A 144179-nucleotide genomic window follows, 5' to 3' on the forward strand; every position below is an offset into this window, starting at 1 on the left:
AAAGAACACAAAGAACAAATCATTAGACAGCCTTCAAATAAATAAAGGAATGTGCTCTGTGCTTCTATTCCACATAGGGTATGGTGCCTAGAATTGAACAATCACCTAGGTGTGGTCTGACCTCAGAGTAGAGTGGGACCATCACTATGCTCATTTGACAGCCTATCCTTGTAAAAAGGTAGATTGAGATCATATCTGCTTTCATTCCACTAGTGATTCATAATGGCAAACTCCCTAAGTTCTTTTTCTAACATGTGTTGTTTCTAAGAATGATCTCCTGCATACGCATTTGTTTTTTGGACACAAGTCTAGGAACTTACGTTTCTTCTTGTTAAACTCATCCAAGTTAATGATGTTAAACTCATCCAAGCTGATGATGTTAAACTCATCCAAGTTGATGATGTTAAACTCATCCAAGTTGATGCTGAAGCAACATGCCAGTTGACTAACATGGGGGGATTTTAGTCCTGTCACTGTCTGTATTTGTTTTTCTACCTACTTCATGATATCTAATTTATAAATAAACCTTACTAGCCATATAATCAGAGACAGGGTACTTAAGTCAAGCCTGTTTCTTCATGTGTAAATGGGGTTGATAACAGGATCAGGGTTGCTGTGAAGAATATATCTGCATATGTTCACAAAAACCATAGTGCAGTTCTTGGGACATGATATGTACTCAATATATTTTATCTATTATTATTCATATAATTGATAACAAAGTTAAATAGGGCAGGTAGAGGCAGATGCCTTTGTGACATCACTCAAAATCGTTCTCCTAGGTTTAGTCATATTCATTAATAATGGTTTCACGTAGCCTATTTCTATTTATTTTGCCCACAAAAACATATTAGAGAACTTTGAAATGCCTTTCTCAAGCACACTATGATGTTTCTTAGATTTATTGCCTAGTATTCCTTAACCCTCAACAAAAAAAGAAAATTTTGTTTTCCTGATTTGATCTTAGTGAGCTACCCAAACAACTTTTTGCCAAGACATTTTGAATACCACCCTTATTTCTCAAGACCTAAAAATACATAATAAATAAATAAATAAAACTACCTACTAAGAGTATATGAAGTGATTTATTGATATTGTTTAGATCCATTATATACAGGTAGAAACTTTCCAAATTGTACAAAGAACCATTAAGCATATTGATAAAGACAGTTTTATAGACAAAACAACTGGAAAATAGTTTTAACATACACAATATATAATTATGAAAAAAAAAGTAGAACACATATTGTTCTACCAGATAAATCCCAAGGTTATTAAAAGTCTGCTATGCAAACCTTAAATTGAAAAATGTGTTCAATGGAGTTACATGGTTTTAAAAAATTAGGTATAATGTAAAAATTAAGCTTTTTTTTTTTTTCTCATTGCAATTGGGAGAGGAACTGAGACAACTTTTTACCCCAAATCTATACAGTTTGAGAAATAATTTATATGTCTAGCACAAAGAAATAAAATTGAGAATGTTTATGGTTCTGTAAACTTTGCCTTGTATGAAATGCAAACCACATCAGTTTTAAAAATTAGAAACTGTGCAATCAGAAATAGACTGTTCCCTTTATACCTTAAGGTTCCATTGTACCTTAATTGGCTTTATACCTGAGCACCAAAGCTGAAGTTCTAAATGCCATCTCTTCCTGGAAAGTTATTCTGAAAATGAGCAAGAAATCAAAACTAGCCTATTATCATCTAGAAAATGAGGCACCAAGAAGGAGGTTATCTCCTTAGAAATGCAACATCAGTGACAGAAGTTTCAATTAATTAAGCAGCTGACAGATCTCCTTGTGAACACAACAAAGGAAATCCACATAAGAAGAGCCTCCATAAAGTCCTTTGTCTTCTACCAGGAACTGTCGGAAAACCATTTCTGGCTGTTCTCGCTGTTTTACAATTGTGAGCTAGGAAAAAACCAAACAGTAACAGCACCTGGTTATCAACATTATTTGAAAATGTCTCAATTTTGTCTATTTCAATTTTGGCAAACATTATTGAATGTCTATTATGTGTGAGGCTATGGAGGATTATGGGAAAGTGCCTAATATCTAGAGTGGAAAGAGGCATGGACCCCGAAACCCCAAAACCCAAGACATACAATTTTAAGTGGCAAAAATGAAACCTAAGCAGAGTGTTATGGGAAAGGCTTCACAATGATAGTAACTGTCACCTGAGCCTTAAAGGATAGGGGTAGGGCTAGGGAGTATTCCATACTGGAATACATGTACCATGTACCAGAGATACAATTATGGCTGGCATGTAAATTATCACAGGCTTCTAAAAGAGACAAATTATCATAATAATGAGTTTGGGCTTCTGTAGGAAATGTGATCCAGTGAAGGTGCAGAAGAATGAAATGAGACAATTAAGTGGCAGCAGTATGTACAATATATTTGTGAGACAGGGACACTAGATAGGAAGTGGTTTGAAGTGTCTGGGTGGGAGATGATCAGGTTCTGAATTAGAGCAATGGAGGTGGAAAGGGGGTGGATTGGAGAGATGCTAGAGAGGTTAACATGCAGGGAAAATTGGGAGAACTTCTGTTCTTTGCTCATCATGATTCTCTAGACCTGTGCTGTCCAGTACAACAGCTAGCCACACATACTACTGGGCACTTAAAATGTGGCTCATCCAAATTGAGATGTACTGTAAATATAAGACACACAATGGATTTCTAGACTTAGTATGAACAATAAAATGTAAAAATATCTCAATTGATGACACAGATTACATTAGAAATTATATTTTTGATATACTGGGTTAAATTAATTATTTAAATGAATTTTTTCTTTTTAAATGTGGTCATCAGAAAACATAGAATTGCATATGCATTTGCATTACTGGAGAGTGCCGCTCTAGAAGAAGCCCAGAGGGAAGAAGCCCAGAAGAGAGCCAGTTTTGTCATGAACACTTTGAGCCCTTCTTTCTACACCTGTATTCCTATTTGAGGAAGTCAAGGCAGATGATCTGAATGGTCAGAATTTCATATTTATTGCGCCACAAGTGGGGTTAACTGATCTATACATGCACAACAGTGCCTCTCCACCTGCCTCCTATATAATTAAGAGGAGCCAGGGTACTTCTCACTTCTTCCTCTCAGGAGGTAAACCCACCAGAAAGGCCTGCAACAGGGAAGCACATGCAGTTAGCGCCTTCACCAGCTGCAGTGGGGAAGGTATGTGCAATTTTGGCTAGGAGGGCAAGGTCCTCCCTACTTTTGCATTCTATGCTTTTTAGCTATCAAGTAGAATAATTCTGTCGCCACCACTTGCTTTTTTCTTTTATAACATTTTGGCCTGGATCCAAGTCTGTTAAGTTTTAAATTGCCCCTGACCTAGTAAAAATAATACATAAGAACAACTGCTGCTGCCGCAACTCATCTAATTCCATGTGGATGCAGATATGCGTGATGCCTTGGCTTTTGGATGTCAGCTGTAGATACTGGGAGTTGGCACTGGAATAGCTGTGTGCATAGGCAGATTCCACTCCTACACGCTCCAAAGTTTAAGATTTGCCTCCTGATGAACCTGAAGTCAAGATTCTTTTCATTTTATGTTTTATCCCCCCTCTCCCACATGCCACTACAACTTTACTGTTGTCCATGATTGGTAGGGGCAGTGTGGGTCTAGCCTCTGACACAACTCGGGCTGAGACTGGGCAGGATAAGACACTGAAGGAGGAAAGACTTGAAGTTCCAATTTCTTTAGAATTTACCTTCTTTATGGAAATTAATAGAAATAAGTTCAGGTTGCTCATCTGAAGTATTTTCTATTGCTGCCATTCACTTGGGTTTGTTTTTGTTTTTGTTTTTGTGTGGTGCTCATTGTACAACTTCCTGTGACAAAGTGTCTGGCTATGAGCTGAGGTGGTAAGTAGAACAGGGACTGGATTTCAGCCTTGGGAGAAACTTAACTTTAAACTATAGTGATTAATATCCTACCCCACCATTTGACTATCTACAGGTGTCTGGATGACACAGAAAGTATAGTGGAAGGTCTCAGGGGAGTGGAGTCATGGAAGTGGTGTTGGCCTGTCTTGACACAGTGATGGTCTCTTCAAGGGGCACACCCACACCAGTAAAAGGAAAGCATGCTGGTATGGAATGGCAGATCCGTCTTTATGTCCCCGCTTTACATTTCTTAAGTGGGGGATGGCCCTATAGAGTAGGAGGAGAACATTAAAATAATCACTGCTTATCACCTCCTTGCTTGTGTGCCCTCTCCAAGGGAAGACTGGCTAACTCTGAATGTGACATTCTCTGGGTCACCTTACCAGAGGTCTTATAGTATTAATGTGCTTCAAAAGCCAATCTCATCTTTCATTGGCTGACTCACAGGGAATCGCTAAAGCAGTGATTAGGAAGGCCCAGGTAGAACATGTTCAGCGAGAAAACAGCCATGGTACAACCTTCGGGGAATACCAACTCTTAAGTGGCAGATGAATGAAGAGAAGCCAATGAAAAAGAGTCACTGAGAAAGAAGAATCAGGAGCAGGAGATGTTTTAAAAGCTGACAGGAGAGCATTTGAGGAAGTAGTCAACCTTGTACATGCTGTAAAAGGATTGAGAATCAATTGTCTTTAGCAAGTTGGCAGTTTACAGAGAACTGGAGAGATGGGAAGGAAAGAGCAGTTAATAGAGACTTTTTCAAGGAGCTTGGTTGTAGAATGTTTGGGATGTTGCCAGTGTTCAATAAATACTTGTAGAATGAATGAGGAAAGGGAAGCAGAATCTTGGAGAAGTGGCAGCTTCTATGAAGGTAGATTTGAACAGCTTGTAAACTGTGGAAAAGGGCCAATGGTAAAGGAATACTCTAGGAAATACAAGTGAAAGGAGAGAGAATAAAAAACATTTGCAGAGAACCGTGCAGGACAGGACTAGAATTTATCAGGAAGGCACTTGGTTTCGGTCATCTGTAGACATACTGTAGTAGAAATCTTTTTTGTTGTTGTTCCCCCACATGTATGAGAATAATCAGACAATAAGGTCTAAGAGGACTGAGTTTTTGGAAAAGTAATTAGCAAAATCTGGAAGGTAACATTTCCTTCTAGATTTGATTTTATTATTCTTGATCCTTCCATACCAACTCTTTTCTCCTACTTAATCTTAACCTTTTAAAAGTATGTTTTCATTTCCTTTGTTGAGTCAGTTTTCAAGTGTCAGAGAAAAGGTGGAATGCTAAGTGCCCCTAGTACAAGCCCTGTATCTGCTATGATCCAGCTGTGAGACTCTGACCAAGCTAGTCAGCTCCTTTGAGCCTCACTTTCATGTCTGTGATGTGCAGGTAGGTATAGGAAGCCGGGTAATCTCCCAGATTCCTTTCAACTCTGACGTCTGTGAATTTTAAATATTTCAAATTCTGTATAGAGATAGCACTCTATGAACAGATGGATACATTTGCAGGTAATACATAAGAAAATCTGATTCTTTAAGTATTCAAGCTAAAATTGTTTTATCACACAGGTCTTTAATATTTTATTCACATGTAATATTTGAAGCTCACCCCCAGATGATTTTATAACCAAAGCTGACATAACTTTGGTAAGAGGTTGGAACAGGTGGGAGAAAGCAGAGAAAGTTTAATGTTTTTCCCTGAAGGAGGAACTACTGAGCACAAGGATGATCTCCATGCTCAGTCCTGCCTCTTCTCTGCAAATGGCCAGTTGGAGGGATGCAGTTGCTGCAGCTGGGATGAAGGTGAATTATTATTGCTATGCATTCTAAATACCAGTGGCTTTCAATTTGCATTTCATTGGACTCAAGATCTGGTTACATGTTTCTAGGCTTAAACTGAACCCACATAGGTGCTGTGTGGTGTGAAAACTGTTCTAGACAAGTTGTATATTCATCCAGATTTACCTAAGTTCAATTTACCTAAGCTCTACCTGAAGTTGATGTTTGCATGCATGAGTTACTTTCACAGTTACGAATGTTGGTTTAGACTGACATCACATTTACATTTCAGGAGACAATTGGCCCCATAAATACACTGGCACTTGTAGACACGTGCCTCCAGGTGAGTGTCTTATAGCTCTTCAGTAAGCAGTGTTACACAGCACATCATCATCTATACATTCTAGATCCCAGGAGACTCTAATATTGAGCTTGGGAAGGAAAACAAGTAAGTATCTGGAAGGTGGCAACAAGATATAATTTTCTTAGGTTCTAGACATATTAAATTTTTTTACTCAAACTCAGAAAAGGCTAGAAGGGCTTGGAAGGACAAGAATAACAAAACTTTTCAGAGATCATAAATTAAACATTGTAATAAATCAAATTTTACAAATGTTCTAAATGATACTTCTATAATTAAGTAATTTTAGGCACCAGAAGAAAAGTCATTTCCAAGTCTGTTGATACCAATTGCTATTAAATCATGAAGTTAATACTGACTAAGATACCCCATAGTTAACCCATGGTAATAGCTGTTTATGTTTGTGACTGATAAGTAGGTAGATATACTTAGAGGTTAATGTGAGGGTTTTTTTAACTTTTATTTTAGATTTGTGATGGTGTGAGTTTTTAAAATCAAAGATCACTTCATAAAAACATGGGGTGTGCATTTTACATCTTTAATGAAATGTTTAACACTTGAATAAAGGGAAAAATAAAATCGTTTTCTTACCTTCATTGAATATGGCCTCTTCTGTTGGATAATACCCATTATCATTCTGAGTTGTTGAGAGTATGGGTTTCCCACTTCAGGCAGCAATGTCTTAAATATAAGAAAATCAAAGTTTTAGTACAGTTTATAACATTTAGATAGAAGTAGCAATATGAGATTATCATAATGTTACAAACATCCTTCTAAAACCATGTACTTGAATATTGGTGTGGTTCATTACCTGAAAACCAAAACTGTGGGGAAAATGCAGTAAAAATTATTATTGGCATCCATTACCATAAATGACAGAAGACAATTATTTCTGTCTTTTGAAAAAAACTCTTCCTCTGGAATTTGACACATGCACATCACTGAAGTGACACAGCACAGACATAGTCAGCCCTCTGTATCCATGGGTTCTGCATCCATGGATTCAACCAACCACAGACAAAAATAATATTCATAAAAAATGCATCTGTACTGAAAAAGCATGGATTTTTTTTTGTCATTATGCTGTAAACAATATAATTCAACAAGTATTTACATAGCATTTTACATTGTATTAGGTGTTACAAGTAATCTTTTTTTTTTTTAATAGAGGGTCTCACTATGTTGCCTAGGCTGGTCTCGAACGCCTGAGCTCAAGCAATCTTCCCTCGTCAGCCTCCCAAAGTGCTGGGATTATAGGCGTGAGCCACTGTGCCCAGCTGGTGTTATAAGTAATGTAGAGATGATTTGAAATATATGGGGGTATATGCACAAGTTATATGCAAATACCATGCCATTTTATATCAGGAACTTCAACATCTGTGGATTTTGGTATCTATAGACAGTTCTGGAACCAATTCCCCATGGATACCTAGAGACAATAGTATATGTTTTATGCAAACAACTTCCTGTGAAAGTTTGATCCCTTTTCAAGATTCAAGGCTATGTTGTGAGAGAAAAGAATGTACTTTATTCCTTCAGTGGATGGAAAATTCCATCCAAGTACTACTGTTCCAGCATTAAAACAAACTACCAAATGTTGATTTCTCAAAGGGAATGCAGCCTCTTAGATACCCCGGAAATCTGGCTAGTGGTCTACAGGCCAATCCAGCTGCACATGGCATCCAGGAGATATGAAGGATTTTGACTTACATTTCTTTCATTAAGACAGTAAAATGCTAATGTTTGCTTCTCAGCAAGAAGATGCCAAGAGCCAATGCATCATCGTGAGTTAGCCAGAGAACATGTGAGTTTGAATGTTTCACCATAAACCTCAAGTGTCAGGAAAAGTTTATGGTCAATATTTTTCACAGTAGTAAGGAAAACAAAAAATTCATTATTTATATTCACACTCCCATCCCCTATATGCATTATGTGGCATATTATGGTAGATCTATTAATTCAACAAACAACATAAGGATTCTTCATGTATATGTTTTAAAGTGCCAACTGCCTCTAAAAAGAAAGTAGCTTACATTTGGTTTTTAACTTTGTTTCATTTTGTTGATGAAAGTCAAGGAAATACCAGTATGCTGATGTAAGTGCAGACCTACCAATCTGCTGCCTTGTGATAGAGACACTGGCTATTTCCTGTGGATGTTCAGTTCAGCAACTATGCATTCAGCATTTACTATGTCAATATATTACAAGAGGAAGCTTCCTTAACTTTTATATAAAAATTTTTCATAGTTCTTTGCCTACTGAATTTTTTAAAATTGCATTTATAATCATTTCTTAATTTCAAACATATGCAGATATCAATTTCCAAATCTTCATCTTAAAACCAATCTCTAACTGGAATATGGATACCCTTGAATTCTCTTAAAAATACACTTTTGACATTCCTAATGAATATGCAGCTCTCTAAACTGATCACCTGTCATGGCCTTGAATTTTAATCCTGCCTCTTTCTGCAAGATGCTATATATATTGATACACCGTACTTCATATAATTGGGTTCAACAACTAGACTTAAGCCATCTTGCCGCAACGTAAGTGAGGCTTCAGGAAACGATCTGCTGAGCTCTACTGGAATCCACTATCAGAGTCAGACAACAGCCATCTGGCAGTGATGCCCACACAACAATGGTCTACAAATAAGGTTTGCAATAAATGTTGACTCTTGTACAAATTATAAGCTGGGTTTTCCTAAGATACTTTAAAATGGTCATTTGTATTAATTTAACATCAAACTCACAATTTCTTTTGTTATTGCAACAAAGGGGTGTATAGTCTGTTTTTATGGAATTATTATTTGTTAACTCAGTAATCTGATTTAGTCTGTAGCCAAACACCTATGAAAGATTTTTACATTCTTTTAAGTATGCAGTTCAGCACCAGGGGTGAGTCCACAGCATAAGAACTGAATTCAGTTCCCACCTCTGCCATTTTATTACCTGAAGGAACTTGTCTCCAAGCTTCAACTGATTCCTTTGTAAAATGTTGAGATCATATCCATCTCACTAATTTGTTACGACAATTAACTGAAATGGTATATTTAAGTATTTAGAGTACAGAGACTGGCACATAGTTAATGATCTGGAAGTATTAGCATTTTCTATTAAAGTCACATATTTTAGTTGTTTGAAAGTATACAAATAACCTTATACAAGCTAACTGATATTGATCAAAACATGAAATTCTTTCATATACAGAAATATATGCCTTATTATTTTTCTTTCTATAATATTTCACTGCACATAAGTAAAAACACTTGTGATAATATGAAAAATTGATATTTTTCATATTACCACAAAAGCAATGAAAAAAATACTTACCATATCTGTGTTGATATGTGCAAAAGATGGCACATTAAATATTCCTTGGATCAGTTCTGGTGGGCTGCTTACTCCCAACCATAGGAACATGTGTAGGCCATTAGCCAGTAAGAATATTCCTTCTTCTGAAAGACGGGACTCAGAGCAACGAACAGCAGCAGGTAACATTGTACTCTTGACATCTAACGTGTGCTGGGCAGGCACAGACAAGAGAGTTATAAACTCCTTTCTTCCCCTTCCTTTCCCTCCTTCCTCTCTCTTTTCCTTTCCTTTTTTCTCCCCCCACTCCCTCAGTGTGTATTTAGTGAGTATCTATTATGTGCTAGACTTTATTCCAGTCATTAGACAATAATCCCCACCTTGTGCAGCAAATGGTTTTGTGCAGGAAGAGACAACACATAAAATAAGTAAAATATACAGAATATAGATGGTGTTAAGAGTTATGAAGAGGCCGGGCGCGGTGGCTCAAGCCTGTAATCCCAGCACTTTGGGAGGCCGAGACGGGCGGATCACGAGGTCAGGAGATCGAGACCATCCTGGCTAACACGGTGAAACCCCGTCTCTACTAAAATATACAAAAAAATTAGCCGGGCGAGATGGCGGGCGCCTATAGTCCCAGCTACTCGGGAGGCTGAGGCGAGAGAATGGCGTAAACCCGGGAGGCGGAGCTTGCAGTGAGCTGAGATCCGGCCACTGCACTCCAGCCTGGGCGACAGAGCGAGACTCCGTCTCAAAAAAAATAAAAAAAGAGTTATGAAGAAAAGATGCAGGAAAGTGGGATGGGGTGTGTCGCTGGTAAAGGTGGGGACAATTTTAACTAGGGTAGTCCAGGGAGCCCAAGAACTTTTAAGAAGGTAACCTGAGGAGGTAAGAGAAGGAGCCATGGGGACAACTAGAGAAGACCATTTCAGATGGAAGGAAAAGCTAGTGCATAGGTCCTAAAGCAAGGGCCCGAATGGAGTGCTTGAGGATCAGCACGAAGCCCAGCGTGGCTGAAGTGGGATGGGGAAAGGGAGAGTAACAGAAGATTTCTAGAAGGGAGGGGAGGGGAAGACACACAGCACTGGGCCAGGATGGTAGGAACTTTGGCTTTTACTGAGATGAGAAATCCTGGAGTGTTTTGAGTGGAGGAGTGATACGAGCTGACAATTTTTTTTTTTTTTTTTTTTTTTTTGAGACGGAGTCTTGCTGTGTCACCCAGGCTGGAGGCACTATCTCAGCTCACTGCAACCTCCACCACCCTGGTTCAAGCAATTCCCCTGCTCAGCCCCCGCGAGTAGCTAGCATTACAGGCGCATGCCACCACGCCTCGCTAATTTTTTTGTATTTTTAGTAGAGATGGGGTTTCACCATGTTGGCCAGAATGGTCTCAAACTCCTGACCTCAGGCAATCCGCCCGCCTTGGCCTCCCAAAGTGCTGGGATTACGGACATGAGCCACTGCACCCGGCCAGAGCTGATAATTATTTTAACAGGATGCCCTAACTTCTGTGCTGAAAACAGACTGAAGGGAATGCAGAACCCCTCAGATTCCCTCCCCTCACCATAATGAGCACATACTGATGCACATAAGCAACTTGCAGAAAGAGCCCCTGCTCGAAATCCCACACCATATATTTTGAAGGCATTTGTGACTTTAACTTTCCTCTTAAGAACAACATGTTTCAGATATAACATATGGGAAAGCACAAAATATGATTCCCTTCTAGCCTCCTCTAGGAAATGCACCACCCCAGCATGCTTACTATGGGCAGAAGTTGTGGGTAGAAGAAAAGCTGAGAGTCAGCCACACCCATGGTCATGACCAGCTGTCTCTGGTATGCTCGTTCATCGGTTGAGATCTCTGGTCTGCTGAGTAGCACAGAGTTTTTCAACAAGCAATTCATGTACACTGGCAATACTTTCATGGAATCTGGTAGAATAAGCTGAAAAAGACAATTTTTTGTTTCATATGCTTGATCTTTACTGAGAACAATCCCCTGAGCTTCATCTGTAAGACTGAAACATCATTTGCTTTTGAACTTGTAAGGATGTAAGGATTAACTGGTAAACCATGTAAAGCACCTAGAGCACACAGTAACTGGCAGAGAGTGGGCATTCAAAGAGCAGCAGTTGTTTTTTATTTTATCTAGTGCTGCAGCAGCCTGGTGTAGGTGTTATCAGCACTACCCACTCACTGCTTAGGATGCAGTCCCAGCTCTGTCTTTTAGCAGGTGTGAGACCCTGAGCAAATTACTTACCCTGTCTTTTTCTCAGTTTTTTTTTTTTTTTTTAGCTGAATATGGAATAGTATATCTACTTCATGATAATTGAGTTATGTGAATTAAATGATCTATAAAGCACAATAGTGCCTAGCACATAGGATGTACCATATATATGTATGTTTAGATGTATACATATGTTTAATAAAATTTTTTAAAAAGTTATTTCCTAACGTATGTTTCCACTTCAAGAATAGCATTTCTTTTTTTTTTTTTTTTTTTTTTTTTTGAGGCGGAGTCTCGCTCTGCCGCCCAGGCTGGAGTGCAGTGGCCGGATCTCAGCTCACTGCAAGCTCCGCCTCCCGGGTTTACGCCATTCTCCTGCCTCAGCCTCCCAAGTAGCTGGGACTACAGGCGCCCGCCATCTCGCCCGGCTAGTTTTTTTTTGTATTTTTTAGTAGAGATGGGGTTTCACCATGTTAGCCAGGATGGTCTCGATCTGCTGACCTCGTGATCCACCCGTCTCGGCCTCCCAAAGTGCTGGGATTACAGGCTTGAGCCACCGCGCCCGGCCAAGAATAGCATTTCTAACTGCCCACAGGATATCTCTTCCTTTATGCTTTCTATGCATCTTAAACTCATCAAACAAATAGTAAATGCCATTGTGTCATAGGTTCTGTACAAAATGTCAAGGATATAAAAAGGAATAAGGCATAGTCCATGTTGTAAGATGCCTGAAGTTCGCTGGGGATAGACACATAAATACATAAAACATAATAAAGAGATTGCAGTATTATAGATTAAAAAAGGAAATGCTTCATGCATTTAGATATGTCACTACCGAATTATAACCTGCAAAATCAAACTCCTACAATTCCACAAACATGTTCTTCCTCCCATGTTTCCTATTCAGTGTAGAACTTCCAGATGAACCCTCATTCATTTATTTCTTTACCCTCAATTAATAAACAAATCCTTTTAATTCCACCTTCATAAGCTACCTGTACCTTCTCTCCATCCTCACTTTGGCTCACATGACCTCATTCTAACTGCTCCAAAGTATATGCCCTTGTGAGATACTACAACCTAACACAATGCAGCAATTCTAGGAACACAACCTGATGATTTAAGAAATTATAGATAATGTCCTGATAATGTCCTACATTGTTTAACTTTATCCTTAATCAATATTGTAAGAATAGCTAATAATCAAGTTTGATTGATCTGAGTGTCACTTCCTTCCACTTAATAGCACAGGTCAGTGAACAAGGACATATCCAAAAGAAAAATTATACATACGAGATAATAATAACTTGCAAACAGATAAACGAAATATCTGATCTATAACCAAATGGTTTCTTTTTAGCTTTCTCTTTTTATTTTTATTTTTTGAGATGGAGTCTCACTCTGTCACCCAGGCTGGAGTGCAGCGGCACAATCTTGGCTCACTGCAACCTCGCCTCCTAAGTTCAAGTGATTCTCCTGCCTCAGCCTCCTGAGTAGCTGGGATTACAGGCATGCACCACCACCCCTGGCTAACTTTTGTTTATTTAGTAGAGATGGGATTTCGCCATGTTGGCCAGGCTGGTCTCGAACTCCTGATCTCAAGCAATCCGCCCACCTCAGCCTCCCAAACTGCTGGGATTACAGGCATGAACCACCATCCCTGGCTTAGCTTTCTATCTTAATGATTAAAATGGATATACAGTTATCAGAATCCACACTGAAAAGAAAATGTCCCTGAGGGCTCTGTTAGAATTTATTCTGCAACTTAAATTTATATCATAAGTGTCTTCTCCTGATGTACTAAGTAAGGAATGTGTGGGATAGAACTTTCTAACTGGCTCAGGCAGACATATATCAGAATGATTCTTCTTTGCAGTTTGTTTCCCCTATTGACTTCTAATCTCCTTTCAAAGAACCAAGACAGTTAAATGTATGTTTATTCTTAAAAGTAGAACACTCTCTTCTTCTAATTTTTTCTCTAGCATAATATATCTTCACTTAACAACATTTGGTACTGGATTACTTTCTCAGCCAAGGAAAACTATGATAAAAAGATGTAGGAACCAGATCATGGTCATATTCCAGAGCCATGTGGCCCCGATGCTATTTCTGATCTAGTTGCTAGTTAGGCATTTTACATGTTATAAAGATCAAGGGTTGGCTGGGCGCGGTGGCTCAAGCCTGTAATCCCAGCACTTTGGGAGGCAGAGACGGGCGGATCACGAGGTCAGGAGATTGAGACCATCCTGGCTAACATGGTGCAGAAAACTAGCCGGGTGAGGTGGCGGGCGCCTGCAGTCCCAGCTACTCGGGAGGCTGAGGCCGGAGAATGGCGTAAACCCGGGAGGTGGAGCTTGCAGTGAGCTGAGATCCGGCCACTGCACTCCAGCCTGGGCGACAGAGCGAGATTCCATCTCAAAAAAAAAAAAAAAAGATCAAGGGTCAAGAATGTTCTTAGATTCCTGTATAAAGCATGTCTGTTTGGTTTTAAAATATCAGATTGAAATTTCACTGGTTGCTTCTAATTAATGAGGTCATATTAAATGAGTTCAGAAATCTGTGATCCTAAATACCACAAAGGGGTGAGGTTGGCCCACAATGACACTACTATGACTAAAAAGTCTAATCAGAGGAGGTTGGACTGTAGGAGGCAGAGGGAAGAAAAACAGGTGGTAAATGAGAAGGAAAATCTAATCATGAAAACAAAAAAAAAAAATGGAGTTAAAGAATGAAAGAAAACAAGAAGACAGTCTTATTCAATGTTTTAGAGGTGAGGAAGAAAATGTGACCACGGATTACCACTATAAAATCTCCCTACCCCACTGACCCCCTCCATAAATAACTAAATTATTCTTTGGGAGTAAGGTATGAGAGTGAGGTGGGAGCAGTAATTCATGTAAGTTGAGCTTGCTTGAATTTGGAAAATTCTTTTCTTCTTTAGGTTTTGAAGTGACAGAAGTGGTAATGAGGTTTTTTTTGTTTTGTTTTGTTTTTGAAAAGCTTATTTTGCAGTTAAGGTCATTTGACTTGCCTTTTGAAATCAATGCACTCCCATATGATATTAATATATTTAAGCTCAGAACAGTGAGCTATTAGATTTAATAAAAAGAATCTACATTGCTTATGTAAGCCTTATAAGCCTTAAAGTTTGCTTTTTGTTTGTTTGTTTTTCAAAGATACAGGGTCTCACTTTGTCATCCAGGCTAGAGTATGGTGGCACAATCATACCTTGCTGCATCCTCGAGCTCCTGGGCTCCAGGGATCCTCTTGCCTCAGCCTCCTGAGTGGCTGGGATTATAGGCATGTACCACTACACCTGGATAAGTTTTTATTTTTAGTAGAGGTGGAGGTTTTGATATGTTGCCCAGGCTGGCCTTCAACTGCTGGCCTCAAGCAATCCTCCTGTCTTGGCCTCCCAAAGTGCTGGGATTACAGGTATGAGCCACTGCACCCAGCCTAATTTATCTTGTTTCTAGTTTCTAGTTATATGTCCTTTTTTTTTTTTTTTTTTTTTTTTTTTTTTTTTTTTTTTGCCCAGGCTGGAGTGGAGTGGCATGATCTCGGCTCACTGCAATGTCCGCCTCCTGGGTTCAAGCTATTCCCCTGCCACAGTCTCCTGAGTAGCTGGGATTAGAGGTCCGCGCCACCATGCCGAGCTAATTTTTTGTAGTTTTAGTAGATGCGGGGTTTCACCATGTTGCCCAGGCGGGTCTTGAACTCCTGACCTCAAGTGATCCACCTGCCTTGGCCTCTCAAAGGGTTGGGATTACAGGCATCAGCCACCATGCCCAGCCATATGTCTTAACCCAGCATCTATCATATGATCCTCAGAGTGACAGTTTCCTTAGATTTTGTACCCTAATTGCCTTCTCTTGCTGCAGCCTAGTTTTGGCTCCAGCAATTCAGTAAAAGTAGTTCTACTGAGGTCCAGTATCACATAATCCAAATAGCTCCTTGATGGTCTTGCTTGGGTCAAGGAAACTTTGGGCTGTATGGTAAAATACTGGAATTCCTTTAGTAATCTCTCCATCTTCATAGATACTATTTTTCACAAGTGAACTGTAGGAAAGTACCAAGTTTACAGTTAGATTTTCTGAACAGAACATTAAGTCCAACTATTCTATGTTTTCAGACAATACTATTTTAGAATCTCCACATTTTCTAGACTCCATGATGGTTAATCATAAGGTACTTAAGTTACATTATTTTTTTAAAACATACCATTGGTTGAAAGGCACACTTGAAAAGTGCTAATGGAAACACTTTATTATAAGAACAGGAATAATCTCTATCGACTTATTCAGAGAAAATTTAACATCATAATGTTTTTACTCCAGAAATACTTTAATTTTGCAAACAGGTTATCCAGTGGTAAAGACAATGCTTTTAACTTTTAAACCAGAATAAAATGACAGGTTTTATTTTCTTCCATAAATAGGCAATAAGTTTGTTTTTAACTTAAAGTCTTTGAATCCAGTTGTTTCAAAGTTAACAAATGAATGTCCAGAGAGGACACTAACTGTATCTGCACTGCTTCAACTAATGCTCCTGAAGTGTGAGATACTCCAGAAACAGAATCATGTTTCCGTAGCTCTAAGACAAACAGTAAAATGAGGTCAATGTTTACAGTGCTCATGATTGGACTACCTTCTGGCTAGACTCCAGGTGTACCTGGTGGGTTTTGAGGTAACTTGAACAAGCATGCTATGAAATAGTACTGATATCTGAGTTGACTAAAATGGCAAATCTTCGGAATAATAAAGAAGACTGAATACTCATATAGAGTTGCTTATATGATTATCAATACAGGAGATAAAAGAATGGATGACTAATTCAATCACTTTGGACAGCGTGGAAAGGAACTTTTATGAAAAGTCCATCTGGTAAATGTGTTTGTTTTGTTTTCCTTCTTTGCCCAGATTGCGCTTTTGGGCCCAGAATTTATCTGTATTCTTTTCTGCTGAGGATTTTCTTTTAGGTGGGGCTTCCGATGTCCTCTCAGCACTCACTTTTGACAATGAATGAACTAGAAAATTTTCCCATCTGTTGCTGTTTTAGTTGAAAGTCTATATTCACATATTTGATACACAGCTATAAAAATGCCATCTAACTTTTATTGACATAGAGAAGAATGTGAACGAGAGAGCAAATGCAAAAATAAATGTGGACTTGAGGTTCTGCTTTTCCTTTTGTAGGAGAGAGACTACATGAGGTTTATTCAAATAATCTTCTAAAATTTCAAATTACTAAATGATGGAATCAATTCTTTGAAAACTCTTCACACTTATTAATAACTTTTAAATGTAAAGAATTCCAGTATTTATATTTATAAATTATATTTGTTTATAAAATATGTTATTACTGCCATCAGTTCATGTCAATATGCCTAAAATACATTTAAGCATACACATTTCATAACAAAATACCCATCTCTGGATACAAAAGAGAATCCTGTTTATATTAGGACACTTCTTACATATAACATTCTTTTGTTTATACATACCGTAGTGACTGTCAACTAAATATGTACATCCATTTTTTTTGTTCAAATTTTTAAATGTTGGCTATTAAAACAAACCCCACAGCCCCCCAAAGTGCATTCTTAATCTTCTCAGATACACAGTTTACTATAACAGCATCGAAGTGCCTGCAACATCATAAGCCTTCAATAGCTACGTGCTGAAGAAATGAGTAGTCGTTTGTAACACTTTAACAGCTATGTACAATAGGTGCTCACCTGGCTTGCTGCAGAAGGACTCGCACAGTTCTTCCGGTAACATGCCAACATATGGGCAGTCTGATTAACTAGAATTTCCCGGATGACCTTCAAAGGCTGGTGGAGAACTGCTTTAAAAGCTATGTGCACAAAACAATGAAAAGGACACGAGTTTTAGCTCAGACACTGATCTCTTCAAATAATCAAATAAAAAAAAACAAGTTGCTATTATCTTCAGACCACCCAGCAAGAATAATAGCATTTAAAACTGTTCAAGTCATTTGCTAATGGTCTCCTCTTGACTAAATATGATGATCTAACTAATGGAGAACACTGGTCTACGTATAGCAAAAGGTTATATTGGCCAGATTTATCTTCAGAATATTAGAATTGTACACACAGAAAAAAAAGACAGGCCAGTTAGTTGTTTTTTGATGTCCTGAATTCTTACAGGCTGGATTGCCATGTTTTCCAAACCTTAGTGTAGAATTTCTCAAGGAAAGCCAAAGAAAATTCCACCTTGGGCCCATTCTATTTCATAGTTATCACGGTATGGATAAGCAAGTTGAGTCTAACATTAGAGATGGTCTCCGTCCATTAACCCAATGTGTCAGATGGCATGATCACATACCATAATAAGGGTCTAAGCATAATATTCCTAAATTTCAACTCAGACTGCCACTCTACGAGTTAACTTTAAGTAAGTCTGTATAGCCTGGCCCTGAACTGAGTTATCTCACTTATTAATTTAGAGTTAGGAATGTTGACTATTCTCTCTCAACCTTTGCTTTTATTAGTTCTGAATTTACTCACCAAAAGTTTGCAAAACTACAGTGCTTTTCAGCTACTGACATATCTTGACTGATTTACTAAGCAAGGTTTACTGAACCTCAGGATTGGCAATGTTACCTGACTTGGCAAAGAAGTTGATAACAGCATCTGTCTCACAGCTCTTATAAAGATCAGCTAGCTGGGAGCTGCAGTTTAAGCCAAGATTGTGAATCCGAAGTCTTCTTTGACCACTGATTGTTGTGTAAAGCACAGCACACTGTAGAAGCAACATTGAGGTCACATGTTTTTCTGATTAACATATCCACCCAAGCTAGCTTGATCTTATTTGCATTTACAAAACACTGTGTACAGATAGATAAAAGACCTCTAACTATTTTCCCACAGTTTTTTTTTTCTATTATTGATAAAGAATGAACAACAGGAAGTATGAGAGAATAATGATCCACTCATTTGCTGGATTTCAATGTAGCACTTCACTGGTTTAAATTGTTGAGTGATTCACATATACATATGTATTCACATTTCTACAACTAGTCTGCATTTTTCGTAGCTCATGTTTTATTACCAGAGATCCAGGTCCCGAAACAATACCTCCAGGTGCTCAGAGGCTCAAGGCTCACTGTCTTAAAAACATACAACTAGCTTTCACAATGGACTTAGATCTTATGCTGATGATATACATTTGAAGAATGCATAGATAGAAGCACTTCCCCAAATATCTGTGATTAAAAAATACTTTAATTAAAAGTTCTTCCTCAACCTAATGCCAGCCTCTCTTCATCCTTTAAAGATGATGCTAATGTTTGAAAACTATGACCGTGTATATCTCATGGTCATAGTTTTTCTTGTTTTAATTCAAAGTCTCCATGGCTTCTAGTTAGTTTCACTTTAAACAAAGCCAAATCCTATTCCACTTGCTTATACTATGACAATGTGCTTAACATGGTATTATGGGCTGAACTGTGGCTCCTCAAATGTCCTAACCCCCTAGTATCTAAGTATTTGGAGATGAGGTCTTTAAAGTAGTAAATTAATTAAAACGAGTTCATTAGAGTGCACCCTAATTCATTATGACTGGTGTCCTCAAAGAGGAAAAACTTTGGATATAGACATGTAACAGAGGGAAGATGATGTGAAGACACAGGGAGAAGAAAACCATCTACAAACCAAGGACAGGGGCCTGGAATAGATCCTTCCCTCTAAGCCCTCAGAAACCTTGATCTTGGAATTCCAGCCTCCAGAACTGTGAGAAAATAAATCTCTGTTGTTTACGCTGCTCACTCTATAGAAGCCCTAGCAAATTAATATACATATGGTAGACGTAAATAGGTGCTGAAGGCTAACAGAAATGAATCCTGTTGGAAGTCAGTTTGTTAATGCCTGTGATACTTACCACAAGTTTGCTGGACTTGCATGCAATGACACATAATTGTCACTTCATGTAAGTAGCAAATATGAATGAGTATGGAGAATCCTCACAACTGAGTGCTTTAATCTACTGACTTTTGACTTTGGAGAAAGACAGCTGAGTTTTTTATGAAGAGACTAACACATTTGATGGTATTTTAGTCTCCCCACTGATCACTGTTGACAACAAACTAAAAAACGAAAGATGGGAATAAACTCTTAGTCACCTGGATTAAGGCTCCAGTGTCTTCACTGAGTTTGTCATCGTGCTTGAACTCCACGGTCACTGCCTTGTCACAATCGATGGCAGCCATTTCTACATCGGTGGTGTTGTTCATCAAGATTCCACCAAAGAAATCAGTGGCTCTGAAACCTAAAACGGGAAAAAGGGAAATTTTGTTTCTCTTTATTTTACTGTTATTTTCTTTGTTGGCCTGTTATTAATTTGAAAAAGAAACAATTATACAAGAGAGACTTGAAGAATTGTATAAATGATAATTACCTGTGCTGGTACGAACCCTCATAATAGCATCAAAGCCTATTTTCTTTTCAATATCATTTCTGAGGTCGTTCAAAAATTGTTGTCTGTCCAAGTGCATCTAAAAAATAAAGTCTGATCAATGTCCACCAGATGGCAGTAAAATACTTAAAATAACAGTTCTCATTTTAATCCTGAGTTAAAATAAGTATTTTTAAAATCCTGATTTGGCATATTTTTGTATATATCATATGCTTCTTTGGTTAAAGAAAATATAGCATCTTTGGAGAGTGTTTCTTAACTTCTGAAACTACAATCTCATCTATTATTTTCTTTCATTTTAACATCTGGATAAGAAAATCGGTTATTAATTGCAAATGGGAAAATTAAGAGAGCATAAGTGATCCACTCAGTGGCTTAGGGTTAGAGACAAGGTTAAGATCCAATGTATAATGCTCGTTTAATGAGGCTGGGGAAAGGCCTTGCAATTGGGGCTTTTTAAAACTCTGACCACATTCAGAGCTTTGTGAACCTACGTCAGGAAAAGTAGAAACCCTTTCTCCTAGCCCTGTTAACTACTCTACAATCACCATATTTCTGAAAACTGTCCACATTCCACAACTAAGCAACATTTATATAATATGCACATGTGCACAATACTGAGCTCAGAGGTCACCCAAGAGAGTAAACAAATTAGCTGAGCTTCTAAAGCTTCTCATCTGACCTTGTCAGTGAAGCTCTTTAGGAAATTCTCACTACTATTTGACACTGACACATGCATCTCGTCCCTTCCCCCCAGTCCCAAACACGAAGGGAATGAAGGAGGAAAGGAAAGAGGGAGATTACAGACACAATCTTTATAATAACCCCTGTAGTTGCTTACATACAACTGGGTGCTGCCTGCACAGTTCTTGATCATCATTTTTATCTTATAATGTTATTGAATGAAAAAGACTATTAAAATTTGTGTTGTTGAAGATGAGAAAAAGATGCTATGGTAGGATTCAGTTTTGCAACAATTGGAGTAAATACAAACAACTGAATAGCAGCATAGGCAACATTAACACTCTTTTATTATAAAACATTTTACTGCCTGTTTACATCTTATAGGCTTTTCCTCTGCTGGATTATAACATTTCTTTTTTAGTAACATTGAAGGAATCAGTAATAATTATGAATATATTGAGGTGCAAGTAAATATTCCTTCTTATATCAGAAACTACATGGAGTTGGCACGTAACTCAAAAACTTAAAGAAATAGGGGAAAAAAAAAAGTAATAAGCCTGGATGATTACACTGCAGAGCACTCCCTGCCTACACATCACTTGGTAGGCTGCTCTTTGAAGCCAAGTCACTGCCATGTAGATGATCACACCAGTACATAGCAAACAACCTAGCAAGAACCCCAGTACAATTCACATATGCCAGGAATGGAAGATGATCAAGTCCTTTTTGGAAAAGTGGGAAGAAAAAGCTATGAAATTTATCCCCCTAGCTGGAAAAGGAGCTAAAATTGATCAGCACGATAGGCTTCATGTACCCCAATAGCCAGAATGTGGGTAGAATGAGTAAGGGTTAGAATTCTGTATGATTATGAAGAGTTTATTTTCTAGAGTGTGCCTGAAAAAACATACTTTTATCCAAAAGTCTTAGAAAGAGTTGTTAAAGCTTTTTCAATTTCATTTCATTTATAATCTTTGGTCTTATCAAGTCCCTTAGTTTATAATATAAATATGTAACTAGTCTCTATTAATAATTTTATTGATGATTAATAAAAATAGATGACTAACATTTGTCATTTATGTTGGAGAACACACCTTCCCAGTCCATGCCTCCATGTCTGCCCAGCCACACACATTAGAGGCACACCCCTGACCCCTTCTCCTTAGGTGAGGGGGAGTGATTCATCTGATTAATAAGTTTGGGAAAAGGAACTGAGTGGGCACAGCTGAGCCTCTTCTGGGTCCTCTTCATAGGAAGGCAGTTTGCCTGCAGGAGGCACATATTTTCTGTCCCTCAATACAGTATGTTTTCAAGGCACACGGATCCACAGGAGAAACTCAAATTGTGCCCACTGTGTGCCTGGGTGTATAAGTTTGTCAAATTCAGGAGTGAATCAGCAAGCCCACTTGCCTGCAGACTCAGGTCCATTATAGTGCTGACATTTTGATTGTCTATTGAATCTCTCTCTCAATTCAGGCTTGGAAAAGAGAAGTGTAAAGAATTGATCCCTAAAATCCCAATAATTTAAAACAAATATGCAGTCACTTTTAAAAATATTATCTTAAGTATATTTTACATAAAATATATTTTCCCCATTATGAAAGCTCATATTGATATTTAACTCTGAGGATGAATGAGCTCATTCTATCACCAAACACTTAGGAAGTATGGAATTGCTGAACCATAAATATATATGGTTCATATATACACACACACACACACACACACACACACACACACACACAGTCGTCTCTCGTTATCTGTGGGGGACTGGTTCCAGAACCTCCCACAGATACCAAAATCTACCAGATGCTTAAGTCCCTGACATAAAATGGCATATTTGCATATAACCTACACATACTTTACATATCCCTTTAATCACCTCTAGATTAGTTATTTTTAAATTTTTTGTAGAGACAGGGTCTTGCTATATATATAGCCCAAGCTGATTTTGAACTCCTGGCCTCACGTGATCTTCCCACCTCACTCTCTCAAAGCACTGGGATTACAGGCATTGGGCCACTGCGCTCAGTTTACATTACTTATAATACCCAATACAATGTGAATGTTATGTAAATAATTGTTATACTACAGGGGATAATGACAAGAAAAAAGTCTGTACATATTCCGTATAATGCAATATTTTGTTCTGAGTATTTTTGATCCAAGGTTGGTTGAAGCCAAGACACAGAACTCTCCTGATAAGAAGGACCAACAGTATACCTTGTTTTCCATCTGCTCTTGAATTTATATGTGTCATCTATCAGGGAACACAGCTTTTTAAATCCATAATCTAAACAACTAAAATTAAAATGGGAGTACAAGACCAAGGTGAACAAATTGCTGGCATTTACCTGGAAATTGTTATATTTATAAAGGGTTCCTCCAGTGAGCTGAGGAACCAGCCCCAGTGAGGCCACATCCACATACTGACTAGGAAAGAGGAAGAGTGTCACAGAGCAGCCGTGAGCCACGCAGTCCTTGGCCAATGAGTCATAGACATTTGTTTGGGGCTGGAAAAGTATCTGGAAAAAAGATGCAAAAAAAAAAAAAAAACATAAAAATTACAAAATGTTTTTGGTTTAAATTTTAAATTTCTATTGAATTCTTATTGAATTTTCAAAATGGAGAAATAGACATTTTCCCATTAAGTGAACTGGGCTGAAGAAACACACCGTGGTCACCATCAGTGCAGTGGCCACCTGCTGAGCACCCAGTCTGTGCCAGGTCCATGCTGTGTGAAAGAATTGTGTGTTCAATTTTATTTGATACTCCATCAATCCTAATGGAGCTGATACTGCAGCCCTTACTTTACAGACTTAGATGAGGCAACTTGTGTGTAGTCATGCAAGCACTAGCTGGGTCCCTAGATCCATAGCCTTATCCTTCCCACAGACGTTCCCCTACACTGTCAGAGGTTTTAGGTGAAGGCATATTTTGAGATCCCCACACCTGTGCTTCATGCCTCAGGCCTCTGCCTCCAAAGGGTATGGTCAGATGGTAGAGTCTAGATTCTTCTTCCACCCTTTATCTTCAATCTGCTGTTTCCCCCACTTCCTCCATTTCTATAATAGTCTCATCATTCAGTCTCTCTTACGCTGATTATCCATGAAAAAGTTTGGGACCCTTTATTTTTTTTTTATTTTTATTTTTTTGAGACGGAGTCTTGCTGTCACCCAGGCTGGAGTACAGTGGCCGGATCTCAGCTCACTGCAAGCTCCGCCTCCCGGGTTCACGCCATTCTCCTGCCTCAGCCTCCTGAGTAGCTGGGACTACAGGCGCCCGCCACCTCACCCGGCTAGTTTTTGTATTTTTTAGTAGAGACGGGGTTTCACTGTGTTAGCCAGGATGGTCTCGATCTCCTGACCTCGTGATCCGCCCGTCTCGGCCTCCCAAAGTGCTGGGATTACAGGCTTGAGCCACCGCGCCCGGCCCCCTTTATTTTTTTAGATGGAGTCTCACTCTGTCATCCAGGCTAGGAGTGCAGTGGCACGATCTTGGCTCACTGCAACCTCCACTTCATGGGTTCAAGGGATTCTCCTGCCTCAGCCTCCCAAGTAGCTGGGATTACAGGCACTCGCCACCATGCCAGGCTAATTTTTGTATTTTTAGTAGAGACGGGATTTCACCATGTTGGCCAGGATGGTCTCGAACTCCTGACCTCGTAATCCACTCGCCTTGGCCTCCCAAAGTGCTGGGATTACAGGCATGAGCCATCGTGCCCGGCCTGGGGCATTGTTTTAATTTACATATTTCAGACATTGGTTTTTCTAGAAATATAAAATATTTTAAGTTGTTTGTAATCCAAAATATTCCTATAATATACAATGCCGTGAACTTAATTTATGAGATTTAGTTTCTCCCCTTTTTTCTTACATGAAGAACACATTGCCTCTTTAACCCCTCTTAATAACTGACATATGGACACTCAAAGAGTAACTGTTTACAAAGTACCTTCTCTTTGTCTGTATTAACCAGTTTTTTGTCATCTCTGTTTTTGAGCTTCCCTGGTGCCTCAGCAGTTGGCAAGGAAGAATGGAAGATGAACAGCTTCCCAGGACAGTCTGCTGCCTAAAAAAAAACCCAAAAACCCACAGAAAATGCCTTGAGTACGAACATTTTAAGAGAATCAGAAAATAAAATATAAGTTATTTCTTATATTGAGCTTATATTTCTAATATGAGCTAAGCACTATATTCATTTAATTTAACCCTCATAATAACCTTTGTGTCCTTGGGCAGGTACTATTCTATTTTATAGATTAGAAAACTGAAGCTGAGAGAGGACAAGCCAAAAGTCATAAAATTTGTAAATGAAAGAAAGCCAACATTTAAAGATAGGTCTGTGTATCATGACGCTTTAAGAAAACTATTAAAATAATGTGTTACAATGAAATACTTTCTTATTTAGCCTACAGTATAGTCTTTCAGGACCAGGTAAATCCCATAATGTAAAGTAGATGGTAGAAATCCCAGGATGATGATGCAAGAGAAGCTCTTATTTCAAATCTTCAGTAAACACGGATTAAAGCTACAGTGGTATTTTGAGGAAGAATGCATGAGAACGTAGTGGTGGTGTGGCAACAGTAGACACCAGGAACCAGCCACGAGGCAGGATGCCAAAAGGAAAAGTGTGGGATCAAGATTATATAAGCAACAAAAAGAAGAGTCAAGCTCCATGACAGTCAAGTCAGCATTAAGAATCAATATTTAAAATCTTATTTAAGGAGCTAAGAAGTAACCTACTAAGCAACATTTCCTGGAATTAAGTATGATTCAATATATTGTCCTTTCAACCCCTGCCTTTCACCAAACCACACTGCACACTGCTCCAGAACACTGCCTCTGAAGTGAAGACAATGGCTCTGATCAGATATGTGGCTTTTATCCTTACGAATCCTGAAGAGCTGAGCACAGTAGCTCATGCTTGTAATCCCAACACCTTGGGAGGTCAATGCTGAAGGACTGCTTGAACCCAGGAGTTTGAGACCAGCCCAGGCAACATAGTTTATTTTATAAAAATAAACATTTTTATTTTTGTCTCTACAAAAATAAAAAGATTAGCTGAGCATGGTGGTGCATTCTTGTAGTCTCAGCTACTCAGGAGGCTGAGGTGAGAAGATTGCTTAAGCCTAGCAGTTTGGGGCTGCAGTAAGCTATGATCGTGCCACTGCACTCCAGCCTAGGTGACAGAGCAAGATCCTGTCTGGAAGGAAGGAAGGAAGGAAGGAAGGAAGGAAGGAAGGAAGGAGAAGGAAAAGGGGAAGGGGGAAAAGAATCCTGAAGGCTTTCTAGTACAGGATAATGTCCACAGTCCTTTATCTGGGTGGGAGCAGGAAGGGTGAGAAACAGTGAGATGAGCTGCTACCAAACATTTACTGCATGCAGCTCTGTGCCAGGCTCTTCACACATATTTTCTTTAACACCCACAATCTTGTTCAGCAGGTACTATTGTTTGCATTTTAAGAAAAGGAAAACTGAGACTCATCCAATTTGCCCCAGGTCACACAACCAGTAAATGATAGCTTTAAAGCCCCTTTGAAGTTGAGTCTCAATCTATCTTTCCAGTCTTATTTCCAACATGTCCTTACCCCTGACATCTGCTTGCACTGGAAGTTTTAGCCACACAAGCTTCTTGCTTTCCTGGGATACACCACATGCTTTACACACCTCCATATCTGTGCACATTCTGTTCCCTTGGCCTGGAATCCACTTCTCCAGCTCTCTGCCTGCAGCTGTTATTTGCAAAGGCACAGTTGCAAGATGTGCAGTAAGTGCTACTAATAATAAGGTACTTAGGTTTGTGAATAGCTCTCTTAATAACAAAGAGAGAGAATTCAAGGTCAGAATTCAAGGTCAGAATCTCAATGTCTCTCTCAGTGAGTGACATTCTAAGCTCTGTGGAGTGGGTCAGAGAGGTGAAGACCCAGCTGACACACTGAGAAGGGGTGTAACCTGGGGCCTGCTGTCTTGTCTCTGCTATGGCCAGTAGTGAGCAAAAATGTGTGTGCTTTGATCTTATTGTTGCATGTATCTTTTACTGAAAATTACTGATAGATGCAACATTAATAAGAACATAAGGATAAATGAAGAAGCACATGTACGAATCTACAGGTATATATATTGCATAGGAGAAAGAGACTAGCAAGGTTTTGGCCAGTAAAAACACATAAGCTCCAATGACCAAATCAGAGTAAAATTTACAATAATATTGATTATAAAATGTTAAGCATGTTGAAAACTCTGAAATTCTATGATTGTGAATTTATCATTTCTGTAGCTTTTGTTTGCTTGTTTGAGATGAAGTTTCACTCTTGCTGCCCAGGCTGGAATGCAATGGTGTGATCTTGGCTCACCACAAGCTCTGCCTCCTGGGTTCAAGTGATTCTTCTGCCTCAGCCTCCCGAAAAACTGGGATTACAGACAAGTGCTACCAGGCCCGGCTAATTTTGTATTTTTAGTAGGGATGGGGTTTCTCTATGTTGGTCAGGCTGGTCTTGAACTCCCAACCTCAGGTGATCTGCCCACCTCGGCCTCCCAAAGGGCTGGGATTACAGGCATGAGCCACCATGCCCAGGCCTGTAGCTTTTTTTATTATAAAAATGCTTTTTTAAAAAATTCAAATATCAAAGAGGGTATAAAGCTTTAAACAAGTTTACCTTCTCCTCAACTTTTCTTGCCTGGCCTGCCCAATTCCTGTAAGGCATTCACTGTCAAAAATAATATTCATTTAGATAGTCTCTGCTCATATTAATATTGCCATTTTATACTATAGCAGTAAAGAACATGGGTCCCACCTGCCATGATCAGAATCAGCTATTTTATTATCTGAATGACACTGGACAAATTACTTAACTTCTCTAATTCTCAGTTATCCCACGACACAGGCAATACATTAAACTATACAAAATATTGTTGGGATAATTACATCATCTAGTACATGGTATTAATCATAATTAAACATACTTAATTATCTTGTTAATATTACCTACAGTAGGCTGGGCACGGTGGCTCATGCCTGTAATCCCAGCACTTTGGGAGGCCCAGGCTGGCAGATCACAAGGTCAGGAGATCAAGACCATCCTGACTAACACAGTGAAACCCCGTCTCTACTAAAAATACAAAAAATTAGCCGGGCATGGGGCGGACATCTGTAGTCCCAGCTACTTGGGAGGCTGAGGCAGGAGAATCGCTTGAACCTGGGAGGTGAAGGTTGCAGTGAGCTGAGATCGCGCCACTGCACTCCAGCCTGAGTGATAGAATGAGACTCTGTGTCAAAAAAAAAAAAATTACCTATAGTAAAACTCTGAGGGAAAAAAAAAAACCAGGGCCCACTAGGAAAAAAGGTCTATATTGTTTAAAAAAGCCATATTTATTTATTTTTCTTATAAAATGGTTAATTTTAGATCCATAATTTCATAAACACACCATTATATAGTCTTTTATAAGTAGCAAATTAATAAAAGATAAAGCTCCTATGTATTAAATGTTTTATTCCCTACAAAAATTTGTGTTTTCACCAAAGCCTGACTCTGCCTATAGGAGCGACTCATACAGAATTAATGAATGCCACATATCATTCTTACCATGGCAGAAAACAGGTTGAGAGAAGCTGGCTTGGAGAACTCATAATTTGAAATTCAGCTCTGACACCCTTTCCTCTGAGAGACATGTTATTAACACCCTCCACAGAGCTTATTATCTCCATCTGCTCTTCTTTATAGAAAAGACTATTTGAGAATTAATTAAAGGCACTTGTATCACAACTTTAAGTATTCTACTGTCTTCCCTTGTAGATCAAGAGCTCCCTGAAAAGGAAGGACCTTGATTTTGTGTTTCTCCAACCCCCATTGAGACTACCACTTTCCATTCTATGGTGCTCCATAAACCATTGTGCAAGGAGCATTGTTTGTGATGCATTCCCCTGCAATCACATTTAGTATGTATTATGGATAAAGATAAATTCCCCCCAACTTGTCATGTATTTTAAACATAACCACTAAAGGTCATTTTCCTCCCATTTTTTTTTTCTTCTTTTTTTTTTTTTTTTTTGGCCAAATCTTACCCCCAACTTTATGGTGGAAATAATAGCTAACTCAGAAAACTGTTCTTTGGCCAAGTTAAATGACAATGGCAGCAATTCATGTATAGTTGAGTTATGAAGGTCAGATTTTGAAATAAATGCAGATTTTGGAAGACTATGTGGGGAAAAAAAGTGCTATGAGTACAAGATGCTGTGGATATGGAAGCATTTACAACAGAAAAGAGTACACTGAAGCCTTTAGCTGGATATTTCAAGGACTTTTTAAAAAGACACATAAGAACTTTCCAAACAGTTGCTGTTTATCTTCATGACAAATTAGCACAGTTTTTGTCTACTCTGTTTGCTTCAAGAAGTTTACTACTCCTGATTATATAAAGATTTTACTTGGCATCTAGCTGATAGAAAATAAAGCTTTAATTCAAATAGGGGAGTACAGTTCTGAGGCGTTTTCACTTGAATACACAATAAGAAAGCTTTCACTTTATGTTCTTTCCATTTCTACTCCCTGTGCACAGGGGATGAGACTCTCATCTCTGGTCTTCCGGGCAGAATATCCTGAGTTAATTGGCTGACCAGCCACAGTCCTGGGCTTTCCAAAGTTACTCTTTGCCCTTCTCCTACCCCCATTTAAAAAAATATAACCAATGGTATGACAGAGTTACATCTCTTCCAGCACACTGTAAGCAGCCTCGGGGCAGGGATAGCAGTGGAGCATCATGCAGCCTCTGCATGAAACTGGCACTGGGGAGAACAATATTTACTTTGCCAGCAGGGATGGTAGTAACTGCCACTGACATTACGTCCAACAGTGTCACTTTGTAAAGGTAGTTCCTTATCGATTTAAAAAGAGTTATGTACCTTTTATAAAGATAGTTCATTCTACTTTGTAAGAACACTATTATACTACTCATTAACTTTGTATTTATGAAGTTATCATGAGTTGTTATATATTTAGATATGTTTATTCTCATTTTTAAATGTCAAGGTAAAAATATACATTACTATCACAATAAAATTACAGATATAACAAAAAATAAGATGCAAAAGATACGAAGAAACATCACATCGGCTGAAAAGAGCTGGACTCTAGTAAACTGGCTGATAGCTGACTATACTGATTGCTGCAGTCGTTGGACTGCATAAGCAACCTTGGAGAACATGGCTATTAAAGAACATAGTGCTTTTCATAATGTATCATAATTAGTATCAAATTTCAGATACATAGAATGCATGTACACAATTTGCTTTATACATTTTTCCTTTTAAGCTGTCAAGCAGCGTCTAGACCTCTTGTGGACTGCCAGTGTGGAAACCATTGTTGTAAGACAGCATTGCTCCCTTTTAGAAATGAAATATGGGGTTGAGCTGGGACTCTACCCTCAGATCCTCTGGCAGCCTGGGCTGTACAATTCTACTTTACTATGCTCTCTTAATTGGTGAAATATTAGCTAATGAATATCTACTCATCCTTCCTTTCACACACAAATCCATGAACGTAATATTATTCCCAGTCCTAACTTCTTAGAGTAGAAAGACTTGTATGGTGATGTATAACAAAAATAATCCTTTCAAACTGAAACAGAAGATATTTGTTTGTAGTAACGTGGAATAAAACAAATTCCCTTCTTTTTGAAGACCAACCAATTATTTGTTTGCTTCTGTTAGGTGAGCCCTAATATCTTCAAGTTGCTTTATGATATTTGTTATTAATTTTATGTTAAATTAACATATATTCTGAGACTTTTTGAGTGATATCCACAATAGCCTTTGATCCCATAAATGAATACTCTTGCAGATTAAAAAAACCCAACAAGAATCACTGTCTTAGAACCAAGTTATGCATTTAGATAAAAAATTATGTGGGAAGTGTTTCATAAACTCAGTTCTGTAATACAGTTGTTGCTGTTATTGTTGTTATTACTAAGCAGTTTATTTTAAAAGTTAATTTAAATTTAGCTTTAATAACAACATTTTAAAATTAATTTTAGAAACTAGCTGTCATGGCCAAAGTGGTTTGACTCTTGTGTTAAGGTAATAATGATGATTTAGAGTGAGGGTTTTGTTTTTTTTTTGAGACGGAGTTTCGCTCTTGTTGCCCAGGGTGGAGTACAGTGGTACGATCTCGGCTCACCACAACCTCCGCCTCCTGGGTTCAAGTGATTCTCCCACCTCAGCCTCCCAAGTAGCTGGGATTACAGGCATGTGCCACCACACATGACTAATTTTGTATTTGTAGTAGAGACAGGGTTTCTCCATGTTGGTCAGGCTGGTCTCGAACTCTCAACCTCAGGGGTCCACCTATCTCGGCCTCCCAAAGTGCTGGGATTACAGGCACGAGAGTGAGTGCTTTTTAATCATTATGCCTTCTTCAGTTTACTGTCTTCATTACTATGAGAATGATCAGAGTCATTTTGGGCTCAGCTTCCCAACTGAAGACATGGCCAACCTCTCATCTACTTCTGGCAATCAGCATTCACATCTCTGTCATTGACTGTCACAAGACCTTGGCCTGGCATGTTTGAAAATTCCATGGCTGTGGAGGGTGATATGGTAATCTGGTAGATCTGATATTGTTGGACTAATTTTAAAATAGACCATATAAAGTTCATATAAAAGCCAGAGGGAGGAGCTAAACTGGAAATCCTGGCAAAATGAGTTGCTCAGATGCTAACAGTGCTGGAATGGACACGCTGGGAGCAATCTGTGGTTTTGGCCGTTTCCTCCTGAGATTTGAGTGGAAGTTTGGAATAGCTTCTAGTGACCCACGTGTTTTAATGAAGACTGTATTTTCTTTCATAAATGAAACTTTCTTTCTTTTTGTCTCTCTGTTTTTAAAATGTATTTACTAGCAATCAGAAGTGGATTCTTCTCACCTTTAGTGCTTCCATGCCAGCCTGGATGACAGGAGCGAAGACAGTCTCATTTTCATTAGAGTCTGCAAACATGTCTGGAATCTGGTCCAACAAACTATAAGACATGAGTAAGCAAAAGGTTTGAAATGTTTAGCATATTTTAATACACTTCAAGCATTAAATCACTGACATTTCAAGCCTAAACACATATGGTATTTATTTGACACCAACACCTATAGGTAATTTTCCTTAGGAAATGATATCTTAGCATGGCTTGGCACCAAAATCTATGATTTGAATGGAACATTTACAAAATCACTCTTTGTAGATATTTTTTCTATTCACTGCATTACTGATCTCTTAGACCATAAATTCTTGGAACAGTGGCTATATCTTCAGTTATGACCATCATCAATACATTCATCCACATATAGGAAATATCTCCCTTGCAATACCTTTCCAGAAAAAGAGGAAGAACCGATAGGGGTTGAATGTGAGTATTTAAAAAATTCTTTCTCTTAGATACTGGTCTATATTTTAAAAAGACGGACTTAACATAAATGATAGAGTTTAATAATCCATGTCTTAAAACCCCCTTGCTAATGATAAAACAATGTATGATTGAATCAAAACATGGTGCAATGAAAGACAGACACCTGATTTACTTTTAAATTATAATACACTTGATATTTACTTATGAATCACAGATTGAGATTCTTGATAGTTGACAAGGAAACCATCCAACAAAGGAACAAAGACTTCTCCAACATCAGTCACCACCATCATCTGAGGCTGGGCCAGATTACTCTTCACATTAAAGAAATGGAGAACTTTGTTATACGTGATAAAACCCACTCGAATTGCAGACATCTCTTCTTGCTCTTCCCTGTAAGGAAAAAAAAAAAGTTTTTGAGATGCTTTATAAATTTAGAATGAAAAGGAGATTTCTATCTGAAATTCAGTAAGTGTGTCTTCTATAAAATACATAAAGACATGTTTAAATTTTTTATCTTACTTTCTGTTAGCAGGTGTAAACAATACTAGTCATGGCAATGGGGGATAGGAGTTATTACAAAAATAAACTGATAAGGAAAAAAATCCTCAAAATTCTAGGTAAAAATCGAGTAAACACTTGTTCATATTTCTGTAATATATTTATTTTCAATCTATAGAAAACAATAATGCTTTTTTCATGAATAAGCTAGGCTTATTACATTCCTTATAAACAAGGCTCTCTCAAAAGTCACCAGAAGGTCAGAAGAACAAATGGAATATTTGAAGCCAGGGATGAGGAAGCCACACTCATATTACTAAGAGGACAGCTGCTTTTACTGAGAAAACACTTGCTCCTCTTCTCTGATTCTTTTCTTACACATCAGAGAATCTCAACAGAAAACAGGCTAGATTTGGGGAACTATATACCTTATAAACATGTAGTATAAATATATAAAGTAAGTTACATTTATAAAACGACAGTGTAATTGTTATTAGGTGACCATTTATGATGGTCATGGCAAAGCACTTTTAAAAAGCTCCAAAGCTCCAAAACTTTAACAAAAAGTAGATTTTCTTTTTCAAGGAATTCCAAAATGAGGCCTTAGTATTCTAAGTGTAAAGGCATGAATGCTCTCATTCCAGTCTACAGTCTATAGTAAGTACATTCAGAATTTCATGGTCTGAACTTCAGTTTCATGCTTGCTGAGTGCATTGTACAGTCTATTTTTCTCTCCTCTAAAAGAAAACACCTAGATATTATTGATGCCCTTACTAATTTTCAATGGAGAATATTATGTAGTGCTCAATGGTTAAGGGAAAGACACAAAACATACATGCCACTTTCTTTGACCATTAGATGTCAGCATAATTTATTTTGATTAAAGGACAACTTTCTTGAAAAGGAACCTGGTTTGCCCAGCTTCTAAATTTTGTATATGGCCTAAAGAGTTACTCGAGTACAAGGGAGAGGAAAATGGAAGTATCTAGATGGAAGTATTTCAAGTTCAAATTGCTGATTCTGCTGCAGACTTACCAATTTCTTTGATATGTCAACAGAGTACAGGCTGACAAGGTACTGACTCTGAACTGTGTTTTCTTCTCTATTTCCTTCACTAACTGAGGGTATTTGTTCTTCACTGGGCAGTTTAAATAGATTCTCATAATCCCTTCCAAAAGCACTTGGAAACTGTTTATATTCTGGACACTTGCAAAGCTTTCAGAAATGAGAATCCCTGTTCTTTCTAACTACACATACACAGACACACACACACACACCTCAATATCCTAAATGGTGCAACTTTATGCAACTAACCACTATGTTATACTGCATCCATGCTCGCCCCAACCCCCACCCGATTCATTTGAATCTTACTCTTCAAAACCAATTGCAAATTCTTCCTCCTCTGTGAAATCTCCCCTGATGCTACCAATTAGAAGTCATTTTCTCTTCTAAACACCTATAAATCATTCTCATTGGGCTCTTAGCATAAGGTATCTTTTAGTAAACATTTCATGAATCCCTGACTACATGCTAATAAAGGGCAGGATCCAAAGCTTATGTTATCTGTCCCCTGAGGGTCGAGTACAATGTGGGGAATTCGATATTTTATTGAGGATGATTATAATGATGATGAAAAACTGGACTTGGGATGGCAAGTTAGAGCCCCAACTGATAACTCAATAGTATACATTTCTTCCCAACTCCAGTTTAGTGATGTCACCCTGATAGTTTAGAACCAGCCTGGCTAGAAGCACTGACACCATGGATTGAGCTAACACTACAAATCAAGGCTTTATTTTATTTATTTATTTTTTTTGAGAGCTTTTTTTTTTTTTTTTTTACCAGCACTCCACTAGTTAAGCTCCCATTTCCCAGTAAAACTTTTTATGACATTAGGTGAAAAATATCCCAGCTAATCACAAAGGGCTTTTATTCTCTTTTAATAGTTAATTTAGAATCAACTAAGGCAAAAGACACAAAAGAAAATCTACAGAGGAAAATCTAGATCACTATTTCCCATTGGATTTGGACATTTTCAAGTGACGGGAAAGGAGTATCCTGGGATTCACAGGGTTCACTTAAGATCAAAATTAATGTTTTTTAAAAGCATCTAATCAGAACATCCTACATTATTGCAAAATATTAGTCCTGGTCTCCATGGGAATTTTTTTTTTTAATTTGTTTGAGAAACAGAACCGTCCTAAAATTTTCTTCAACAGTATAACTGCCCTATTAAATCATATCCAGAAGAAAACTAATTTTCAGCCTCTCCTTTATATTAATTCTAGACAAGTTTTATGAAGTTATAGAAGAGATTTCATAAAGACTAATACATTGATTTTTTTTTTCAATGATTACTTCTCTCATGCTTGCCCCATCATGGAATGAACCTGACAGAGCAATACAGAAGACATTAGTAACTAGATGAACCAGAAAATTTTAAGATCTAGCATTGGGAACATTTTAGTTACAGCAGCATTAAAAACAGACAGACAAAAAAAAAAAAGCCAAATTAACTAAAGAGTTTGAACTGAATAACAGATGAAACATTTCAAATCTTTTCTTTCCTGTTCCAGAGAAGTCAGAAAAGTCTGGTGACCTTGAGAGGCCAAAGGTATAAATTCAAAGTTAAATAGTAAAGAATGAGGCCTTCCTTTTTCAAAAGATCACCTAATAGATTAACACACCCTAAATGTTAATCAAGACTTCTGACTGTGCTTTTCAAAAAGCTGTTTGGCAAGTAGATCAAATTGATGACAATCTTACCATTAAAAAAAAAAAGTTACATATATGCACAGCCCAAAATAAATTTCAGGGGATAACAAACAACCAGATTTGTTTTAAAAGATAAAGGAGAAAAAGGTAATTGGCTTGAATAAAATCTTTTAAAAGAGAGATCGGAATAGTGGCAGAGAAAAACCAACAGTATCCTTTCATTTTTTTCTCCTATCTTTACAAAGTCACACATCTCTGCTCCAATGGGAAATAAAGTCATAATGACACCAAAGGAAAGAGTGTGATTTCATAACTTATATCAAAGGCTATTAGCTTCATATCACCAGCGCTGATAAGGAACAAGGGACTGGTGAAGTAACTGTCTAGGATAATGGATTAATTTGAGAGAAGGAAAAGAGAGAAAGACCATTTCCAGAAATTAGAGTAGTTTTCTTTCATGCTAATCAAGTTCAAAATTCAGATTAAACCAGCCCCATGAGAGAGTTCTGTAATAAAATATATCATATTCAGTGGAAAATCCATACTTCTCAAGTTTCCTTAAGAATAAGGTAAGGGAAACTACAGTCACAAACACATCTGCAGGCATCAGATGACTTTCTTATGCCACCATCTTCAACTTGCTCCCAGCTCATTCTTCATTTTATAATTTAGTTTGAAATTAACTCGGTGTTTTTTAAACATCCCCACTGCTTTTCCAAACCATCTTTGAAAATATTATGACTTCAGCTTCACAGATACAAACAAAACTACTCCTGGGAGGTCCAGAGTTCGTTTATCTGAGCCTCACATCTCCCAAAGCACCAGTCATACGTGCAAAGAATATAGAGGGGTGGGGACCCAAAGATTCATGGAGCTCTAAGGGCTGAAGCCAACATCCCACCCTCCAGAAAAACATCCTTTTCCAGAACAAAGATTGCTGATGTTCAGGGAGAGGATGGGACACGTAGGGACTAAGTTACAGACAACATTTCCCAGCCTGTTCGTATTTCCTCGCATGAGGGATGGCATTCTCCCTGCTCATGAATCTCCTTACTAGATGTTATTCCTCATCCTAAACAACTAGCTTTTATAATAAGATAATTTTAAAATAGCCATGTTTGATATTAGTTTCAGGAGAGGCAATAAGACAGAAAAATAAAAGGATAGTGCTAGTTATTCCCTGCTAGTTTCTAAATATCTCTCTTAAAAGCTTTTATTCAAGCCAAGATACATTTTTTCCTCTTTATCTTTCAAAACAAATCTGGTTGTTTTTTCTCCCCTGAAATTTGTTTTGGGCTGTGCATGTGTGTAACTTTATACTTGTTATGGTAAGATTGCCATCAGTTTGATTTACTTCTTTGTATTAAAGCAGGTAATATGCCAAACAGCCTTTTTAAAACACAGTCTGAAGTCTTGACTAAGGTCGAGGGTATGTTCATCTGTTAGCTATTAGAATTAGTTTCCCACCTTTCCTTGCTGCCCTCTTGCAATGCAAGGAATGTGGTGCATCTCAGGCTGTTAAGTTACAGGACACAGAGGCAGTAAAGCTGCAAATGGGTTAGACAGCTTATCATAAGGGCAAAAGGAAACTGCTTAAAAATCTACCATCTCTGCCATAAGACAACAGTTCAGTTTCCTGTCATCCCTTCGAACTCTGCCATGCTCAGCAACTACTAGTTTCCACTGGAAAATCAATGCTTTGAAAAGTGAGTAACACATCCAACGTCTTTTCCACCACACTGTTGGGATTCTTCTCATAATTTATAATGTACTTCGAATGTTTTTTACCAGTTTGTTTCCTTTGCTTTGTACAAAAGATCACTCTAACTTTCTAAGGACTCAAAACAATGGTGCTGTTTGATTTATGACTAATTACCCAATGTCCTCATTAGCAAAAAATATCAATTGGTCATTCAGCACTTATCTTGTGGCCAATAAATTAATGAGGCAATAATGTATAAGTTGTAAAAAGAATGACAGTTCCCTTACTTTGGAAGTTTTTCCAGCATGGTCTTCAATTCTTCACATATGAGCTTGACAAGTCCATTCTTTATGTTACTATATGAAACATCAATCATGAAGATAAAGGCTGGTGGATTGGGAGGCTTATTCTTCTATAGGAAAGCAAACACATCACATAAATAGATATAAAGTAAATACATTGCATAATCAAATGTCAATACTCATCAGAAATTCTTGAAAGTTATCGGATGTTTCATTTAATATTTACGATATAGCATCTGTGGAATTAAATCATTTTTCCAGAATATCTAGAGCATCTGGTTTCAGATGCTATTAAAAAGATAAAAGAAGTTGTTTATTTTTCAGGGTATGACTTGGGTCAGTATTGAATTAGATACTATTATGACATCTAGCACAGAAGGTTCACTTTTGCAAAGCTTTATTATTACAGTTGCTGAAGGGAAAGTACAGAATTATGGCCAGACTTGCTTGTAACTCTCTGCCTTACAGGTCGAAATATGTTTGGCACACTAACAAATTATACTAAAAAAGAGTACACATAATAGTGTTAGTTTTTGAAACTGTAATAAAACTTCATTAACTTGGATGTCACTATTTTAGACTCTCTTCTTCTATCAGCTCTTTCCATTTTAAAGATATGAAATTGTTTAGGAAAATATAACTGTATACTTTTAAAAACTGTACTATATTTTTAAGCACTGACCTAGTTTTTTACATATTTGTGGTAACATAGAATGTTAGGCCTTTTATCTGTTTAAAACAATCACTGTGACATACAGCAGCTGCTATGAAAATGTTTTTTAGTTGCTGGTCCCTTTACTGGCTGGTGTTCAAATAGCTTTTAGGAAGTGATCCTTCAGCTGCATCTTACAAAATATTTAGAAAAGAGAGCCACAGGCAAACAACTCTAGTGACCTACACTACAGAATAAAGAATTTAGACCAACTTAATTTTTAACTTTATAATAAACAAAAATGTTTTAAAATTGTATTGTAATTATTTTAAAATTAGACAACAATGTCTGTAAATTATCTTACTGATTCATTCTATATCCACTACAAGGCTAGATATAACTTTTTAAAACAAAATCCTTCATTTTAAATAAAAACAAATTATAGGACTTAAAAATCATCATCCTGAAAACTTTTACCAAAATCAGACCAACAAAGAAATGAAGGAACTCTGCTGTCTATGTGAATACTTTTTATTGCAAATCATTCCTGATTCACACCTACTTTAATTCACAGCATAGACTTATGCTGATTTATATCAGCATATATAATGGATGAAAATTACAACCATTTCCATTAGTTAAACCAAAACCTCTTTGTGACAAACCCAAGTGTGCTGTACCAATCTCTTCTATCAGCATTACCAATTCCTCATGGAATATTTTCCCTATCTCCAATTTGCACATTTCTACAGAAATGCTTCACTATAACTGGTTTTTGAAATATTCAAAATTAGTTCATCACTCCTCTAAATCACATTCTCTTCCCATTTCTCTATATGGGAATAACATCACTACATGCCAACTCAAGGCTTGAAAGTGTGAAATTAGATTGGGCTGTTCCTTTTCCTTCAATAACTGAGTCCCATTGTTTTCAGTTTCAGAATGATTCTTTAACGATGTTTTGGCCCATCCCTACCCATAACCATCTGAAAGCTTGTCATCTTGTGCCTAGGTAACTGTCAGGGCTTTATCATTAGCTTTCTTAATCTACTACCCTACCTATTCAATCCAGGTGGCTTTGTCCAGCCAAGCTTAACATGTTTGTACTCTATAAAATGCTGGTTTTCTATGCCAGCTTACTAAAACCGCCCTCTTTAAGGTCACTGAACCATCCAGACTGCAAACTACAGTGACTTGAAATAAAAATCCAGCTCTCATCCTAGATCTCTTCTATCTCTTTGCAACTTTAGGCACACCAGACCACTTTGGCTCTCTTAGCTGCCAGGACACTGGAACATCATTTCCTCTCCCAGTTCTCTAACTGTTGCTTCTGTTTTTTATTTTCTCATCTTTATCCAACTTCTCTCCTCCCACCCACGTCCATCACAGAAATCTTGTTCATTTGCTCAGTTTTAACCAGCACCTCTATATAGGCAACTCTTCAAATTCTCTCTCATCGTGATTCCTTTTGAGCTCAAGACCAGCATTCCAATTAACTACACATCCATATAAAAGTTCTGCCAGCACTGTAGACTCAAAATTTTAGAGATTATGACAACATTTCTCCCACTATACTGGTCTTTCCTATAAGAAACTTATAAAAAAACACAATAAGCTAAAATAACCTGGGCTTGAAATCTCTCTGTCTCCATGGACTTGTCCACCTCATTTAGCATCCACAACCAGTTAATTATGAAGGCCCATGTGGCTCTTTTAGTTCCAGTAGCCAAATTTAGATCCTCAATTTCTCTTTTTCTATTAATTGTGGCAAAGAAAACATAAAAATTGCCATCTTAACTATTTCAAGTGTACAGTTCAGTGGCATGAAGTACACTCACATTGCTGTGCAACCCTTACCACCATCCATCACAGAATGCTTTTCAGCTTGCAAAACTGAAACTGTGCCCACTAAACAACCTCTGTTTCCTCTCTCCAGCATCTGGCAATCACCATCCCATGTTCTGTCTCTAGGAATTTGACTACTCTACATACCTCATATAGAATCATTCCATATTTATCCTTCTTGTGGCTGGCTTATTTTACTTAGTATAACATCCTCAACATTCATCCATGTTGTAGCATGGGTCAGACTTTCCTTCCTTTTTGAGGCTGAATAATATTCCGTTATACATATATACCACATTTTGCTTATGCATTCTTCTGTCGAAAGACACCTGGTTGCTTCCTCCTTTTTGGCTATTGTGAATACTGCTACTACGAACATGGATATAGAAATATCTTTTTGAGACTCTGCTTTCAATTATTTTGGGTATATACCCAGAAGTGAGACTGCTAGGTCATATGGTAATTCAATTTTTTTTTTTTTTTTTTTTTTCAGATGGAGTCTCGCACTATCACCCGGGCTTGAGTGCAGTGGTGCGATCTTGGCTCACTGCAACCTCCACCTCCCAGGTTCAAGCGATTCTCCTGCCTCAGCATCCCAAGTAGCTGGGATTACAGGCGTCCATCACTATGCCCAGGTAATTTTTATGTGTGTATGTGTGTATTTTTAGTAGAGATGGGGCTTCACTATGTTGGCCAGGCTGGTCTCAAACTCCTGACCTCGTGATCTTCCCGTCTTGGCCTCCCAAAATGCTGGGATTATAGGCATGAGCCACTGTGCCCGGCCAGTAATTCTATTTTTAATTTTTTTGGGAATTATCATACTACCCTCATTTTCTCTTAGTTGGACAACTACATTAATTTCTAATGCACCCTTGCCTCTAATATCTCCTCTCATTATACAGACTGCTGTCAGAATAAACTGTCTGATGCTCAATATAGATCACAATGCTACCTTCTCTGAGAACAGGAAGTTTACTGAGTCCTCAGAGCCTAGCACAGAGCATGGCACCACAAAGAGTGTTCATTAACTGTTGACTGAGTTAATGGATGAATGAGTGGAACAACTCCACCTTCACCTTTAATTGTTCTCATGGCCTACTGAATTAATGTAAGTTCTTCAATGGCCTGACACTCAAGACCTACCATGACACTCATTTAACAAACATGTATAAAAACCTAAGAAATCAAAGATACGATGCTGGACCCAGGGGAAAATAAAAAGATAGACTGTGTCTCAAAACAACGTCCCAGCTTTATTTCCCATTATTCCCAATACGTGTTCTCCCAACAATTTAAGTGGCTGACATTTCCAAAATATCTCCTGTCCAGAAGTCACAGACTAGTGGGCTTAAGCCAAGAATTTGGCTGGAAAGTGTTTTGCTTGGCATAGTGTTTCAAAATATATTTGAATTTGAATGTGTTCTGAGGGAAGGGGAAATATACTCTGTAATTATCCTGGTCCACGTCACTTCATCTACAATGTCTGCCTAGCCCCTAAAGAAATCTGAGTAAATTGTCAATATGTTTGTGAAACTGTTTCTGCTCACTGTTCTAGTTACCGTGTCCAGGCTCATAGTTTAATCAGCTCAAATGTCACTTCCTCTATGAAGCCTTCCCAATCCTGTTTTCTTATGGCACTATGATTATTCTATTCTTACAGCATTTATCATATTTGAGTTTATATCAAAATTATATACATTTCTTACCAGGTCTATACATTGTAAGTACCTTGAGAACAGGTTTATCATCCTGCTAATTTTGTTATGCCTTACAGCACACAGACAAGTACCTTAGACATGTTAGGCATCTGGTAATGTCAAAGTGAATTAAGTGAAGAAACTACATTTTTGTTCAGAAAAAAAAAAAAGAAAAGAAAAAAAAAGCTGACTTGGAAGGAGACTTCACATTTCAAGTACACTTTACATGTAGATATATTCCATAAACTTATTAATGACAAACTCTCAGTTATATGACAAAGCTGAGGCCTTTTTTTTTCCAAGGCAACTCCAGGATGATTGTGTTAATACTTGCTCACGTATACACAATGTACTGATTAGAAAATAGGGCTTCTGTGGTCACACAGATACGGTTTTCAGTCTGGCTCCATTACTTTCTGGATGTATGGCCTGAAGCTGGCACTTACGCAGTCTCTAAGCCTAAGTTTCCTCAAATAATGATGGTACGCACCACATGGGTTCACCGTGAGGACTAAATGATACGATACATAGAAGGAATTTAGCCTACAGCTTGACACATGGTAAATGTTCAATAAATGTTAATTTTACTATCTAAAATCAACATTAAGGTGAGCCAAGATGAATAGGAAAATGTGATTTTGTAATTCCTCTTTCCAAGTGCATGGTGTAAAAAATACACGTACGGCCGGGCGCGGTGGCTCAAGCCTGTAATCCCAGCACTTTGGGAGGCCGAGACGGGTGGATCACGAGGTCAGGAGATCGAGACCATCCTGGCTAACACGGTGAAACCCCGTCTCTACTAAAAAAATACAAAAAATTAGCCGGGCGAGATGGCGGGCGCCTGTAGTCCCAGCTACTCGGGAGGCTGAGGCGAGAGAATGGCGTAAACCCGGGAGGCGGAGCTTGCAGTGAGCTGAGATCCGGCCACTGCACTCCAGCCTGGGCGACAGAGCGAGACTCCGTCTCAAAAAAAAAAAAAAAAAAAAATACACGTACAAATTAAATAAGTTTTTTCATTGTCTGAATAGCTAAGCCAACTCATCATTATACTTCATTTACATTTTAAATTATAATTAAATTTGAAGATGTTTACAGCATATTTATTATGAACTCTACTTGGAATAATAAAAGGAAGATTATGCTTACAAAAAGTTCTTCAAAATGTACAATTTTTATTTGGTTCCTTGCCTGGCTGGGCGAGATTTCCCATCAATTAGACTTCTGGAATATTTCCAGATAACAGAGTTTGAAGATACTAAGAGTTTTGTTCCCAGAAACAGATTTGACTCTTTGCCTAAGTTTCTACTAAAAAAGCATATAATCAAGATCATGTCGCTTTTTTGGCAGAGAACTAGAAACTGAGAGCAGGGTTGGATTTATACTATGGTTGCAAAGATCAGCGAACAAATTTTCCATCATTAGTTACAATGGCTTTCTTACATTTAATTAAAACATTAAATGTTTGTGTGTTGCCCAATGATTCTCCTTCAGTTAACAGCAATTAGGAACACATAAACTGTCCAAAAGTCACTGTATTTTAGGACATGCTTCTTGCCTAAAATAAAGCATCTGTAGCAAAAATATTCCTAAATTTCCCCAAGTAGGTTCAGATGTTGCAATATCTTAAACTAATAATGCATTACATTTTAACAACTAGTTCTGTGTAATATATTGCAAAATAATCATATGAAGCAGTAAAATAAATGCAATAAGTTATGTTAACAGAAAAAATTTTAAGGCCCAGTCAACTGAAAAAAATTCTAGTTAGGAAAAATGTTCATTATCATCTACACTCAATACGACTGCTCCCCTTGCAAACATCTCTGAAAGAAATCTGTGGGTCACAAGCTGTTTTCTGGGAATTGGGCATTAGTAGGCACTCATTTTTAGAAGAGAAAATAAGAAAATAAGTTAGAATGACCTGTTTCTTCAAGTCCACACATGGTGCTTCAGATATGTGCTGAAATCCGAACGATACCCAAGAAGATGTGATTTTCAAATCAGTGAAGAATTTTAAAGCCCTGCAAGGTACCCATAATGGTGTCATTGTGATACTGGACAAGGGAAATGGCTAGTCCTGGGAATAGTGATATCCGCAAATTCATTCTTTGATTCATTCCACATACACTGATCAACTCCTATCCTGTGGTAGATAGTGTGGTAAATGTCATAAAGATGACTAGGATATCAGAATCTATGAAGATGGCAGACATGTAAGAAGATTTAAATTCCATGGGGATAAATGCTAAAATAGAGATACAGACCAAATTCCGTGAAAAAACAGAAGCTATAGTAAATAATTACCATGAAAAAGACAGAGAAAGTTGCATATGCATACACACAATAAAATTTCAGCCAGGCATTACAGAAAAGGGAGGGGTTTGCCAGTTGGGGTATGTATAGATGTGACAGGAGAATGGAAAGATATTCTGGTCAAATGAACATCTGGTATAAAGGCATGGAATTGTCAAAGAGGCTGAGTTCAGAGTACATTGTGAAAAGTTCTGTATAACTGAAGATACAGCTGAGGTGAGAGTTTGGGGGGCAACGCTTAACGGCCTTATAAAGAAAGCTAAATCTTTTTAAATTTAATTTTTTAGAAAAGAAATAACCAATAGAGGTTTATGGGAGGCAGTGAGTGTGGAGGCGTGTCTTATGGTCACATTATAGAGCAGAAAAATCAAAGGCGAGGATCTCAGCCTGCTGAGATAGACAGTGTAAGGGGGATTCTGAGAGCCCAAACCATTGTGGTAGCAACAGGAGTGAAGGGAGGCACAGAAACACGTCAATAGTCCTACTAACAAGTTTGGTTGAGCTCTTCTCTTGGATGGGAAGTTTTCTGAGACTCTTTACAGAATAAGGGAGGCAGAGGCACCATACGGAACTATTGCATTAAGAACCAGCTATATTCTGTCTGGCAGGGAACAGAAATTATTATTTTCTATTTCTAACATCACATTTCAGCTTTTAAAAATAATCCCTCCAGTAGATGGTTTGGCAGTTGAATCATGTTAACAACCTAGAAGATGGGATCTGTGTGTTATGCATTTCTATCACTCCACACTCCACGGTACCACAAAATGCTTTGTTTGCGAATCAAGAGTCAGTTCTTTACATATGAAAGTTATTCACTTGAATTTAACATCAATGTATAAACACTTGAAGTTCTGGGAACACTTACTCTGCAATAATCCAAAGTGGCAACATATTCATAAGATCCTAGAGATAACTCTGGTTTCTCATAGTGGTCCAGTCTTCTTCCAATGTGGTCCAGATGTTGGAAATAGAATGATGGAACTAATAAAAACAAAATAGGAAAGAAAATATTTTGTTTTCATAAACAGACAATTTAGTAAGTTCTCAAAATTTATTATGGGAGGAAAGGAGTTAGCATCAGAAAAAATGTATTTTAAAGCTGGAATGTAGCATATTGTAAATACCTACTATTTTTAAAATATGTCTTGGAAAAGAGGAGGGTTCCTCTTCTATAAGTTATTGATGACAAAGAACGTTTATGATTTAGACCATCCTAGAGAAACAGGGTATAAAAGTATTGGTGTTTTTAAGTTGTCACAACCCAAATTCAATTGTCCCCATTTTATTACCTCTTTTTTTTTTTTTTTTTTTTTTTGAGACGGAGTCTCGCTCTGTCGCCCGGACTGGAGTGCAGTGGCCAGATCTCAGCTCACTGCAAGCTCTGCCTCCTGGGTTTACGCCATTCTCCTGCCTCAGCCTCCGAGTAGCTGGGACTACAGGCGCCAGCCACCTCGCCCGGCTAGTTTTTGTATTTTTAGTAGAGACGGGGTTTCAGCGTATTAGCCAGGATGGTCTCGATCTCCTGACCTCGTGATCCGCCCGTCTCGGCCTCCCAAAGTGCTGGGATTACAGGCTTGAGCCACCGCGCCCGGCCTTATTACCTTTTTTAAAAAGAATTCTGACTTTTCTATTTGAATTTTTAATATACCTAACAGAAATAAACATTCGTTATTTGAACTATACTATGAACTACAATATTTATTATGCTTTAATTAAGAGCTGTCTTCACCCATGTGGAGTTTGCATGGTAATCTTTTAATGTTTGGGCTTAAAGTGGAGAGGATTACTGTATTAGGGAAAGACTACACCACTAAGATCTCAGCTAAGGAACTTTAATTTGATTCAAATGTCTAAGAAGGTTAGTTCTGGCAAAGATCTGGAAGTCATCCAATAGCACACGAACACTTATGAGTCACATACTGAACACTTGGACAAATATGGCCTGGTATCTCTGTAAAAACGAACTCCTGTTGCCTTGAGATTAATAGGGCTGGCTACTAAACCACTGCCAATAAAAGTATTCAGAAAAACTACCAATGCTCTGGTTTTAAGCTTTTTGTAAAGAACAACATTACCATTGTAAAAACCGTACAAATAATGCATCTCGTTTTTAAATCAACAATTCGGCATTATTTATTTTTAGCTGTGAAACTGACATAAGAATAACAAGCCTGTTTTCTGAGGTTGTTCTCTTTAAAAAAAAAAAAAAAAAAACCCCCACTGAGGCTTGATTTTTCTACGTTGTTACTGTATCATGGCCATTTCTTTTAAAGTAGGTTTTATAAGGTTCTTATGCACATATGGATCTCTGAATTTGGAAGATTCAACTTCTTGAAAAGATTACAGAAGTAGAAACTGACAGGCTCAGCTGAGCTAAGTAAGCTTTGAGGGTCTTCAATTGCTATTTTGCTACATTTAGATGAGATGGAGGATGCTGCCTTGGCTATCTTAGAATGCATAGTACAGTAGTTTCCACATAGTATAACATACAATTCATTCTCATCTACACACAGAAATGTAATATGTGAAATGTTTTCCTTTTAAATTTTATTTTATATTCATTAGCATTTAATATTGTCTATCATCTTTTATAAGCCAACTTTCAAGTCATACCATAAATCAGGCACTACCCTTTGGCCCCTGTCTTCCTGCATGTCTCTGACCACACACACTCCCCACTGGGCAATCTCTGGACACTTTGCAAGGAAATAAGAGTGGAACCACGAAAGCAAGCCTGTTGGATCCTTTCTAACTCCAACAAACCTCTGTCTTTGTTAAACCTAAATGAAGAAGATAGTTGTCAGCATACATCTATGGGAGTCCGGCTTCCTTATAGGGACAAATATTTAAGCCTAGTATGAATAATTCTATTGGAAAATAAACATGGCAGCTTCCTAGGAATGGATACCTGAGGGAACATAATCTGCTGTGTTGAGACACAAGAATTCTGAGTCATTTTTCTCCTCCTGGAAGTGGCTGGGCCTTTTAAGGCCCTGAGCTGACACTTTGGGTAGGAGGCCAAAGAGTCACAGCAAACTGAAGATCCTTGCTGCTCTTCATGGTGGGTATGATTTTGGTCACCTTTCTAAGAAAGTTGGGGGCTTGGGTGGAGACATCTGAGGAGCTGGTGGGCTCGCTGCAGGACTCTGTCCAAATGCTTTGGGAGAAGCCTCTGTCCCTTCTCAGGATTTTTTCCTCTAAAACTAAAGCACAGAGAAATGAATTGTCACAGGGTTCCTGAAATCCAGGTTCCAAGACTGAATGATAGCCATGAATTTGGATGCAGATTTCATCCAGGTTGAGAGACGAAACAAGATCTTCCTTAGAAAGAGAAGTAAGGGTAGAGAACTAACAGAATCTGGTCTCAATGGGATATCCAATTTGCACTGCGTGGAAGCCACAGTTAATGCAAGGAGAGAGACGTACCAAGAGGCTTAGGCCATAGTCTGGGATGAGTCTAGAAGCCAATGATTCAACTCCACAGCAACGTGAATTTAAGAACTGACCAAAGGTCTGCATGAGAAGAACTTGCAAGGCCAGTTTCTGGCACCCTAAGTTGGGTAAAGTCATGGACTGTGTGCGTGTGAGATAAGAGGGCAGGGAAACAAGAAGGCAAGCAGCGCTCTCCCACCAAAGAATGCTCACACAGGCAAGATGCCATGAATGCAACGATGTAGGAGGAACACTGTCCCCAGCTCAGTTGGCATTAGGGAGTAGCCAGCACCCATGTGTAGAACCACGTGTTCACAGGCAGACAGTGCTATATGTTCTTCAGATCTAATTACCTGCAGGGAAGCCTGTCTACAAAGATAAGAAAGAGAGAAGAAAACTCATAATAATCATCACATGGTTCAAAAAAGGTCAATGAATATAAGAATGTTCTCAGCCTCAGTATGTACCTCATTTAACAACAAATAATGAAAAATGCAGAGACATGCTATAAATGTAATAGATGTGAGAACACTTTCAGCAATGCTGCAGTTTTCTTCAACATCAGTAAATTCATACTGGAATAAAACAAAATACAATGAATATGAGAAAGCCCTACGTTCCTTCCTCCTTAAACAATCCAACATTTACATCAGCGTGAAAAAAAAAATCTACATAAGTGTTAAAGCCTTTGGTTATACCTAAGCTTTTCCTAAGTATCAATGAGCTCATATTCAAGAATAACCTTGAGGAGTGAAAAAAGAGGAGATGTCTCCCAAGTTTATCATCTGTAATCACAAGAGGTAAAAATCTTTTCTTTCTCACTGAGGCTTTGTGGAAGGGGATTAAGAAATAAAAATGTTCTCCCAACATTTAGTTTTCTAAGAAACATTTCAACTTCCATGTGTGGCTCATGTAGTTACCTAAGGTTCAAAGGGGCTTAAATTTCCCAAACAGAGCCTGTCATAGTTGGTTTCCTTCTAGAGAAATTATAAAGAAGGTACTGCTATATAGAAGAAAGAATGTATGCTTTTCCTAAACTAAGAAGTACAACACATTTGACTTAATAAAGAATTTCACAAAGAGCTTTTAACGGCACTGCTTACCATCATTCACACAGTTGCAAAATCCACACTGATATCTTCTTCCTCCTTCGATGAACTGCATAAATGGGCACATGTAGGCCTTGCACCTGTTGCATCTGACTGGTCCACTCTCACCGTGATTTACCAAGTAAAGGGGACTCTATGGAGAAACAAGAAAAATTAAATGAACAGGTGAGTGTAGGATTTCTAGGTATTATAATTTGGAAAGTCTTTTAATGGCAGGTTTTTTTTTATTTTTTTTATTTTTTTTTTGAGACAGAGTCTTGCTCTGTCACCCAAGCTGGAGTGCAGTGGCATGATCTTTGCTCACTGCAACCTCTGCCTCCAGGGTTCCAGCGAGTAGCCTCAGTCTCCCGAGTGGCTGTGATTACAGATGCCCGTCACCACGCCTGGCTAATTTTTGTAGTTTTAGTAGAGACGAGGTTTCACCATGTTGGCCAGGCTGGTCTCGAACTCCTGATCGCAGGTGATCCACCCACCTTGGCCTCCCAAAGTGCTGGGATTACAGGCGTGAACCACTGCACCTGGACTAGTGGCAATTTTTAAGGAACTCAACTCTTAGCTTTTGCCCCAAGACAGTAAAAATGTCTTTATTGATAACACATGAATTCAAAGCCATAAGATGTTGTCCAGAATATTCAAACAAAAGTTAATTTATCTCATTTATAAGGATATATCAATATATGTATATTTATGTCTATGTGTGTATGCATATTTGCCAATATGTGTGTGGAGACAGAACATACAGTGATGGTAATAATACCTAATTATTCTTACATTAAAAACATTCTAGACAACTTACGTCACACATTTTGCTAAGTTTCTTCATAGATTATAAATAAAGAGAGTTAGGTGCAGAGCAGTATGCTGCCTACATAGTTACCCCAAAGCACATCAACTATTTCTTCAAAAATGCAACTATTTGAAGAAATACGCAATAATGTTCATTTACTTAGGCAAGGAGGCTGATTCTACCTTTTCTGTTACTTTATCAGAAAGAAATGTTTCACAGAATACTCACAGTGTGGCTGGCCATGCTTTGCCAGAACTGAAAAAATAAATCATTCAATTGCTTCTTCCTCATAAACATACATAGAAAGCATGATACATCTTTTACAGTTTAAAAGTAAAAAAGTTCAGCATTAAGTCTGCTTTCCCAACACTTATGGCTTTCAGGAGAAAACCACAGAGATCCTTGTTTTTGTAAATCTCCTTAAAGATAACATTTAAAGAAAAACTTGAGAATTGCAGGCTTTGGCATGTCAATTTAATTTTTCTTTACTGAAAAATATATAAATAAAGCAGACTGCTTTTGAATGGAGGCCTGAAGAGCAGGAGGTCAGTGGAGTGGCAGTATCAGGCTGTTTTCTGCTCTAGTCTTAGAAAACCGAGATCCCCCATTGTCCCTGCCCAGATGTTCAACATGAAAGCTGAGGTTTCAGAAATCAGTTGGGTGGTCTCAGAGCAGAAAAAAACAGGTTTAACACAATACTCAAAAGAATCAGGGGAAGGATTTAAATTTTTTCTTTAATCATTCCTCTCTATTTCTGCGCTGCCCTCTTCCTCACTTCTTGCCTCAAGAAAGCCAGAAGACAGATTGGATTTTCTTGTTTATGGTCGCTTCTGATCCACAGCACGGGCCTGACTCTGGTGCCCCACTGGTAGGGGTTGTGACAAGGATTAGGTGAGTAATACATGTGCAGTTCACAGCACTGTGCCTGGCAAAAAGTAATTGGAAAATTTTTATCCAGAACAGTCTTTCCTCTCTCAAAACCACTCAGCTCAGGACAGAGTCATCTTTGACAGGAGGATAAGTATGAGATGGGCTTCAGGTCCTGAAGGCTACCTGGTCAGTTACTGTAAAACATTATTGTAAAAATGATCTAGAAGACAGAGAATAAACTTTCAGGAGATTCCGATACACTCTAATGGTTAAAAGTTGAGAGGCAGAATGCATTTTTAAAACACTCTAGGAATTTTATTTAAATACATAGTCACACATACAGATTCAAATAGCTGATGTATACACCACTCTTTCAGACAAATTTTTTGTTAGAAAGGCATATAGTGACAAATGTTTGTTCTCTTCAGCTGGTAATAGGAAGAAATTATTTGAGGAGGCAATAGAGAAGCAGACATGCAGGTACAAAAAAAGATTCTTAGAACAATAAATGCAGACCTAGAAGAATAACAAGCGGGAGAATAAGAACCTGCTGTTCAGGTAGCTTCCACTGGATTAAAAGTGCAATTACCAATCATGACTCCAGTTACTGCTCTGTTCCACAACTCCAACCTCTGAGACCAGGAGATGCTTTCAGAAGTTAAAATTGGGAGAAATTCTGCAGTTTCCATTCACTCAGCCAAGTTTACTTTTCTCATCCTTTTATTTTCAAAAAGTTCAAAGGCTGTAACAAATCCCCTGATTTTAGAAACCAAATATGATCTAATTATTTGCTAGACGAGCCAAAAGTAATGGAAGGAAATTTGACCTTATTATCACTGATATGATTTGCTCAAAGCCAGGCCCAGCCCAAAGTTACTGTGAAACTGTCGGCAACAAACACCTATGCATTCCGGTCCTGGCAGATTCAAACTTGCAGGACTGAAAACGAATGTCTAACAAGAAACTGGAGTCAAGTCATGACTGTGTCTAGGCTATTAAATACACTTACAGTTTTTTCAGTTTTCACTTTTTTAGAAACCAGATGATGGATAGGTAAGTAAGGTCTTCAGACAACTGAGGTGACAGTAAAGAATGTTAAAAGCTTTTTAACTGTTTACATTTTATTTTCAGGCAACAGGGCAAGGGCTTCTAAATTACACTGGCTTGTTTCATCTCTCTCAGGCCATGTTGAAAACCATCAGAGATTTCCTTTTGCACTCTCCAGATGTTGGCTTATCTGCACCACAGTAGTGTGCATGAGCTCATAAATAGCTAACCTTACTTTTCTTTTGAGTTCGATCTTGGCGTGTATGGCTTTTTAAAAAAAATCAAATTACTTTTCAAAAAATTGCCTAAAATTATCTTTTTTCCTTACCAAGGGAATTATATTTACCTCAGAAATATTTTCCGATTTTAAAAATTTTGTTTACAAATGTACTTTAATATTTAGCTCTTAGTATATCGTTGTCTGCCCTTTCTTTTCTGTTTTTCTCTTAAGTGGAAAAGGAAAAGGATAGAAAGACTGGCTATAAAAACCTCACCTGGCTATTGTTTGGTTCTGGCCCTGTGTGGCATGCGTTTACACAACATGAAAGTGATAGGGAGGCTGAGGAAAAATGTGAATCTTTTCCTCGTATTTTTGGATTAACAGGGGTGTGCCAAATACTATGATGATACTAATTTTACTAAAAGTGCTTTAATTGAATAAAATGCATCTCTTGTGTATGTATATAATACTGGTTGATTTTGGATCACAAGTGAGAATATTATTCTAAGAAATGAGGCTTAGTACTAAAATGATATCCAACAATCAAGAAACAAAACAACTTTTGATTATTTTTTCACATAAAAGAAGTAGACATCAACATGTATCTACCAATACCTTCTTAATACCTCTAGTAAAATTTTAAGTCTTCTTATTTGAATACATTATCAGTTTCCAAGTATTCCTGCCATTCTCTTGGGTAACTTTAACATTTGTACCACAGGTACCTTTGAGGGACTTACAGTGTAGTGGAGTAGAAAGACAGGAAACAAAAAAGTACACACAAATGCAATGAAAAAAAAACAGGGTATGAGGAGAAACAATACTTGGGAGAACATCATAAACAAGAGCTCTTTTTAAGGCTCTTTTCAGCTTAGAAAGGCGATGCTAAACTGTTCACAGATTGTATTTCCAAAACAAACACAGATGCTCAAAGAAAATAAAGTACAGTGTAGAAAGACCCACCATGAAAAATCTGTATCAAGTTTGTAGGCTGTGTGTATTTTTGTTTTGGCATCTATATTATTAAGAAAAATCTGAATACCCAAGCCTGGCTACAGTATTTCTGTTTTAGGAAAATAATGAACGGCAGTGAGGAACTAAAGAAAGCAGCTAAATACCAAAGTGTTTTTATCCCATAGATCCAATAGGTGGCACTGTGCAACTAAAAATTAAAGCTGTACACACCTTATCAGTAGGCAAGAAAACCACCAAGATAATCATGCTACATTTATTACATGTAACTCTAATAACTTTTAACTGAACTTGCTTTTCTTGAAGAAACTTTTGATAATGGTTTAAAAATATTCTGGGCCAAACAAAATACAAATAAACATGGAATACAAGACTATTTTATGCATACATTGTATAGAAACTATAGAATGTGCCAAATTTACTAATAGCCAAGAAAAACTTATTTTTAAAGTTCCTAATCCTCTGCCGACTTTCCTTGAGTATGTGTAGGGAAACAGAGGTGCGGTTGGGATAGGGAGCCACAGAGTGGAGCAGGCAACCTAATGACGGCCTGGAAAGCAGAGAGAACAAGGACACGAATGCCCTGCTGTCCGCGTCCACGCCCACTCCCCACATTAGCCATCATGGTGCAAAATAACAAAGCAACAGTGACATCTGGTGCGTCCTGGCACTCGGCAGTACACTGCGATGAAGAAAAATGATTTTCTAAAGCAAATGCCAGCTTCCTGTTGGAACATCCTATCACAGACATGGCGCTGGTAAAGGGCAGAGACAGAGTAGCCAAAGCCCAGATTTCAGGAATACTCTGAATGAGTAATGTCATATCTGCCCACACCCAGGACACTGCTGGGTGAAACTGGGCCCATCTCTCCTTTCTTCTCTCATTTGCCCACTACCCACTCTCCTTATCTTTCAGCACCAGAGTTCATGTAAGTTCTAATATACACACACAAACTCTTCAACTACCTACTTTCCCCTCTAACACTTATTCACTAATTTTTTAAAAAATTTTATTTTACATTTTCAGTGTATAGTTCTTCCTCCCCTTCTTTTTTTTCTTTTTTTTTTCTCTCCTTATTTCCTTCATTAGAAGTCTTCAGGAAAGTAATCAGCGTCCTGGGACTCTACAGTTGTCCCCACAGCACCAATATTCTACTTTACAAAGTGCCTGAAGGAAATACCTTGGCTAAGCAGTTACTGGTCACGGGAAAGAAATTTTTACCTACTATGAGACCTAAATAAGATGAGAAGATTTAAAATAAGACCTGTCAAAATGTTACACAGTTTTCCAGCCTGATTAAGGAAGGATCATATTCAGCATCAACTTGTATTTCCCAGGAAATCACTGTAAATGTATCTCTCTAGCAGCAGTGATTTCCTATCGGCAGTGTAACTTTGGCAAGCGGCTACTTCTCGGAATTGGAGTGCTGCTTCTGTTTTGGAGCTGTCTCAAGAGGAGGTCAGTTGGTAATTTGGATTAATTGGGGGATATAAGTAAAAGCATGGAAATGGTATGTGAAAAGATAATCCAGAACCTGTGATGAACAACTACCCTTTAAAAATGTTAAACATTCAGACTATTAGGCATGCTGGAAGATGAGCAGAGTCAGTTAGATTCCCAAAGGATTATGCCCAGAGGCTAAAAGGAAAAGAGTTTGTATCAACTGCATTTATTAAAGACATTTCCATGTGAAAGAGATATGAGAAGCAGCTTATATGTGCTTTCTACTTTTAGCTTTACCATATATGACATTCACTAGGCCTACATGGACAAAAAAGGTACAGTTCAATAGGCTATTTACTGTACAAGGGCTTTCAAGAGAGCAGTACTATTCTAGTTAAGACTTCTTAAAATAAGTGTGAAATGAAGGAATATTTTCTCAATTAAAAAATAAAATCCTATCATGTGTCTTCTAAAAACAAACAGAACTTGAGGATAAGACACTTAATACATTGTATTAGTTCTAAGAATATATATCTTTAAAAATAATGTTTATTAAAATAGTTTAATGTTTTTAGTTGGCTCTTAACCTAAAACTTTGCTTTTTTGCACTTTCAGAAGATTATAGTTTTGTTAGCTTGTTAGTGACACTTGGGAGATTGTTTTCCCTTTTTCCTTTGAACAATACTATTAGAGAGTCTATTTGTTCTAACTGTGTCTACAGCTTGTATTAGATTTGGATACCTGTTTAATTTGGAAGTTAGTTTTTTATTTTGGGGTTTCTTTTCATTGAAAAATACTGAAAATTTTTTACTGAATCAGACTTTTCATAATAAATGTAAGAGCATAACTATTATCTTTATGGTCTTATGGTCATTTGTAGTTTAAAATGCTCTCATTTATAAAATCTCAATTTGATATTGAGGAGCTAACAACCCAGGGAGTGGGGAATTCCCATCCACATTGTTCAGAGGAATGCAAGGTCAGTGAGTGATAGGAAATGACTTGTGCAACAAACTGCAGAGCTATAGCTTGAATTCTGATTTATTGCAACTATTTATGTCCCCTATGCTATATGTGCAAGAAACAGCTTGCAGACTGGATGTGCAGAAAAGCATACGGTTTCAGAGAAAGGTACCATTCTCGCTGGTCTGTGACGTGAATGAAGCCCTTAAACCATGCTCCCTGGTAAGCATTCTAATTGTCTGGTCATTTCTCTCTCTCATTCTCTATAGGAGCTGCCATATACCTTTGCATCCTTATTAAGCTCCTCCCCATAAGCTCCTTCTCCACTTCCCTTGGCAGTTAAATTTACATTCTTCTTCACAAAGAAAATAGAAAATCTCAGGTAAGAACTCTCTTGCCTTTCCCCACTAATTTACCAGCATCTCTCCAACATTTTCCTTTCTCTCCTCCTGTTACAATGGAAGAGGTATCCCCTCTCTTCTGACTTCTCAGAGACTTTGTCTAATCCTGTACCATGTCTAAATCTGGCCCCTCAAGATCCTTTCATCCACAAGGGAGAATTATATTTTGTTGTCTAATTCCAGGCCACTTGCAGGTGACACATTTAATTGCTATATGTTCCTATATAACCTTGTGCCTGAAAGCACTCATAACACTATTTTACTTTTCAAAACCACTACTACATTCTCAAATCCATGACTCACAGGTCCAGCCTGTTTACTGTTGTATCTCCTGTAGCACAATACCTGAGTCAGTCAATGGTTTCTGAATGAAAAAACACAATATCTCAGCTACCCACAAATACACGCTCAGGATAACTTGTGATAAGTATTAAAGCAAAAGGTAAAAAAAAAAAAAAAAAAAAAAACAGAAGAAACCTTCAGAGGGGTCAGGAAAACCTTCATTCAAGGAAGATATGGGCACTTATGAGGAGCTATTTGTTCACTGAAAGAGAGAAGGTAAGAATTTCAACCAGTGGGAACAGCTTAACACAGGAAGAAAAACCAGGGTTTGTTGGTGACCAGCAGGCAGGTAGCCTCGAACAGCTGGGCTGAAGGGAGATAAAGAGAAAAGCTGGAGTGATTTTGAGGAGAGCCTTCAAAGCCAGGTAGGGTAGAAGTACACTGACCCGGCAGGTTTCAGACAGACGCACACACACCCCTACCTAAAATCGGTTGTTACTACATGGTAGGAATTCTGATAGACGTTAGTAAGATATTTCACCATTCATTAAAATGATACCCTTGGAAAAATAGTACATTTGGTATCAATTTTGAAACCTGCTTATAAATTAGCAAATTCTATCACGTTTTAACATTATCATGAAGGGTTATAAGAATTTTTGTTTGTTTCATCTCATATTTCACTCAATTCATTAAATTCTTGGGTTTATTTTTTAAATAAACTCAAAATGTTTGAATACTGTGAATACTTTTTAGATTAAGTTTCTAACTAAAAAACTTCACCCCTTAACAGCAGTATGTTAGTTTCACCTTCACCACTGATCCCAAGGGCCTACATTACAGAGTAAAGTCTCAATAAATATTTGAGTGGATGACAAGGAAGAGAGATAGGAAAGGAGTGAGGGAGGGGAAAAGTGAAGGAAGGGAAGCGGAGGGGAGGGAGTGGAGGGGAGGGGAAGGGGTGGGAGACAGAGAAGTTTCCTTTGGAATTGAGGACACCTGCCAGCTCTTTTATCACAGAAGATCTGGGTGTAATGAACCCTAATGTGCTTTCATCCCAAAATATGCACTGATAACTATACTTGGAGATTCATCTCTTGGAATGGCCAAAAATGCTTTAAAGCAAGCACAGCTGTGACCTTTCTACCCAGGCCTCTAACGCCAGGAGGGCTTTTTGGTGGGAAGGTCACGTTAAACTGTACACTGAAATTTATGAAAGGGCAGCTCCTGGTGAGAGGGCATCCTTAGTTTCAGAAGGGAAAATAAATACCAATGCAGTTAAGAGAGCACCCTAATCGGGTTTCCTGTCCTAGTTCATAACTAAACTATCAATGGTAGGTAATGATTCTTAAGCAAAAAATGGTCTGTTTGGATCGGGTTATGCTGACACAGTGTTGCAAGTTATGGGCATATTTGCAAAGATCAGCATTATTTCTCTTGCTAGAACAGATGTTTAAAACTTCCGAGTAAGATACTGTCTCTCCAGAATTTTACACTTGAGCAACATTTTGCCACATTTCTTACAATCTTTGACCTATTACAATTTATCTTTTATCTCTATGGGAAAATTATATGTTGTCTAGTTACAGACCACTAGCAGAAAACATACTTCATTGTTACAACAATGCACAATGTTCTACAGAAGATTAATATATCTTAAACTAGAAACCCTTCTATATCTAGTGTTTTTTCTTCTATGACAGAACAATTGGCAGCTTTCTGCTCCTCAAAGGAAAGTTGTGAAATACTCTAAAGATAAAAGTGTTCAAAATAATAAGCCCAGAGGCAAACTATCTTTGTCTCTCTGGCAGAATTATAAATTAGTCAAAGTATTCCCTCCATTAGTCTTACTTCTTTATAAGGCCATAAAAAGAGATTTCTCTCTATGTGAGGGTCTTAATTTATTTATTCATTTATTTTTTACTATACTTTAAGATCTAGGGTACATGTGCACAACGTGCAGGTTTGTTACATAGGTACACATGTGCCATGCTGGTTTGCTGCACCCATTAACTCGTTATTTACACTAGGTATTTCTGCTAATGCTATCCCTCCCCCAGCCATCCACCCCCAACAGGCCCCCATGTGTGACGTTCCCCAACCTGTGTCCAAGTGTTCTCATTGTTCAATTCCCACCTATGAGTGAGAACATGCAGTGTTTGGTTTTCTGTCCTTGTGATAGTCTACTCAGAAGGATGGTTTCCAGCTTCATCCATGTCCCTGCAAAGGACATAAACTCATCCTTTTTTTATGGCTGCATAGTATTCTATGGTGTATATGTGTCACATTTTCTTAATCCAGTCTGTGATTAATGGACATTTGGGTTGGTTCCAAGTCTTTGCTATTGTGAATAGTACCACAATAAACATATGTGTGCATGTGTCTTTATAGTACCACGGTTTATAAACCTTTGGTATATACCCAGTAATGGGATGGCTGGGTCAAATGGTATTTCTAGTTCTAGATCCTTGAGGAATCACCACACTGTCTTCCACAATGGCTGAACTAGTTTACAGTCCCACCAACAGTGTAAAAGCATTCCTATTTCTCCACATCCTCTCCAGCACCTGTTGTTTCCTGAATTTTTAATGATCGCCATTCTAATTGGTGTGAGATGGTATCTCATTGTGGTTTTGATTTGCATTTCTCTGATGGCCAGTGATTATGAGCATTTTTTCATGTGCCTGTTGGCTGCATAAATGTCTTCTTTTGAGAAGTGTCTGTTCAAATCCTTTGCCCACTTTTTGATGGGGTTGCTTTTTTCTTGTAAATTTGTTTAAGTTCTTTGTAGATTCTGGATATTAGTCCTTTGTCAGATGAGTGGATTGCAAAAATTTTCTCCCATTCTATAGGTTTCCTGTTCGCTCTGATGGTAGTTTATTTTGCTGTGCAGAAGCTCTTTAGTTTAACTAGTTCCCATTTGTCCATTTTGGCTTTCGTTGCCACTGCTTTTGGTGTTTTAGACATGAAGTCCTTGCCCATGCCTGTGTCCTCAATGATATTGCCTAGGTTTTCTTCTAGGGTTTTTATGGTTTTAGGTCTAACATTTAAGCCTCTAATCCATCTTGAATTAATTTTTGTATAAGGTGTAAGGAAGGGATCCAGTTTCAGCTTTCTACATATGGCCAGCCAGTTTTTCTAGCACCATTTGTTAATTAGGGAATCCTTTCCCCATTTCTTGTTTTTGTTAGCTTTGTCAAAGATCAGATAGTCGTAGATGTGTGGTATTATTTCTGAGGGCTCTGTTCTGTTCCATTGGTCTATATCTCTGTTTTGGTACCAGTACCATGATGTTTTGGTTACTGTAGTCTTGTAGTATAGTTTGAAGTCAGGTAGCGTGATGCCTCCAGCTTTGTTCTTTTGGCTTAGGATTGTCTTGGCAATGCGGGCTCTTTTTTGGTTCCATACGAACTTTAAAGTAGTTTTTTCCAACTCTGTGAAGAAAGTCATTGGTAGCTTGATGGAGATGGCATTGAATCTATAAATTACCTTGGGCAATATGGTCATTTTCATAATATTGATTCTTCCTATCCATGAACATGGAATGTTTTTCCATTTGTTTGTGTTCTCTTTTATTTTGTTGAGCGGTGGTTTGTAGTTCTCCTTGAAGAGGTCCTTCACATCCCTTGTAAGTTGGATTCCTAGGTATTTTATTCTCTTTGTAGCAATTGTGAATGGGAGTTCACTCATGATTTGGCTCTCTGCTTGTCTGTTATTGGTGTACAGGGATGCTTGTGATTGTTGCACATTGATTTTGTATCCTCAGACTTTGCTGAAATTGCTTATCAGCTTAAGGAGATTTTGGGCTGAGATGATACGGTTTTCTAAATATACAATCATGTCATCTGCAAACAAGGACAGTTTGACCTCCTCTTTTCCTAATTGAATACCCTTTCTTTCTTTCTCTTTCCTGATTGCCTTAGCCAGAACTTTCAACACTATGTTGAATGGGAGTGGTGAGAGAGGGCATCCTCTTGCTTCTCTAGTTCTTTTAATTGTGATGTTAGGGTGTCGATTTTAGATCTTTCCTCCTTTCTCTTATTGGCATTTAGTGCTATAAATTTCCCTCTACAGAGGAATCAAATAGACGCAATAAAAAATGATAAAGGGGATATCACCACCGACCCCACAGAAATACAAACAACCATCAGAGAATACTATAAATGCCTCTATGCAAATCAACTAGAAAATCTAGAAGAAATGGATAATTTCCTGGACACTTACACTCTCCCAAGACTGAACCAGGAAGAAGTTGAATCCCTGAATAGACCAGTAACAGGCTCTGAAATTGAGGCAACAATTAATAGCCTACCCACGAAAAAAAGTCCAGGACCAGATGGATTCACAGCTGAATTCTACCAGAGGTACAAGGAGGAGCTGGTACCATTCCTTCTGAAACTATTCCAATCAATTGAAAAAGAGGGAATCCTCCCTAACTCATTTTATGAGGCCAACATCATCCTGATACCAAAGCCTGGCAGAGACACAACAAAAAAAGAGAATTTTAGACCAATATCCCTGATGAACATCGATGCAAAAATTCTCAATAAAATACTGGCAAACTGGATTCAGCAGCACATCAAAAAGCTTATCCACCATGATCAAGTGGGCTTCATCCCTGGGATGCAAGGCTGGTTCAACATTCGCAAATCAATAAACGTAATCCAGCATATAAACAGAACCAAAGACAAGAACCACATGATTATCTCAATAGATGCAGAAAAGGCTTTTGACAAAATTCAACAGCCCTTTATGCTAAAAACGCTCAATAAATTCGGTATTGATGGAACGTACCTCAACATAATAAGAGCTATTTACGACAAACCCACAGCTAATATCATACTGAATGGGCAAAAACTGGAAAAATTCCCTTTGAAAACTGGCACAAGACAGGGATGCCCTCTCTCACCACTCCTATTCAACATAGTGTTGGAAGTTCTGGCTAGGGCAATCAGGCAAGAGAAAGAAATCAAGGGTATCCAGTTAGGAAAAGAAGAAGTCAAATTGTCCCTGTTTGCAGATGACATGATTGTATATTTAGAAAACCCCATCGTCTCAGCCCAAAATCTCCTTAAGCTGATAAGCAACTTCAGCAAAGTCTCAGGATACAAAATTAATGTGCAAAAATCCCAAGCATTCTTATACACCAGTAACAGACAAGCAGAGAGCCAAATCAGGAATCAACTTCCATTCACAATTGCTTCAAAGAGAATTAAATACCTAGGAATCCAGCTTACAAGGGATGTAAAGGACCTCTTCAAGGAGAACTACAAACCACTGCTCAGTGAAATCAAAGAGGACACAAACAAATGGAAGAACATACCATGCTCATGGATAGGAAGAATCAATATCGTGAAAATGGCCATACTGCCCAAGGTTATTCATAGATTCAATGCCATCCCCATCAAGCTACCAATGACTTTCTTCACAGAATTGGAAAAAACTGCTTTAAAGTTCATATGGAACCAAAAAAGAGCCCGCATTGCCAAGACAATCCTAGGTCAAAAGGACAAAGCTGGAGGCGTCACGCTACCTGACTTCAAACTATACTACAAGGCTACAGTAACCAAAACAGCATGGTACTGGTACCACAACAGAGAAATAGACCAATGGAACAGAACAGAGTCCTCAGAAATAATACCACACATCTACAGCCATCTGATCTTTGACAAACCTGAGAGAAACAAGAAATGGGGAAAGGATTCCCTATTTAATAAATGGTGCTGGGAAAATTGGCTAGCCATAAGTAGAAAGCTGAAACTGGATCCTTTCCTTACCCCTTATACGAAAATTAATTCAAGATGGATTAGAGACTTAAATGTTAGACCTAATACCATAAAAACCCTAGAAGAAAATCTAGGTAGTACCATTCAGGACATAGGCATGGGCAAGGACTTCATGTCTAAAACACCAAAAGCAACGGCAGCAAAAGCAAAAATTGACACATGGGATCTCATTAAACTAAAGAGCTTTTGCACAGCAAAAGAAACTACCATCAGAGTGAACAGGCAACCTACAGAATGGGAGAAAATTTTTGCAACCTACTCATCTGACAAAGGGCTAATATCCAGAATCTACAAAGAACTCAAACAAATATACAAGAAAAAAACAAACAACCCCATCAAAAAGTGGGGAAAGGATATGAACAGACATTTCTCAAAAGAAGACATCCATACAGCCAACAGACACATGAAAAAATGCTCGTCATCACTCGCCATCAGAGAAATGCAAATCAAAACCACAATGAGATACCATCTCACACCAGTTAGAATGGCAATCATTAAGAAGTCAGAAAACAATAGATGTTGGAGAGGATGTGGAGAAATAGGAACACTTTTACACTGTTGGTGGGATTGTAAACTAGTTCAACCATTATGGAAAACAGTATGGCGATTCCTCAAGGATCTAGAACTAGATGTACCATATGACCCAGCCATCCCACTACTGGGTATATACCCAAAGGATTATAAATTACTCTACTACAAAGACACATGCACACGTATGTTTATTGCGGCACTATTCACAATAGCAAAGACTTGGAATCAACCCAAATGTCCATCTGTGACAGACTGGATTAAGAAAATGTGGCACATATACACCATGGAATACTATGCAGCCATCAAAAAGGATGAGTTTGCGTCCTTTGTAGGGACATGGATGCAGCTGGAAACCATCATTCTTAGCAAACTATCACAAGAAGAGAAAACCAAACACCGCATGTTCTCACTCATAGGTGGGAACTGAACAATGAGATCACTTGGACTCGGGAAGGGGAACATCACACACTGGGGCCTATCATGGGGAGGGGGGAGGAGGGAGGGATTGCATTGGGGAGTTATACATGATATAAACGTTATGCACATGTACCCTAGAACTTAAAGTATAATAAAAAAATAAATAAATAAAAAATAAAAAAAATAAAAAAATTTCCCTCTACATACTCCTTTAAATGTGTCCCAGAGATTATAGTATGTTGTGTTTTTGTTGTCATTGGTTTCAATGAACATCTTTATTTCTGCCTTCATTTCGTTATTTACCCAGTAGTCATTCAGGAGCAGGATCTTCAGTTTCCATGCAGTTGTGTGGTTTTTGAGTGAGTTTCTTAATCCTGAGTTCTAATTTGATTGCACGTAGTCTGAGTGATAGTTTGTTGTGACTTCTGTTCTTTTACATTTGCTGAGGAGTGCTTTACTTCCAAATATGTGGTCAGTTTTTGAGTAAGTGCGACGTGGTGCTGAGAAGAATGTATATTCTGTTGATTTGGGGTAGAGAGTTCTGTAGATGTCTATTAGGTCTACTTAGTGCAGAAGTGCAGAGCTGAGTTCAACTCCTGGATATCCTTGTTAACCTTCTATCTCATTGATCTGTCTAATGTTGACAGTGGGGTGTTGAAGTCTCCCATTATTATTGTATGGGAGTCTAAGTCTCTTTGTAAGTCTCTAAGGACTTGATTTATGCATCTGGGTGCTCCAGTATTGGGTGCATATATATTTAGGATAGTTAGCTCTTCCTGTTGAATTGATCCCTTTACCATTATGTAATGGCCTTCTTTGTCTCTTTTGATCTTTGTTGGTTTAAAGGCTGTTTTATCAGAGAGTAGGATGGCAACCCTTGCTTTTTTTTGCTTTCTGTTTACTTGGTAGATCTTCCTCCATCCCTTTATTTTGAGCCTATGTGTGTCTCTGCACGTGAGATGGGTCTCCTGAATATAGCACACTGATGGGTCTTGACTCTTTATTCAATTTGCCAGTCTGTGTCTTTTAATTGGGGGCATTTAGTCCATTTACATTTAAGGTTAATATTGTTATATGTGAATTTCATCCTGACATTATGATGTTAGCTGGTTATTTTGCCCATTAGTTGATGCAGTTTCTTCCTAGCATCGATGGTCTTTACAATTTGGCATGTTTTTGCAGTGGCTGGTACCGGTTGTTCCTTTCTATGCTTAGTGCTTCTTTCATGACCTCATGTAAGGCAGGCTGGGTGGTGACAAAATCCCTCAGCATTTGCTTGTCTATAAAGGATTTTATTTCTCCTTCACTTATGAAGCTTAATTTGGCTGGATATGAAATTCTGGGTTGAAAATTCTTTTCTTTAAAAATGTTGAATATTGGCCCCCACTCTCTTCTGGCTTGTAGAGTTTCTGCTGAGAGATCTGCTGTTAGTCTCATGGGCTTCCCTTTGTGGGTAACCCGACCTTTCTCTCCAGCTGCCCTTAACATTTTTTCCTTCATTTCAGCCTTGGTGAATCTGACAATTATGTGTCTTGGGGTTGCTCTTCTCGAGGAGTATCTTTGTGGTGTTCTCTGTATTTCCTGAATTTGAATGTTGGCCTGTCTTGCTAGGTTGGGGAAGTTCTCCTGGATAATATCTTGAAGAGTGTTTTCCAACTTGGTTCCATTCTCCCTGTCATTTTCAGGTACACCAATCAGATGCAGATTTGGTCTTTTCACATAATGAAAAAAGGGGGCTTTGTTTGTTTCTTTTTACTCTTTTTTCTCTAAACTTCTCTTCTTGCTTTATTTCATTAATTTGATCTTCAGTTACTGATACCCTTTCTCCAGAAGTGGAGAAAACAGAGGCAGCAGGCCTTGCTAAGCTGTGGGGCGCTCCACCCAATTCAAGTTTCCCTGGCTGCTTTGTTTATCTACTCAAGCCTCAGCAATGGTGTATGCCCCTCCCCCTGCCAGGCTGCTGCCTCGCAGGTCGCAGGTCAATCTCAGACTGCTGCACTAGCAGTGAGCAAGGCTCCTTGGGTGTGATACCCGCCAAGCCAGGCATGGGATATAATCTCCTGGTGTGCCGTTTGCTAAGACTGTTGGAAAAGCGCAGTATTTTGGTGGGAATGTCTCGTTTTTTCCAGGTACAGTCTGTCACGGCTTCCTTTGGCTAGGAAAGGGAAATCCTCCAACCCCTTGCACTTCTCAGGTGAGGCGATGCCCTACCCGGCTTCGGCTCACCCTCCATGGGCTGCACTCACTGTCCAACCAGTCCCAGTGAGATGAACCGGGTACCTCTGTTGGAAATGCAGAAATCACCCACCTTCCGCGTCGATCACACTGGGAGCTGCAGACCACAGCTGTTCCTATTCAGCCATCTTGGAACGGACCCCTGAGGGTCTGAATTTAAATGACACCTTCTCAATAAGGCCTGCCCTGAACACCCTATTTAATCGACAAAACCCACACTCCACCTTCTCCCAGGCAGATGTCATCCCCCAAGTCTGCTCTACTTTTTCCTTCCTCCATAGCCTCAGACAACCTTACCAGTTTCACTGTCTAGTCTCCATTAAAATGTAAGCTCCGTGAGGGCAGAGATCTTTGTCCACTGTGTTCACTGACATATCTCAAGTGCCAAGAACAGTATCCGGCACATACTGGGAGAACAATAAGTATTCATTGAATTGAACTGGTTATTCTTAAATTCTTTTTGAAATAAGGCGACATAAAGTATTTCATAAAAATGGTCATAGTTTATAAACTATCATATCAAATAACCATGGATTATTGTCTAGATTAAGGTATATGAGGTGACTGAAAACATCACTAAAATCCCAGGAGTGATTATACAAGTGACATAAACAAAGTCTTTCATAAAAATGGTCACGCTTTATAAACTACCATATCAAATAACAATGCATTATTGTCCAGATTATGGTATATGAGATGACTGAAAACATCACTAAAATCCCAGGAGTGATTATACAATTATAAATACAAGTATAAAACTGTTTCCGTAAAGAAGCTTAACAGAACTCAAACCAAATGATCAACTGCCTTTAGAGTAGACACCTATGGAAGCTATGCATTTGTCCAAATATGTCTAAAATTTTCTCTACAAATTCCTTTCAGAGTGGAAAAAAATATAGGACTCTTCAATCTGTTATCGATGTAAACACTGGAGACTGGCCAGGCATAGTAGTTCATGCCTGTAATCCCAGCAATTTGGGAGGCTGAGGCGGGCAGATCATTTGAGCTCAGGAGATCAAGACTAGTCTGGCCAACATGGCGAAACCTCATCTCTATTTAAACAGAAGAAAACATTGCTGACTAATCATCCTCCGTGCTCTGGCTGGGCTACTTCCAGTAATACAGCAAATCATCTTTGGTGAGTTAATTTGATTTGGGCATACAGCCAAAAATCATTTGAAGGAGAGCATTTTTGAAAACAGGGTTAAAAAAAAGTTGAGAAAAAATTTTAATTGAAAAAACAGATGACCAATTCAAAAGCATTTTGAGAAATAAATACATTTATATATTTATTCTATATCAATAAACTGAAATAAGAGGAATGATGACTTCTTATCAGAAATAAAAGTTGATAAATATGAAACATTTTCTATTCTTTTCTGTAAGAAAGAAGAAATATAGACAAAATTATGTTTGAACTACTTAAAGAATTTTTCAAAACTTTTCAAACCATAGAGGACAAGGGAGTATGGGATGTAGTAAAACAAAAAAACTTAAATCTCATTCCATGTTAGACTACAATGTACTTTAATTTACAGTTTAGGATAAAAGAAAGTAGTATCTGTGGTAGATGAATTCCAGGATATCTACAGACACTAGATTTGATAATTATGGTTCTTCTCTTTTACCTGCATTTTACAGAAATATTTTTCAAGAAAGTAAATGATGGTTGTATTTTCCCAAACAACAAATAACATTTTAAAGATTTTTAAATGCTCTTTTTTGTTACACATACTGCTCATAACATCCTTCCCTGCCTCCACCCCACCCACCAAATACACACAAACACACACTCACAAATACTATATATCTTCCTCTGTGAGATGATATTGAGAGAAACACTGCAGTGGAGGGGAATAAAAGTGAAACCTAAGCTAAACTTTATGGAGAATTTTACTGTCCTGCAAATTCCTTATGCAACTGTTATTCTAGTCAGTGCAGCTGTTTTTATCTGCTGGCAACACTAAAGCAATAATCATTTGTAGTGGGTCCCTAAAGGGCTGTTTTTTATAAGAACATATGTGTGGGAAATAAAATATTTTCATTGCTATAGACCACAGAAACTGAACTCAAGCAGACAGCTGGATAAAGAGATGACTCCTAAATACAAGATCCTGGCCTTAGTTTGGCATTTAAATTGTCAATTCCTTTCTTACCTACTTTGTAACACTTTTAGTACCAAATATGGCATTTGTATATAACAAGCTCAATAAATGTTTGAGCATAGGCAGATCTCTCTGGTAAAAATGTCACCAAATTACTTGGCATCAAAATTCTGTACTTCTATATATAAATGATATTGTATGACTAAAATATCATAGTTAAATATTATTTAGCTAAAAATGTTCCATATACTGTTTTAAGTCCTAGAAATGCAATAGTGAGAAAAATCAGATGTGGTCCCTACCCCTGTGAACCCAGCAGAAAAAGATGTTAGTCAAATCTACATCTCAAAATTGCAAACTGGGATTCATGGTATGAATTGAGCTACAGGGGAGAATGGGGCTGGAGAAGCATCCCAAAAGCTCTCCTCAGGAAGTGACTAAAAGGACAGAATAGTGTGAGGGAGTTGAGGAAAAACCATTCCAGCAAATGCTCGTGAAACACCTTATGAAAAAATAAAGTCTATATAAATGTTTATGTTATGGTGATGCTTATCATTCAAATAATAAGAAACAGAGAAAACAGTGATCTAATATCAAATGACAGATACCATGCAACATTCCTTTAAAGTCAGAGTAATTAAGCCTCTTTCCCATTTATATATGAATATAAATTGTGGAGTCTAACTCAGTTTAGACTTATATAATACTATGTAGCTAGAACCACTGAATGGGTTTGATAACATCCCTCTTAAATGTATACACTTTAAGTCAATACAAATTGTCTGAAGTTTTCATACTTCTCTTTCTTGTATATAGCAGACACCCAAAATCAAGATTAGAAGACTAAAATAAAACTTTCCACGGTGAAATTTAATATTGTACAGCAAATAATCATAATACTGATGAAGATAATACTGGTTTATTTTTAAACAACTACAGGTTAAGGGGTATTATTGTAATTTTACTTACGAAAGAAATAAGGCTCAAAAAAGTAAATGTTTCAAGGTCATTCTGCTAAAATAGAGTCAAGTCATGCACCTGACTCCATCTAACTCCCAAATTCCTGCCCTAGCCACCACATTCATGACAATGCTGTATTCCTGACAAAAAAAAAATCACTTCAAAAATAATCTGTGCTTTCAAACATTTCAAGATACAATGTCAAATTAAAAGTTTAGACAGGGTTTTCTTTTCCTACATTTTTCTCTTTCTTCTTTCTTAAAAGTATGATTTTGTTTATTAACTTTTTTAGCCTTTTATTCAATGGGAACTTGATTCCTATGAAGCTTTTTTAAGACAAACATTAAAATACTTGACTTTCTTGTACTCGATCAGCAAAGACGCACAGCTGCACAAATTGTAGATCCTGGTGTTCTTGAATTATCTAAATATCCACACAGTTTGACAGAAGTTAGAAGAATGAAGCAAGGTACAGATAGCATATTTCATTGATTCTAAAATCCCTTCAATTCTAAGAGACACCAAACCTTCCAGGTCAACATGACACATTGCTAAGAAGCCTTTGTTAATAAGGCATATTTCTATTTTTAAAATGTCAAAATATGAGAAAATATGGGTCTTAGAATTGACAGAAATAGCAGCAAAAAGGCTCTAACTCAGTTCCTCGTTTGTGGTGGCTTCTCAATTCTCTCCACTGTTCCACATCCAAGAAGGCTGATTTGGGTCCTCAACCACTAGGGTATAGAAAGTCATCAAACCCACACTTACATCCACTGAAAACTAAACCATGACAGAATGTTTTCTTTGCATTGTTTCTCCCGAAGTTGTTCCCCATTTAATAAAAGAATACAGATTTACAGGAATCATTCTGTGATTAAGAAAACAAGCTTGGGGCATTTAACTTCTAAAATGTAACTTAAAAAGAATTCAAATGACCTTTGCCCTGACAAATGTGACTCTCCCTACACATGTGCTATAAGGCTAGAACACTGTTCTAAAAGGGGATGATATTCTGTTCTTCAGCTGCCAAACTTTTTCATAGTACTTTTTCGTAGCACTATATAAACAGTGACCAAAAATCTTAAGAGATGAGATTCAGTTTCAAAAGTAACTTGATAAAACAGAGGTGTTTTAAATGTTATATTCATCATTTTATTTCTAAATACATGCATTTTATATTTCCAAGTTTTTATGTTGATACTTTAAAAATACTTCATTAAAGCAGACGATTATGATACACAACTTAAAAAATAAATTCTGGTTTTTGAAGTTTTCATTTAAAAACAAGTAAGTCTTCTTTAAGTTCTTTACAGGCCATGATATTATACAGTAATCAGTTTAATTTCAGAGCATACTTATCACTAAACTAGCTAAATTTAGGCTATATGTGAAAATGTATAGTCTCCCAGCCTTCATGTGTTCTTTTTATTTTTAAAGTTGAGGCTGGATGTGGTGACTCAAGCCTGTAATCCCAGCACTTTGAGAGACCGAGGCAGGTGGTTTGCTTGAGCTAGGAGTTTGAGACCAGCCTAGGCAATATAGCGAGACCCTGTCTTTACAAAAAAGTACAAAAATTAGCCAGGCGTGGTGCATGTGGCTGTGGTCCCTGTTTGGGAGCCTGAGGTGTGAGGATCGCTTGACCCTGGGAGGTGTAGGTTGCAGTGAACAGAGGTTGCACACTGTACTCCAGCCTGGGTCACAAAGTGAAACTCTTGTCTGTTTATAAAGAAATAAATAATGAAATAAAAAAATTAAAGTCGAGGTCTCACTCTGTCACCAGGCTAGAGTGACACTATCATAGCTCACTGCAGTCTCACACTCCTGAGCTCAAGTGATTCTCCTGCCTCAGCCTCCTGAGTAGCTGGGACTACAGGCATGCATCACTGCACCTGGCTACTTAAAAACATTTTTTTTTTTTTTTTTTTTGGTAGATATCGGTTCTCACTTTGTTGCCCAGGCTGGTCACACTCTCCTGGCCTCAAGTGATTATCTGACCTCAGCCTCCCAAGGAGTTGGGATTACAAGTGTCAGTCACCATGCCTAGCCATTTGTTTCTTTTTAAATGAATAATATAATACACTCCAGACTTACACTGAAAGTGCTATACATATGATATCACTTTGGGTTGGGCTGTGAAATTTGTTCACATTAATTTCTAATAACATACAGGACTTCATAAATGGCATCCATGGTGAATGTCCAATAAAACTGGAAAAGTAAGACAGACACTATCAGCTTTCCGGATTTATGAGATAACAGAACCAGACTTCTCCCTCTTAGAAATGGAGCCCCAAGGTCACAATACAAGGCACCGTGGAGACCTGAAATCATTTCCTGGCTCCTAATCCAGTGTTCCACCATTTGGCTACTGTGCTTTGGAAAAAGTAGCCAGTTTTTATTGGTTCCTAAAATATCTTGGTCCAAAATTCATCCAATTGTTTTACTGTTCTGTCCTTTATAATGAAACCGAACCTTTCTCATGAACATGCGATAGAAGAAACTGAGTTAATTCTCCCACAGTGTTGAGGAACTTGTAAAAATTACATTGTCTTTCAAATGATTTTTTCTTTACCCACAGAGTTTGTTAGAGAGGTGAACAAGGTTATAAATGAAGTTTGTAGTCATTTAAAAGTAAGACATGAAATATCCAAAGTAGGATGAAAAAAATGTTTATTTCATTAGCAACATGTTTATCAGTAGACCCAACTGCTACCAAGGAACAACTAAGATTCACCATGCTAAAAAAACATTAGAGGCCTAAAATACCTACAAATCACCCACCATTCTGTGATACGGTTTATTTTTTGTCTTTTAAATGTCTCTACAACCCTGAGGAGGGTGCATTTATTCAACTAAGACCTCTATGCCCAGCCCACTGCTGAACTCTGGATAGTCTTTGCCTTCAAGGAGTACTAAGCAGAGGCTTAAAGTCAAAAAGACTTTAAGAACTTAAAATGGTTTCAAGATATTTCAAGATAACTTGTAAGTTTCTAGGAAGAGCAAGAGGCTCATTGCTAAAACTTTAGCCAGCAAGAAAAATAAATAGTTTTTTATTGAAATTTGGAATTTCAGCAGTATCACTTACCAGCGAGTAACTTTAATAGCCCCAGAACCTGTGGAGCTTCATCATCTATAAAAGTGGGATTACACCTACCACACAAGCTGCTATCTTCCTAAAAGAAGGAGACATAGTCATCGTGAATAAACTACTACAGTGAGGCACTATAAATTCTGCTAAAACTATGTCAACCCATGCAAGCAAGATTAGCTGAAAAGTCAAATGTATAACCAGCAATTCGTTTTGCAGGTGATAGATGTAAAGACCATCATTGACATAACGCACTGGTGTTGGGCTTATTCTCTAACAGAATTTTCCTTTCTTGTTAATTCCATTAATTAGTTCCTTGACATCCATTCCTTTTTCCCCCACAACGATACCTTCTTTAGACCTACAGAATCAATATATAAACAATCATTAACAAGAAAGATTTAAACAGCATGTATTTATTTATTTATTGAGATGGAGTCTTACTCTGTTGCCCAGGCTGGAGTGCAGTGGCTCAAACTCACTCACTGCAACCTCCTGCTCCCGAGTTCAAGTGATTCTCCTGCCTCAGCCTCCCAAGTAGCTGGGACTACAGGCACGTGCCACCATGCCCAGCTAATTTTTTGTATTTTTAGTAGAGATGGGGTTTCACGTGTTAGCCAGGATGGTCTTGATCTCCTGACCTCGAGATCCACCCGCCTCAGCCTCCCAAAGTGCTGGGATTACAGGCGTGAGCCACTGCACCCGGCCTAAACAGCATTTATTAATAGGACAAAGTCCTTATTTATTTGTTAAGTCATAATTCAGGTAAAACTTTCCCTGAAACTAAGCTCCATATAACAATGAAGCTATCCCCATCAGAGCCTTTTTCACATTGTACGAAAGCTAGCTGCATAAGGGAAAATTTTTCAGAAGTCCTAGGCAAGAGTAACCGGTCTTGTTTTTCTTGTTTTCCAAATCCCTAAAGTTCAGCAGAGTTCCTAGCACAGAGTAAGTAAGGGATTAAAACTCAACTGAAATGTTGAGTCTTGGATGACAGTTTATCCTTGCTAATTCAATAAGCAAGGAAATTACTTTGACTATTATATCCATTTATAACCAAAAACTACACACAGATATTCCTGAATCTAGTCACAGATGGAGTACAAGCTTCTACCATCTGTTATATAGGTGAAATTACTTAATTGCATGTATAATTAGACTATGCACTTGTCCAAAAGATAAACATTTCCTATTTTAGAGAAAAAAATGCAAAATTAAATTAGTTATAATCTTCAATCCTTTTGCACTGAACTTCTATACCATACTACCTCAGTTCCTAAAATACAGCATCAAAAATTAAAACACAGCTTACTAAACAAAAGGGTTTACAGCATAACCAATTACTTTTGCTAAAAATATATACCTTACAGTTAATTATACTGACTGTAGGGATGGGTTTCACTTAAAAGACATAAAAAATTAAAACATACGGTAAGGAATACGAAATTTAAACAGTGACAACATAGATATGCCCCTGGAAATAGCAAACATCTCCAAAGCAAATGTTCATAAGGAACATCCTCTCGTCCAAACTGCTTGGGTTAGGTTTATTTTTATAGGCTGTTGCTAACACAATAGCACACTTATAAATGTTGAAACCTGTCAAACAATGGAACCAACTTTAAAAAACACTGTACTAAATAAATACTTTGGTAGATGCCAAAGCAGATTATCTCCAAGGAAAGATTTTAAAATTGCACTAATGATGGCAATACTGGATAAGCAAACATATCCTAAAATTTTACTAACCCCAAAATAAATCATTTATAGTAGAGGAAAATAATTAAGGATGATTTTATATGTAGAATAACAGTGTTCATGTAATACATTTGCTTAGAAAAGATACTTTTAAACTGTTATTTCCCTGATTATGGATTATAAATATCTAAAATCAGCATATCCCTCATTTTCTGTTACTACTTAACTATAACTGTTTAGTTTTTGATGTTTGCCTCACACAATTAAACGATAGTGCCACTTACTGATATGTGGAAAAATAAACAGGTTTGGGGTGCAGAGATCAGAAAATCATTTTTGGACATGTTAAGTTTGAGGTTTCTATGAGGCATCCAAGGAAAGATTTCAGAGAGGCATTTGGATATGTGAGTATGGGACTGAAAATGTAAAAACGAATGAATAAAAGTAACAGCGCTGTGCTTTAGAGTACTTTAGACACCAGAGTCTGTGTGGGTTTGCATCCTAGCTCTGCTATTTAGCAGCTGTTGACCTTAAGTTTGTTATCTAACTCTGTGCCTCAGTTTACTTATATGTAAAATGGGGATAATAAGTAGATTAATGTGAGAATTAAGTAAATAAACAAATATTTTTAAAACTTATAATTTTGCTTATTATAAATTTTTACTGTTATTATTCCCATCAGTAGCAGCAGCAGCTGTTACAGATACTTAGTCTTCGGAGGGGACAGGGTATCTAAGGAGAGCAGAAAGAAGATCCCAAGCTCAAGCCTTGATGAACCCCCAAATTAGAGATCAGGAAAACAATAAAGGGAACTTAAATGTTCCCTGCCTGTGATGTAGGAAAAATTACACCAAGATGGTATCATGGAAGCCAAAAGAGGAGAGAATCTGTCAAGAAGGCCAAACACTTGGTAGTATACAGACTTGTATCTAGCTAGCTGATGTAGTAGGGCAGCAATAATTCCCTTATGTTGGTAGCTCTCCAAGTTTAGGTCCAGCTACATGCCCAAAAAGGAAGACACTTTTGAGCACATGCCCCTGAGGAACTTCTTCCTGGTGTGGCAGTATCCCTTTCACAGTCCTTATTTTTTGACTTCTAAGTCTATTTCGACAAATAAATTTATTAAAAGTACTCTTTACATAGAGAGTGTCTTCATTCAAACCAGGAAGCACTGCTATATAAGGGAAAGTAATTCTCAAATATATTCAGAGTAATTCTATTCTTGAATGTCTAGGGGAAAAGAAAGGGCTTTGTGTAGAGAGAGCCTGAGTGGAGAAAACAGTACTGTCAAATACATTTACATGGTCAGTATTCAGAGTCTCCAACAACATTAAAGGAATAGAGTGAGTTATTTTCACAGGTAGAGCTTCTCCCTAAGTCAGATTCCAGAAATAAGTTACCACTCTAGCCTCTTCTGTTTAATACTTTGGAAAGCACAGAGATGAAAATGCAGCACAAGTCCTTACTAAAAAAAGATCTTATGTTGGTGGGTAGGTAGTATTTGGTTAAAACAAACAACTTTGGAAAATAGAAACCATGCCCACTCAGTTTATGTTTAAAATGCATATACACATTTTTGAGAAAGCTTAAACTAATGTTTGAAAGATGTTTTTCAACAGCGACAAAAACATGAAATGCCAGACTTTATTTTCCAGAAGATATTAGTGAATAATTTTGTTGTTAATACTAAGTGACGATAACAAGAAGAAGGTTCCAAACTCTGAGTTTTTTTCTGTTTCATGCATATTTGACCTGGGTCAGCTTTATCACGAGGAAGGGGCAGGGAGGGGGGTTTTGCTAGTAGATAGCTGAAAACCATGCAAACTTATTGCCACTAATGAGGTGCAGCCAAAACTGACACTATTCATGGGCAGAAATCTCATGTATCCACAATACAGATACACAATAGAATTGCTTCCTATGATATTTTGCTATTTAGATAGGCTGCAGGTTTCCGTCAAGGTAGAAATATTATCTTCTGTTTATGAAAATAAAAGATGTCTTTGATAAGGTTCAGATAGCAAAGGAATAAATAAGTCAGAGGCTGCACATGTGTAGCAATCCCATCCCCCTGAGAGAAGCTGTGGGGATGGTTCTTCTAGGCACACTGATGGCAATACATTTCCTCAATTTTAGGATTCATAATGGTTTCACATTTTTGACATCTGTATGCATCTCAAAATTGATTTTGTATGTATAGTTATAATAATGCTTCTCATATTAATATATTACCCAGCTGTTTTAAAAGAGGTAGCTCTGTAGGCAATAATATGAAATCAGTGCCAGAGATATTAATTTTAAGAAGTACAGAACAATGTGTGTACCACTCTATCATTTACATTTACATACTTTTTTTTTTTAAAAGGATAGATACTTTTATGTTGTTATATGCATATTTGATTTCTAGAGGAATCACAAAGAACAGGTAAGGGTTGTATGAAAGGGGAGGAGGCAGAGGTAGGCAGAGGCCTATTTTTCATTGTATACCCTTTTCATCTTTTGATTGTTTATGTTTTACTTATTTAAAAGTACAGCATCTGACTCTTTCAAAAGAAAAGACCAATACTACATACTACATACTGTTATGGATACCTGCACATGAAGTCAGTCTATAAAAACTCTTTTTTTATTTTGAGACAGAGTCTCCCTCTGTCGCCAGTATTGTGAGCCAAGATTGTCGCGTAATCTTGGTCAGGCCAGTCTCAAACTCCTGACTTCAGGTGATCCACCCGCCTTCGCCTTCCAAAGTGCTGGGATTACAGGTGCGAGCCACCACGCCCAGCCTAAAACCTCTTATAGGAGACCAGCGTGTAACAGTATATTCACACAATGAATTACTATTCAGCAATAAAAAAGAAACAGACTATTGATACATGCAACATCATAATGGCTCTTAAAACATTATGCTGAGTAAGAGAACCTTCGTACAATAGTGCATACGTTATGATTCTATTTACATGAAGTGCTAGAATAGGCTAAACAAATCTATCACAGAAAACAATCATAATTGTGGCTGCCAGGGAAGGAAGGTTACGTGAAGGGGTGGGGGTTGCCTAGGAAATGACATGAGATAACTTTCTGGGGTGGCAATTATGTTCTATGTTTTGATAGGTGTCTGGGCTACATAGGTACATACAATTGTCAAAACTCAATAAATGTTCACTTAAGACATGTACATTTTTATTGTTAATGAACTTGGCCTCAAATGAGAAAATAATCTGCAAGCAAATTTTGAACACTAGTTAATGATGTGCATTCTGGAGTATTTAGAGTGAAGTGTCTAAATATCTGTAATTTACTTTAAAATGCATCAAAAGAAAAAAGATAGGTTGATGGACAGATGAACATCATATATGTGACAAAACAAGTATAGTTACATGCTAATGGTAATATCTAGGTGGCAGGGATGTAGGTGTCCACTATGAAATCCTTTTAGATTTTCTGTATGTTTGAAAACTTTCAAAACAAAATGTTGAAAATAGCTTTGAAAGTATTTCTAGTTAAGTTATTATTTAAAATGCATTCATTGTACATAGTGTCATCTCTTTGTCAATACATATTGGTCTACCACATTCATACTAAGCATAGTGAGTTTAATGAGGTATTTATAAATAGTATATTAAATTTCTAGAACCATCATGGAAGAGATTATGGTTAAAATATGTAAAGCAAATACTGAATGTACATCTTGATTTACAAATATGAAACCATACCACATGTCAGTTTGGCTTCTAAAAACAGTTCAATGCCTCTCCCATGACCTACTCTAAGCCAGTTCACTCTACTCCCTAAAAGAAGTGTTAGCAGGACTACACTACATTCATAAGGACAGTGAGTGAAGATCCCAAAGGGTATGAAAGCCACTGCACACATCACACATCTCTCTTTTCTCTCTTCTTTCCCTCACAGGATATAAAGTAAGCCCCACTCACCACAGCTTCCTCCTCCCCTTCCCCACACTGCTTTACCCTCCATACCAGCTGGTGTGGTGAGCCCAAGAAAGGGAACGAATCTGTTTTCTCTTGCAGATGCTCTGCCTCTTGCTCAGATGCTGCTAGGTGTGCATTAGATCAGCCTACCTCATTAGATCCAAGACTGAGGTTCATGCGGGGAGGGAATACTGGGGCTCCAGCCTTTAGTGCAGCAAGAGGAATCTGTGGTTTGCCCTAGCTTACTGGGATACTGCAATGGGTAATGGTCACAGCTCCAGCTGGAAGTCAAGCTTTTCTTCCCCTGTGTGACTTGCTCTGCTACAGTGCCTGTGTTTCTGTGCGCATGTGGGCATCCACCATTCAGGGGCATCAAAAGAAGGAATGGCAGCCGTGTAGGTTGGAACTGGGTTATTTCTGGAAGCCTAGATCAAATACCCACTGGCAACAAAACTGCAGATTTTCAATGTAAACCACTTATCTTTTTTTCCCACTCAACTATATGTTGCGCACATATTTTCAAACCAATATATACAGATTTATCTACCCCATGCTTTCTAACCTTTAAGTAGGAGTTGATGAGTATCCTGGCCCAGCGATAATTAAAGCAGATGTAGTAAGATCTGCTCTAATAGATCAAGGACTATAGGATCTATCGTCTTCCCTCAACAGAACACTCATAATGTAAGGGCTCTAAACTAGGGTATCAGGGCCTCATGACAAGTCATGATACTTTTACCGTGGGACACTCTATATTTTCTGCATATATGTGCATTACCACAATAAGCCAAAAACTGACTTAGTCCATCTGTATTTGGTGTACAGGAGGCCAAAAACCATAGCTTGTTGGACTATTTGTTTTCCTGATGAATTCAATCACTAGATGCTTTGCATTATAAAAATATATTCCAGTTTCCTGATTATATGATGGAATAACATACAAGAAAACTGTAAGAAAAGAGTAATTTTGGAATTGATAAATTGTTGAATTGCTATTATATATCATTCTTACCTCATTTGAAGGAATGGTGGCAAAGGGTTTGATGACAGCAGCTAATGGAATCTGAGCTTGCTTAGCCATATCTGACGTGCATGGAAAACAGTATGTTGTACAACGGATGAATCGAGGACTGGCATTTCCTGAAACATTCAAAAGGATACAGTTAAAATTTATTTAGAAAAAAACTTTCCCTAAGATATTCAAATATTTATAAAGGTACTTCTAGATAACGCATTGCATTATTTCTTATTTGTAAAACTCTCTTCAAGATTTGTTTTTTTAAAAAGTAGTATTGTGCAATTCTACAATCTATATTCTAGGTACACTGTAATTTCTTACAAAATAAAAATACTCTGAATCCTACTGCAAAGATGTAAGTATCTTAGTTACTATTATTTTCCATAAGCAGTCTTAATATAGCATTACTATAGATTTGAGAGGTATTTAGATTCAATGGAAAAAATTAAACAAAGACACACAAATATGAAAGAACAAAATTTTTGAATCACAGTCATTTCTTCTTCATCCTCTTCTATTTGCTTATGGGAAAGGTAAGCATTTCTATACCATTTCATATTAGCAAGTGATACTTTGTCAAATATGATTCCATTTGACTATTTTTTTCTAAATTTGGAAATTGAATTTAGAAATGAAAATTCTACTTGTAATAGAAGTATTATTTTCAAAAACACCCTAATCTATTTTTAATAGATGTTAGGCTTCTTGACCAAATATCTTTACTTCGTGGCATATCTGAGTGTTAAAACAATATCTAAGACATAAAGAATATTTTTATCACTAGAATAACTTGTCTAAAATAAATTTTGAAATAAAATATTATGACTTAAAAAATGTAATCATCAATCAAATGTTCACTGAGTGTCTACGACATTTCAGGCCCTGTCCTAGGTGCTTGCAGAACTTATGTTCTTGCAGAGGACACAGATAATGAATATTACGCCTAATAAAAGTACATTATATAGGATACTAGAAGGTGATAAATGCTGTGAAAAAAGCAAATCTAGCCGGGCGCGGTGGCTTACGCCTGTAATCCCAGCACTTTGGGAGCCGAGGCGGGCGGATCACGAGGTCAGAAGATCGAGACCATCCTGGCTAACACGGTGAAACCCTGTCTCTACTAAAAATACAAAAAATTAGCCGGGCGTGGTGGTGCGTGTCTGTAGTCCCAGCTATTCGGAGGCTGAGGCAGGAGAATGGCGTGAACCCAGGAGGCGGAGCTTGCAGTGAGCTGAGATGGTGCCACCGCACTCCAGCCTGGGCGATAAAGCGAGACTCCGTCTCAAAAAAATAAAATAAAAAAGCATATCTAGTGAAGGGGTACCAGGAAGTGGGAGGCAGCTTGCAATTTTAAGTACTTACAAGGTAGACCTTATTTAAAAGGTAACATCCAAGCAAAGAGTCACCGGAGGCAAGCGATTTACCCAAGTGGGTATCTGGGGAAGAACACGCCCGGAGTAGAGGGACAGCAGGAGGCCCATGGAGCTGGAATGGAGCCACTGTGGTGGGCATCAACTGGTGTGGAGTTCAGCGAAGCAACAGGCCAGATGAGGTAGACTCTTGAGACCATTTTAAGCCCTCTGGCTTTTCTCCCAAAGAAATGAGGAACCACTGATGGTTTTAGAGCAGAGGAGTGTCATGCTGTAATGTAGGTTCCTCTGCCTGCATTTTCAGAATGGATTGCAGTGGGGAAGAGTAGAACCAGGGAGACCATGTGGAGGCTGTTGCAGTACTAGCCCGACAGCAGTAGAAGTGTTGAGATGTGGCTAAATTCTGGATATTTCGAAGGTACAGTGACTTATTTGTTAAAGGGCATATAAGGTGTGAAGATGTGAGGTGTGAGAGAGCATGATGGTCAAGAATGACTCTAAGGTTGCTGGCCTGAGAAACCAGAAGCATAAAATTGCCATCAACTGACAAAGGAAAGGCTGCAGGAAGGGAAGGGATGTTTTAACAGGTGTGTGGGTGGAGATAAGGAATCTAGTCTGGGACATGTCCAATTTGGGAAATCTATTACACAGTCGAACAGCAATGCTGAGTAGACAATTAGATATGTACATCTGGAGACTGGGCTGAAGTCCGGGCTGGAGATACACATTTGGGAATTCTTAGCATATAGAGATGGTATCTGAAACCATGAAACCAGGATAAAACCACCACGGGAATAATTATGGCCAAAGAAGAAAAGATGACCAAGTACTGAACCCTGGGGTCCTCCAAGATAAGGAGGTCAGAGAAGGAGGAGAAAGCAGCCAAAGGACTGAGAAGGATGAAACGAGGAGCCTAGCGTCCTGAAGTGAAGTGTAGGATGTATTTCATGCGGAGGCATGATCATCTGTGCCAGATGGTGCTGCTGGAGATCCAAAAGAGGCAGTTTTGGTGGAATGCTGAGGGAAAATCTGTTCAGAGTTTAAGAGATAACAGAAGGAGAAGAATTGGCAATAGTCCTTTTAAGTTTTGCTGTAGAGGGGTGGAAAGAAAAGAATGCTAGCTGGTAAGGGAAGTGGATCAAGAAAACATTTTTATATTTTAAGATGGGAGAAGGCTTTTTTTTTAAAAAAAAGATGGGAATCATTCTGTAGAAAGAAAAATACTGATGATTTAAGAGTAAGAGGGGAGACTTACTGTGGAAATGTATACTTGAGTAGTGCACAGGGAGAGAGACTGGCTTTCGGCTGGAGCACAGATTGCTCACCGAGGGCCAAATGCAGGCGGGCACAGTGGGAGGATGCATTGAGATTGGGGGTCCATGTGGTGGTGGGGTACACAGAATTTCCTTTCTGAAAGGAGGATGTAAAGCAGCTAAAAGAAAGATGCGAGAGAAGGTAATGCAGGTTTGAAAAAGTGTGAAATAGTCACTAAGGAGACTGGAAAAGTGCAAAGACTTGGGAAATAGAGTGTGTTGGGAAGTTTATGGTCCTGAGTTTAAATAGAGGTTGCGGCGGGGTTGTGAGCCTTTCTCTGGCCATGTTTTGCTGCACAGATGCAGGCCTGAAATGAATGGAAGGTCGGACTTAAGAAAGCTTTTATTCTGCTCATTTCCAAGCTACTAGTGCCAGATTTCACAGATTTTAGGACAAACTAGAAATCTGGATTTTTATATAATGTACTCTGATTTTTAAATAATGACAATTAATTCAAACAGAAACAAAAGAAATTACTGTGTAGGACAAATTAACATGACTGCAGGCTAAATCCAGTCCTTGGGCTGGACTGCAGAGCATCTGAGAGAAGGGGAAGATATAGTACTAACAACAAGGATAATAATAATAATAGCAGCCAATGTGCTAGACATAATTCTAAGGCTGTTACATGTAAACTCATTTAGCCCCACGATAACTCTATGGATTAATATATTTATAATCCACTTTACTGTGGAGGAAACTGAGACACCGGGAGGTTATGTGACTTTCCAAAAGTCAGAGTTAGTAAGTGGCAAAAGTGGGATTAGAACAAATTATAATTTTCTACAACATCCCAGAAAAATTAAGTCCAGGTCGCCAAGGCCTGGAATGCTGGATGAGAGTTGAGACCAACCCTGTCTGCCCATGGGCAACAGTGGCATTGTTTTAGCAAGGGAGAAAAAAAAAAACCACCACCACCACCAACCAACCAACCAACCAACCAGAACTTTTTTTTTGGCAAAGGTAAAATGATCAAATAAGTAATTGAAGAAAATCAATCTGCCCAAAGTTAGATAGCTTCTAGGAACAGAAAAAGAATAGAGACAGGTAAACTGGTCCATTGCTTTAAGAGCCCAGGTTAGCAGTAATAGAGGAGGAAACCAGATTTTTGGCAGCAGGAATAAAAGTAAAGGAACTCTTAGGTAATATTAATAAATGTAAATACACTTGAACGCTTAATAGTGTTTGTTTCATATTTAAACAAAACTTTCCTTATTATCATCATCACACAATGTTATATAGATGATGAACTAAGAATTTTAAAAGTATTTTAAAGTTTATTTTAATTTTCCATTGCACTCAATTATATTCCTTAGAATTACCAATAAAATATTGAAGCTGGATAATTGTTACCCTTAAAGGGTTTATTTTTCGATAGTGAAACATGCATAAATGAATGAGCTCTGAAGGTGACTAAACAAATGCTTCGTTCAGGAAGATAATGTACATAAAGAATAAAATTTGAAAAAGCAATTGAGAATTTGTTTTTATAAACAGGTATACGACAGTGGGGCATAAAAAGTCTGGCTACCGTGGATAATTTAGCAACCTCAGGAACTACGACTTGAAACTTTTTGAGTGCTTAATAAAGAGCATTATGGGATAATTTTACTGAAAACATTCAACAAATTCATTCCACAAACGTTTACTAAGCTAAACTCCAGGCAAGGGCTTAGAAACAGAATAGAGTGAAGTCTCTGGCTTCGCAATCTAGTTGGAAAGAGTGACAGTAAAAATAGATCATTGCAACATAGCATGGTAAGCATCACAGAAGAGCAAATAGATTAAGAAATAGAAGAAGGGAGACAATGACTCTGTCACTTAGACCAGAACTGACTACACAAAGGATGAGGTCATTGAACAGGGTCTTAAAGGATGGGAACCAAAGGACAAGTGGAATCTTAAAATAAGATCCTGGAGCCAAAGGCAAAGGAGTAATATTTTAAAGTTTAAGAATATTTTAAACTTTTCTTTATTGGCTCTGATCCTAACCAGCTGTACGGCCTTGGGCAAGCCACTTAACCTCCCTGGGCCTTACCCTTACATCTGTAAAGTGAGAGAGCTGAGCAAAGAAAGTCCAAGGTTCCTTCCAACTCTGTGTTCTGCTTATATCTGTGAATGTCTGTACATGTCTGAGAATCTTGAGCTACATCCTAAAAAGCTTATTACTATTGGCAAATAAGCCAGGTCAGACAAAGGGGCTTCATAGCAAAAGGGTATGACTGGGCCAATTTTGGGGCTTCATACCTAGGCAGCTCTCTCCTCTTGCCAAGGGTTAGACTGCAGGCTAAGGAGAGAGAACAATGACTGAAACCCTGCCACCTTACTAGTCCTGCCTGCTCACCCACTCCTTCCCTCGTACTCTTTCCATACTATATGATCCAGCAATTTCACTTCTAGGTACAGTATATACTCCAAAGAAATGAAAGCAGGGGCTCACACAGATACTTGTACATAAATATTCACAGCAGCATTCCTCACAATAGCCAAAAGGTGGAAACAACCCAAATGTCCTTCAACAGATGAATGGAAAACAAAATGTGGTATGTATAAAAAATGGAATGTTATGCAGCCTTAAAAAGGAATGAAATTCTGATATATGCTACAAGGTAGATGAACCTTGAAAATATTAAGTAAAATAAACCAGACAGAAAAGGGCAAATACTGCATGATTCACTCAAATGAGGCGCCCAGAGTAGGCAAACTCAAAGACATAGAACCTAGAATAGAGTCTACCAGGGGATGGGTAGGGTGGAAGAATGGGGAGTTATTGTTTAATGGGTACAGAGTTTCAGGGTGGGATGATTTGTTTTTAAAGTTCTAGAAACAAGTAATAAGAATGATTTGGTTGCACGTTGTGAATGTAATTAAGGCCACTGAATTGTACACTTAAAAATTGTTAAAATAATAAATTTTATGTTATATATATAGATTTGACCACAATTTAAAAACTACCCACAAGTCCCTCAAAAAACAAAAACCTATGCACATGCTGTTACTTGACATGTACTATGCTCTCTCCCACTATGATACTTTAGCACATTCACCTCCTCTGCCTGGCAACCCTCCCCTCCCCCCACCTCCCTAGTCTTGTGGGTTACACTTGCTTGTTGAAGACACAGTGTGGGTGTCCCCGCCTCGAGCAAGACAGGCTGGGTCAGTTATCTGGTTGGTGACCTCACATTTAAGTTCCCATGGCAACATGTTGTTTATCTTTCTATTATAACATTTATCTCACTGAATTAATATTTAGTTATCTCTTTTTCCTTGCCAGATTGTTCACTCATATAAAAAAAGAGCCGTGTCTTTTATTTCTGAATAGAGGCAGTGAAGTTAAGAACACAGGCACTTGCATCAGAATGCTTGAGTTCAAATTCTAGCTTTGCCTCCTACTAGCTACATTTCTTAGGTAAATTAACCTAAGCATTCTGTGCCTCAGTTTTCCACTCTGTAATACGAGAATGATATTAATGTCTATCTCATAACATTACAGGTGGATTAAATGAATTATTCCATATAAAGTGGTTAGAAAATGGTCTTGATACATACTAAGTACCTGCAACTATTAGCTATAATAATGTTAATTTGTATATTTTGATTATATTATTAACCTCAGGTTTAGCATAGAGGCCTGGCACATAATAGGTACTGAACAAACATTTTCTGGATGTACACATGAATGAGTGAAGTTCTGAACAAGTGGAATTCTGATCCCAGATAGCTCAAAGATTTGTGGGAGAGACTTATCTAAACCACAGTAAAATTTAATGTGATGGGGTGAAATATATATGAAGTATTACGGGAAAAGACACTGGAGAAGACTTCAAAAAGAAAATTTAAATTGAGTTTGGAAGTTGGAAAGAACTAAATGTTTCCCAAATAAAGGGGTGAAAGCCATATATTCCAAGTACATGGGTCTGATAAATATTGGTCAACTGGTATGTTCTAGATACCAGATGAATTTCTAAGGATACAGTGGTAAACAAAAAACCATCCTCGGGCTGCTGCACAGAAAACAGTACAATGTGAAAATCAGAAGCATGAGGAGAAAGAGGATGAGTTCGCTATATGAAGGCAGTTGTAAAGAAAGAAATAGGTGGGAGATGAGGCTGGTCAGGAAAATTCTTTAGGTTAGAAAAAGCCCCAAATAATGTTTTATATTTATTTTAAATATTAAATAAAATAAATAGATACTAAAACACTTATATAACACTTATCATTAGGTTGAAATTAAATTGCCACTTTTATGGGTCACAGTGATAGGAAAAAAATCAACAATTTCATATAGCTCAACCTATTATCTACCAAGCCCTAAATGCTTTACAAATATAAACTCATCTAACTAGTTGGAATGGGTTCTGTAAGTAATGAGGAAGAAACAAATTATTTTTACACTTGATCTTAGCCAAAAGGCCGAGAAGAACAAATTATTTTTAGAATAATAAATGAAGTCATCTGAATTGTTCTAATATTACTATCTACAACACCTATAATTTACATGAAACCCTTCTGTGTATTGAGCCCTCTATACACATATAAGCATACTTATGTGTGTGCGTGCATACACACACACACACACACACACACACACACAAAGACTCATGCACACAGTCACCTCTAATTCTCACATTGGCTCTGCAGGGCCAGTCTGAGTCTCCACATATTACTGAGGGTGATGCTGCGGTTGAGAGAGAGGTGAAATGGACAAAGCTCACTTGGGCAGTAAGGAGTGGAGTCTGAATTCTCCCAATCAAACCTCTTTCTACCTCACTGTACTATCCGCTCTATAAGCTTAGCTCCGAAGGCGGCACAGAGGATAGAGAGAGGATCCCCAACTAGAGCTTGGCTAGCTCAACAACTCTGGGATGAGACAAAATACTTGTTTGTATACTGATGTTATGCTTCTAGGATTGAGTACACGATTCATTAAAATGGTATATTCAGAATCTCAGACATCAGATTTCATCGAGTTATATTTTTAACTTGTCGTGAACAATATGGTAATATATTCTTGAGCTGAGAGGTATGGAACAGTAGAGATGCAGCTCAGCTTCTCCTCTTCCCAGTTTACATGTGGGAAAACAGAACCCAAAATGTTAAAAAGATCTGCTTAGAAAATGTTGTTGGGGCTAGAACCAGGTCTGCTGACATCTCAAAGAGTCTAATTCCTTACTGCTCTGCTTGTGCCAGCTTTCCAACATAGTGAATAAATTAAACCAAAGTAGGGTATAAACTAATTTAAACCCATAAATTAAAATAAATAATTGTTTTAAGCAGATATATTGCTCTGTACCTCACCGAAAACTCTCCAGACTTCTATACACAGAGAATAAAATTCAGTTGATAGCACCCTCTTAGTACTTGAGGGATTAATGGAGAACTGGTTCATTATCAGCTATAATGGGGTTTTCCATTATTAAGAGCATTATTGAAGGGTGTCAGTGTATTTGCTTTAAAAACGATGGGAAGCTTTAAAACCTTAATAAACGGCATAATTAAAAACAAATACCTTGGTCTTGTATTATACAATCTGTAGTGACCAGCGGAGGGATCTGGCCTCTGGTGTTGGTGGCATAAACTTGTCCTCCTCTGCTGGCTCTATCATTCTCGATCACCTGGATCTGATAAATAAGACATCAAGAGCTCGTTAAAGTAGGTTCAGGTCCTTCTCAACATTCCATTTAGAGAGTACCCTTGCTCTCTCCTCCCTCCTTTTCCTCTCCCTCTCAATATTCACACACACAGAGACACACATACACACACAGTCTCACACACTCACACAAACTGGCATTTTCTAAATCCTTTCTGTTCATTTCAGATCAAATTGTCATGGAAAAACCTACGGTGTCTTCAGTCAAAATGGTTACAATTTTAGAATAGTAATTTCCAATTATATTCTGTAATTCTTTAGCTTCAAATCTGACAACATGACCCTTCAGAGAACTTTATTTTTATCTAATTTGTTAGGAACATAGGTAAGCATTTTCTTTCTGGAATGCTGTGGCACAATCATGGCTCACTGCAGCCTTCACCTCCCTGACTCAAGCCATTCCGAGTAACTGGGATCACAGGTGGGTGCCACCATACCTGGCTAATTTTCTTTTTCTTCATCTTTTTGCAGAGACAAGGTCTCCTCTCCCTATGTTGCCCTGGTCTCAAACTCCTGGGCTCAAGCAATCCTCCTGCCTTGGCCTCTCAAAGTGTTGGTGTTACAGGTGTGAGCCACTGCACCTGGTCAGCATTTTCTTAAAAAAAAAAAAAATCTGGTAACAAAAGAAATTGAAAACAACTATTTAAAGGAAATACTGGCCTGGTACAATGGCTCATGTCTGTAATTCCAGCACTTTGGGAGGCCAAGGCGAGAGGACCACGTGAGCTCAGGAGTTCGAGAACAGCCTGGGCAACAGAGTGAGGCCTCACCTTTACTAAAATGGTTTTAAAAATTAGCCAGGCATGGTGGCATCTGCCTGTAGTCCCAGCTACTCTGGAGGCTGAAGTAGGAGGATTGCTTAAGCTCGGGAGTTCAAGGCTGCAATAAGCTATGATCATGCCACTACATTCCAGCCTGGGCAACAGAGCAAGATCGTATCTCAAAATAAACAAAGAAAGGAAATACTTTTTCAAATAAAAGAAACTTCCAAAAGGCTAAAAATTATCTCAGAAGAAATTATTTATAATATACAACCTATAAAAAACCTTAACGTTCTCCTCAAATGTCTTTTGATCTTCAATTTCCTTTTCAAGTTTCCCCAACTGCATCCCTGACTCCTTGAGATGTAAGACACAAACGGTATAAAGCAATCCCATGTGGGTTTTGCCCACTATAGAGAAGTCAACAGGAGCAAAAGACTCTTAAGTTCTGTCATCTAATGTGGAAACATCTGATATTTCTCTCTTAAAAACAATTGTTATTGATGAAGATTATAAGAGATACAAAATGTCTTTCTGTTCTAATTGTTTAGGAGTGAAAATTATGAGCAAAATCTAGTAGTATGCAGTTAAAAAGAGAATAAGAAAGAATCCCGATAATTATGTCCCTCTTTATCCTCTCCCTTCCCTCACTTCTTTCTTCATAGGAGAAACAAGGAGGAATAAAAGGGAAAAAAAAATGGAGAGGGTGTAAGAAGAGGAAGAAAAAACTGGAGAAATAGGAAGTGTGTCCAGACTGGAGTAGTCTGTCCAAACTGCACCAAGGGTGCAGTTTTTAATATTCCTAAAACCATTAATGATATGAAAACTGCCTTCTGCAAACTCTGAAATGTTGCTGTCTCTACTTTTCCCTCCCATTCCATCCAATCCAGTCCCCAGCTGGTACTGACAACACTGGTTTTATGAAATGCTGATGACAGATTTAGCCTGCCTTTAAGTCTACAGGTCTTCTCTCCTAATTTCATAGGATGTGAATTGCTATTAGATTAAAACATAAAATGGCTCCAAACGTAACTGCTGTCAGACACAGATAAGACTAAAGCTACCATGGGCAGAGACTAGAAGCAGAGAAACTGAAACACTGTAATTATATTCTGTATTTTGACCACAAGGTTAATCGAATTCATTAAAAATAGAGTTGATTTTTATTTTTTTGAGACAGGGTCTTGCTCTGATGCTCAGGTTGAAGTACAGTGGCATGAAGAGGACTCACTGCCGCCTCAATCTCCTGGGCTCAAGTCATTCTCTTGCCTCAGCCTGCCAAGTAACTGGGACTACAGGTGTACACCACTATGCCCAGTTAGTTTTTAAATTTTTTGTAGAAATGGGGTCTAACTTTGTTGCCCAGGCTTGTCTAAAATTCTTGGGCTTAAGTTTTCCTCCTACCTTAGCCACCAAAAGTGCTGGGATTATAGGCATGAGCCACTGCACCTGGCTTAGAGTTGTTTTTATATTATCAATATTTATTGCAATCATTTCAACCAACAAAGAGTCAAATATGAAAGTGAGGTAAAAACCATGATAATGTATTAGTGTGCATAATATACAGAACACATTGAATATAGTCTTCAATAGACTATATTTCCAAAAAGTTTATTTTTAAATTATCCATTTGCAATTTACAAAGCCCTGCCTCCAAAGAAACAATGTTATCAGTAGTAATTACATTTCTAAATTAATTCATATCTTGGATGGAATACTACAAAGAAAAGAGTGGGAGATATTAAAGTAGTTCTGATAATTGCTAAAAAATACTCTGCCTTTTTTTATTTACCTCAAATGCATGTTCTTGAAAAACAGGCTTAGAGATAAAGAAGCATCAATAGCAATTTTGACTGTGACTCTGTACTTGAAGGGTTTAGCTTTAATGACAGTGATTCTTGATAATTCCAAAACTAGTTCAAAAGTTATAGACTTATTTTTCCTTCAGAAGATGTACTGCTAGAATTACTGTTACATTTATCTGCTATGAGTGGAGCATTCTGAGTTCATAAAACAGAATTGGAAAAGAAAAAAAAGAAAGTGATTATCTTGAGATAAGTGAACAAGGATAAGGGAAAAACAGGAAGATGTGTGTGCCATGCAAGAAAGGTTGCTTAGCAGGATCATGTGAATTTTGGAGTGGTAAGATAAAGGGAGTAGAAAGCACCCAACTACTGAATAATCCTCTTATGGACACAGAAAAGGAGAGAGGAAGAGTTTTGATGATGATACATTTCCTTACTTTCAAAATTTATTTAAAACCACCACCCAGAAGGGTTGTAATAAGTACCTAAGCACCTAGCTCAGGACTGGAGTATAGCAGAAGCTCAGTAAATGTGACTTTACATCTTTCTTTCCAGAAGGAAAAATTTATTTTGTTAGCAAAAGCATATTCCTTTGGTAATAGGAACACAAACAGGCTCCATCTGACCATCACAATTTCATTAGTTTTAAGATAGAAATAAATACTGGACTGATTTGACTGTATGTATTATAAGGGTCCTGGATGAGTCACAGCATCTACTCCTTCTTGCTTTCATTGCCTATTTATTTATTCATTCATTCATTCAAGGAATATGTGGACATATACTATGTATCAGGCTCTGTTCTAAGTGTTAGAGACACAGCAGTGAACAAAACCAAATCCTTGCCCTCACGGAGTGGACATTCTTGTGCAGAAGAAAGGCAATAAGTAAACAAATGTACAAGTAATACACCCAACATCAGGCAGTAATCAGTGCTGTGGATATGGAATGATATGGATGGGGTGCCAGGGAGACTGAGGATGAGCAATGAGGACATTAAGGAAATGAGGACATGAGTCATGCCGTGCATACATCTAGGGGAAGAGTATCTAAGCAGAATAAAGGCAAAGGCCTTGAGCTTGGCCTGCCAAGGGGTGGCAAATAATGTAGGGTCCTGTAGACTACTGTAAGAACTTTGTTTTTTAACTGGAGTATTGGTTTCCTTAGCCATGATATGATCTGACTTAGAATTTGAATAGATGACTCTGGCTGCTCTGTGTAGACTGAAAGGGCAGGGAGACCAATTAGAAGACTCTTATAAAAACCTAGGTAGGTAAATAGTAGAGGCTTGGAACAGGATGAACAGACAAGGTAGGACCAAGAGAATTAGCTAAAGAACTAAATGTGAGATGTGCAAGAAAGGAAGAATCAGAGATGATTCCCAGGTTTTTGGCCTGAGGAGCTAGAAGAATGGAATTGGATCTGGATTTCAGGGAAAACGTCTTTACTAGGAATATCTGCACTCATTCGAAGCCACGAAAATAGATGGAATTATCTAGAGTGGTGCTTTGCACACTTTGGTGTGCCTAGGAATCATCTGAACAGCTTGTTGAAACACAGATTCCAAGGCCTTACCCTTAGAGATTCTGATTCCATAGGTTTGTGCTGAGGCCTGGGAACATGAATTTTTAATAAGCTCCCAGATGATGCTGATGGTGCTGTCCTGGGAGCACATTTTGAGAAGTATTATCTAGAGAGTAAACGTCAATGGAGAAAGGGACAGGTCCAAAGACTAAGTCTTAGGATGCTTCTAACACCAGGTGGTCAGAGAGATGGGGAGACATCAACAAAGAAGACAGAGCCTCCAGTGGGGGAGACAGAGATGTAAGCAAATGGGTGGAATCCCAGAAGGCAAATGTAAAAGTTTCATTTCAAGGAGAACGGAGTAAACAGATGTGTCAAATTGCTGCTGATGTCAAGTCACATGAAAGCTGAGAAATGACCATTAGATTTGGCAACAGGAAGTCATTGGTAATTGAACTAGCACAGTATTGTGGGGTTGTGGTGATGAAATCGAAACTGGAATAGGATCAGGAGTGAGTGGGAGATGAACTGAAGACAGCAGATATAGGCAACTCTTTGGGAGATTTCTTGCTATAAAAGAAAGCCAAGAGATGGGAGGAAATTGAATCCAGGTTTGGGGAGAGGCCAAAGAAAGCTTATTTTATTAATGATGGGAGGCATCATAGGATATTTATATTCTGACGAGAATGAACTAGACAGAGAAAAACTTAAGTTCATTTTCAAAGAAGTGTAGATGATGCAAGAAAAAGGGAATGTGATGGTTAATTTTATGTGTCAACTTGGCTAGGCCATTTTTGGGACAAATACTAGTCTAAGTCTAGATGGTGCTGTCAAGGCATTTTTAAAGTATTTTTTAAGATCGAATTAACATTTAAACAGGCAGGCTTTGAGTAAAGCAGATTACTTTCCATAACGTGGGTAGGCTTCATCTAATCAGTGGACCACCTTCGGAGAAACAGGTTCCCTGAGAAAGAGGAAAATTCTGCCTCCAGATGCCTTTAGACTAGAGCTGCAATATCAACTCTTCCCTAGGTCTCCAGTCTACCGTCCTAACTTTCCAATTCAGTCCCCATAATGAAGTAAAACCATTACTTAAAATAAATCTCCCTCCTTCTTTCTTTTAAGCCATAAAAGTAATGACTGGGAATATGATTATCAATAAAGGCACTAAGAATTGTCAAAATTTAATTTCTAACATGTTACAGCAGTAGACAGTATTACAAATCTTCAACGTTAAATTCAAATAAATATAGAATAAGTAACAGATTACAAAAACAGTCAAAATTATCTGCGCTTCCCTATATCAATGCTCTTTTCCATGTTGCCTTGCCCCTCCTCCCATCAAGAAGCAAAGTCCATTTTTGAATCTGAGGCAGTCTTGTGACTTGCTTTGGCCAAGAAAATGTAGCAGAAGCAGCAATGTGCCTGTTCCAAGCCTAAGCCTCAAAAGACCATGCACACTCCTACCTTCCCTCTTGGATGTCTGCCACCCCATGAACAAACCCAGTGTACCCTGCTTGACAACGTGGCCTGGTCATCCCCCATCAACAGATGGGTACCAAACACAAGATACACAAATGACACTATCTATGATGGGAAGAGCAGTGCCCCTCAGAAAGATACGTCCATGTCCTAATCTCTGAAATCTGTGAATATTACTGATACAGGAGGGGGGCAGGGAAGTGCTGGGTAGAGAAAGGTGGGTCCCCGGGTAGGGCTCTACTCCCAGGGACGTAGGTGAGGACAGGCACTCTTGCTTCCATGCCCAAATGGTGCATTTTCCAAGACCACCCTGGCCCGCCATGCCCCCATCCTGGGCCTATAAAAACCCAAGTCCCTAGCAGGCAGACACACAGGCAGCCAGATGTGGAAAGGAGCACATCAGCAGATAAAGATACAAGCAGCTGGACGGCGAGAGGACGTGGAGGGAGAACACCAGTGGAAGAGCACACCGACAGACATGGGCAGATGCAGAGTTTGGCCGGGGCAGTCGGAGGAGAGCCCGGGCCACTGAGTGGTAGGACTCCAGGTTCCCTCTTGTTCCCCCAACTGCTGAGAGCTACTTCTACTCAATAAAACCTTGCACTCATTCTCCAAGCCCACGAGTGATCCAATTCTTCCAGTACACCAAGGCAAAAACCTGGGATACAGAAATCCCTCTGTCCTTGTGATAAGGAAGGGGTCTAACTGAGCTGGTTAATACAAGTCACCTATAGACGGCAACTAAAAGAGCACCCTGTAACACATGTCCACTGGGGCTTCAACTGTAAACATTCACTCCTAGACACTGCTGTGGGAGTTGGAGCCCCACAGCCTGCCCATCTGTATGCTCCCCTAGAGATTTGAGCACTGGGGCATTGAAGAAGCGAGCCACATCCCCATTGCATGTCCTGCGAAGGGGACAAGGGAACCTTTTCCATTTCATTACCTCATATGGCAAAATAATTTTATTAAGGATCTTGAGAGGAGGAGCTTATCCTGGCCCTGAATGGAATCACATGTATAAGAAAGAGGTAGAGGAATTTTGAGCCAGACACCCAGAGAAGAAGACACAAAGAAAAGGAGGACTCAATGTGACCACAGAAGCAGAGCTTGGAGTCATATGGTCACAAGCCAAGGAAGACCTGAAGCCACCAGAAGCTGAAAGAGCCTAGGAATAGATTCTCCTCTATAGCCTTCAGAGGCAGCACAGCCCTGCTTAGAATAAATTTCTATTGTTTTAAGTCACCTGATTTGTGGTAATTTGTTACAAATTTGTTACAGCAGCCACAGGAAACTAATACATTATCCTAAACCATCCATACCCTAGCCAAGCCTCCAGCTGACCCCAGATGCGTGAGCAAGCCCAGCCAAAATCAGGTGAGCCTGACCCAGATTAGCAAAGCTGTCTAGGGAACCTACTGGGTCATGAGCATTAATAAATAGTAGTGCTAAGGCTACAGTAACCAAAACAGCATGGTACTGGTACCAAAACAGAGATATAGACCAATGGAACAGAACAGAGTCCTCAGAAATAATACCACACATCTACAACCATCAGATCTTTGACAAAGCTAACAAAAACAAGAAATGGGGAAAGTATTCCCTATTTAATAAATGGTGCTGGGAAAACTGGCTAGCCATATGTAGAAAGCTGAAACTGGATCCCTTCCTTACACCTTATACAAAAATTAATTCAAGATGGATTAGAGACTTAAATGTTAGACCTAAAACCATAAAATCCCTAGAAGAAAACCTAGGCAATATCATTGAGGACATGACACAGGCGTGGGCAAGGACTTCATGTCTAAAACACCAAAAGCAACAGCAACAAAAGCCAAAATTGACAAATGCAATTTGTCAAATGCACAGCAAAAGAAACTACCATCAGAGTGAACAGGCAGCCTACAGAATGGGAGAAAATTTTTGCAATCTACTCATCTGACAAAGGGCTAATATCCAGAACCTACAAAGAACTCAAATTTACAAGAAAAAAAAACCCCATCAAAAAGTGGGCAAAGCATATGAACAGACATTTCTCAAAAGAAGACATGCATACAGCCAACAGATACATGAAAAAACGCTCGTCATCACTGGCCATCAGAGAAATGCAAATCAAAACCACAATGAGATACCATCTCACACCAGTTAGAATGGCGATCATGAAAAAGTCAGGAAACACCAGGTGCTGGAGAGGATGTGGAGAAACAGGAACACTTTTACACTGTTGGTGGGACTGTAAACTAGTTCAACCATTGTGGAAGACAGTGTGGCGATTCCTCAAGGATCTAGAACCAGAAATACCATTTGACCCAGCCATTCCATTACTGGGTATATACCCAAAGGATTATAAATCATGCTGCTATAAAGACACATGCACATGTATACTTATTGAGGCACTATTCACAATAGCAAAGACTTGGAACCAACCCAAATGTCCATCAGTGACAGATTGGATTAAGAAAATGTGGCACATATACACCATGGAATACTATGCAGCCATAAAAAAGGATGAGTTCATGTCCTTTGTAGGGACATGGATGAAGCTAGAAACCATCATTCTCAGCAAACTATCGCAAGAACGGAAAACCAAACACCACATGTTCTCACTGATAGGTGGGAATTGAACAATGAGATCACTTGGACACAGGAAGGGGGACATCACACACCAGGGCCTGTTGTGTGGTTGGGGGAGAGGGATAGCATTCGGAGATATACCTAATGCAAATGACAAGTTAATGGCTGCAGCACACCAACATGGCACATGTATACATATGTAACAAACCTGCACGTTGTACACATGTACCCTAGAACTTAAAGTATAATAACAAATTAATTAATTAATTAATTAAATAGTAGTGCTAAGCTACTGTTTTGTAGCAGTTTGTTACACAGCAAAAGTTAGCTAATATTAATATGGTAGCTTTTCGTGCTTCTTAATTTCTAACTTCTTCTACTTATGTTTACAGAACCTATTCAAAGACACAAACTAACTGTAGCCAATTTCATTATTATTCCAAAAGGATTTTACATCCCAATGCCATAAAATTGGCAGCTTCCCTGCCCCATTGACATTGGGCTTTGTTTTATGACTTGCTTCAGCCAAGGGCACATGAGTGGTTATAACACATGCCACACATGAGTGGAAGCTTTAAGAGCTGTTGCACATTTTGGCCAGCTGTTTCCTCCCTCCGCCACAAAATAGCATGTCCTCAGTAGTGGATGCCTCTTCACTCTGGATTCTGGAGTGATAAGGACGGATGAAGCAGAGCCTAAAGCCAATCTGCAGTTGCTGCAGCCTACATGTAAGCTGAGTGATAAATACATCTTTGCAGTTGTAAGCAAAGTTGGGGATTGTTTGCTATGCAGAATAGCCTTGTAAAGCTTGACTGATAAAATTATTAAAGAGTAACCCTACAAAAAAATCACTTGAGTGAAGAGTTTAGTTCTAACTTTACATAAACAAATTTTGTTTTTTTAATGTGCAAGATGTAAAACATACTTTCAGTCTCTACGGGTTTCTCTTACTGAAAAGGATCCTTTAGTTATCTAAAATAGCATGTTTCTATAGGAGATAGTCTGTTAATTACTCATTACATAGCAATAGATACTGCCAAAATATGTCAATGTAAACATTATAGACACTTCCCAGTTTATACAACACCAAAAAATAAAAAAAAAAAAAAAGTTAACATAGGCTGCTCTTTCATGGAAACCTTTAGTATGCCCATAACCCTAGCATACCTCCCCCCATACACACATATAAGGAAGGAAGCCTTCCCTCTATGTGATGAGTATCTCCTAACTTCTATGATAATGAACAGGATAAATGCTAACAAACTGACAAGTTGCTGAGAAAAATGAATGCTCCTTTGTGAGTGAGACTCTGAGAGGGAGTAGAGCACTTACTGGGCTAGGGATAGAATCAGGATCCAGCTTCTTCTGGGGCTGTGGTGGACCAGCCAGCTGTGCAGGACCTCCGGGGAAGCCTCCTGGGTAAGAGAGTTGTGCGCCTGCCATCTGGGGGCCAGAGTTGGCTGCTTGGAAAAAATTTAAAGAGAAATGACTATCATCCCAAATCCAGCATGTAAGACTTGTGACGATATTATGCTGTTCAGTCAAGCATGTTGTATTTCTCATCTTATTAAAAAAGGCAAGGAGTCAAGTGTGAATGTGGTTCCCCATTTCTTTGCTCTTGCCAAAATTCTTCAAAAACTACCGTTTCTTAAAAGTAAGTGATAAATACCTAGTAACATAGGAACAAAGCTGATTTTCAGTTAAGGGTTCCCCTGGGTAACCCAAAGCATTTCCCTGCACCCTGTCTACCTTACCCTGCTGTGAAGGATATCCAGCACCCAGGGTCTGGCCTGGAAGAGGTGGGGGCTGGTACTGAGAATTTGGAGGAGGAGGCCCAGAGAGCCCGTCTGGCCTGTACATTGGTGGAAGCAAAGGTGAGGCACCAGGACCATTGAGTGTGGTAGGTGGTGGTGGAAGAACTTGAGATCCAGGCTGCAAAATGGACGGCTGTGGAGGTCGTGGAGGAGTCTGCAATGATGTGGCTGACAGAGGGACAGGGGGTCCCTGGCTTGGAGGAGCCATGCCTGAACCTGCATGAGAAAGAAGACCAGCCCACTTAAATACCACATTTCTCAACTCTCTGACTTCTGCAAAGTACATGATAGAGATGCTTGTTTTCCTGACATAAAGCAAGAGGACACCGTTAGAAATACATGCTTGGGTTTTTTTGCCACAAATTGAAATCTTCATTCAGAAAACAGAACAAATACTATTTTACACAACTGGGATTGTTTTTTAGGACAGGGTCTTGCTCTGTCACTGAGGCTGCAATGCAATGGCAAGATAATGGATCACTGTAGCCTCAACATCCAGGGCTCCAGTGATCCTCCCACCTCAGCCTCCCAAGTAGCTGAGACTACAGGCACACACCACCATGCCAAGTTCATTTTATTTTTATTTTTATTTTTTATTTTTTTTGTGGAGATGGGGTCTCATGATGTTGCTCAGGCTGGTCTCAAACTCCTGGGCTCAAGCAGTACTTCCTCCTTGGCCTCCCAAAGTGCTGGGATTATAGGTGTGAGCCACCATGCCTGGTCTGGAAAATTTTTAAAAGGTAAAAGCAACATTTATAATTTAAGCGAGGGAATTCATAGGATAAATTTTACCTCAGTTGTGTAATTACATGATGTACGCATTAATTAAAGAATTTGTATCTGGTACAAAAATCTAGAAAATCGTATAAAAATTCTATTACATAACAAGCATTACTCAGGTAAACTGCACATTCAATAAATTATTTGCATCCTGTGCGTGACTTGACCAAACAAATTTCAGAATTAGGTAGAAATAACCAGAGAGAAGAGAAGGGCCACCAACATGCTCTCCAATCATATTGGAAACAGCTGTAAAACCAGATTATGTTTCCTTTCTCTGATTATGGGAAACTGGGTTGCTTCTTTGGAGACTTATCCATTTTGAAATGAGTAAAAGACAGAAAATAGAGGGGTTCTAATCACACTTCAGAAAACTAATTTTAAGTAACATGGAAATATTCTTCATCTAGATAAATGGCCGACTGTGCTGTCATTACAGTGGAGCTTTCCATGACTCATAGGAAATACAGCATTTCTGTTGATGTAAATCTCAGTACTGTGACTCTTTCCTCTCTTATTCTTCTCTTTTCTGCCTCATAACATCTGAGCTTCCATTCTTTCCATGATCTAAACACATCCTTAAAATGCACTGTGAAACAATGAGTACTATATTTCTGATTTGGGGGCCCCATCACAAACAATACAAGGTTTAAATTATCCTTATTTTATTTCTTAAAATAATTTCACTGTTCTAATGCTTATTTGTTAAGTCAGGATTTTTTGTCTTTTTTTATTGTTCAATCATTGAATGGAAGGTATTCTGAGGGTCCTTCAATTACCTTGAAATAAGTGGCAGCATGATCAAGAAAACAATTAACTATAGCCCTACATAAGATAGATGCTTTATTATTAAAATGTCCAAATACTACTTCAACACAGTATGCCCTAGTTACATCTATTTTAAAAATGAAGAACACCTCTCTCATTAAAAATAACCAGGACACAAGGCAGTCAATAAACACTAATAATAAAACTATTACCATAGCTGTTGATTTGCATAGCACTGAGCTGGCTGCCCAGCTGGGTGACAGATGAAGTGGACATAGGACTTGGGTAAGATGATTGTGCAGAGGGTTGGTATGGTGCATATGAGGATGCCACACTGTTGACAGGTGGAGGGCCTGGAAATCTGAGCAAGGAAAACAGGATGTTAAACAATATCATAGCATCTCAAGCAAATGACATACAACAATGTAATTAAATAAGCCTGTCTAGTGGGCCTAGGAAAATGACTGATATTATATACTAAATCTTTAATTAAGTTTGACATGAGCTCAATATGATCATGTAGCATCATCTTATATTTATGCTCACATGCTGAACATGCCAAGACAGAAAAAAAAATCCTACTGTGAGCATAAAACCAGTTCTGGAAATCAGTTTGGGAAACTGAGCCCACCAGAGCCTTATCTATACTAAAGTGAATCATCAGTAGAACGAAAATTAAGAAAACAATACAGCCAGAAGCAGTGGCTCATGCCTATAATCCTAGCACTTTGGGAGGCTGAGGTAGGAGGACAACTTGAGCCCAGGAATTCAAGACCAGCCTGGGCAACATAGTGAGACCCTGTCTCTACGAAAAATAAAACAAAATAAAATAAAAAATTAGCCAAGAGTACTGGCACTACTTGGACGGTTGAAGTAAGAGGATCACTTGAGCCCAGGAGGTCAAGGCTACAGTGAGCTGAGACTGCGCCACTGCACTCCAGTCTGGCAACAGAGCCAGACCCTGTCCCAAAGAGAAAAAAAAAAAATCTAAAAAGTACATCATGCTTTACCTTTGATTTAGCTTGAACTTATTATTTATTTTTTCTTGTTCTGCATTAAACAATGGCCACTATCTGGACAGTGTACCTAGCATGGTTAATCTGCCAAATGGGATTAAAGCCTGCCTGAGAGTCACATTATAAATTCTTATGAATTTTAAATAAAATTGAATTTTCCCAAATGGTATACTCTGCTTTCGATTTCTCTGTAAACTGGAAACTATTTCCCCATGGCCCATGTCTTGCCTTCTGCCTCCTACTGCCATTGAGAGGTTAGGAGCAGAGCCTGAGGGAAGCCATTGCTTGCCTAAAGTCTCACAATTTATTTGTGACAACACTAGGACCAGCGTTTTTCCAGGTCTTCAGTGAGTGCACTTTTCAAAGCATCACACTAATTTTATGTTGTCATTTTTCTCCATATGTTTAAATTGATTATTACAAACAAAACAGAAAATTAACCTTCTAACCATTACTCTGAGTGAACGACATTTAGCATATTTGCAGAATAATATCTCACACTTTGAGATAAATAGGTGAGTGATGAAAACTCTCTTTTCCACTCATACCTCTGAACAGCTTATTTCTGCAGTCTATGTTTCATCGGAAGCCGGAACTGACTTTGTAATTTAGGACTCTTCTGTAATGATGCAGAAAAGCCTGCCTAATAAAATACATGTTTCAAGAAAAAAAAAAGAAAGAAAATGCTCTTTCCAATGTACCCACAAGTACAAGCTATCCTATAGCAGAAAATTGTCTAGAAATGATTGAATGAATAACATTGTAACCCAAAAATATTGTTAAACAAAACTATCCAATTTCTCTCCTGTCAAATTTTCCAAAAAGCCCAACACAATTAGACTAAGCACCGTTTGACTTAAATACTTTTTGGAAGAAAATGAATAAAAGACAGAAAATACAAACATTAACTTTTCACAGTAAAAGTCTTCTTTATATCTCTAATCAATTAATGACACTGGTGAAACACAAGCACAAAAAATCTAATTCTAGTCTCACATGACACATTTAAAATATGCTGTGATCACTAAAAAAATGATTTCAAGAATTATATTAAAGGTCTGTTTTGTAAATCCATTGTTTCCTAAGATGAAAACATTTCTTCTTTTTAAGAAATAATACTTTGTCATTTTTTAAAAAAAACTTTGTCTGCCAGACACGGTGGCTCATGCTTGTAATCCCAGCACTTTGGGAGGCTGAGGCAGGCGGATCACGAGGTCAGGAGATTGAGATCATTCTGGCTAACACAGTGAAATCCCATCTCTACTAAAAATACAAAAAATTAGCCGGGCGTGGTGGCTGGTGCCTGTAACCCCAGCTGCCCGGGAGGCTGAGGCAGGAGAATGGCGTGAACCCCGGAGGTGGAGCTTGCAGTGAGCTGAGATCACACCACTGCACTTCAGCCTGGACAACACAGCCAGACTGTCTCAAAACAAACAAACAACAAAAAAAACTTTGTCATAGGGAATAAATGAAGTAATTACACACAGGCAGAATACACATGTACTACAGAATATATTCATGGATGCAGTGAGGTATGGTTACACACTTTGGATTTGATAAGCAGAAACTGGGGATGCTGCATTTATATGGAGAAAAAAGCCCCCCAAAACAATGTCAAAGGTGTTTCATAAATGTTAATACTTTTAAATATACAATTCTGTGAATCATTTTTTGTTTTTACAATACAGGTAGGACAAAATATATTTCAAACAGGAGTTATAACACAAGCAGCTTCAAGTATTTTTTTTTAACTTAACAAAAGTTAAAGATTTAAAATAGAGAATGAGAGACTGTATAACCATCAGTTATTACTTTCAACCCATAAATGCCTACTTATCATTCAGTGCCTAACATATATAGCCCAGGAGTTAGGTGTCAGAAATTCACAAATAAATTATTTCTTTCTGACCAACTTAAATATGGTAAGTTTTAAATAGATTTGGTTTTTAAAAGCAATTATTATCAATTTTAAAATAAACAGAATAGTATTAAATGGCTAACAAAACCCTCACATAAATGAGGAAAGAGATGAAAGAACATCTTAAATATACAAATTTGTTTAATTTTTTTTTTTTTGTTTTTGAGATGGAGTTTCATTCTTGTCGCCCAGGCTGGAGTGCAATGGCAAGATCTCAGCTGCAACCTCCGCCTCCCGGGTTCAAGTGATTCTCCTACCTCAGCCTTCCGAGTAGCTAGAATTACAGGCATGCACCACCATGCCCAGCTAATTTTTGTACTTTTAGTAGAGACAGGGGAGACAGGGTTTCACCATGTTGGCCAGGATGGTCTCAATCTCTGGACCTCGTGATCCGCCCACCTCAGCCCCCCAAAGTGCTGGGATTACAGGCGTGAGCCACAGCGCCCTGCCCATATTTTTTAACTTCATTACTTTATTCAAAGTCACATAGCATGTCATACAAAGCAGAGGTGGGAATCCAGGTCCTCCTGCCGTAGCATGGAAACCTGGTGTATAACTATAAGTAAGCCACTTAATCTCTGTAGCTCTAAGCTTTCTAATTCTGAAAAAGAGCAAGTAAAATGGAATGACCCCCCCTTTTTTTTTTTTGCTATAATGTTAAAATGAAGAACCATACAGAGTTAAATAAATGTTTCTCATGTTGACTGCCTTTATTTAACATGGCTCTAGACTGAAAAACATTCAATTATATATTTTAATTTACGGTTTCATTGAATGTCAAGTATGTATTTTAATTTACTGTTTCACTGAATGTCAGAGACGAGCAGATTCACCATCAGAAAGAGTTCAATAAAGAATTACTACCAGATGATTAATAAAACCTGAAAATTTAGCCTCGATTTAATCCTAATCCTCTGTAGAGTTGATTCCGTTTTCTGTGGCCTATTCAAACACTTCCCAATTTCAAGTTTGCAACAAATTGCTCAAGAAATGAGATGTATGCTGAAGTTTGTATGCGGAATTAAGATCCCAAATTTTTCAAAATCTGATTGAAACAAAATCAGAATTTTGAATACCTAGCCCATAGAGTAGAAAAAATGAAAGTAAAAAAAAAAAAAAAAAAAAAGAAAAAATGAAAGTTCCACTACATCCTAGCATCGTTTTCCACGTTAAATAAAATTGAAGAAAAAACAACTATTTCTCATATTTTTATTGCTCCTTTCTTCATCTTTTGTTGCAATCAATTTCTTAGTAGATTCACACATACTAGCTTCAATTTGGGAAGATGGGTCCCCTGTTCCCTCAAATTCACTGCTTCTTCATCAGAATACATCACTTACAATTGATTGATTGAATTTTTATCTTATAATTTAAAACATTGATTTTTAGGTTGCAGATTTTATTTAATATCCTACCCAGTGGTAACTCTATATAGATAACTTTAGCACTGCTTGCAAGTTTAAGGCATTTATTCTTCCTCAGTCAAATCAAAAAGACAAATAACTAGGTATGACTTTTAAATTTTATAAAACATTATATTTAAAATAGCAGTATTTTACATATAAAAATTTTACATGTTAAACTCAAATCAACGTAGTAACTTTTTTATATCTTGTTTCTGTTTGATAATTTAGATACAGTAAAACTAAAATATTTCTTTGGTATACTAAGTACAAGTGACACAGATAAAATGCTAGAATCCACAAAGAAAAGTCATATGCCATCTATGCTCTTTGACAGCCTCTGTCATCAGACTGGTATGATTCACCTGCACAATCACGGTGCACTTTACCCTTGCATGGCACTACATTCACAGAAGTGTGTTCCATGAGGGCAAGGCAGCAGGAAGGCTCAGCCTGAAACACTACACTTTTCCCTGACTTTTTCAGTTTTTAACCCCAACTCTAACCTTCGATCCAGTATGCAAGTTGTAGCAAGTGAACAGTAGAAGAGAGCGAGTAAAATCTGTCAGTACTTCCCTAGGAATCACCATAAAAGCAGCTTCTTTAAGCTGTCAAGAGATTCCTGAGCTGTCATGAGTAACTACATTGAGCTAAGGATGGACATGCTATAAACAGTGGACTTTTCAGATTCAATGGAAATGATACTGACAAATGCTAAGGTGCTGAGTCCATGGGCACTGTGCACTGGGAAAGGTTACTCTGCATGCGTTAATCACTAAAATCCTCAAAACCATGTATTATTGTTAAAATCGTCATGAGCAAACCGAGGCACATAGAGGTTAGGTAACTTATCTAGCTAGTAACCATCTAGGCCAAGATGAGCAAACATGTCCTGACTCCAGAGTCCTCTGCTCTTCACTGGGCCAGACCCTGTGCTGGGCTCACAATCACAAAGTTAGGGCCTGCTTGATGGCAAAGTCCATGGTTTACTCACTCCTAAGAAACCTACTCAAGTGAAATAAATGGCAATAAACAAAACAAAACAAAACAAATCAATTCCAGGCTAATACCAGTGACTAAAACATTTTTCTAAACTTGAAACCAGCTGTTCAATCTTTGCATTTCTTTAAAAAAAAAAAAATCTGAGATGCCTGGAAGTTCACAACAATAATTTTTTTTTTTTTTTTCATTCTTTGAGACAGGGTCTCCCTCTGTCGCCCAGGATGGAGTATAATAGCATGAATACAGTTCACTTCAGCCTTGACCTCCTGGCCTCAAGCTATCCTCTCACCTCAGCCTCTGAAGTAGCTGGGACCACAGGTGCATGCCAACATGCATGGCTAATTTTTAAAATTTTTTGTAGAGATGGGGTCTCATCATGTTGCCCAGGCTGTCTCGAACTCCTGGGCTCAGGCGATCCTCTCGTGTCAGCCTCCCAAAGTGTTGGGATTACAGACGTGAACCACCACACCCAGCAATGATGAATTTTTCTAAGTCTTCTCCCCTTTACTTCTGGACTGAGAATTCTATATTCTCATTTTACAAGTGAGGAAAATGAGGACGGGCATGGCCAAGGAACTTCACCAGTGTCCACAGGTGGCAAACTGCTTGAACCAGAAGAGGCATCTTGGTTCTCCGTCTTTTTGCTCTTCCTCTCTTGCCTTTCTATCACTCTTCTGAGACTCAGGGCAGTAGGGTCAAGTCCCGAGTAAGGCCCTTTGACCTCTTGCTCCAAGCTTAAACCACTATTACACTTAATGACCTACCCTCTGCATCCCATAGCTACCATTTCAACCGGCAAATGTTATTATGACAAGAGCCAGCAAGTGCCTAACTCACAAATGCCCTGTAGGAGAATTAACCCGATGACTTAAAAAAAAATCCCAGGCCGGGTGCGGTGGCTCAAGCCTGAATCCCAGCACTTTGGGAGGCCGAGACGGGCGGATCACGAGGTCAGGAGATCGAGACCATCCTGGCTAACAAGGTGAAACCCCGTCTCTACTAAAAAATACAAAAAACTAGCCGGGCGAGGTGGCGGGCGCCTGTAGTCCCAGCTACTCGGGAGGCTAAGGCAGGAGAATGGCGTGAACCCGGGAGGCGGAGCTTGCAGTGAGCTGAGATCCTGCCACTGCACTCCAGTCTGGGCGACAGAGTGAGACTCCGTCTCAAAAAAAAAAAAAAAAAAAAATCCCAGAGGGAGTTTTCCTATTATGGAGGACTATAGGCTTCATGAAAGGCCATGACTAAAAGGCTTCACCATTAGGAAGGTCTAGAGTCATACCTAGGGGTTACTGCCCACCCCTCCCCACCCTCAAACCTTGCTACCTGGGAAGGAATCTGAGAAATGAAGCCTCTGAGTAATCCTGGGAGACACTCCAAAGCAAACACTGCCTGTGGCTTGGCACTGGCTTGGCACAGGTTCTCGGCAGCTACACCTCACCGGATAAACAATAACGGGATTTCTAACAGGGAAGGTTTGATGCTGGCTTCTTTCCCAGGGACTAGTCCCTAGTGGGCTGCAGGCTCTAAATATTTCATACATCTTGGCTTCTCCAGGCCTGCTTCCAACTTTTCCCTTCCTCAATTTATTATAAATACAAACACAAGATTTATTTCCTGTGTTGTTTTTACTACAGCTCTGCCTTTTGAGAATCCCTCACTGGCATCTGTGTGCCTTCCACATCAAGCTCCTAGACTTTACCACTGGCATCAATCTGATTTAATTTTAAAATATTTATTAAGCACCCATTGGCACTGAGCTCAGTTCTGTGAAGGATCCAAGAAAATAGAATGATTTAAAATTTTATTCAAGAATATAGGCCATGGGCATCTAAAGGAATTAGAAACTGACATGAAAGTCTAAAATGAACATAACTCAAAACTAAAATGTATGGTATTGACACAAGTACTTTTTGATACATTTTAAAATACCTACTAATATTGTCTTTTTCTTCATAACTTTTCTTGTTTTTTTTTTTTTGAGACAGGGTCTCACTGTGTTGCCCAGGCTGGAGTGCAATGGCACAGTCATAGCTCACTGCAGCCTTGACTTCCCGGGCTTACAGGATCCTCCCATCTCAACCTCTCCAGTAGCTAGGACTACAAGCATGCGCCACCAGGCCGGCTAATTTTTTCTATTTTTGTAGACACGGGGTCTCACTATATTGCCTAGGCTGGTCTCAAACTCCTGGGCTCAAGCCATCTGCCCAACTCAACCCCTCAAAGTGCTGGGATTACAGGCGTGAACCACCATGCCCAGCCATAACTTTTCTTATTGCTTTGTTTCCTAGGGCAGTTATCTAATAGATCCTTTCAGGGATGTAGACATTTCAGTCAAACTTTCAAGCAATAAACATATAAGCTTAGAAGGTATTTCTGAAATCATATTAGGAGAATATACAAACGAAGGCTGGAATCTACCTAGCTCACCTTTGTTGAGGGTGACCAGCAGCATGAGCTCCATTCTGACCAAACTGATGGGGCCCAGGAGGTGGAGGACCCGGAGGCAACATTCCCCCAGTGGCAGTGACCCCCAAAGCCCCTGCTGGCTTCATCATACCTGCAAGAGAAGGGCATGAATTTAGAAGTGTATTAAAGTACAAAGAGAGATGAGGCAAAGTCATTAGGTTAAAAATGAAAACTAGGTGGAGGAGGAGGGAAATAAATGGATTAGAACAAAATCTCTTTCAAGGTTAACCATCACCTACAGACCTGTCAACACCAGGCTCTGGCATGAGTATTTGACTATCATAATGATGAAAGAGGAGAAAAGAAGGGAACCATTTTATCACTAAACAGAAACTAAAACAGAAAAAAATAAATTTGCATATGACAGAGGCATTTGATAAAGCACATTATTACGCAAAGAATACTAGAACGCGCAATGAAAAGCGGCAGTTAGATATCAGAAATAAACCTGGAAAAAGCAGGAAGGGTCATGGTACAGCATTCTAACTGGAACTAAATGGGGCATGGGGGAGAACACTAGAAATGCCTTTGACTTACAGCACAACAAAAGCAGATGGGGAGCAGGGTCTATTTTTCTAAAAATCCTGAGCACTTCCTTCAGAGCTTAATAATTTTTCCAGGATCCTAAACAGCTGGATGATAAACAGCTGGGGGACTGCTCACTGAGAGTCAGACTCATCATGCTTGCTCAGACAAAATAGGGGACCACATGCAATTAATGAATGCTTCTGGGAATGACTGTTTTCATTTATTAGCAGCTCTTCTCAAATAGAGACCTTTAAAGACTTCTCTTTGGAACTGTCTTCAGACATTTCTCTCTTTTCTTCTTGAGAAATTGCAATAGAGGAGAGCAATCACTGGGCTTGGGTTAGAGCAGTTCAAGGCCCCACATGGTTACTTATTAGTTGTATGACCCTGGGCAAGAAGCTTATCTTTAAAGACCTCAGTTTTCTTCCTGCAAAATGAAAGGCTTAGACTAGATTACCTGAGACCTCTTCTAGCTTCTAGAAAGAAAAAAAGAGAAAAACTTCAATTCTTCTATCTGCTCTCTCCACTTGCTTGTTTTCACTCGTTCAATTTACTTTTGACCATACCCTGCTCTCTGGCAAGGTCTTCGATGACCACCTAGCTGCCTGCTGTGCACTCCCTGCTTTCACTTCGTCGTGGTATTTCATATTAACGTTTCCTTTATTCCCTCAGATAGAAAGTTTATTCCCTTGGATAGAAAGGAATTGACTGATGACGTGTAGTCACCCAGGAAGAGTTTCTTATATTGTCATCGTAATTGCTTTCAAGAGAATGCTTTCAGATGTTTGCATAATCTAAAATGACAGATATCCAGTGAAGTGCCAGTCTTCGTGAATAATATTGAAACTTTTCAAGGTTTCTTCTCTTAAAATAGGATTCCTTAAACTGAGGACATTTTTATATTAATTCTACATAGTTTTACTTAGCAAATTCATATACCACTATTTTCAATAAATGTTATCCTTATAACACCACATTTTAATACAAAGTTCTAAACCCCAAACCCAGCAAAGTTAGAAAAACATGAGACTTGCAGTCACAGACAAGTTTGAATTTGTGACTCTGATAAGATATTTTATTTTTCAGAGCTTCAACTTGTAATCCCATGTCATGGCAATAATATTCCCTAGCTCCAAGGATTGTTCTGAGAATTAAATGAAGCAATGGATATGACAGTTTTCAAAACAGCTGTTTCGTCTTCCCTGGCCATAGCCCCTGCACTCTTTTCTTGAGCATTTTTATTCTAACAAAGCATATGCACCGTAATTACAAACACATTTATATTTTCATTTTAAAAACATTATTTTGGACAAAAGTAGGCAATTCACAACAGTAGCATTAATATACTTTCAACTTCGGTCTTTTCTTCTTTTTTTTTTCTTTTTTCTTATTTGCCTCCCGGCTCTCCAAAAATATTCCCCTTTTTAAAAAATAAGTAGGATAATAGCAATTTTCATGAAAACCCCTATAAACATGTCTAGAGAATTTTAAAAAAAAAACAGCTCTGATAGATGCAAGCAGAATTTATACATCAATCTTACTGTGCTCTCTCTTTTGTTTGGGAATCAACTCTATGGCAATGATTCAAATCATTCTGTGGCATTCTCAAATCATTCTCATTATTATTCAACATACACTTAAGGTGCCTTTGAGCCATTTGAGAGAAGAGACAACCATGTAAACAAATCATTACAATGTCTTGTGATGACTGTTACAATATGCAGAGACACTACCTAACTCTTCCTGGGGGATTTGAGAAGAGTTCAAAGAAGGACTGCTTGAGCTGAATCTTGAAGGAGAGGCAGTTTTCTTCATATAGAAGACAGGATAAGGGATTCCAGTTAGAAGGCAAAGCTTGAGCAAAGACATGAGAGAGATGGCACAATCAGGACAGGGGAAAGGCTTGGTGTGGAGAGGCTGGGAGGGAAAGTAGCCAGAGTGGAGGCTGTCCAGGTTGGCTGGGATCAGACTGCAAAGTCCTATGTGTCACTTGCACTCCACCCCCAGGGCAAAGGGAAGTCAGTATCATTGATATCTGCAAAGTCATAGTCTTCCCCCAGCCATGTTACCGGCATTTTCAAAAGTACTCAAACACAAAGAGAATCAGGTTCTTTATAGAGCAGTATAAGAATTTTAAAAGGAAAGGAACACCATGTAATGAGAATGAACTGTTCTTAGACAAACCCCATCAAAAAAAATCTAAGATCACAAGTTGGTCTCTAATACAGTGGCAGATACTATAGACCAGTAAACTCAACAATTCCAATCCCCTTCTTACTTGCTTTTCTATTAATATTAATATACGGTCTTGAGGTGGAAAAGTGAAAATTCCTAGACTGCCTTACAATTTGTTTTGCCATGTGCTCTAAATTCAGCAAAGCAGCACACCTCTGGGAGACTCTGGTCAGCCTGGTGGCAGAGATGATTCTCCTGGGGGAGAAAAGTGGTGACTTCTGGTGGAATGGTACTGCATGGGGAATGTTCATCTTCATGGACCACATACTCCCAAGTCTGGTTCTCTGCCTTTTTCTGATGTTTTGTTTGCTTCCTGATACCCTTTAACAAATCCCTTTCCAGTAGAGGGTACTGTTATCAGCAAAGGAACACTCACCAAACCACATCACAGAAAAGCATGCCTTGAATTTGGTCCTGGACCTGACAAACTAAAACCAAAAGTAAAAGCCATTTGTTGGGGGCAAAAATGTTTATCTAAAATAAACAAAGATAAACTCCCTATTATATGGGTAGAATTGTAATGGCTATGGTCCCTAAAGCACCGTGCTGGATGGTGCACCTATATAAGCTCACTATTAGGAGCCCTATCACCACCCCACAGCCCCTGTCCTAGTTATAGGACATTAATAATTCTTAACTCTCAGTCTCCAGACCAGTGTCCTCAACCAAGGGCGATTTTGTCCCTAAAATAGGACATCTGGCAATGTCTGGGACATTTTTGGTTGCCACAACTCCCAGAAGGTTGGGGGAGGTACTACAGGCATCCAATGGATAGAGACCAAGGATGCTACTAAATATCCCACAAGGCACAGGATGGCACCCTGCTACCCTGCCCCAACAAAGAATTCGTTAGCCCCAAATGTCAATAGTGCTGAAGTTGAAAAACCCTGCTGCAGAGAGCAGTACGCCCAGCTGTAATTACTTCTCCACACTTACTAATGTGCTATGTAGCTTTCTAAAATGTGCACACATTGGATTATGACCCTTCCCAGATTAAATCACTTCAGTGGTACTCTACTGCCCTTACAATAAAGCCTAAATTCCTTAAAATGATCCTACATTTCTCCACCAGTGGCATCTCTCACCGTTCCCATGCTACTCCCCAGCCATGCCAAATGTCTTGCAGGTCCTGAAAAGTACCGCCTTCCAATCCCAGCAAACTGCTTCCTGACCTGGCCAATTTTCACTCATGTTTCAAGGCATTCCCTCCAGGAAGCAGCCCTTCTTGTTTAGGCGCCCCTGCCACGTGCTTCCATACCACCCTCTACTTCCTTTACAACAGTACTTCCCCCCAAAATTGTCATTGTTATTTAGTGCATTTCTCACGAAGTAAACACTATGAGGACTGAGATCAGGCTTCTTTGATTCAATGTCATATTACCACAATTATTTTGTTCATCAAATAAATCTGTTAAATTTGTGGCTGGGTGCAGTGGCTCATGTCTGTAATTTTAGCACTTTGGAAGGCCAAGGCAGGAGGATGGCTTGAGGCCAGGAGATCAAGACAGCACTGGGCAACATAGTGAGACCCTATCTTTACAAAAAAAAATTTAAAATTAGGTGGGTATGGTAGAGCATACCTATAGTACTAGCCACTTGGGAATCTGGGGCAGGAGGATCATTTGAGCCTGTGAGTTCAAGGCTGCAGGGAGCTATAATCTCGTCACTGCAATCCAGCCTGAGCAACAAAGCAAGACCCTGTCCCTCAAAAAAAAAAAAAAAGGTGTTAGTATACAGCACTAGCTTTACAAAAACACAATGAATAGGCATAAATGGAGATATGATCATGTGAGCAACACAAAGCAAGAGTTAGCACTGGCCAGATCTACAGTGGAACAGATACTTCAAGGAATCACAACAAGTTTGCTTGTGTCTGTCAGGAGACCAATAAAAGGATCACTAAAAGGTTAGACAAGACACATGAAGACTGAAGATTAAGGTATCTAAGGTTATTCAGCAGAATATAATCAGAGATATAAGAGGTGGGGTAATTTAGTGAAAGTCTTAAATAATTAAACTAAAACACCATAATATGCATAGAAAGGTATATTTGCAGAGAGTATAATAGCCTGGTTATTCACCTAATATTTAATATCCATTAAGTAAGGAGAAATCAGTTTAAATTAAAGTGTGAAGGATTTAATCCAACAAAGACAGTTTTTAAAAACACTGGTAAGGCCAGGTGCCGAGGCTAACTCCTATAATACCAGCACTTTGCGAGACCAAGGCGAGAGGATCACTTGAGCTGAGGAGTTCAAGACCAGCCTGAGAAATACAGGGAGACCTCATCTCTACCAGCTATTCAGAAGCTAGGCAACAGAGCAAAACCCTGTCTCAAATAAATAAATTAATTTAATTAAATATTGGTAAACACCAGAGTGTTTTGCTAATGGGTGCTACAGTTTGTCATTCACTTCACTGAATAAACATTTATAATTAGCTCAATTTAACCATTCCAGTGTATACATATTTCAAAACAATATGTTGTACATAATATATATGTACATATAGTTTTTTATTTGCAAATTAAAAAAAGTTTTTTTAAAGTAGTCATGAGTGCCTTCTCTGCTCCAGGAACATCTACTATAGGAACATCTAGTATACCACAGTATGGCAAATAGTATAGAGGCCTGCAAAAGTATTAGAACACAAAAGTAGAATTCAAATTAGATTTGCATGGTATAAAAAATCCCTCTGGCTCAGGAGTTGATAGTTTGGAAAAAGGCAGTACTGGAGACAGGGATAATAGTTACATGATCATTTTAGTAATCCATGTGAGAGATGGATGGATTGAACAAAAAGAGTGACAGGAGAATGGAAAGGGGAAAGCAGGTAGGAAACCTGTTTACAATCACTCCAAAAAGATTTGGGAGACCAATTGCATTGGAGGAGGTAAAAACGAGGGAGAGGTTTTTTTGCTTGTTTGTTTGTTTGTTTGAGAGAGTCTCACTCTGTTCCCCAGGCTGGAGTGCAGTGGCATGATCTTGGCTTACTGCAACCTCCATCTCCCTGGTTCAAGAGATTCTCATGCCTTAGCCTCCCAAATAGCTGAGATTACAAGCATGTGCCACTATGCCTAGCAAATTATTTTTTTCTATTTTTTTAGTAGAGACTGGGATTCACCATGTTGGCCAGGTCAGTCTCAAACTCCGGGCCTTAAGTGATCCACTTGTCTTGGTCTCCCAAAGTGCTAGGATTATAGGTGTGAGCCACCACACCCCACCAAGTTTGTTTTTGTTTTTTTTTTTTTTTTAAATAAAGTTTCTGGTGTGGATCACCAAATAAGTGATGCTAATGAGTGAGATCTGAAATGCCAGAAAACATAGGCTTCCACGATGAATATGGAATTGTTTTGGGTATGGTGATTGTGATATTCCTCAACAGAGGCGGACAACTGGAAATATGGGTCTAGAGCAAGCTCTTCCAACCCACGGCCCACATGTGGCCCAGGACAGCTTTGAATGTGGCCCAATAAAAATTGGAACACTTTCTTAAACCATTATGAGATCTTTTTGATTTTTTTTTTTTTTTTAGCTCATCAGCTATTGTTAGTGTACTTTATGTGTGGTCCATGACAATTCTTCTCCCAGTGTGGCCCAGGAAAGCCAAAAGACTGGATACCCCTGGTCTAGAGCTTAGGAGAGGCATCTGGGCTGTGGCCCAGGAAAGCCAAAAGACTGGATACCCCTGGTCTAGAGCTTAGGAGAGGCATCTGGGCTGGAGAAATAGACCTGAGAGATAAGCACTTTCTGTGAATGATCCAGCTTAGGGAAAAATCTACAGCGCGGGAGAACAGTGGTGAAGATGGAATATGGAGGGAGAAACAGCAACACTTAAGGGTCATGTAGAACCCCTTCCAAAGAAATGTCCAGAAAGCAACCAAAAAAAAACGGGCACAATGGTTTACACCTATAATCCCAGCACTTCGGGAGGCGGAGGCAGGTGGATTACTTGAGGTCAGGAGTTCGAGACCAGCCTGGCCAACATGGTGAAATCCCATCTCTACTAAAAATACAAAAATTACCCGGGCATGGTGGCGGGCGCCTGTAATCCCAGCTACTCAGGAGGCTGAGGCAGGATAATCACTAGAACCTAGGAGGTGGAGGTTGCAGTGAACTGAGATCACACACTGCACCCCAGCCTGGTGGACAGAGGGAGACCCCACCTCAAAAAACAACAACAAAAGGATAGTGTCATTGAAACCAAAGGAGAAAAGAGTTTCATAAAAATGAGAGTGGTAAACAGTGTCAAATACAAAAGAGGACAGACAGCACAATGTCTTCTGCTTGAGAAATAGGACACCGATAGTCCTGGTGAGGGAAGTGGAAGTGTGGATGGGGTGACAAACTATGGAGTGTAAACTATGCTGAGCCATGGAGGGAAGGAGAGGCAAAGGTGGAGATCACCAAGCATAGTACTTTCTCAAGAAGATGCCTGTGAAGAGGGAAAAGTGAACAATACAAAGTGTTATACTTAGGTGTGTATGCAGTTTGTTTTTTGTCTTCTTGAGAGATTTGGGTATGAATCCTGGTGCTACTACTTGCTATCTGTGACCTTAGACAAGTCACATGACACCACGACACCAGACATTCAGTTTTTTTACCTGCAAAAATAACTTACTTCATAGCATTGTATGAGGATTAAATAAGACAGTACAGGGAAAGCTTTTAGGGCCAGACTTCGATAGATCATAAAAAAGAATAATTTATAATTATCTTCATCAATAAATGCTGAGGAGAAATGAACCACCAGATAGAAAGTGGAGGGGTTAATGGTTTCTACAGGATCCAGTAAGGCAAGATTATAAACGTTCTGGAGAGAATTGTCCTGAACAAGAAGAGGGAGGCTTCATCTGGACATCTTTAAAATCTGGGGAGGAATAAATCATAAGAGTGACTTTCCACAGGTAATTCACAATCTCAGAGCATCTTCTGCAGCATACTCTGTGTGGCTGCTAACATCAAGCCCCGCTACAGGGAGTCCTTACCCCTTGCTGACTTTGTACCATATACATTCTACCTAGCACAGCCTGGATCCCAGATATCTGAGCTAGTTCCAGTGAGTCCTGAGAGTTACTCATTGATTTATACAAGGTCCATTTGTATAAAGAATTGTACAAAGAATTATCCTCACATATAACTGATGGACAGATTTATCTAGGGCCAATCCTAGATAAGGATATGTAAATTTAATTCATTTATAAATGTAATTCTTTTTTTATTCAATGTTTACAATAATCTTATATCACTAATTAACAGCAAGAACAAGACTCACAGTAAAAATAAAACAGGAAGTGTTTGTTTTAGTCTATATTTAAAAACCAAACTTGTATTCCATGCAATAACCAAACTAGTGATGTAGAGCTCTGCTATGAGAGCCTTTTCCAAATGATCCTGTAATCTCAAGCCATTTCATTATATAATGATCATTCAATGCTTTCAAATCTCCTCTTTCAGAACATCTTACGCCTCTGAGCCTGAGAACTAAATAATCACATACAAGTCAAAATAACACACTTTACCTGTTGGAGATGCTGTGTGCGACGGATCCCCATAGTGCCCATAATGAGGTGGAGAAAGGCCTATTCCAGGCTGAGGCTGAGAATATGGGGGTGTAGCCACGTAACCTTGTTGACTCATTATGAAAATATCATTCCAAAGGATAAATCTACAAAAGAACTCTGCAACAGAGAAACAAGAAACATGTTACCAAGAGAGTTTTAGTCACTTAATTTAAACACTTATTTAGTGTTTAAATATTAAAAATATAAACACTGTTAATACATGTTTATGATGGTTTGAAGAAAAGTACAACTATCAGGTACATGAGAAATCTTTGTATTATACAATGTATCATTATCCCCTAAAAAGGGTCTAACCATAGCTCTCTGAAATTCAGTAAATCACTTCAATAATTCTGGGCAAATTCTCAAGCATGAGACTTGAATAACAGCTCCCAACCACTTTTTTAACAGAAGCCTGAAGCATTTCGCAGATAGTCTCTCATAAGTGTTCCTACGATTTTGTGCTTTTGGTTTCCATGGTCACATTTCAGCACAGAGCACACCATGCCATTCAATTGACTGACCACCACAACTGCCAGTAGTCTGCAATCAGATGTTTTATCACTTATGTCTTTTTAGTGCTCCTCTAATTAGTTATTTTAATCTAGTCATTAAGACAAAGAGAAATCATAGTCCAACAAACATAGCAACAGATAAAGTTGATAATAGCCTTATTTTATGAGTCATAATTAGACCAAGCCAGGTGGTCACTATAACCACTTGAGTATTGTCAGTGGTTTTTCAAAGGCGACAGAATTTCTTTCTAATTTAAATGATATCACATCTCTAAGAACATATGCACCTATATTTAAGGGACTAAGGAAAAAAAGTGTAATTTTGTAAGTGTGTAGGCACACACATCACAAATATAACAGACTCATCTTGATTCTTTTTTTTAATCTTGATTCTAATCAGAACTCAATTTTGCTTTAAATTTTCCATTTTTTCCAGGTTTTAACAAAATAAGAGATATTTCATAGGACTGATGATTTAAAAAAAAAAAAAATTAAATACGGCAGAAAATGCTTTGAATCCTGGCAAGAGAAGTGTGTTTTCATTCTATATCTGCCATACTTAACTGTGTGACATGGAATGAGCTGAAGAACCTCTCCAAGCCTCAGTTCCTTCTTTTAGGAAATGAAGCCTTTTCAGATTTCCACTGATTCTACAATTTATCTCCAGTTTATTTGCCCCCATACAGGCATATTCTTCCTTTTGTTCTTTTATTTGCTACAATTTAAGATAAGAGATCGGTGGTACCTGCTAAGACTTAGAATCTGTCTATACTCAAGAAATAACATCTCAAATTTAAAATGTGAAGCCTAAAATTTGTGATTTGATTTTGTTTCCATATTAAACTATAAGTTTTCAAAATAAAAGCAACCATGTAAAAATATTGTGAGATCACTTCCTTCTGGGAAGAGGAGAACTGAAAAAGAGGAGAGAGGCAGGCAAAGGCCTTCTGGTCCACTTTGTTCCTGACAACCCTTTTTTCCTCCTCCCACTTAGCAGAGAGAGACGTGGCAGCCTGAGCTTTGGTCAAGCTCACCCAACCAAGAGCACTTAGGAAGTCGGCAGGAACACACCTAAGTAGCAGCCTGTTGCTGAGTGACAGAAAAGAGAGGCTGAGATGGTCACTCCAAAGAACAGGAAGCAGCCAGGTCCCTCTGAACTGGTACTGAGAGAAATCAGCTTCCTCACGCTACCCAGTTTGCCACGTCAAACTTCCTCACACAGAGCACCAAGTTAAAGAAACCTGACTCAGCTTCAAGCGGCGACATGGCAGAAAGCCACTTGGCATAAGCAGGCCTAGGATCAAAATCTGGGGAGCCCCAATCCCAGAACGGCCCCCTGGCTCACTGTCACCCAGCAACTCTAGCCAAGGTGCACTTCTAACCCTGGAACAAGTTCGTATTTGGCCAGATCAGTTTCACTATTCGGATGTCCCGAAGCTTCAAGATATAGTTGCCATTTTCACCATGAATACATCCAACATTCCCTTCCTTCAAAAAAGGAAATAAAGTTGATAAGGAGACGAGAAAACCGCTGTCAATGACATTCGAATGGTAGTCACTGAGGATCCTAACTAGGCAATTCCTGCATCCCAAGGCAAAAGGTGGGGGCGGGTAAAAAATGCCCACGCCCACCTCCTTCTCCCCCATCCCGCCCGCCCCACTATTAAACTGCACTAAAAGGCTAAAGGAACAAAGAATGAGGTCTTCTCCCGCCGCCCCTGCCTCAGGTGAGCACCCGGTCTCCCGCCTTGTCCCCGGGCCGGGCGCGGCAACCCGCTCCGCTGTGCCTGGGCAGGGACTGTCCCGCCTGAGCGCGTCCGCGGGTGCGAGGCTTTACCTGCTCCCGCTCCCTCACCCCGCGGGCTTCGGAGCGCTGGCGGCTCTGCGTCTACTGCCGGCAGCCCTCGGTGGCCCGGCTCCCGCTGCGGCCGCTTCTCCCCCGAGCCTCTTACCCGGCCGGCGTCCCCTCAGCCTGGTCTCACGCTCGGAGTTGCAGCTGGGCTGGGAACTGCCACGTCAAACCCTCTCCCGGCTGCGCGCCCCCAGCGCCGGGCTTGGACCCGCCGCCGCGCTCCCGCCTGCGCACGCGCACAGCTACCGGCCGCCGCGGGGCGGGGCCACCGGACTGGGCCGGCGAGCAGCCGAGCGACCTCCCACTTTTCGCTTTTTGCCTTTTTCCGGTTTTTTTGTGTTTTGGTTTTCTTTTTCCCGTCTTTTCTTTACCCTCCCCCTACAGGTCAAAGCCTTTAACGTCGTGGCTAAATCAGAACGGTATTTTCTCCGCGCAGCCCGGTAGGAAGGAGGGGAGCGCGTTCATTCATTCTTCCATCAACAGGTTGCAGTTTCAGCTCTTCATTCATTACGTATTACTTAAATAACTGATAGTGAAGGTACTGCACTACCGTTACATACAGGAAAGTACACGATCTGGAACTAGAGGAAATTACCGTTTAAAGGCGAATCTGGCACGTGTACACGCACATTTGATGATGTATCCGTGCAATGCACTACAGAGGAAGGAACGCCCAAAGCAGCCTGGCAACGTGTAACACGGGAGGAGTGGGGGGGTGGGGGAGATATCCCAAAGGAAAAGTTTGGGAAGTGGGGTTTCCATTGATACTGGGGTTGTTAGCGTTCTGTATACTCCTTCGTCCGCATATTCCTTGTTTGTGAAGTAGGATGGCTGATCCTAGCCCCAAACAGGAATCTCTGCCTGTAAAAGTACCCAGCGTTTAGCTCACCGACCTGAGAGAAACCGCTCAGAAATAAAGGCAACCTATATGAGATCTGGCGCTTACCTCTCTATTTCACCCTAAAATCAGGACCATCTGGCTGGTTTCCCATCATCTTTCACTGCTAAATAGAAAGACATTCAGCCACCCCCGGGTTTGGTATAGCTACCACTTTGCTCAAACTTACCAAGTAAAAACCAGCCAGGTGTTTTTTTATTTTATTTATTTATTTATTTATTTATTTTTTTGAGACGAAGTCTTGCTCTGTCGCCCAGGCTGGAGTGCAGTGGCCAGATCTCAGCTCACTGCAAGCCTCCCGGGTTCACGCCATTCTCCTGCCTCAGCCTCCCAAGTAGCTGGGACTACAGGCGCCCGCCACCTCGCCTGGCTAGTTTTTTGTATTTTTAGTAGAGACGGGGTTTCACCGTGTTAGCCAGGATGGTCTCGATCTCCTGACCTCGTGATCCGCCCATCTCGGCCTCCCAAAGTGCTGGGATTACAGGCTTGAGCCACCGCGCCGGCCCGGTGTTGTTTTTAACATGTACTTTCTTCCAGGCTACAAGAAAGCTACTTGACAAATACCTTTACTGATGAACTGCCTAGGTAAAAGCGTATGTGGGGATGTTGCTACTCCTGAAATGCTACTTGAATTGTGCAGGAATTTTAAGTCATTCTAGCCGTAAAAATTTATGGTCCCTTTTTCACACTCTTATAAGTTTTTAAGGTATGTGGCAAGGCACAGTGGCTCACACCTGTCACCCCAGCATTTTGGGAGGCCAAGCAGGGAGGATTGCTTGAGGCCAGGAGGCAGTCAGCTATGATCACACCACTGCATTCCAGCCTGGGCAACAGAGTGAGACCCTGTCTCAAGAAAAAGAAAAAAAGATTTTAAGGTGAGATATCCTGCCTACAACACTGATCAGGTTTGAAAAACCACACTGAAAATTTTGTTTCAAATTGTTTCTTGTATTCTCAATGTGATGAAAATGTTTGGTGGAAGTTTAGGAAGTTTTGGCCAGTGTTGAAGCAGTACAGCTTGTAAAAGCAGTGAAAGAAGTTGTCATATAACAGCTACATTACAAGGAGCAAGTGAAGCTATGATACAAAGATAGGATAGAGTAAAGTCAGAAACAGTCACATGTGATGACCTGCTTGACTTGTTACTCCTATAAAACCACTACATTTGAATTGTAAATACTTCCTTGCCTCCTGCTCAGGTACCAAACTTGTCTGAAACCAGGACAATTTGTCGTTTCAATTCTAAAACAGTTTTTAATTCTTAAATGTTAAAGCTGGAAGGGACTTTAGAGATATGAGTATTCAACTCAATATTCAGTGAGAACTGAATTCAATTTAATCATCTAATAGACTAATAGACAGGTTTATTGAGAAAATTTAAATGACTTACTAGTCATTTATAGCTAGTTGGAAGTCATCCCTTCCAATTCCAAAGCTCTTTTCACTTCACTATGCTTTTTTTTTTGAGACGGAGTCTCGTTCTGTCACCAGACTGGAGTGCAGTGGCGCAATCTTGGCTCACTGCAACCTCCACCTCCCGGGTTCAAATGATTCTCCTGCCTCAGCCTCCTGAGTAGCTGGGATTACAGGCGTGCACCACCACGCCCGGCTAATTTTTTGTATTTTTTAATAGATACAGGGTTTCACCATGTTGGTTAGGCTGATCTTGAACTCCTGACCTCGTGATCTGCCCACCTTGGCCTCCCAAGGTGCTGGGGTTACAGGCATGAGCCACCATGCCCGGCCTCACCTCCCTATGCTTTTTACCTTCTGATACTCTGATTTGCTATTCTCTTTTAACTGGTTCTGCCTTTTTCTCCTGTGACTGCCTTATATTCAAGTTCTCAAACTATTAACTGACTGCATAGTTTCACCAACAGTTGGAGTTACTTGTCACAAATCTCTTTTTTAAATGAAATGGGCTTCTGGTTTGCGTCCTGCTTCTCTTGTCCTGTCCCCAAGTGCCCATGCCTTAGGTGACGAACTCCTAACCTTGTTCCTGTGATTGGGTCCCTGGCCTTCACCAGCCATGAGGGTTGGCGTGGAGTCTCAGTCTTCCTTGATCTGACCCATCCTGTTGCCACCTGAGCTTAACCTCTGATGTTCCATATGTAATTAACTTAGTTTCCCAGGTAACCATATCCTGTTTGAAAAGTGAGGTCACAAGGACCTCACAGTGCCCATGTAGTGGAGTTCTATATTCTGTGTTCCGACTTTTAAAGAGAAAGAAAGCAGAGAGTCAACTATACATAAGACTGTATATAGAGAGAAGGAATTTCCTGACAATGCTTAAGATTTCTTCTAATTGGCAACCTTTTGAAGGTTATGATGCTCTAAGCATTTATGTAACTTACAAAGTTTGGAGGTTTCTGCTTCCAAAGCTGAAAACAGTTAGAAGCTTTATTTAAAAAAAAAAAAAAAAAAAAATTTAAGTGGCCGAATCCTGGACTATTTTAAACACCTGGAAATGGAGTAAATAAGGTCAAGTTATATGGGGGTGATGGAAAGGGTACATGGTATGGTAGGCTGAGTAGCAGCTAATAACAGTAATGAAAGAGTTCAAGTAATACCCAAGGTGCTTCTAGAATTACTTTTTTGATATCTCAAATATGTTCTAAGTATGCTACATCACATACAGTTTCAATCACAAAATGGACAGTGAGACATCACACTGCTAACTCAAATTGACTCAGGTTTAAATCCTGACACTATCCCTTACTACTAGCTGTGCAAGTTTTACTTATTCAACAAATGTTTATTAAGCACCTACTATAAACAGGATACTGTACTAAGAACTGTGAATACAGAGTCAGATGAGACACTGCCCTGGCTGTGAGAAGCTCATGGAATAGTGCAACGATCAGCCAGTGGCAGCCTGTACACTATATTTGGCCCACCCACCTGTTTTTGTACAGCCTTCGAGCTAAGAATGGCATTTTTAGTTTTACATAGTTGAAGTTTTTTTAATATTTTGTGACACATGAAAATTATGTGAAATTCAAATTTCAGTGGCCATAAATGAGTTCTCTTGGAACACAGCCATGCTTTTCTATTATCATATATTCTGTGGTTGTTTTTGTACTGTAAATGTTAGAGTTAAGTAATTATGACAGGGACCACAAGGCCTGCAAAACCTAAAATACATACTATCTGGCCATTTACAGAAAAAAGTTTGCTGCCCCCTGGTCTGACAGGATGTACAATTATAATATAGTTCATTTTCATTCTATGAGGAGACACAGGTTGCCATGAGAACATGTAGGAAGGGACACTTAACCCAGATTTGGAATGTGAGTGACATCTCCGTGGTGGAGGTGGCACCTGAGCTGAGGACCTGAGGACAGTAATAAGGCCAAAAAAAAAAGGGTGAAGAGCAGCAGGGAATAGCTTGAGTGAGTTAAGGAAGATGAGGAACATAGGGCATTTAGAGGTGCTAAAATTCCCGTACAGCTTGGACATGGGTTTCTAAAGGAAATGAGATTAGGCAGGTAGGCTAGGGTAGCTCATGGATCCCTCAAAGGCACTGGAAAGATAATGAAACAATTTAAGCATGGGAATGACACAGTGGATTATTGTTATTTTTCTTTCCAGAAAGATCAGTCTGGAGTTAGTGAAAGAATGGAAGAGAGGAAAAGGCAAGACTGGTGGGGTAAAGAAGAATTAGGACACCATCAGCGATAATCCAGATGAGAATATGGTGGCCTAAACAAAGGTAGTGGAGATGTGAGTGGAGAGGACAGACAGGTGGGAAAGAGGTTTATAAGGTGCATCAGTGGAACTGGGTACAGAAATCGGGAAAGTGAGGCAGAATACGGACAGACACTCAGATTTTTGATCTGGGAGAATTAGTGGATGAATGGTAGAGCTATATAAGTGATTAGGGAAACAAAAACAAGAGCAATATGGGGAGGGGATGGATTCAGTTTTGGAGAAGTTCGTTTTGAGCTATCTGTGGTACATCTACGTGGAAGTGTCTAGTCACCTGTCAGATACGTGTGTCTGCAGCTAGGAGATAAATGTGAACTGGAGACAATAGAAGGCAGCCAGCAATGAAAATTTGAAAATCAATCTGGCAGGCAAGAGATCAATCAGGCTCTGCAGTCAGACCAAGTCATGACTTCTGGTTCTGTTTGTTACAAGCTGTGTGTACCCTCCCTAAACCTTAGTATCTTTATCTTTAAAAAATTGAAGGAATAATAATAATAATCTCAAAGTCGTTGTGGGGATTAAGTGAGATAATACAAGTAAATCACTCAGTACAATGTTTGGCACATAGCAACTGATCAATAATGTTACCATTGTGGCATCATCATCCCAATCATTATTAATAACATGTAAATGACAATTGAAGCCACATGAGTAAAGTCAAAGGATGAAACGCCTGGGAACCCTAGAATAGATGCATGTTCTAAGTTTACTAAACCTTGGTTTACTCATTGTAAATTAGGAATATTACATTTCTCTCATTGTCATGGAGTAAAACAAGTAAAAGTAGACCCCGGGTAAAAAGCACTGGGAATGCTGAGCTGGTGATCAGTAGTGTTATACGGCGTAGGTAGGCAGGGCTCTTGGGGCCAGGAAGTAGTGCCACTCAGCTCTCCTTTCAATATAACCTGCTTGGAGGAATGTAAGTGACTGACAACCTTCAGCTGCTACCCCTTTGGAGCTGCTAAGGCACTTAGCACAAAGCCACTCTCTCAGCAGCCCCTAGCCAATGACTGCACTTGGTGGAGTTCATGAAGTCAGCATTTTTGCCTAACAGGGGACACATCTAGAGGGAAATCTTTTCTCTGGGGTTCCTTTTGCCCTGACCAAGACTTTCTCAGAGCTGCACTGCAATCTGAGATTCATCCTACCTCGTCCTCCTTCCTGCCCTCTCTTTGTCACGGGTGTCAGATCTGCATGCACCAGAAGGCTTTCTCTCCTCCTCTTGGTCCCTAGCTCATCTGTTCTTATAGGTGTTTCTCCCAATAAATCTCTTACATATCTCGTTCCATGTTGTTGTGTGCTTTTCATCTGACCTAGCCTGACAGCCTCATCGAGAAGGTGAGATTTGAACAAAGCATTGGAGGAGGTAAAGGAGTTAGCAACACAGATCACCTGGCATGGGGAAGGGAATTCAGGCAGAAGAGAGAGCCCCTAAAAGTTCCTATGTCAGGAAGTAGGTGCTTGGCATGTTTCAGGAGTAGAAGGATGCCACACAGACTGGAGAAGAGGAAATGAGGGGAAGGTTGTCAGAGAGGAGGGGCTAGAGGTAAGGGGGTGGGCAGATAGTATAGGATCCTTAGGCTATTTTAAAGTTTGGTTTTTAATTGGAATGAAAAAGGAGTCCTTACAGGTTTTGAACTGAGGAATAACGTGATTTGACTCACTTTCCAATATTTTTTTACTGATACGGGAGGCAGGTGTTCAGAACAATATTTATTTTTATAGTCTCAGTGAGATTTCAGGCCTCAGAAATGTATTCTCTAATCGTTTGGTTTCACACAGGTTTTCTTGGTCATGGCCAAGAATTGAGAAGAACAGGAAGTGTTTTGGAGCCTACTGAACTATGAAAGCAGGTGGTAAACTGAATTTTGACTGCTGCACGACCACAGTTCGGTATTCATAGCTCACCCCTCACTCCCACCACATTCCTGGTGATTTGAAAGATTTTCCAGTTGATGAAGTGAGTAAGATGTGATTCAATGTTTTCATTGCACTGATTTTCTTGAGTGATCTAAGGAGACCTCAGGCAAGCTAGTAGTATTGAACTGAGAAATTAAAAGCCCCTAAGTCACCATAATAATAGGAAGAGGTAAAAATGGTACTAACGATCTAATTGAAGTCAGTACCTGAATATGTGATCATTAGTAGGAAGAAATGATGTTCCTTTGATTTTTTCCTCAAATCTACTTATGTGATTACCTAGAAAAATAATGCAATACTATATTGTTGCATAAATAAGAAATATCAGAAATTTGGATTTTGGAATATTGTATATGTGGCAGAGACTGGACATTTTTCTGGAATATCCATTATTCTGAGTTTGTGGCTGGTGTGTGGATGCCTGGCCTCCCCTGTAGCTGGTTGTAGCTTTATGGCTCACAGAGTACAGTGGACATAATGTGTGCAACTTCTTTGTCTCATCTTTAAAAGTCGCTTCCTGAGTCTTTCATTTTCTGCAAGCTAGAATGGAGACATGGTAGCAGTAAAGCCAAATTAACCCTCCAGGTGAGGATAATCCTTTAGGGTTGATGGCAAGCAATAAGGAACCCTGGTCTCTGGTTGTCTTCATAACCAGGGCCACCTACCCCTCTTGAACCCTGTGTCTACCTCTGAGCTGGTACATGAGAGAAAAAGAAACTTTATGGAGTTTGAGCCACTTATTACCATATTTTAAAAATTAAGTGAGATACTTGTAAATTGTACCAGTCAGAGTGAATCTACCACAAGAAACAATCAAATAACACATCATAATCTACTAGAGTAAGAAAAGGACTATGGATAAAACTGAATTAGCCACAAAGAGGGAAATACATAGACTGGTGATTTTATTGTTTTAATGGAGCTGTTCAGTAAAAACATACCCTGATGGTGGATTTCTCTTTTGAAGAGAGCTGATGTTCCCATTGTTAATCACAATGGATACTGTTTCATTGGCCAAGAATGAAGGTGACTTTTTGGATTGAGAAAGGAGAGGCTCCCCTTCCTCTTCCTCCAAGGTCTAAACATTGAGTCTAGACTGAGAGATACTGAGAAGTCTGCAACTGTGCCACTTGAGAGAGTTACATCTCGAGAGTTAATCTCAGCCACAGGAAGACAGGTCTCAAGCCAGTGCTTGTGTTAGCGGCAGCAGTGAGGCTGGGAGGCCATTTCTGGGCCAGCCCCATGTGTCAGCGCCCTTCAGCCCCACAGGGGCAGTTCTGAGTTCCATCACCACTAACAAGAGTCAAGAGCAACTCTTTGATCCCGAGGGGCAGGGGTCTCTCTGGTTTTAGACCTGAGGAGTGGAGGAGATGCAGATGGCAAAGCACGGTGGTAAGATCTGGCTAGAATGGACAAATCTGAGGACTGCACTCAGAAATAGCTATAATTCAATCCCTGGAGAACCTTCAGAAATCACTGTGTCACCCTTAAGTGGGGACTGAATTCAGTGAAAAGACAGGAGCTTGTCCCATTTTATATATATATATATCTCACTAGCAGATAGTATCATATTGTCTTCTGAGAACACACTTTTTAGATTTCAGTTTTCAAGATTTATTTCCAGGTTGAAATTGTTCTCATTTAGTGCAATAGAAGAGTCAACATTTGTTCTGGTAAAGAAAAGCTACAAAAGTCAAATCAATATAGTATTGCCATCAAGATAAAAATATTAAGAAAACAGGTTAGCATGATAGAAATAGATCCACATATATATAAATTGATTTTTGGCACAGGTGTAGACAGACTTTTCTTGTCTCTTTAACAAATTGTGCTGGAACAATTAGGTATACACAGGCAAAAAGGAAAAAAAAAAGAATCTCAATCCCTACCTTGCACCATATAAAAAAATTAATTCAAAATAAAGTATAAACCTAAATGAAAATCAAGATCACATCACAAAGATTTTCTCCTTTTTCCCTGGATATTTCTAAGTTCCAAAAGGATCAAAAGTATATGTCCATAAATAGGCCAGGCATGGGGGCTCATGCCTGTAATCCTAGCATTTTGGGAGGCCGAGGTGGGCGGATCACCTGGGGTCAGAAGTTCCAGACCAGCCTGGCCAATGTGGTGAAACCCTGTCTCTACTAAAACTACAAAAGGTCAGCCAGCCATGGTGGCGCACACCTGTAATCCCAGCTACTCAGGAGGCTGAGGCAGGAGAATCACTTGAATCCAAAAGGTGGAGGTTGCAGTGAGCCAATATCGCACATATCACTCTAGCCTAGGCAACAGAGTGAGTGAGACTCCATCTCAAAAAAAAAAAAAGTTTATGTTCATAAGTAGATTCATATACAAATGGTTACAACAGCTTTATTTATAATAACTGAAAACTGAAATTAACCCTAATGTCTACGGACAGGTGAACAAACAAATTGTGGTATATCCTTACAAAGGAATACTCAGCAATGAAAAAAATGAACTACTGGTACATGCAGCAAATAAATAAATCTCACAATAATGTTGAATGAAAGAAGCCAGACATACAAAGAATATGATTGTATTTACATAAATTTCAAGAAAATGCAGACTGATCTATAGTGACCTAAGGTAGATCAGTAGTGGCATGGAACATGGAACTGAGGCTAGGGCAGAGAGAGGTGGGTGAGGGGCACTATAAAGGAGAATGGGATACTTTGAAGTGATGGATATGTTCATTATCTAGATTGGTTTTACAGGTGTGTATATGTATATATACATATATCAAAATGTATCAAACTGTATATTTTAAATATGTATAGTTGATTGTATTTTAATAGACTTAAATAAAGCTGTTAACATTTTTTCATTGAATTTATGATTTTTTCTAGAGGCTTGATATATTTGTGATATTAAGATTTCTGGACCCAGAACATAACCTGTTTTTTTGTTTTGTTTTGTTTTTTGCCTTTGGGCCCTTCAATAAGTTAGGTGATTTTTTTTTTTTTTTTTGAGACTGAGTCTCGCTCTGTCGCCCAGGGTGGCGCGATCTCCACTCACTGCAAGCTCCGCCCCCCGGGTTCACGCCGTTCTTCTGCCTCAGCCTCCCCTGTAGCTGGAACTACAGGCGCCTGCCACCGCGCCTGGCTAATTTTTTGTATTTTTAGTAGAGACGGGGTTTCACAGTGTTAGCCAGGATGGTCTCGATTCCCTGACCTCATGATCCGCCCGTCTCAGCCTCCCAAAGTGCTGGGATTACAGCATTGTTTTTTAATGTATAGGTCCTGTATTTTTTAACCTATTTTTTTACTATTATGTTTTATGTGAATTTGCTTTTTTCCATTTCTATTTCTAGTGTTTGTCACCAGTAAAGAAATTTCTAAATATATATGAGTGATCAAATTATCAAATTATCTTTCTTATATTATTACTTTAAAATTGCAATTTTGGGGTTTTCTAGATATGCAGCAACCTCATCAGCATTTTTTTCTTATTGCACTTGCAAGAAACTCCAAAATAATATTGATAACTAATATTGATTTATAAACTGGCTGTTGAACATTTATCTCTGGTTGTGCTTTTAAAGGAAATGACTTTAGCATATGCATTTAGAATAATATTTTAATATATCAGCCCCACTGTGCCATGATATCTGATTAAACACAATTTCTGGGTTTGTTTGTGATGGTCTTTGGAAGAGAATAGCATTTGAATTGATGGAATGAGTAAAGCAGATATCCTTCCCCAATGTGGGTGGGCCTCATCCAATCAGTTGAGAGCCTGAATAGAACAAAAAGGTAGAGGAAAGTTGAATTCTCTCTCTAGCTGACTACTGAGCTGAAACATTAATCTGCCATCCGCACTTTTGTTCCCAGGAGAACCCTGACTAGTGTAAATACAGGGCATGGCAAATACAGAAACACCCGTTCTGGCTTGCTTGCTTTCCTTTAGCAGAGAGTAGAAAGCTAAAACTACATTTTCCAGAATTCCTTGCATTAAGGGTTTTAAAACTTCACTGATTTTTTTCTGTATTTTCCAAATTTTCTACAATTAACCCATAATTCACTTATTCAGATACATATTGCTGGTAAGTGGCCAAGCCAAGTACACCCAACCAGATCTGTTGACCCCTTAATCCCTAAACCATTGCAATGCTCCAATGAGAGTTTTGGCTTCGCACTGGATTTATTTCCATATTGCAACTGCATTAAATTTCTAAATTTTATTTGCATCATCTATTTTATCTGGAAATTCTAGTGAAGAGGGCAGCCCAGCACATATGCTGGTTCTTGTCTTTTGGTGAACTTATGTACGTACCCTTGGCTTTGCTACTTTTAGCCCTATTTACTTATGAGAAATACTACATGTTGCTATTACTGTGATCTCTTTTGTTCCTGTCTGTTATGAAGCAAGCTACTCATTTATTGAGGGGAGTAATTTCAATATTTCAGAAGCTGATTTTGCCCCTCCCTACTCATACTCTTTTAGGTGTGCCTCTTTACCAGGTGCTAATGCACCATGCAAGAGTGGCTGTCTACTTAACATCACCTAGAATTCACAGGATAATCAGGTGTCAGAACTGTAGCCTCAAAGATCATTCTAGCCCAATACTTTCATTCCCCAGATAGGCAAGCTGAGGTTCAGAAAGTCAGGCTCATAGTGCCATGAATTTTGGAAGAGCTGGGACTAGAACCTAAATCTCAATTTGCACTCCAGTGTCTTTTTTATGATTCTAAACCTTCTCCACATTTCCTGTACTTTACTTTCATTCAAAAGCCTCTTTTAAGAGTTTAATTTCAAATTATAACTGCAACTGCATGTTAAGCGGATACTTTGAAACCAACTTTAAAAAACAGAATAAGCTTCTTAAAAAATTATACATACACATACACACACACACACACACACACACACATAAATGCCCCCACCTCCACCCATGCACATGGACACACACAGACATAACTCAGGGAGGGGAGGGGAGAGAAGGGAAGGGAAAGGAAGGGAAAGTCTTCCATTTATGGCTTGCTTTACCCAACACTGTACAGTCCTTGATAACCTGAGGATTTGGCTCTCAGCTTCTGCCTTTCTAGGCTCTATGCCTTCTTTCTGTGGCTGGGATCCACTGTTTCTAAGTAATCCAAAGGAAGGTGCAAAACTGCTTTTGTAGCCTGATGCTTTAACTATAAAAGCCAGTTCTTCTGCCTCCAGATTTCAGCTTTAACATCTCATCTTTGCATAAAGCAGGAACAAAGTGTCTCTGAGTGGGGAGTAGAAGTTGGAAAACCAAACTGTTCTCCTTAGATAGGATGATTTTACCATTTACACCTTCACAGAGGCGAGACAGCCTCCTTCCTCCTGTTCCTGAGGCTGAGAGCTATCTTTCCTATTTAAATGTATTGCTAATGCCTTTTCCTCTACTCTCCCTACCATACTTTCGAACCATTTGTTACTCCCACTAAACTGACCACACAGCTTACAATTAAACAATATTTTAAACAGAAAAATAAGTGGAAAAAACATCTAGTTTATTGAAGATCTCATCACTCCTACATAAAACTTCGCTTCAATAAGTTTGTTTGTTTGTTTTTTGAGATAGGTCTTACTCTATTGCCCAGGCTGGAGTGCAGTGGGGAGATCGTGGCTCACTGTAGCTTTAAACTCCCAGGCTCAAGCTGTCCTCTCACCTCAGTCTCCCAAGCAGATGGGACCACAGGTGCATACCACCATGCCTGGCTAATTTTTATTTTTATTTTTATTTTTTTTGTAGAGACGGGGGTCCCACTATGTTGCCCAGGCTGGTCTCAAACTCCTGGGCTCAAATAATCCTCCTGTGTCAGTCTCCCAAAATGCTGGAATTACAGGCATGAACCACCACACCCAGACTTCAGTAAGTCTTGATTTTTTCATTCTTAATATTAAGGACCCTAACTTTTATATTCTTATATAGTCTCCACAAATGTTGACTAATTTCTCAGATGATTTTCACATCTCTTTTTTTCTTCTGTAATTTCTCTCTTGTTTTCTTTTTTCTTGTCTTCCTCTACTAGTCCTTTTAAAAAATCAGCTCCCTGCTTTCACGAATATAGTGCTTACAAGTTACCAAAAAGCATCACCCCCATAACAAGCTTACTACAAATCCAATGTCACTGAATCCCCCCAGTAGCAAATAAGTGATGCCTCCCCTGCCTTTGTGATTATTGTTTCTGCTCTGAGGATGAATGAATAGATATGGAGTCTTTATGTATAAAAGTATCACTCATCATTTCTAAAAGTAAAATAATGTCCTATTGGTAAAATCTACCATAAAAACTTGAATATTCTGCATCTCCTCAGTAATTTATATATATCTCTGTCCAAATTTGTCTTTTTTTTTTTTTGAGACAGGGTCTTGCTGTGTTGCCCAGGCTGGGGTACAGTGGCATAAACATGGCTTACTGCAGCCTCTACCACCTGGGCTCAAGTAGTCCTCACACCTCAGCCTCCCAAGTAGCTGGGACCACAGTTGCGCAACACCACGCCCAGCTAATTTTTAAAAATTTTTTGTAGAGATGGGGTCTCGCCATGTTACCCAGGCTGATCTCAAACTCCTGGGCTCAAGTGATCCTCCCACCACTGTCTCCCAAAGTGTTGGGATTATAGGCCTGAACCACTGTACCTGGCCCAAATTTGTCTTGAACAAGTTATTTCTAGCTCTGTGTTTAGGCAGCACCTATTGACGAGATCTCTAGGCGCCTTACTAAGAATATTGTGCCAGCATTCTGTCTTTAAGACCAGGAAAATAGAGAACAATGAGGATTTAAGTATGAAAACAACCTCCTTGCTTATATCACTTATTATAAACGTTTTATTTGACAAAATTGTTCTTACAGATTATTTTTAGTCGTAGAATTAGAAAACTTAATGAAGTTTAGATCACTACGAGTTCATATGCAATGTCAGGTGTAGATAAATAATTTAATTGAAAGTGCTTTATAAACTAAGAATATCCCATTTTTTCTAAAACACCCTTTTCATAAAACACCCTTCCAAGTTTCTATACTTTTCACAGAAAACTGCAAGGGCTCACTGATTATGGGGATTTGAGCCCAATCATGAAGTAAGTCCCTGGCAGGCTTATCTGTAACTAACACTGATATCACTTGAATTCAGGGGATGGCAAATAGGGCCATGATGCTGGTACTTAAGAATTTTAATCCTTTTTCAAAAGAACTGTGAATGACCAGCTATGTTAAAATAAAAGACTAGAAAGTTGACTCTGGGGAAAGAAATCTCACAAAACAACATCCCTCTTATGAAATTAAAGAAATGTCAAATCTGTTTAAAAAAAAAAAACCTAATTTACATAATATTCAAGGAATTCTAGCAATATTAAATAATTTGTGAAACAAGGGCATAATACATGCTTGTATACTGGACATGTATTTTATAAACCCTAACTCTTTGTTTGCCAGGTTATATGTTGGAATGTAAGAAGAAATACCAAATTCTGTACTTTCTGTGAGACATTTGAGTCTTCTTTGCTCTTTATTTAACATAATGTGAGTCTACATAAAATGCCTCATACCATAGTATTTTGTGCATGCAAGGAGAATTCATCTGCTCTGGATCTAGAGAGGAGAAGTGGATTAAAAATAGTATTAGAAATAGGTTTCAAATGCAAATACAGGCACTCCTTGACTTAAGATGGGGCTATGTCCTGATAAATCCATTGTAAGTTGAAAATACCATAAGTCAAAAATGCATTTAAAGGCCGGGCGCGGTGGCTCAAGCCTGTAATCCCAGCACTTTGGGAGGCCGAGACGGGTGGATCACGAGGTCAGGAGATCAAGACCATCCTGGCGAACGGTGAAACCCCGTCTCTACTAAAAAATACAAAAAACTAGCCGGGCGACGTGGCGGGCCTCTGTAGTCCCAGCTACTCGGGAGGCTGAGGCAGGAGAATGGCGTAAACCCAGGAGGCGGAGCTTGCAGTGAGCTGAGATCTGGCCACTGCACTCCAGCCTGGGCGGCAGAGCGAGACTCCGTCTCAAAAAAAAAAATGCATTTATGACACCTAACCTATCAAACATAGCTTAGCCTGACTTACCTTAAATGTGCTCAGAACACTCGTATTAGCCTAAAGTTGGGCAAAATCATCTAGCAGCACAGTAAACTGTATATTACAGGGTATTTAACCTCATGATCATATAGCTGACTGAGAGCTGCAACTTACTGCCACTGCCCAACATCCTGCAAGAGAGTAGCATTGCACTGCATATCACACTCTGGAAAAAAATCAAAATTCAAAATTCAAAGTATGATTTTTATTAACTGTATCACCTTTGTGGAATCTTCCTAAATTGTGGATCTTTTGTAATCATTTTCAAGATGTTTGTATTAAAATAAGTTAAAAATACTATTTAACCCAAAGTGAAGAGATGGGTTCTTAGAGAGAACAATCTGGAAAGTGGTTGTTATTCTTTGTTGGTAGAGCAGGAAAGGGCATTCCTGAAAGAGAAAGCATCTGAACAAGAGCATAGAAATGTAAAGCAACCTGGAGATCTAGGGGGAACTGCAAGCTTTTTGATACCGCAGCAGCAAGGAACATGTTTGTCATGGCTGAGGAGGGGCCTCACCAAGCAACAGTATGAAGATTCAATCAAGGGCCAGATAATGAATGGCATTTTAAGTACCACTGAGGTGTTAGTGATTCATCTTGCAGGGAGGCATCAAAAGGTTTCAAAACAGGAAAACAACATGATTTGTTGCTTTTGTACTATTGGTTTTGGCAGCAATGTAGGGGATGGAATGGAAGCTTGCGAGACTAGGGGCAAAAAGAACTAAGAAAACAGCACGATAATATAGAAAAGAAAAACAAGGAACAGTGTTAATAGAGCGGCATCCAATTGAATGTATGTGGTGGAGGAAGGTGAGAGTGGAAACTAAGGTGATGTGCTGGGTGGGGAGGGGCCAAGAAAGAGGATACAGGAAGAGAGTGGTTTCCAGGAAAACGTTTGTTTCACTTTCAATCTGTGGCCTTCAAAATATTCAGAACATATTGTTCTGGAGCTCAGGAGTGAAGGTGAGGTAAAGATGTGAATTCAGCAGCTCAGAAGCGAAGCTCCAATCTTGAGGATGGATCAGACTGGGGAGGCAGACCGTCATATAGAGTGAGAAGAGAGATCCAAGGACAGAACCATAGGAAGCATCAATATTTGAGGAACGAGAAAGGAAGAAAAGCCTCCCACAGAGATGAGACAAGAGGAATGGTTACACAGGTAGGAAGAGAAGTGGAGATGAATCGTGTCCTCTTTATATTTCAGTCACCTCAACTCATTATGCATTATTGCCTGCAAATATCAGGTACTTCACTGTTTCTCGGCTTTTACTCATACCTTTCATCTTTTCAAAAGGCGTTTTAAAACGCTACTCGCTTTTCAGAGTCTAAGTGGAACACCAGGTCTTATGTCAGAACTTTCCTGACCACTATCATGATCTCTCTTCCTCACATTGTCCTAGTAACCCCAGCGTCATGAAATTGAACATTTATTTAAGACAGTCTTTCAACAACTTTTTGGTCTCAGGAACCCTTTACATTCTTAACAATGATGGAGGATCGACTAGTCTGACCAGCATGGAGAAACCCTGTCTCTACTAAAAACACAAAATTAGCCTGGCATGGTGGTATATGCCTGTAATCCCAGCTACTCGGGAGGCTAAGGCAGGAGAATTGCTTGAATCTGGGAGGCAGAAGTTGCGGTGAGCTGAGATTGCACCATTGCACTCCAGCCTGGGCAACAAGAGCAAAACTCCACCTGAAAAAAAAAAAAGATTGAGGATCCCAAAGAGCTTTTGCTTATATAAGATATACCTATCAATATTACAGAATAAAACAATTAAAACACATATTGTTACAATATTTATTAACTTATTTAAGATAGCAATAATGTCATTGCATGTCAATGTAAATAACATTTTGATTAAAAATACTATATTTTTTAAAACAAAAGTGTAGCGAGAATAGTGGCCTTATTTTACATTTTTTCAAATCTCTTTAATGTTTTGCTTAATAGAACACAGCTGGATTATCATAACCACCTCTATGTTCAATCTGTTGTGATGTGCCATTTTGGTGGAAATATGGAAAGAAAATCTAGTCTCATACAGGGATGTAGTTGCGGGGGAAAGGGCGGATTTTAATAGTCTTTTCAGAAAACTGTGGATATTCTTCTTTGATACCACACCAAAACTCAGCAAGAACTTTTTTTCCCCCTAAAGGTTAATTGCAACATGGAATCTGAAAACAAATCAAGAAAGTTTTCAAACTGTTATATTAAAATTCATCGGTCTATCATGCAATTTGAATCGTGAATTTTTACCCATGTATGATTTTGCAACATCACACATTTGTCACTTAGAAAATATTGATTTGACATATAAAAAAAGCTCAATATCACGTCATTAGAGAAATGCAAATCAAAACCACAATGAGATTCCATCTCACACTAATCAGAATGGCTATTGTTAAAAAGAAAAAATAACAGATCCTGGAGAGGTTGTGGAGAAAAAGGAACGTTTACACATTGTCTATGGGGTGTAAATTAGTTCAACCATTGTGGAAGACAGTGTGGTGATTCCTCAAAGACCTAAAGACAGAAATACAATTTGACCCAGCAATCTTATTACCGGGTATATATACAAAGGGATATAAATCATTCTATCATAAAGAAATACGCACACGTATGTTCATTACAGCAGTACTCTCAATAGCAAAGACATGGAATCAACCTAAATGCCCATCAATGACAGATTGGATAAAGAAAATGTGGTACATATACACCATGGAATACCATGCATCCATAAAAAAGAACAGTATCATGTCCTTTGCAGGGACATGGATGAATCTGGAGGCCATTATCCTCAACAAACTAACACAGGAACAGAAAATCAAATACCACATGTTCTTGTAAGTGGGAGCTAAATGATGAGAACACATGGACACATAAAGGGGAACACAAACACTGGGCCTGTTGGAGGCTGGAAGGTGGGAGGAGGGAGAGAATCATGAAAAATAACTAATGGGTACTAGGCTTAATACCGGAGTGACAAAATAATCTGTACAACAAACCCCCATTACACAAGTTTACCTGTGTAACAAACCTACACATGTATCCTGAACTTATAAGTTAAATTTTAAAAAATTGATGTGCTGGGTTATTTAAGTCCTCCAAATGTTGACATATTTCATTATTACATTTTGTTAATATTACCATCAATTTCATCAGAAAAGCTTTTAAATATTAAGAAATTGTTAAGCTCACAGTGGCAGATACAACTTTTCCAAATTCTTATTTTTATTTGAAAGCTGAAGTTATATCATTGGCAAGAAACATGAGAGTTTTTTTCTTTGATGTAAGAGGGTCACTTCATTAATTTTCAAGAAAATGTCATGCCATTCTCCTCTAAATATGAATTCTTTGCATACGTGCCTAGAGATAAGAGGAAGAAGTTGACTTCATTCCTATTTGTATTTTCCTTTCAGGTCATAGCAAAAGTTCTTGGGCTTAGTAGGTTATCAACAGATGTTTGTAGATTTTAATTGAATTTATTTCCATTGTGAATTTCAACTGCTGTAAGGGTTTCATTATGTCCCAGTTTGCCCAAGATGATCCCCACTTACATGTACTCTCTTCATATACCATCAAATTTAGGATATTTGCCCCCTTCCTGATTTAAATAAGTAATATTAAGCACTGCAATAGAATGTGAGCATGAATTTGATGGACCTGAACTTGGCACTTTCAATTTCTATTCTAGTCACCCGGAAGTGTGAGACTGTGGTTCAGAAAACAGAACTTTCATCTTAACCCACATAAAGACAGAGATAAGCCTATCTCTCTAGTTTAGAACTTTTCTAACTGCAGAATAATTAACGCCTCCTTTAGGACAGTATGTTCAGGACAGTGTGCAGAGTCATAACTGGTAAAACAATGTGGACTTGGACTCAAGTGGCTAGGGAGGGTTAAATCCTTCTGGTCTTAGGGGTAGCCAGAGAAGTTTTCAACATCATTGCCTCCTACATTCTTGGCATTCTAGCCAATTATGCCATGGCCTGTGCTGCAAGATTCAATATGTAAGAAGTTGCCAGGCTACCAGGCTGCCAATCAGCAGTGTCATGGGGAAATGTGGGAAATTATAGATTAGGTGTCCATGGAATATGTGCAGGAAATAGAGGCTGGATACCATACTTTGTACAGAGAGTGGTCTGACGCTATTGCAATAGCTGTTTTGTCAGTATTCTATTGTGTAAACCTTTCATATGTTATTTTGTTGTCAACGCTTTTTTAAAAAAATGCAATAGACTCTCCTGGCAGCAATGAACCAAAAGTTAAGAGTATTTAGTGAAAAATTAAGTACTGAGTTTCTGTTTCTCAAAAAAGCTAATGACAAAAGTGTCACCTAGAAAAATGTTGAAATTTCCCATCCAACAATGGAACATAATTGCTAACTCCACAAAAGCCAAAGAATCTGCTTCAGAAGTTAATGTTACCTTAAGATGATTGTACCTGCCCAGAGATCATGATTTAACATGTACAGCTGCAGAAAATGTATTAACATGTCACTCTGTGAAGCATTACTTTCCATTTATTCATTTTAAAGCCCAAGTTTTCTTGTAATCATACCAAAAGTAAAGCAATAACTATGATTTTATTGGTTCCATTAACAGAATAAGTTCACAAATAATTAAAAGAGAGTTTTATAGCAACATATTAGATGCTACAAATAGAAAACCGCCAATTCAAAATAGTTCAATTTTTTTTCTATATGAATCAAGGAATCAAAGTAAAACTAGTTTAAGTTCATTCTGTCAGGAAACGTCTAATACTATTGTTAAAGCCATTGTAAATTTACTTTAAAAGTTCAGCATTGAAGATAAAATTTTTTGCTTATGCAGCAATAAAATCAATACAAATTTCAGTGAAACATCTTGTCATTATAAAAACAATATTCCACCAAATTAACAAACATATAAGGAGAAATTATGCTTATAATTGGTTGTGGTACATAAAAAAGGCATAATGGCATCCTGAAAGAGCTAACAACTGAAATTGAAGTTATAGTTGTCAAATTGTAAAAATACTTTGTACATATACACAGAGTAACTGAACTATATAATTTTTATACACCTAATGTTGAAATAAAAACTAATTCAGATGCAGCACAGAAGTAGGTACTTTCTCCTTTGCTACTCATTATTAATCAAATTGAGAAATGCTTGAGCCCTTAACATTTTTGTAAATGGATCTAAGTGTTACACAGTAATATCAAACTAACTTGCAAGTGTTCAAAATCAAAACTGTCAGTAAATAGAGTGCCCAAAATTCATCTAGTGAAGTGTTTAGCAAGTTGCAATGAATGACAACAATACTTGTAAACGGGATGACGTCCCAATTTATTTTTACTAAAGCAAAAAATAAAAAAAGACTGAACACATTAAATAAGGTTCAAATGATGGGCAATATTTGATTTTGAAATTTGATGGTAGAGCTTTGTAATATTTTGACTCATTAAAAGAATCTTTTGATAAATCTTCTAGTTTTAGTTGGAAAAAAATCTCTGTGCTGAAATAGAATGAAATTTAAGAGAATCTAAATATGGTAGGCATTCAAAAGAATCATATAGACAATTTGCTTGATGAATTATTTATCGAAATAATTACTGTCAATGGAGACAAAAAGACAGTAAAAATATTTTAACAGAGGTATTAGTATGTTTCAATACAAAGCAATTGTAATGGAGAATATTCTCAATTTAGGATTACTTTTTATCTGAGTAGCTGTTGCATGACTGTAGAGACAGGATTTTCATATTAAAAAAGTTTCATTGAAAGAGAATAATCGCCGGGCGCGGTGGCTCACGCCTGTAATCCCAGCACTTTGGGAGGCCGAGACGGGTGGATCACGAGGTCGGGAGATCGAGACCATCCTGGCTAACACCGTGAAACCCCGTCTCTACTAAAAAATACAAAAAACTAGCCGGGCGACGTGGCGGGCCCCTGTAGTCCCAGCTACTCGGGAGGCTGAGGCAGGAGAATGGCCGTAAACCCGGGAGGCAGAGCATGCAGTGAGCTGAGATCCGGCCACTGCACTCCAGCCTGGGTGACAGAGCAAGACTCCGTCTCAAAAAAAAAAAAGAAAGAGAATAATCAATTGAAGATGTCAATAATCTCAAATATATTAACCATTAAAATGCCACTTTAAGTATTACCAGTAACTTTGTGAAGCCCATACAAAATAATTAGACTACAGTAAAATAAAACATTTTTCAGGAAAATGCCAGTGACATGATATTAGAGATGTATATGACTAAGAAACCGATTAAAGTAGGTGAAGATGTCATAACAATAATTATTGTCTATATCATTTTTACTATCTACATTATCTCTTTAAAGATATAACTTACATAAATCCACCAGACTTACAGCTTAATGATTTCTTACATACATATATCCTTACGCAAGCAGCACTCAGATCTCTCTCCCTCTTTCTCTTTCTCTTTCCCTTTTTTGGTCTATAAAGTCCAGCTCAAATATAATTTCTTCTCTTGGCAGTGTTTCATAAGTAGCCCTCTCATCACAACTCCCAGAAAAATTCTTTGTTTATCTTCTGGGATACCATAACATAGTGGATATGTTATACTTCTCTTCTAGCCCATGTCATACAGTATATTGTGATTTGCATTTATACCTGACCTCACAACTAGTCAGTGAGTCATTTGAGGGTAGGAGCCATATATATTTTTTCAGCTTTATCCTAAGTGCCTACCACTGTGTGCAAGTAACATATTCGGTGCTCAGAAAATGTCCTGTGAAATGAATTATCTCTTTAGTTATTGTATCATCTAATAGGGTTAAATACATTATTGGCTCTCAATAATTATTTTTTGAAGTAAGTAACCCAAAATCTTCTTGTTCATTGGAGTTTACACATACTAGTTTTGAGACACATATAGATTTTTAGGGGGGATTATAAAACCTAACACAGGATAATGAAGTCCTCCTTACCAGCAAAACTTCGCACTAAGCCATGGTTTATAGTGGAATGCATATAAATTACTCAATTGTTATTTCAAATATATATGCTATTTTATTTTATTTTATGTTTATTGACTTTTTATGTTTATTGACAGGGTCTCACTCTGTTGCCCAGGCTGAAGTGCTCACTGCAGCCTCAACCTCAAGTCATCCTTCCACCTCTGCCTCCTGAGTAGCTGGGACCACAGGCACATACCATCACACTCGGCTAATTATTTATTTTTTGTAGAGGGCATCTCCTGATGCTACCCAGACTGGTCCCAAAACTCCTGGGCTCAAGCAATCTGTTTGCCTTGGCGTCTGAAAGTTCTAGGATTACAGGCGTGAGCCACACCTAGCCTATATTTTAAAAAATAGTGTTTCTTCTTCTATTGTTGGTAAGAGGAAGAAAAATGCAAACAGCCTTCAATTGAATAGAAATAATGGATGTTCTCTCTTTCTCTTCATTCTATATGATATTTAAAGTAAAGAATATGAATTTACTTTGTTTTTAAAACATCAATAAAAGCTTTTTATTCATAAATGTATTTTCATAAGTATAGCCCATAGTAAAGAATTTTATATTTATAATTCAAAAGAAAATATTGGCATCAAAATAATTTATTAATAAATATATAATCAAGCTACTTATATGATGATAGTGTATTAAACTCAGCAATCTTCACAGGATCTATCATCCATGAATGCTGTAACCCTTTTCCAAACATTAAAAAAAAAATACAGGTAAGTGTTTATTCTCTTATTTTCTGTATTGAAGGCACTGAATAATTTAACAAAGAAGTGCAAAAGAAAAACTAAATGTGGGAAAATTCTTCATTTTGGGAAGTTATTAGTAGTAGGGTATATCCAGCCACATACAGCAATCCAATTCCCCAGGAAACTTCATAAAATGATAACCATATTACTCTGAGGACAGGACAAGCTAGCATCAAGAATGGACCCAGAGAATATGTTAGACATATTGTCTAACTTATAAATAAATGATAACCTCAAAGGCTAGCAAAGACACTGTAAATTAATAGTAGATGGATTACATTTGTCAGTAAAAGCCTTTGATGAAAAAATTTCTATACTTGCCAGTAAAGAACCACACAGAGCATATGGTTCACTGAAACAAGATAGAATTAAAAAAAAAAAAAATCAAACCATGAGTAATCTGTGAAATTACTAACATTTAAAGTTTCTTCACAGATTAACATAACATGAAAATTAGTTAAAAGAAAAGCTCTGAAATTCACTGTAAAGTTTAAGTTTGTACTTAATTTCCAATAGAGTAGACTGCTGTCATACTAAGAGAGATCATGTAGATTTTTCTAGAAGCATCATTTATTTGAATAGCTTTGACCATTTAGATACATTTAGAGTATTTTTATTTATTATAAGGAAAGTGAATGGCTTTTTAAAGGGGATTCTTAGGCTATTTTTACACAAAATAATTTTGGTAAAAATAGTACACGGTGAGATTGCAGGAATCAAGAAGTGTTGGTCATACCTTGTTCAGCTTGCATTTCTCTTGTTCACATGCACTTTCTGTTTTCGTGTTATTGAAAACCACAGGGCTTTCTGGCCATTAAGTTCTCAGGGTCCATTCCTGATGCTACGTTGGTTCTCTTTATATTCCTTTCTTCCCTGCTATACAGGCCTTGGGGCCATAGCCTCCTTTATGATGTTACCAACTTCTCTAATGCCATCTTCTCTAATGCTTGCTGGCTTTTAGGGTCTCTCCACCTCCCCACTTCCTTGCTGCCCTGAAAACAAGTATATTAGACACTTTTCATTTAAGTTTTACTGTTATTTATTGTAAGGGAGTCTTGATAAAAATAATCAGACTAAGAAATTTATAAATTTGAAGAGAACTTTCAACATTTTAATGCATGTTATCTTACAATTTCTGATATGGCTAGCAGGCCTAGAAACGCTGATGGATTCCTGTTTTGTTCTTTTATTTTGGTGGCAGATTTTATGTGTTTCTAGCCTTCTGTGTCTAAGCCTAAAAGTCCCTTTCTCTATGAAGGCCTGCCTCTCCATTATGTAGACCTGAAGACACAGAACAATAGGGGTAAATCAGGGCCAATGTGAGGGCACCTGTCTCAGGACTTTCCATTCTTCCCTCCTTTTTCAATGGCCTCACAACTCACCATAGGACAGTTTCCCCTATGATATTACCACACCTAGAAGCTTTCTTTGAATAGCCATGTTTCCTGGATGACTTGGGGATAATATAAAACATAAAAAATCTAGAATGAGCAAATGTTAATTTTATTATTGCAAAATACCTACTGCATCTGAGACAAAGGTTATGGGTGTCCTTATTTTAGTCCAAAGTGCTTACTTCATCCAAGTTAATATTATATGTAAGTCACTAAAACACCCTTTCTCGCCCAACCTTTCAAACTTCTCCCAGTTTTATATCCATCCTGCCCACACACCATAACCACCCACATACCATGATAAGTAGCAGAGGCATTATCTGGAAGCATGGGAGGGTGAACTTGGCTTCCAATGAAGTCTTAGAGGCCAAGTCTTAAAGTTTTGGCATCTTATAACATGGACACATCCATGAGCATGGAAAGATTCCAGATGAGTCTAGGCTTTTATCGACACCAAAGATAATGTTAGATTCTTTATCCATGTTTAATATCAATGTGCTAAATCAACAGCAAATTTCCATACATCCTTCGTGTTAACTAGAGGAAAAGTAAACTCAAAAATGTTCTAAGATAAAAGCAAGTTACATTATTTTAAAAATTTTTAAATTAAACCTTTAATTTTTAATTTTTGTGGGTACATAATAGGTGTATATATGTATGGGTTATATGAGATATTTTGATATAGGCATGTAATGCATAATAATCACATCAGGGTAAATGGGGTATCTATCACCTCAAGCATTTATCCTTTGTGTTTCAAATGATCTAATTCTACTCTTTTAGTTATTTTTAAAAGTACAACTAAATTATTTTTTACTATAGTCACCCTGTCATACTAGCAAATACCAGGTCTTATTCATTCTGTCTATTATTTTGTACCCGTTACCCATCCCCACCTCCAGCCAACCCCCTGCCACTACCCTTCCCAGCCTCTGGTAACCATCCTTCTACTCTTTATCTCCATTAGCTCAATTGTTTTGAGTTTTAGCTCCCACAGATAAGTGATAACATGCAATGTTTATCTTTCTGTGCCTGGCTTATTTCATGACCTCCATTTCCATCCATGTTGTTGCGAATAACTGGATCTCATTCTTTTCTATGGCTGAATAGTACTCCATTGTGTATACATACCTCATTTTTTAATCCATTTACCTGTTGATGCACCCTTCAAACATTGCTTCCAAATCTTGGCTATTGTGAATAGCGCTGCAATAAACATGGGAGTGCAAATCTCTCTTTGATATACTGGTTTCCTTTCTGTTGGGTATATACCTAGGAGTGAAATTGCTAGATCATGTAGTAGCTATATTTTTAGTTTTATGAGGACCTCCAAACTGTTCTCAATAGTGGTTGTACTAATTGCGTTCCCACCAACAGTGTTCGAGGGTTTCCTTTTCTCCATATCCTTGTCAGCATTTGTTACTGCCTGTCTTTTGGATAAAAGCCATTTTAACTGGTGTGAAATGATATTGTAGTTTTGATATGCATTTCTCTGATGATCAATAACATTAAACACCTTTTCATATACCCATCTGCCATTTGTATGTCTTCTTTTGAGAAATTTCTATTCATATCTTTTGTGTACAACCCCCCCGCCCTTCACTTTTTGTTGAAGCAGGGTCTCACTCTGTCTCCCAGGCTGGAGTGCAGTGGCATGATTACAGCTCACTGCACCCTCGACCTCCCAGGTTCCAGTGAGCTTCCCACCTCAGCCTCCTGAATAATTGGGACTACAGACGTGCACCACCATGCCTGGCTAATTTTTGTGTTTTTTGAAGAGATGGGGTTTTGCCATGTTGCCCAGAGTGGTCTCAAACTCCTGGGCTCAAAAGATGCACTTGCCTTGCTCTCCTGATGTTCTGGGATTACAGGTGTGAGCCACACTGCCTGACCTCTTTTGCTTTTTTTTTTTTTTGAGATGGAGTCTTGCTCTGTTGCCAGGCTGGAATGCAGTGGCGTGATACTGACTGGCTCACTGCAACCTCCGCCTCCTAGGTTTAAGCTATCCCCATGCCTCAACCACCCTCCATGCCACCACACCCAGCTAATTTTTTGTATTTTTAGTAGAGACAGGGTTTCACCATGTTGGTCAGGATGCTCTCGATCTCTTGACCTTGTGATCCACTTGTGTCAGCCTCCCAAAGTGCTAGGATTACAGACGTGAGGCACCGTGCCCGGTCTGCCTATTTTTAAAATCAGATTATTCTATTTTTTTTCCTATAGAGTTGTTTTAGCTTCTAACATGTTCTGGTTATTAATCCCTTGTCAGATGGGTAGTTAGCAAATATTTTCTTCCATTCCACAGACTATCTCTTCAGTTTGTTGATTGTTTCCTTTGCTATGCAGTAGCTTTTTAACTTATGTGATCTAATTTGTCCATTTTTGCTTTGGTTTCCTGTGCCTGCCAGGCATTACTTAAGAAGTCTTTGCCCACTCCAATGTCCTGGAGACTTTCCCCAATGTTTTCTTTAAACAGTTTCATAATCTGAGCTCTTTAATTTTTTTTTTTTTTTTTTTTTTTAAGATGGAGTCTCACTCTGTCACCCAGGCTGGAGTGTGATCTCGACTCACTGCAACCTCTACCTCCCAGATTCAAGCAATTCTCCTGCCTCAGCCTCCCAAGTAGCTGGGACTACAGGTGCCCGCCACCATGCCTGGCTAATTTGTGTGTGTGTGTGTGTGTTTTTAGTAGAGACAAGGTTTCACCATGTTAGCCAGGATGGTCTTGATCTCCTGACTTTGAGATCTGCCCACCTTAGCCTCCCAAAGTGCTGGGATTACAGGAGTGACCCACTGCACCCAGCCAAGCTCTTAGATTTAAGTCTTTAAAATTCATTTTGATTTGATTTGGGTATAAGGTGAGAGATAGGGGTCTAGTTTCTTTCTTCTGCATATGGATATCCAGTTTCCCCAGCACCATTTATTGAAGAGTCTGTCCTTTCCCCAGTGTATGCTCTTGACACCTTTGTCGAAAATGAGTTCACTGTAGATGTATGGATTTATTTATGTCTTCTCTGTTATATTCTACTGGTGTTTGTGTCTATTTTTATGCCAATACCGTGCTGTTATGATTACTATAGCTCTATAGTGTAATTTGAAGTCAGGTAATGTGATTCCTCCAGTTTTGTTCTTTCTGCTCAGGATAGCTTTGGCTATTCTGGGTCTTTTGTGGTTCCACATAAATTTTAGGATTTTTTTTTTTCTTTTTGAGAGCAAGCCCCATAAAATCTGGCCATAAACTGGCCCCAAGACTGGCCATAAACAAAATCTCTGCAGCACTGTAACATGTTCATAATGGCCCTAACACCATCACTGGAAGGTTGTGGGTTTATGAGAATGAGGGCAAGGAACACCCGGCCCATCCAGGATGGAAAACCGCTTAAAGGCATTCTTAAGCCACAAACAATAGCATGAGCGATCTGTGCCTTAAGGGCATGTTCCTGCTGCAGTGAACTAGCTCAACCTATTCATTTAATTCAGCCCATGCCTTCATTTCCCAAAAGGGATACTTTTAGTTAATGTAATGTCTATAGAAACAATGCTAGTGACTGGTTTGCTGTTAATAAATACGTGAGTAAATCTCTGTTCAGGGCTCTCAGCTCTGAAAGCTGTGAGACCCCTGATTTCCCACCTCACACCTCTGTATTTCTGTGTGTGTGTCTTTAATTCCTCTAGCGCTGCTGGGTTAGGGTCTCCCCAACAGAGCTGGTCTCAGCATCTTCCATGTCTGTGAAGAATGTTATTGGTATTTGATAGCAATTACATTAAATCTGTAGATTGCTTTGGGCAGTATGGACATTTTAACCATATTGATTCTTCCAATCCATGAACATGGAATATCTTTCCATTTTTTTGCTGTGTCCTCTTCAATTTCTTGCATCAATGTCTTATAGTTTTCACTGCAGAGATCTTTCACTTTTTTGGTTGATTGCTAGGTATTTTATTTGTAGCTATTGTAAATGGGATTATTTTCTTGATTTCTTTTTCAGATTGTTTGCTGTTGGCATATAAAATGCTACTGATATTTGTATATTGATTTTGTGTCCTCCAACTTTACCAAATTTGTTTAACAGTTCTAATAGTTTTTTGGTGGAGTCTAGGTTTTTCCAAGTATAAGATCATATCATCTGAAACAAGGATAATTTGACTTCTTCCCTTCCAGTATGGATGCTCTTTATTTCTCTTGTCTGATTACTCTAGCTAGGGCTTCCAGTACTATGTTGAATAACAGTGGTGACAGTGGGCATCCTTGTGGTGTTCCAGATCTTAGAGGAAAGGACTTCAATTTTTCCCCATTCAGTGTGATACTAGCTGTGGATCTATCATACATAGTGTGTCCAGAATTGGTGGGTTCTTGGTCTCGCTGATTTCAAGAATGAAGCCGCGGATCCTCGTGATGAATGTTACAGTTCTTAAAGATGGTGTGTCCGGAGTTTGTTCCTTCAGATATTCAGATGTGTCCAAAGTTTCTTCCTTCTGGTGGGTTCGTGGTCTCGCGGACTTCAGGAGTGAAGCCACAGACCTTTGCAGTGAGTCTTACAGCTCTTAAAGGCAGCGTGTCCAGAGTTGTTCACTCCTCCCAGTGGGTTCGTGGTCTCGCTGACATCAGGAGTGAAGCCACAGACCTTCATGGTGAGTGTTACAGCTCATAAAGGCGATGTGGACACAAAGAGTGAGCAGCAGCAAGATTTATTGTGAAGAGCAAAAGAACAAAGCTTCCACAGCATGGAAGGGGACCCAAGTAGGTTGTCGCTGCTGGCTCAGGTGGTCAATTTTTATTCCCTTATTTGCCCCCACCCACATCCTGCTGATTGGTCCATTTTACAGAGAGCTGATTGTCCATTTTACAAAGAGCCAATTGGTTCATTTTTACAGAGTGCTCATTGGCGCTTTAACAAACCTTTAGCTAGACACAGAACGCTGATTGGTGCGTTTTTACAGAGTGCTGATTGGTGTGTTTACAAACCTTTAGCTAGACACAGAGCACTGATTGGTGTATCT

At 38.7% G+C, this 144179-nt stretch overlaps 1 protein-coding gene across 4 annotated transcripts; it reads right to left on the reverse strand.

Annotated features, from left to right (window-relative positions):
* Nucleotides 1-1066: 1066 nt before the first annotated feature.
* Nucleotides 1067-118468, reverse strand: SEC24D (SEC24 homolog D, COPII coat complex component). 4 transcript variants are annotated; one of them, XM_033215113.1, is made up of 23 exons: nucleotides 115439-115688; nucleotides 113045-113203; nucleotides 104722-104851; nucleotides 97168-97316; nucleotides 95348-95623; nucleotides 94926-95056; nucleotides 85307-85418; nucleotides 77108-77235; nucleotides 48355-48493; nucleotides 44685-44800; nucleotides 37295-37419; nucleotides 32288-32479; nucleotides 31615-31708; nucleotides 24653-24769; nucleotides 23053-23223; nucleotides 20000-20096; nucleotides 19725-19870; nucleotides 18208-18346; nucleotides 17320-17438; nucleotides 11121-11300; nucleotides 9377-9568; nucleotides 6633-6722; nucleotides 1067-1913 (listed from the first exon to the last, which is right to left on the reverse strand). In XM_033215113.1, exons 2-23 carry the CDS (start codon nucleotides 113160-113162, stop codon nucleotides 1773-1775), a joined length of 3102 nt encoding a protein of 1033 aa, XP_033071004.1. In that variant the 5' UTR covers nucleotides 113163-113203; nucleotides 115439-115688; the 3' UTR covers nucleotides 1067-1772. The 4 variants fall into 4 exon arrangements, with proteins under 4 accessions (XP_033071004.1, XP_033071007.1, XP_033071006.1 ...); XM_033215116.1 differs by having other exon boundaries at nucleotides 1073-1913; nucleotides 94926-95053; XM_033215115.1 differs by lacking the exon at nucleotides 115439-115688 and adding an exon at nucleotides 118344-118468 and having other exon boundaries at nucleotides 1389-1913.
* Between the last annotated feature and the right edge of the window lie 25711 nt (nucleotides 118469-144179).

The sequence above is a fragment of the Trachypithecus francoisi genome, unplaced genomic scaffold, assembly GCF_009764315.1.
Source record: "Trachypithecus francoisi isolate TF-2019V2 unplaced genomic scaffold, Tfra_2.0 Lachesis_group1, whole genome shotgun sequence".
NCBI classification, from domain to species: Eukaryota; Metazoa; Chordata; class Mammalia; order Primates; family Cercopithecidae; genus Trachypithecus; species Trachypithecus francoisi.

Excerpts from the sequence above, each read along its gene's own strand:
- SEC24D (XM_033215113.1), bottom strand. The coding sequence starts at position 113,162 with ATGAGTCAACAAGGTTACGTGGCTACACCCCCATATTCTCAGCCTCAG. Across the intron at positions 48,494-77,107 it reads CCACCATTCCTTCAAATGAG|AGTCCCCTTTACTTGGTAAA; the intron begins GTAAGAATGATA and ends GTTTCTCCATAG. Across the intron at positions 6,723-9,376 it reads CACATATCAACACAGATATG|ACATTGCTGCCTGAAGTGGG; the intron begins GTAAGTATTTTT and ends CTTATATTTAAG.